The 144,179-nt window shown below is 39.8% G+C and overlaps 2 protein-coding genes across 6 annotated transcripts; both read left to right on the top strand.

The window, feature by feature from the left end:
- Positions 1 to 23,033: 23,033 nt before the first annotated feature.
- dgkb (diacylglycerol kinase, beta) lies at positions 23,034 to 108,275 on the top strand (the record flags this gene model as incomplete). 2 transcript variants are annotated; one of them, XM_079241210.1, is made up of 24 exons in its annotated part: positions 23,034 to 23,103; positions 33,148 to 33,224; positions 33,582 to 33,602; positions 35,819 to 35,966; positions 40,769 to 40,906; positions 43,337 to 43,386; positions 45,790 to 45,864; positions 46,060 to 46,179; positions 48,229 to 48,346; positions 48,897 to 48,985; positions 49,331 to 49,447; positions 49,727 to 49,825; positions 51,852 to 51,953; positions 54,622 to 54,695; positions 55,257 to 55,331; positions 58,213 to 58,298; positions 58,960 to 59,049; positions 63,624 to 63,784; positions 77,916 to 77,980; positions 95,158 to 95,248; positions 96,045 to 96,240; positions 103,571 to 103,691; positions 104,421 to 104,481; positions 108,168 to 108,275. In XM_079241210.1, 24 exons carry the CDS (start codon positions 23,034 to 23,036, stop codon positions 108,273 to 108,275), a joined length of 2,352 nt encoding a protein of 783 aa, XP_079097336.1. The 2 variants fall into 2 exon arrangements, with proteins under 2 accessions (XP_079097336.1, XP_079097337.1); XM_079241211.1 differs by lacking the exon at positions 33,582 to 33,602.
- Positions 108,276 to 117,682: 9,407 nt separating this feature from the next.
- On the top strand, positions 117,683 to 136,404 carry etv1 (ETS variant transcription factor 1; the record flags this gene model as incomplete). 4 transcript variants are annotated; one of them, XM_079239974.1, is made up of 12 exons in its annotated part: positions 117,683 to 117,727; positions 118,204 to 118,294; positions 118,650 to 118,697; positions 122,895 to 122,948; positions 127,984 to 128,113; positions 128,743 to 128,931; positions 129,831 to 130,078; positions 132,156 to 132,224; positions 132,317 to 132,385; positions 132,767 to 132,936; positions 135,256 to 135,357; positions 136,183 to 136,404. In XM_079239974.1, the coding sequence occupies 12 exons, from the start codon at positions 117,683 to 117,685 to the stop codon at positions 136,402 to 136,404; spliced, it is 1,437 nt and encodes a 478-aa protein (XP_079096100.1). The 4 variants fall into 4 exon arrangements, with proteins under 4 accessions (XP_079096100.1, XP_079096101.1, XP_079096102.1 ...); XM_079239975.1 differs by lacking the exons at positions 117,683 to 117,727; positions 118,204 to 118,294; positions 118,650 to 118,697 and adding an exon at positions 119,460 to 119,520; XM_079239976.1 differs by lacking the exons at positions 117,683 to 117,727; positions 118,204 to 118,294; positions 118,650 to 118,697; positions 122,895 to 122,948 and adding an exon at positions 119,460 to 119,520.
- Positions 136,405 to 144,179: the final 7,775 nt, after the last annotated feature.

Raw genomic sequence — 144,179 nt, 5'->3', positions numbered from 1 at the left:
ATTTGAGTTTGCACTTTAAAAGAAACAGTAGAACATTCATAGAGAAAAAAAAATAAGAGGAAAGGTTCACATGATGGACAATAGTGTGACATAATAATATAAATTACAGCACTGGGGAGGTTGGAAACACCAATTAATTAAACCAGATCAAGGAAATACAGGCAACGAAGCATAAAAAAATAAATAAATAAATAAATAACAGAGGAGCACAATTTAACATGAACCCACTGCATATAGATGTTCTTTCAAATTCTTTTTGTACACTAATAAAGAAGGTGATGTTCAAAGTGATTTACATGGAACATTAAAAGCATTACAGATGGTATGAAAAAAAGCATAAAATAGAACAGAAACAGCAAAATCATGAATTATATTAATTATATTAATTAAAAGCAGAATTAATTAAAAGTTAGATGCCATGCGTAGGCGCATGAGAAAAGAAATGTTTTTAACATGGATTTAAAAGTTTCTACATGTTGTGAGAGTTTAATCTGCACTCCACATGTCTGCAGCATAACAGCTAAATGCTCCAGGTTTAGTCTGGATTCTGGTCTGGACTCTGGTCTGGACCAGTTGACCTGAGTCTTTGGATCTAAGAACTCTGCTTGGTTTATATTCAAGGGAAATGTCTCTAAATTTAGTTTTAGTTATAAGTTGGAAAGATAATCCAGCAGCAGAAAAACCTTCCATGCAAACAGGAAGAGATCTTCATTTTCATTCAGCTGCTTTAGAGGTTTCATTGATTTCCTGGTAAAACCTGCTGGGGCGTTGCTCACATGAGTTCAACCATTTAAAGCCCAACCAGAACTATAAACTATAATCTTTATTTGACCCTCAAACAAAATCTGAAAAAAACCCCCAAAACTTTTAATATTTTTATTATTTATTACAATGCCATAGATCACAACTATTGTAGCGTATGCTCTGCTTTTTGGCATCCACCAGGTTGCAGGAGACCATTATCTCATGTTCAGAGTTTTGAGGAAAGTTTCTACCATAAAGTGATGCAAAATATCTCAGAAACTGTATCAGCTGTGATACGTTTGGCTTCATAGGGTTATTACTTTCAGCTTTTCCAATTATTTTTTTTTCCACGTTGTTTATTTTACTGCTAATCCAAAAGTTTTCTAGAGAAAGTTCTGGCTGATCCTCATGTTTAAGTTCATAAATATCGTCCATCTCACGAGATTTTACGTGAGTTTTGGCCTATGCAAGGTAGCCTGAGTGTTGTTTGGGGTTTTCTACTTGCTGCAGATAATTTGCTACATTCTTTTCAAAGCTTTTCTTCCTGTTTTTTTTATTTTCTAAGACTTTGAGATTCGTTGTTTGTTCCACACTGCACCATCTTTACTGGAAATGAACTGGTCAAAACCCCCCCATGTCACATCTAGGGACACGTAAATGCAGACAAAAATGTTTCCCATATACTTTTTTGATATGATTCTGTATCGAAACATCTACAAAACCACCTCATGAGAATGTAAAAACTTTGTAGTGATATTTGAGACTTCTAGTGAAATGTAGACGTTTCCATTCGCGTTTTTTTTTATTGCGATTTTCTTATTTTATTTTTTGAAATCCTAGGTGTAATGGAAACACACCTGCTTCTCTGTGGTGAAATTGCTGCTCTGCAGTGTGTTTCCATGTTTCTGATTGGTCAGATGCTGCAAACGTGACCCCTTTAATGTGAACAGGTCTGATCCGGATTGGAAAGTCCTGGGTTCAGCTGCCAAGCTGATAAGCAGCTGTGTCGTGATTGTGAGTGTCTGGGGAAGTCAGTGAAGGTAAGGAAGAGATATAAATGCTGCTTTGTCGTCCAGGCCTCAGGACGTCTAGCCTACCTGTCTGCTCTCAGCCCTGCCTCCTCTACAGGACCTCAACACGCTACTGTAGACAAAGACAGCTTAGAATTAGACGTGCAGTGCAGCTGCGCCAGTCTGTTCACCTGCCGCTGCTCCCAGAACCACAGCTTCATCCCTCCTCCCATCTCTCCAAGCCCACCAGCCCAGTAAGTTGGGCCGTGATTGCTTCCGACCAGCGATCTCATGTAAATATAATGAGCATCAACTAGAACACACTTGTGAGCGATCTTCCTGTTCAAGCAGCAGATGGGAAAAGTGAACAAATAAGATGGTTTTCCTCTCAGAATCACAGAATGTTCCAGTGACTCATCCTCTGGTAATACTGCGTACTTCCATGCTCTGCATGGAAACATAGGAATCCTGCTACACACTCGATTATATTCACAAATCTGCGCTGGTGTGATTCACCTGACAGACACGAGTACAGACTATTACTGTTAGATCTGCTTTTATGTGCTGCTGGAACAACGTGATGCTGTGGATGATGGGCGCAAAAGACATCAAGCAAGAAACAGAAGGGAAAAAAATAAGATGCAGTTTGGGCAACTTTAGAGTGACGGAGAAAAATTCCCATCTCTGTATCTGTTGTCATGACAACAGATACAGAGATGGGAAGCAGAACAGTTGGATTTTTTGTTCAGAATATATTTGATGCTCACATGTTCAAGTAATTATAAACATCTCACTGACTAAGTGACATCTGGGAGGACAAAATCGAGTGAAAGCTCCTTCAAACGGCAGCGAAGGAAACATGAAGTTATTTCACAAATCAATGAGTCTGATGGAAGTTGGCACGAGACTCTGAAGCCATCATGATCACATTTACTCTGTTTCATGTCAGAGGAAAATGCTGAGGTGGTCGAGTTAGAAAAGGTAAGCAAAAACAGTAGAGGATGACCTCTCAAGGTGGAACCGCCTGCCCATATCACTTATGGGGAGGGTTTCCACTGTTAAAATGATGGTTTTACCAAAACTTAATTACCTTTTCTCAGTGGTTCCCATCAGACCATCCTCCACTTGGTTTAAATCACTAGACTCCCACATATCCAGATTTCTCTGGAAAAACAAGCCATCCCGCATTAGTCTAAAAACTTTACAACAGACCAAAGACAGATTTCTTATGTAATAGGCTGCAATACATCTCCAAGTGGCTTAATCCAAGTTCTTTGGATGAGCCATGGCTGGATGTTGAGCAAGCATTGTGTGAGGATTTAGTCATCTCTGATTTACCATTCATCAGCTCAACTGTCAAGTCATATAAGTGTTTTAAAAGCATTAACATCAGCTCCAGTTTAACGGCTTGGTGGGAATTCCTGAAAGTAACTAAGTCTGCGCTTATTCCATGTAAGCTCACACCCATCTGGAACAATCCTGACTTCCTGCAAAACAAAAAGATGATAAACTTCCCTCGGTGGAAGAATAAAGGAGTAAAGCAGTTAGAACATATAGTAGAAAATGGAAACTTTCTGCCATTTGATGAAATTTCTTCACGGTATGAATTCAGCAGCACCAAATTCTTAGAATACCACCAACTTAAATCTATTATAAGTAAGAAATACACCACTGATCAACTAAACTTACAGTTACCTATAAGGGTTGCAGAATTCCTAAATCTTAAGGCCCTGAAGCTACTATCCAAAATATACAGATTACTATTGAAGCTAGAAGATTCCATCTCTCTCCCAACTTCTAAATGGGAAGCAGACTTATCCAGCAACTTCAATCAAAATGAATGGTCACAAATCTGCTCAAACACATTCAAAATGACTAAGAATTCAAACATGCAATTAATAGAATTCAAAATTCTACACAGAACTCATTATACGGGACACAGGATGTTCAAGATGGGTCTGTTACACTCACATATCTGTTCACACTGTACTGACAACATGATTGACAGCTACTACCATGCCTTATGGTCTTGTCCACCTGTCCAGAGATTCTGGCTCCAGGTATGTAAAGATCTGTCAGACTGGTTTAAATGTAATATCCCTGCAAACCCCAAATTGTGCCTATTGAGTCACTTAGGTGAAAATAACATAGGGTTTAATTTAGCAAAACCAATCCTCAGCAGCCTGTGCATTGCAAAGAAAACTATCCTTGTGAACTGGAAAAGCAAACAGAATCTGTGTATCCAGCAGTTTAGAAATCTGTTATTAGATTACATCAGCATGGAAATGATGTCTGCCTCCTCAAAGGATCAGTCAGTTGAATTTCACTCTCTCTGGTCTCCTGTGATCAGCTCCATCACTTAGTGTAGGGGGGAGAGTGTGACCTCATCCCGCTCGGGGCTGGGGACTGGCTGGGTGGCTCAGGTGGCTATGGGTCTGGGGTGGACCCCTGGACGGGGATCTTGGCTGCTTCATTACTGGGGGGGCTAGGTTTCCAGACCTGGCGGGAGGCCTTGGGTTGATCAATGGTTGGAGTTGCCTTTTGGCGGTGGGGCGAGGTCGCTGGCGGGGGCTGGATCGGCGGGTATTGGCTCCGTGACGGGTGGCCGTGCCGCTGTGGGGTGGGCGGGGTGCGGGTCCTGGGCTCCGGTGCCCGGGGCTGTCCCCTGCTTCTCGGGGATGGGGGGTCGGCCCTGCCGTGGGGGGGTTGGGCTGACCTGGACCTGCCGCTGCAGTGGGGACGGGTCCGTGCCCTGGTGCCTGGCAGAGGGACCCGGGCCCAAGATAGTTGAGGATGGGGGGGTGCCTGTGTATATATGGGGTGTGAATGGAGGAGTGTAGTGGTACATGAATGTATGGGGGGTAGGGGTGCGTGTATGTGGGAGTGTGTTGAGGTATGTATGTGTGGGGGTGTAGGGGTGGGGGTTTAGGGGAGTCCGAAAGTACATGAGTGTGTGGGGTGTAGGTGGGGTACGTATGAGGGAGTGCGGTGGTGTATATGCGGGGTGTGTATAGAGGATTGTAGTGGTACATGAAGGTATAGGGGGTGAGGGGTGTGTGTATGCGGGAGTGTGTGAGGGGTGTTGGGGTGGAGGTTTAGGGGACTGTGATAGTACATGAGTGTGTGGGGTGTAGGAAGTGTGTGGTGGTTTATATGTGGGGGGGTTTATGGGGAGTGTAGTGGAGCATGAGTTTGTGGGGGGTAGGGTTGTGTGTAAGGGGGAGTGTGTTAGGGCATGTAGGTGTGGGGGTGGAGGTTTGGGGGAGTGTGATAGTACATGATTGTGTGGGGGGGTTGGGGGTGTGGATGAGGGAGTGTGTGTGTGTGTGTGTGTGTGGGAAGGGGTAAGGGCTTGTGTGTGGATAATCTGGTGTTAAATGCATGGGAGATATGGGTGTGTATATAGAGAAGTATTGAGATGCATGTGTATGGAGGGTAGTGGCCCGTGTGTAGGGGGGAGTGGGGGGGTGCATGTGTATGTAGGTGTATAGGGGGGTGAAGGGTCATGATTATGAAGGGGGTAGGACTTCAGTGAGAGAAGTGGGGAGTTGTGGTGGTTTGTTCTAGGGTAGGTAGAATGAGAAGGGGTGTTTTGTGATGGGCAGGGAGGTGAGTGGGATGTAGGGTTTTGGAGGTGGACTAATCTTTTGGCCGTGTATCTGTTAGAATGGGTGTGTATGTGTATAGATGTATGTGTGGGTCTGTAGGTGTGTCTGTGTGTAGATGTGTGTGTATACCAGGCTGATGGTGAGGGTGTGTGAATGTGTTGGTGTGTAAAGGAGAAGGGAATGCAACGTGTCTCTGGGGGGGGGGCGTCTCCTAGGGGTGTGGGGGCGGTGGGCCCTTGGTCTGTCTCTCCTTCTCCCACCCCTCCTCTTCCTTGCCCCCCCCCCCCCCCACTTTTGCATGTGGTTCGTTGGTGCCGTCTGGGGCCGGTGGCGGCTCCTTTGTTGGTGTTGCTGAGGGCCCTGGTTGTTGGGGCAGCTGCCCTTGGCCTGTCCTGGACACGTTGATCTGGATGGTGAGAGAGGCCATCAAGGTGGTCTCGATCGCTGCACCCAGCATCGGTTCACCTCCCAGTTTTAATTACACTTAGTCAACATAACACAAAAAACACACACTGACAACACATGGACATATTTTGGGGGGCGGGCCATGCAGTGTGCGGTGGGCGGGGCTGCTTTGGTGGTCCCGCTCCCAACATGATGTGGTTACTTCTTCCCAATTTTAATTGCAAACAACACACACTTCACAGTCATTCATAAGCTGGGAGGGAGGGGGTGACAATGGGGTCCTGCCACGCCCCTATTTCTGGGGCTGTGCCGGAGGAGTTTGGGCGGGGGTGTGGTGCTGTTCAGGGGGCCTGGGTCTGGGCTGGCCTGGCAGGGGTGGGACTGCTGCTGGCCCTGGGTGGTGCTGGATCGGCTGCATGTGTGATGTGGTGGGGGGGCGTTGACAGGGGTGGGGGGTGGTTGTGGGGCCCTGATCGGGGCCCTCCTATCCCCTGCTCCCCCGGGGGTATCTCACAGGGGACACGTTGGGAAAGAAAGGTGAGGGCGTGCATGAGCCAATGGATGAAGTGGTGAATGAATGTTAGGGTAGAAGGGGGGGGTGTAGAGTGGGGTATGCGTGTATGGAAGAATGGGTGATTATAGAGGGAGCAGGGATGTGTGTGTGAGGGGGTGTGTGTGTATAAAGAACGGGGGTAGGAGAGTGTGAGTTTGAGCGTGTGAAAGAGAATGGGTGGATAGGGTGTGTTTAAGGAGGAAGTGTAGATGCGTGTGTGTGTGTGTGTGTGCACGTGTGGGTGTGTGTGCACGTGTGTGTGTGTGTGCGTGCGTGCGTGGGTGCGTGGAGGGTCTTGGTGCTTGGGGAGCGCTGCTGGTGCGCTGGGGTGCGGCCTGGCTGCCGCTCGGTGGCGGTCTGGGGATCCCGGCCCTCCGTCGGTGTGGGCTGGGCCCTCTGCCTGCGGGGGTGGGGGGTTGCTTCCGGGCTCTTGGGGCCGTGGGGCCCGCGCTCTGTCTGCCCTCAGTCCTCGCTGGTCCGGGCCTGCTGGGGCCTGTTCCCCCTGACTGCGGGGGACTCTGGCTGGGACCCCCCTCTGCCTCCTCCTGGGTCGGTGCATGGCTGGCTCCGGGGTGGGGCGGTTGGGGTCTGCGCCTGGGGATGGCTGCCGATGGCCCTGGTCTCGGGGGTACTCCTGGCGTGCCTCTTGCCTTTGTGTGGGAGGGGTCACACTGGCATGATCACCTTTTCCGGAACACGTTCCACTCTGCATGTTCTGCATGTGACACAGTCACCGAGTCGTCACGCAGTTTTATTCACTAACAGCAGCTAGTTTTCTCATTTCTGTTTGTTTCTCATTTATATTTAACTTTTTAGATTCATAGTTTAGTTACTATGATCTAAAGTTGGCTTGTATGTGTATGTATATGTGTTAATACTGGCAAGTGCGTATATGTTTGTACGTATGTATGTGTGTGTATGTGTGTGCATAGAGGTGTGTGTGTATATGTATGTATGTGTATATGTATATGTGTACATATGTACATATATGTGTATATATATATATATATATATTATGTGTGTATACGTGTGTGTATATGTATGTGTGTGTATGTATGTATGTGTGTATGTATACATCTGTAGGTTGTTTTCTTTCTTTTTGTTTTTGGGTTATTTTTTAGGTTTTTTTTTCTCTCCCTTTTCTCTCCCTTTATCTCTTTAACTTTTCTTATGAGGTGTTTTTTCTCCTTTCTCTTTCTGTCTTTCGTCTGTCCTCTCTGGTCCAGCAGTACAAACTCTACAATTCAAACAATAATACAAAATAAATATAGAAATAAAATAAAAATTCAGAAAGTCAAGGGGATCATTATATCTATAAAGCTTCCCTTGGCAGAGAAAATTTGCTCAGCAGAACACAGCATCCAGACCATCATTCTGCTTGCCTAAATGCTGGACAATACAAAAAAAAAAAAAAAAAAAGGTAAGCAGGGAGTGTTTGAGCAGCAGCAGTGAGAGTTGCATGAAGAACAGGCAGTTCATCATGTTGTGGAGCATCAGCGGGATGGGGGGGGCGGGGATCACATGGAAAGCAGAAGAGCAGCTTGAGTTGCTGCGTGAACCAGCTCCCTGCAGTCAGTCATGGTTTATTTGTTGTTTTGGTTCAAAAGTGTGTTAAATATTTAGTTTTTAGCTGTTTATATTTGATTTCTCTTCATCACACCAGATAAACTAGATTTCTTTACTTTGGTTTTTTTTTTTTGTTTTTTTTTTGTTTTTTTTCCAAATATGTCCAGGATCAATAAGGGGTTCAATATTGCAGATTTTAAGTTTTAAAAAGAAAAAACTCATTTGAATCTTTGCTCTTTTACTCAATTATTAAATGATAAAAATCTCACAAAGTTAGTTAAATTTGCAGAACCAGAACTAGATCAAATCCAATTTTATTTATACATCACTTTTCAAACAAAGGTACCTCAAAGTTTGCAACCAGATGCAAACAGACTGATGCAAAGAAACATAGTTAAACACAAAGATGGCAGCATTACAAGGTGCATTAAAAGGAGCTTAAAATGATAAGACTCATGAAATGATTTAAAAGAATTCAGCTGATCAGAATATCTGGCTGCACTTAAACTTTTCCACAGATCAGAGAAGAATCTGTCAAATCTCTTCGGGACGTTGCACCAATGCACATTTTTGTTTGTATACAAAGAACACAAATATGTCTTTGTCTTCTTTGACCTTTGACAGTTCTCTCAGAAAGCAACTTGAACTGAGATTTCTGAGTAAAAATGTGAATGAAGATGAACTTTTCATGCAGTTTGTGCTTTAATGTTAAGTTGCTCACAAATAAATTTACCCAGATTAGATGGTTGATATACGACGTTAATATCGTATAAGCAGTGATCTGAAAATGTAACATTTTATTTCAACGTCAAAAATTCAGCGGTTAAATCGAGATAACGACTTCATTTTCTCATTATCCCGAGATAACGAAGAGCGTTTTGTAGAAAAACGTTTATATCACACACGTCCTCATTAAGATAAAACTAGGTGCCGGATCCCAAGGCAAGTTTGATGACAAAAAGAGATAAATAGGTCCGCACACGAGCATAGCACCAGCACACAGATAATTATCTCATGATCCCGAGATAACGGTTGTAAAAAAAACAAAACAAAACAGCATGCAACCATGACTGCTCTTGGCTTCCGTATATATCTCTGCATACATAAAATAAACAGTTTCCCTCAGTGATAAAACAGGACATGGAAAATTATGCAGCTATTTTTCATATTTATATCGTCAAATATTTATATTAGAAATATGAAACCATATTTCATAAATAATTTTATAGAATCCATCCATCTATTTATTTTCACAACCGTTTCAATTCAGGGTTGTGGGAAGCTGGAGTTTATCCCAGCAGTGACTGGGCAAGAAGCAGAGTCCTCCCAGTCCAGTCACCAGTCCATCGCAGGGCCATTTTATAAACTATATGAATACAAATTAAATAAAAAGTTAAGATTAAAACTGAAGAGAAGCATTAGTATACATGTCTGTGAAAGTAAAATATTGCATGTAAAAGAAATGTAAGGCTGTTTTTAATGGTTCATAGATCATTACATGTATTAATATTCATATCTGTCAATACTGGCTTGATACATATTGGCATATTGATCAAATCAGTTAAAATTACAGGGTAAAGGGATAAAATCTTGCAGATATTTACTGCAGATGGTGGCTGAATGCATCCGGAAGGGTTTGTGCATTACCTCTATTGTGTTGATGCTCACTGGTTTCTAACTGGTGACATTTATTCAGGGAGGAAGCCTGAGCTGTTTTTCTTTAAAAGCAACCCAGCATCAATTTGGCCTTAGCCCCTCAGGGCGAGATGTCTGTAGGGTCAGGATGTGTGGATGCTCTGCAGAAAGCCTTACATAATGGTCTCATTATGATCCGTGCTGTTCAGCACCAGACTCCACACTCTCAGGCTTCTATTTATAACACGGAGGAGCAAAAGTGGGGTAGAATTGATGTATGTGCTCAGGACAGCTGGGTGGGGTGACACGCTGGTGGTGCTAGTGATCTGACCAAGTTGTAAAGTAGATTTGTAGGAAGGCATGTTTATTGTTCCACCCATCTGCTCTCTGCGGAGGGTTCAGACTGTGGGAAATTCTGCCGTCAGCATGAACGGTGCGTATCCACTGCAGGAACATGCAGATATGAAAAATACACAATGTTGTTCGACAAGCAGCTTTTTCATGGTGTACTGGCTGCGCTTTGAAGGAATAAGACCTGACATGTTGCGAATAAGTGCTCACATTTGAACAGGAACTGAAGCCATCTCCATCACTTTTAGAGCTTTTACATTTGCAGTTCTACTTAGAGGTTCTCTCCTGGGTAGCAAGAGTAGCAATTAACCACCCAGTTCGGAGCAGAAGAAAATTCACCACCCTCACATTAACTTTTCATCATTGGAAAACTCAGAGTTGGAACCAAATGCCTGCAGGGAGCGGCCCCGCCACAACTAATTTAAAGAGTTACCTGCCGACCTTCATAAAACCTTGTTGAAGACGCGCGATGCAACTTTGGTTTTCGTGTTGCTGGTGTGTGTAAGTGACAGCAGGGCTTTGGGAAACTACAGGCTGATGCAGTTTGGCTTTAAATTGAAGCATTTTGATTTAATAATATTAATAATTGCATCTTTGTGTCGGTGGAGTCTGATTTTGTTGACTAAAGTTGTATTGATCTATGAAGTTTGACACCTTTGGATGTCTTTGAGGGGAAACTGATTACTGTCAAGTCGTCTGGTCGAATGCCACAAGGGATGTGTTAGACAGACTACAACATGGCAGAGAAAATTTGCTCAGCAGAACACAGCATCCAGACCATCATTCTGCTTGCCTAAATGCTGGACAAGACAAAAAAAAAAAAAAAAGACAGACTACAACATGTACAAAATAGAGCTGCCTGAACGGTACTGAAGTGTGATTTCAGGACAAATATCATCACAATGCATAAGAAACTTAACTGGTTGTTGGTCAAAGACTCTTATACTCATTGACAGCTGTAATTAGAAATATATCTGTATTAAAACTACCTGTTATTTTATTTAATAACATTTCTTTTAGTGCTAGAAATCACAAATATATCACCAGACATGCAAAAGATGGACACTTTAGCTTGCGTAAAGCAAAATCAGATGCCATAAAAAGAACTGGTCTGTATAGAGGCATGAAAATATGAAATTCACTACCAAAAGACATTAAATTAATCACTGATCTAAAAAAACTTTAAATATTTATTAAAAGACTATTTGTCAGAAGTACAGGTATCTATATAAATCATAATTATAAGGGTTTGGTGATAAAAGTATGATAAATACAAATCTATGTGTAATGGAGTAAACTAATTGATAATGTGGATAGAGGTGTATTAGAAGATTTGTATTATAGATAATCAGATATATAGGTTGATTTCAATTATGAGTAACCTTATTTTGTGCATGAATAGGGTGTGTATTACAGTAAACTGTTTATATGATAGAATACGATGTATTATGGTAAAGTACTGGATATAACATGAATGGACATGACATGCGTGTATTTAGTATGTAAAAATGGATGTAAAGAGATGGATTTGAGTATGTAAATAGCTTGTATTCCATGATTGAACAGAAGTGCTGATGTGCTGTGTAGCTTTTCCATGTTTTTATTTTTGATGGGATAATTGTGCCGGACCCCAGGAAGAATAGCTGTAGCTTGCTACAGCTAATAAGGATCCTAAATAAACTAAACTATACTGGAATAAATAAAGAAATATAAAAAATAAAAAAAAAATTTATTTATAATTTATTTATTTATTTAGGGAACACATGGAACATAACCAGGACAATGGTCACAGATAACTAGCTTAACTTAATTAGGTTTGGATTAATTCCCTTGGTGTGATAAAACTGTCTAGTGGTGATAAAAAATCATGTCCCCTGTGGGAAACTGCTGCTTGTTTCTCATTTTGGTTGCAATTAATGTTAATTTCCTTTCACTGTGACATAATCCTGCAAAGCAGTTACATCAATACAATTACACCTTTTTCCCAAACTGTCATTGTCTGCTGCATTGGGCTTCAAATCATACAATTTATTTTTATTCCTTTCTTATTTATCAGGGACAGTCTTTAACAGAGAAGCATCAACTTTCTCTACATTTTTGCTTCTTCAGTTGAGCAGTGCCTGCGCAAGAAGTAAACCCATCCCTTTAATAGATTGGTTTTAATGAGATTATTTCTGCCCTCCAGAATGAACATCTATAAAAACTAAGCAACACATGAATGGCTGCATGAATCACTCTATTTATGGAAGCAAAAACATTAAGTTTTCATTGATCTCTGCTTTAGTTATGTGAGGCCGGAGAAGCGAATGCAACATGCCTCCACTGTGTCTGACCCACATATGTAATGATATCACAGGCCTCATGGTGCACGTTTAACAGGCACATCTGGCATCCATCTTTTTTCTTAGTGGCATCTTTTGTACAACAATAAGCATCTGCTTGTGCAGCTGTTCAACAGAAACAGCAGCATTTGTATGATTTTCATGCCTTTGTGGTTTTTATTTGCTCCATGAACTTGATCTGTGTTATTTTCTAATTAATTCCTAATATCAATCAAATATTAATAATCATTGGTGAATGTTGTTTTATACTATTGTTAGATATCTTTTAATACATAAACCAGGTGTGCGTTTTCGTTCTTGTCACCAAAATCTAAAATAATTTTCTTTTTGTAGACAGAAACACAGTAGAGCCCACATGATATCCTTTACTTTTGTAATCTGGTTTTGTTCTGCATTATGGGAAACTGGAGATGTCCAATATTATCAGCATACCGATATTATCGGCTAGTATCGACATTAAAATGCTGTAGCAACCTTCCAAGGCCGAGTTAAGCCCCGAATCAGATAAGAACTCAGGAAGTTCTTATCTGAGGAGGTCCATCCACACATCTCCAAAACAGAGCTCAATGAAAGCCCTAAAAATCAGATCCATCTTAATCTGGGTAGACAGACCTCCACTTTAAACCAGGAACCCTGCTGGTTTTATCTTGTTCCTGGTAGGAAATTTCTACACAGACAGACTGTGGCACCCTTTTGAAGTTGAACCCTGGTAAGAGCCTGTTGTCCGTCACCCCAGGAGGTCCCTTTGTATCCACAGCACACAAAGACCAAATTCCAGAGCAGAACCTTTAAGCTCTGAGTTCTAAACTGTATAAAATACTGGATGTATCCTCAGCACACCTGGATAAATGGACTCTTCTTCCTTTCTAAATTAATCCAAGACTTTAACCGTTTTTCAGATGTGAAATCCACAGAAGATAGCAAGTTAGTTAATTTCTGTGATTCCTTGGGTGGAGCAATGGCACCATCTAGCAGACACCCTCGAACAGGTTGAGATATGCATTTCAGGCTGATTAAATACACCGTGATTAAAATTATATGCTGTTGTTATTAACGACTCTGACTCAAAGTAAGAACTTGTGTGGAAATGATTTGAAATGTCTTGTACCTGTTAACAAACCTTTTCCCCTTTTGACAGCAGCAAAACTGTTTTAAGGTTCATGTTTATAAGAATCATTCATACTTCTTCTCATCTACAAATGGATTTTATAGACATGTTTTGAGGTTGGAAAAATGTTAAGTTTAATTCCCCAAGAACTTAGTATTTTGACCAAACCTTCAGACCCCATGTCCTGACCTCTGCGCTCTGATTGGATAATCTAAAGTCCGCCCCGGAGCGCCGGCAAATTTAACTGCGGGTCTTCCCGGAACTAGCTCTCTTGTTTTGTTTTTCCTCCTCTTGTTTTTTCCGCTCTTCTCTTTTTTTTTCTTGCTCTTGTTTTTTCGTCTCGTTTTTTTCTCGTTCTTTTTTTCTTTTCTCTTCGTTTGATGTTTGCTTTAGTCGTGTTTTTGTCCGTCTGGCGTCATGTTCGTTTTTATGAAGTAAGTTCGCTCCTGCTTAACACCAGAAAACTCATCCAATTCTGGCTGAACAATTTTTGCTTCTGACACGCCATCGAAATCGCTCTCCCGGCCCACAAAGACTGTGACCAGTAACGTACGGACGACCCGAACATTACTGCTCCAGCTGATCCCAGGACTTTGCCGGCACCTGCGACCCGTGGATTCTAATCGGAGTTGGGTCCAGCTTCAGACGTCAAACCAGGCAGTTCCAGGCAAGCTCCTGAAGTATCAGGACGACCACTGAATCCTTGCCCACTGGACCCAAGGTTCGGGTTCTCGACCACCAAGGGGCTGAAGTAAGGCCGACCCATTATTCCACTGTCTCCGATCCAGCTGGTGTCTTAGCAGAAGCTGCCCCTTTTTAAATCCATTCCCCCGGTATCCGCCTAAAAGTCTACCATGACATATTTAGTTAACTTCATTAGACTTGCCATCTTTCCAACCTTCCTAGTTGTGTAAGTTATGTAAGCTGCTTACATAACTTTACCTTTAATAGTTTTATTTTACATTTTGGTTGCTGGCTCGGCTTGAGCTTCCATGCGCTCTCTCTCTCTCTCTCTCTCTCTCTCTCTCTCTCTCTCTCTTGGCTAATTCAGTATTTGATGCTTGCTGACGCTGTTTCTGGTTTACATTATTCATTTCATTTGTGCCTGATATTTTAACCGGTGTGGTTTTTAATAAAGTGTGTTATATTTTAAGAAGTCGTGGTAGCGTGATCGATCTTTAAGGAAGTGATTTGTTCCCTCTGACGAGAACTTACAGTAAGCATATTTTGAGACTGATGGTTATCTGTTATTAGACAAATATCATTGTCATATTACGGTATTCCCTGCCTGACCGTACAACAAATTTAGGGCTGGGTGGTGCCCCGAGATCGTCCGCTTGTCTAAGGACACAGCGAATTAATAATTAAAACACCCACTGTCGCTCAGACATTGGATCCCAGGTTAATGATAATGATAATACGCTACAATGCAATATCAGAAATTATCGCTATCAATTTAATTTTTAATAACACATCATGCACAAATTAAATATTAAATGACAAATACTGACTTGCTGCAGCACTTTTACTTTAATGACGTATTTATGTACCAATTATTAAATAATAATATGTCATGAAGATGATTGTGTACAGAGAGACTGTACTATTACATTGTGTTTTTTGTGATTTGCACTTGTGCTCTTTTTTTATCCAGGACTTTTTTACTAAACTTGAAAGTGTTATTTATTTTGTTTTGTCACTATTTTAGCTTCTTAGAGTGCTGATTGTATGGGACCCAACTGTTCAGGTTATGCTCTTATAGTTTCTCCTTTTTTCCGCAGGTCTTCCTGAATAAGTGCAGTTGTACATGTTGTTCTGTCTTTCCTGTCCTCTCCACCCCAACCAGTCGAGGCAGACGGCTGCCCTCCCTGAGCCGGGTTCTACCGGAGGTTTTCTTCCTGTTAAAGAGGAGTTTTTTCCTTCCCACTGTCGCCTTGTGCATGCTCAGGATGGGGGATTGATTGAAGTCATGACTCAATGCAATCAGTTGGTTTCTATTATAGGCTATGTATAAATTGTCTTGAAATGGTGTGTATGTAAAGTGTCCTGTGACAACATTGTTGTGAAGTGGCGCTACACAAATAAAGCTGAATTGAATTGAAAAACTGATTGCAGTGTTTATTTTGTTGCACTTGTATCATTGCTTGCCCTGAACTTTTTGTGCTGAACTCAGAAGTGTTATTTATTTTGTTCTATTTATCATTTTTGTTGTAGTTTGTTTATGCAAAGAATATAAATTAACCAATTCACCCCTATAGATTAAACCCAATCAGGTAAACAAAGGATAGTGTTTAAATGTGACTTTGATTTTTTTGTTAAAGAGACAAGAATTTTTGTACTTTAGTTCCAAAACGTGTGCAACTGAGTTATGTAGCTTTAGTTTTGACAAGCATTTTGCTGCGTGGGGAGGGTGGTAAAACTCCTCTTCGCCTGGGGCACCTGCCGGCCTTGGCTCTCGTGCTCGAGCGTAAGGTTATGGCATCATGTTGCAGTTTCTCCTCGCTGTTTACCACACAAACTCCAAACATGTCATCACAAACCAACCAATCACAATGGAGTACTTCCAAGTAACTGTGCTGCAAGCAGGGATACAAGTCAGATATGGAAGAGGTGTGTGTCCAGCCTCCATGGTGACGCCATATTCAAGCTTACACAGATGCCACGTGAGTATAAATCTAGCTGAAGGGTCCACCCTCGTATAGCACCTTTTGTTGTTTTGACCTTTAATAAGGTTCAACACAATGAACTGTGTCTTTCGCTCTTGTTTTCACAAAAATACAGATATTACACCTGATAATATAGACCGAGATCTTACATGTTACCAATGAAATGCATCATAGGCTAATGGTACAAATATGACAGAAAATGAGTGATCGCTGACTTAGATTTGTCAAGTTGTGTGCAGGAAATATTAAAATAATTAAAGCAACAATACTTCAATATTTATGTGATCCACAGTTTGAACAAATTTTGTCAAATTCATTTGACTTATCTGGGCGTAAATGTTCTGTCGCAGATAAATGTCAAACGCACAGTAAAGCGAAAGGACAATCTGAAAAGCAAATGCCCTGCAGTTCCCTTCTGCCAGTCACATGTGAAGGACATGTCAATACTTCAGCTGCCTCTCTGGCACAAACGTAAATATCCTCATGACCTACACAGACAGCCTGGAGGCAGCACTAAAACACAAACTATATTGGTAAGCTGGTCAGCTTTCTTTCCCAACACGCTGCTCATATCTGAGTCATTGTTCAGGGATCATGAAGAAGCTTGTTGGTCACTTTAAACGTTTCTTCCGGTGGATGGGAGGCAACATAGGAAATGTGAGCGATGTAAAGGTTATAAAGGTTGGCAGGCAAGACAGTTGGAGATATTAGGTCTGTCGCTGGATATAAAATGCTCATAGTACAAGTCTTTTTCTTCTTATAGCCTTTTCTAAAAAAATAACAGAGAACAGGAGAGAAACTGTTATTGAGTATTGCTTAGAAATCCTGCGGAAAGGTTTTCTTGTGATCTGGAAACATACTTACACTGAATACTGTTATGAATCTGGCTGTTGCAGAGTTGCTAATATGGGAATTATTCAAGTCTCCAAATCATTTCACGTTTAATGCATCAAAAACATTTCAATCTAATTTAATGGAAGCAAATGAAGTGTTTATAGCCGGTGGATAAAGGTAGAGTAAAAGACTCTACGTTGCCAGTTTATATGAAACATTTACTGCTGGGAAAAGGAAACTGTGGTCTGAAGATGTGAGTAATCAAAAGGTTTAGGACTTGAACAGAAGTTCGACCAGGTTTCGGGCAGAAATTTGCTTCCTGCCTGCATTTTGGATTGGAAGCGAGAGTGCTTTTGTGTAATGCTACAGTCAGGTCTGAACTGATTATCACATTGTTTCAATTTGTTTCATGATGGAGACAAACTGTCATAAAACACAGTCAACCACTGGCAGCTTATTAAACCTTAAAATCCTGCAGTAAACGGGACTCATTCAGCAGAATTTATCCAACTTTTGTTTCCTAAATAGGTTCTTTAGAAATGTTTTCACTGGAAAAGTCTTAAACTCACTCTTCATAAAATAGTTTACTGCTGTATTTTTAACAAGTTTAATGTAAATTGAAATCATCTGTGACTTGTTGCTGGATTAGACAGATAACCTATTGGTGTATGTAAAAGGGCATATAATTCAGGGTAATGTGCACGCACAAAAATACAAAAATATGAATTCAGAGAAAGTGTTCAAAAATGTGGAAACAGAAATCTGATTTGTGTGCATGTTGATGCACAGATTATTAAAGGAAAAAAAAGAAACAATCTGATTCAGCAATATGACCAGTCTCTAGTTGTACAGAAAAACTATTTGTTGCAAAGTTTGTCTCTCCTGCCACCGTAAAAGAAATAATCTCAGTTCTTCTCCCCTGAACTGATATAAACTAGTTGGATTTACTGCAAGGTAAACTCCGCTATCCTTGTGATGGTAAGGAGCTGGTCCAATCTTACTCGGCTCGAATAAAAACTGCATTGTTACTCCAAAATTAAATAATCTAGGCCATACTCTTCAGCACATCGGCACAGAGACTCCCTGAGGCTGAAAAGCGTGATTGTTTTATAATTGTGTGTAACATTGTTTTTAGTACAAGTTTCCCTGTTGTAGCTTTAAAAGTAGCTAAAAGCCATCATATCTAAAGCATGTTTTTTAGTAAGGCTGAAGTTTCAGCAGCTTAATCAGAAAAAAAGACAAATCTCTTCATAGTTAATATGTCTGGGAAAATGATTTTGATGGGAAAAGAATCAATTCAATTCAATTCAATTCAACTTTATATAGCGTCAAATCACGGCAATGCCATCTCAAGACGCTTTACAGACAGAGGGGAAAACATAATGAAGGGCAATTCATAATAGCCTATATAAGGAAACCAACAGATTGAGTTGAGTCCAACTCAATCTCCCATCCTGAGCAAGCACACTGGCGACAGTGGGAAGGAAAAAACTCCCTTTTAACAGGAAGGAAACCTCTGGCAGAACCCGGCTCAAGGACAGGCAGCCATCTGTCTCTGCTGTGTGGGGGGAAGAGGACAGAAAGACAACAGACAACAGGAACCGCTACTTCCGGCCAGGGAGACCTGCTGAGACAGGAGACATACATGTTAATGATGCAACACTGTTATGGGGGGGGGGGTAAAAGAAAGAGATAAAGAGAAAAATAAAGAAGCTCAGTGTATCGGGAAATGTCCCTCAGCAGTTTGAACCTATAGCAGCATAACTAAGGGATGCTAACCATCCCTAGCTATAGGACTTATCAAAAAGATAAGTCTTCAGCCTAGTCTTAAAGGTGGGGAGGGTGTCTGCTTCCCTAACACTAACTGGGAGCTTATTCCATAAGAGAGGGGCCTGATAACCAAAGGCTCTGCCTCCTGCTCGGCTCTTTGAGACTCTAGGAACCACAAGTAAGCCTGCAGTCTGCGAACGAAGTACTCTGCTTGGTATATAAGGAACAATGAGGTCTTTGATATATAGTGGTGCCTGGTTGTGGAGGGCTTTATATGTAAGGAGAAGGATTTTAAATTCTATACTAGATTCAACAGGCAGCCAATGAAGAGAGGCTAAAGCTGGAGAAATATGATCTCTCCTGCTGGTTCTGGTCAGGACTCTGGCTGCAGAATTCTGGATCAGCTGAAGGGTTTTCAGGGCATATTTAGGACAGCCCAGTAATAGAGACTTACAGTAATGTAGTCTCGAAGTAACAAAAGCGTGAACCAGTTTTTCTGCATCACTCTGAGACAGAATGTCCCTAATTTTGGCTATATTACGTAAATGAAAGAAGGCTGTTTTAGTAACCTGCTTAATATGTGGGCCAAAGGACAGGTCAGGGTCAAATATTACTCCAAGGTTTCTCACTGTAGCACTGGAAGCTAAAGGGACTGCATGCTAATGCTAACCACTAGTTGTAGTTAGCATGAGCATGTTCCTTCATCTTTCGAGCTTGTGACTGAATGTTGGCAAATGTAGTGCACAGGTTTGAGTTTGGATATTTGGGAAGTATTATTTTAATTAAAAATGTACTTACCAAAAGGAACTTAAAAATAACGGTGTCTAGTGCTAGCTAGTTGCAGTTAGTGGTAGCTTGCATTAGCATGTTCTTTGGCCTGGACTGCAACGCCTGACTCTCTGTGTTGTCTAAAACAGTGTTACAGCTTCTGCACACTACTTTTGGTCTTGGTTGTGTGTTTGTTGTACAAAAAAATGGTCACAATTTCAAACAACAGCACAAAATGGCTCTCAGTGTTAATCCCCACCCTTGTTTTTCCCTTTATTTACCCCATTATTTATTTTTTCTTTCTCGCATCAACCCCCACCTTGTATATCATCTTTCTACTTCTTCTGAAGTTTTCCAAAGAGAATGTCGGACAGGAGGCTGCATCACCCTCTGTCCTGTGTTGATGCTGATGTGGCGCACTGAATCATGGTGACTGGAGTGGCGACGTCTTGAAAGAAAGAGGATGTGAGAGATGAAACGGTGTGAAAGCTAGAGAGCGTAGGACCTAGCTTTTCAGGGATGGGAGGGGAAGATGAGCACCAGAGCAGCTGAGGGGAGGGATGGAGGGATGTGACGTGAGCGAGCGGGAGTATGGAAACTGATCACTGCAGGCAGAATAGTGCTGGATTATTCTGCTCTCACTCATCCTTCCCTTTCTCTCTCTCAGTCTCACCACTCCACATCCTCAGCGATGCTGCTCTGACCAGACACCGCCGGAGAAAAACAAACACTCCACCAGTCACACTCCTACACTGACATGCAGCAGAGAGAGCTGCTGCTTTTATACAGACACGCTCCCCGATACACACTCTAATTACAACCCCTCACTTGGCTTGCAGTTGATGACAGGAATGTGTGCGAGGAGCTTCATCTGAAAACATCTGCCTGAAGGACTGCTTGCATCCCTCTCTGTGATTATCTCCAGCTCTGCAGCAGGTGAGCGGCATGTTGATATCTCATCTCATTCATCCAGTGTGTCGCAGTGGCCACCACCTACTGTATGTGTGTGTCATGGCATCAGCTAAGATCTCCCGTCATGCACGTAGCGCACAGATCCACGCTTCATCTCTATACTGCACCACTGGAGTAGTGTTATTCTGATGACATTTGCAAAGCTAGATTGTGCTTGTTGAGGTTACCAGCTGAGTGTTTTGTGGGTTTGCACTGCAGTAAGGCAGCGCTGCAAGGAAAAAGGATAATTACAGTGCAGTGCACTGAAGGAAAATACTGCACATGTCAGTTTGATATGAATGTACTGTATTGGATTTAAACTCAGAGGGGATCTTATATAAGTAACAAGATTTTTTACCAGCTTCTTTTCTGCTGTCCGTGCAAAATCAAAACAAATAATAGACTCTTCCAGCTCCAGCTCCAGAGGCAGATCAAAGTTTATGGAAGGGGAGGCTGATTCCCACACAGCAACTCTGGTTGGTGCAGATTGCGTCGTATAATAACAACGATCCTTTAATTATCTAGAAAGGTTTTGTCCATGCATTCATCACCTCGTGCAAACATTTTCTGCATGACTGCACATGCATGAACACACAGACAAATCACACGTCAACATTTTTATAAATGTATTAATGTTACATTATTTACATACAGAAATGCAGACGGACACACATTTATCCTCCTCGCCATGGGTGAACATCCACTTGTTGATCCAGGCTTTCAGTGGCCAGTAAGTGGGTCAAATGCCTCGCTGGCGTTGGGACATGCGCACACATTCACACAACCATGTAGATGCCTGAGTGAGAGCTACTCAAACACAATTAAATGCACATTTGCTGTACACAAAACGGGGGAAACAAGGTCGATTAAATCACAACAGCGAACTGTGCTGGTGAATGATGTAGCACACTTCTAACAAGGTCATGCAGTAGCTTTGTGTTGAGCTAATAAGTGATGCTTGTCCTTTATCAAATAGCAAATGTATGAGGTAACTTATTCATGCTTGCATTTTTATTCAAGTACCACCTGAAATGTAGATTGATTGTTATTCTATAACACCTGAGCTATGTTTGATATTTTGCTGCTGTTTTTGTTAAAAGTGCATTTAATAGCTATAATCATTTTTCCCATTTTCTTTCCAACAGGGCTTAAACAGTAATAAATCAGCTTTAGACACAAATTCTGTAAAAAAAAAAAAAAAAAAAGTAAATTTACATCTAACGAAACACTGAATACTACAAGTACACTCACACAAAATCCCTTTTAGCCTGAATGTGCTCGTGTTGTCATCATGGAAACTATGCAGGGATCTTGCAGGGAACATTTTAAAAAGCAGCATCAGCTCAGCTTTTAGTGCTTTTAACACTCAGAAGAGCTTTTTCTTTGTGCTTTTATTTTCTTTCTCTTTTTCTTCATACAAAGATCTTTTCTCTGGTTGCATTTGTGATTCTACATCACAGAACTAAGCTGATGTTTCTTTTAGCTTGTTCCTTTTCTAAAAATAGAACACATGCATTAAAAATGCAAAAAAGTAGCATTATGTGTATAATCCAACTTTCCCAAATCAGAATGGAAATGTGGGTATTGTCTTGAAATTAAAGATACGTTTGTCTGTCTGTCCATCCATCTATTTTTGTGCCACTACTTTGATCGAAAGCACAATAGTCTTGCTATTTCTGTAATGGTTAAATTTGATTTGGTGAACGATTTAGGCTTAGATGAAGGTAGAATCATAGATGTACCAGTTAATAGAAATCTGAAGCTACATCACCAGGGGTGGGAGATTCCACAAGGCTGCCTTTTAGAGGGAGATTTTGGGGAAGGGTTGCTGATGAGTGCCTGCTGGGTCCATACCCATAGAGCCCACCAGTCCCAGCTCAGTAAATCAAAGTATGACTGCTCCTCACCGGGCCCACCACCTGTAGGAGTGGCCGTTTGGGACTGTTGCATTCTGGATCTAGGAATATTCTATAGTGAAGGGTTTATGTGCCCCACAGAAATAACTTTATGTTCCTGAAGCTAAGAGATGATGCTGCCCTTCCTGAAGAGGTGCTAAATGCTTAATAGGGCTGCCTGGCACTATTTTCTTTTCATTTAAAGGATTTTTTGTCACTGTAGCTCGTTATACTTGTAGAATAAAACAATCTAAATTATAGAAATGAGCATAATTCATTAAATATGAATACTTTCCACAACATGATTTTTACTGGTGAAATTTCTTGTAATTAGGTTTAATTTGAGCAAATTGGATATAATTCTTCCAATCAGGGTGTCGAAATTAATGAATGTTTAAAACATCAAATCCTTGCAACAGATTATGCAAACATGAAGGTTATAGAGTAGAGTTAGATTTAAATGTATGTTTTTGTTGAGATTACAGCTGCTGGAAGAGTGGGGCAGCAAAATATCAGCCTACAGACAGAAAGATGGATAATTCCATTTCCAATTTTATTTTTTCCTCTTTTTTTTCCCAGCAGCTGTATCGATTTGTTTCCTCCTCCATCATCAAACATAACAAGGCTCCCGAAGAATATGTCCAATGCCGCTTCAGAGTTCCTTTAACCCGATTTGCCATTTTCTTTGCCCTTTACTGAAAAAAGAGAATGATGTCTACTCTTGTTAACGGAGCTGGTGATCTGATGTTTTTCAGTGTGAGACGCCCTGCTGTGTGTGTTGCCGTCCAGGGAATGCTGGGTGGATACAAAAACGTGGCCTGAACACAATGAGCAGCCAGGACAAATGGGTCACCCTGACCCCAACTGAATTTGCCTTGCTACAAGAATACACTCAGTGTGAGTAGAGGACGTATTGTCCATGTCTGACTGTGTCAAGACGGCTTTGTGGTTTTTGTTTTTGTTTTTTGTTTTTTAAATAAATACAGTGGATGATTAACCCCTCAGGCAACCAAAAACTGGAGTACTGAATAAACAGGCACAGCTAATAACAAACTTTTTTTTTGTTTTAAAACCTTAAAGGTAGAGTATAAGATTTTCAATATTTTCAAAATAAATTAACTAAAAAAAATAACTACAATCATAATTAGATCGTTTTTTAAACATGTAGGTTTCAGTCTGTCCATATTTGATGAGTTATTAAATTACAAGTTTAATTAATGACAAAGGCCCTTCTTGAATGTTTTATGACCACTAAAAAAAAAAAAAAAAAAAAAAAAGTACTTTTTTTCCACCAGTAGGGGGATTATAAGCCATTTATTGCAGAGCGGCTCCGAGCTACAGCTCACAAGCGATTCCTGCCCTCATTGGAGCTGGCAAGGAGGAGGGGTGAGTTTTGCTCATTACTGCCAACCTGTGGTCGTTTGTGGAGGTAGCAGCTTTGTGGTTTTGCTCACGACCTGGTGTTTGCCACCTGGTGGTGGAAAAATCGCCTTGAAATCTTACATACTCTGCCTTTAAAACCTCATTTAAACATGATAAAAGATCCCAACGCCCTGCGATGGACTGGCGAGCTGTCCAGGGTGTACCCTGCCTTTCGCTCAAAGACTGCTGGGATAGGCTCCAGCTTCCCCGTGACCCTTAATCGGACTAAGCAGTTAGGATGATGAATGAATGAATGAATGAAAGATACCAACCTGGAAATATGATGAATGACTTTTTATCTGCTTAAATTCTGAAAATAAGAGCTGACAATAATCAGTGAGAAAATACCAATATGTTGTAATCAAACGTGTTATCGTCTTTCTAGCATGCGATGTGGGACATAAAGTGAAACTCAGCGACAGTGTCACACAGCCTCCTGGAAGAAAAAGTTGTGTGTTCTCGGCCTCCAAAGGCAGCTGAACAGTGATGGCTCCAGAAAGGTGCACAATAGATGTCAAAGTGCCATTAGACAAGTCTGGAAGGTGGAGTTTTAAGGTTCAGAGATGCGTGGTGCTTCTTTGACTGATTGTTTGCTTGGAAAACCTGGTTCATTTTGGGAGGTGTGAATGTGCATTTGAACTCAGCTGCAGATCGAAGAAGCAAACTATGATCTACCAAAACTCAGTTTGCTTCAAATGAGCCAAATGCAGGAAATAGGACTCCATCTTATTTGGCAGAAACTTAAGTTGTTCCTGCATTATCCACAAGATGTGTTTTTTTTTTCTCCTCTACAATCATTTTCCCATTTTTTCCTTAAACAATTCTTGATGCAGCACAACCTCAGATGGAGAGAGGAATATACTATCTCAAAAAGTTTTAATTTGACGAAGTTCAGTATGAAATCAAACTCACAGGCTGAATGTTATAACTTCCAACTGAACAGTCACCAAATGTACAGAGTTGAGAAGTAAAAATGACTCGAACTTGCTACATCCTCCATGAGAAGCGAGAACTTGTTCCTGCTGTTGAGGCTGTAAGAAGCAGAAAAATATTTTGTCGTCTCCATGAGAAGCTTTGTCTGCAACGGGATGGGGATCACTATGGCGATGTCTTTTTGTGTAATAAACCTGTTTATTTCATATTTAAACAAGAAACTTTATCCGCGGCGGTGGGGGGTGTGCACACGGTGTGTTTAAATGTAAAAATGTTCATACTTTCTCACCAACTTGATGAGCTGTTTTATTAAAATAATCCATATAACCTGCATCAGCAAAAATGCGAAAGCGCCAACTGTTCACTTCATGCGTTTCCATATTATACAATACAACTTTATTTATAACGAACTTTAAAAACAACATTGTTGACCAAAGTGCCACATTGTGGGGGGTTAAAGAACAGAATAAATAACACAATTTTAAAAATGACAGTCATCTATAAACAATCAAAAATAAAAGCAATCAAATTAAAACAATGGAAAGTATTAAAGACACTCTACGGAACTTTTTTCCTTTTTCTCCATCGACGCCTGATTCAGCATCCATCTTGGATCCTACCTGACCTGTTAGCTCCCTCCAGACAGCAGAAGATGATCTTATGATGACTTGTTTTATCTCTCTCTATTTTAATCTTCTTTGGTTTCTTTGCTGAATCAGAGACGTTGCATGTTCAAAACAGCCGGTTTCTTTATTATACCTCAAAGCAAAACTCTGCTCCAACGTCCCGTTGGGTCCTGGATATAAAAGTTGTATAGTGCGGTTCCTAAGTCTTGCATAGTTTTAAGGTCAAAAAGTTAAGTAACATGTCTTTAACCACACACACCTCAAATGTCCAACTAATCACAAGATATTTCTCAAAACCCCAGAAGAAAAAAAAGATCTTCCAACGTGATGTGTCGAGAACGTCGTCAGTCACATCAGCAAGATAAAATGATGTCATTTTTCTCTCAGGGCCTTGATAGAAAGAAAAAAAGTTCTCGCTTCTAATACATGTCAAGTCTTTAAATTCATCTTCTTGTTAATATAACTAAGTATTCCCTGGTTTTACTCATCGCCTGCTCAGTTGTTTGGTTTAGCAGCTGGTTTGTTTGACACATTAGTGTTGGTCTCATTGGCTCATTTTCCACAAGCAGCAAGAACTTCTGACTGAATTTACTGATGAATCTTTGAAGAGCATTAAGCAACCAAAGACACAGAGTTTACCGTTGAAAGTTGATGAAGACTTTAGAAGCTCACAAAACAATTCATTATAGAATCTAAGGAATGAATATTTAATAACCACAAATACACTGTAATGTTTCTCCATAAGGGGTGCAAATAAAACATGTAACTTCTGGCTGAGAGGGTCGTCCTGCCACCGTCATACTGGATCTGTGTGGCTTGCAAGTGGAGGAATAAAGTTTGGGTTTGCTGCATGTTGGCATCTTAAAGGAATTATCCATCCATCCATGTTTTACACCTATATTTCCAGTGCAGCATTGTGGGAAGATGGAGCAAGGTGAGAGGCAGGGTGCACCCTGGACGGGTCGCCAGTCTTTTCTCAGGACCTGATGGAGTGTGATGCAGATTGATGAAAATATTAAGGCTTTATGATTCCACATGGCGATGCATATAGATTGCACACTTCTTCGGTCATTTTTTTAGGTGTATTTTAAGGTTTTGCCATTATACTACATTATTAGAAGTGAAATGGTTTGAGTTGAAGTTCTTACAGTAGCTTGAAACACTAAGCACAACAACAAAATCATTATTTTCCAAATATGCTACATTAGAAGCATATTTGGAAAATAATGCTGTTCCTTACTACTTAACCAAAAGGAAAAAAAAAAAAGAAGTTAGATGTTCTGAACTGGTTATAATGAAAGCTCTCAGTTATACATCCTCTCATTTCTCTAACAGCGAATGTACAGGCTTGTGCATTTCACTTTCCCTGCATCACCATTTGTTGGATGTTTCATGAATGTTCTCATGCACAAAACAAAAGCCTGCATATATGATGTCCTCTTATGGTTTTCAACCATGAATTTAAGATGATTTCATTTAACACATGCAGCCAAATATCCACGCACATCCTCTTATGAGACAGTCCTGCAGGCAGTTGCTAGATCAGGGGCGTCCACCTTGAAGGCCACAATCCTGCAGGTTTTCCATGCATCCCTGCTTCAACACACCTGACTCAAATGAATCAGTCATCGTACAGAACTTCATTGACCTGTGGATCTATGTAAATGAAGCCAGGTGTGTTTGGACAGGGATGCATCAAAAACCTGCAGGACAGCAGCCCTCGAGGACCGACTTTGGACATCCCTGTGTTGGAGGAAAGCATGTCACCATTATTCATGGTTCATTCCTGATATTTTACTCCACATTTACTAACCTGCATGCTGATCCAGCCGTTGTGTTGTCCATTGAATTTGTGTGAAAGATGTTTTTGTTGTTATGATTTACGTTTTTTTTTCCTTCCTCAGCTTGTCTGTCTTTTTCCTCCTGCTAATTATCGGTTTTGTTGACTTGAAGGTGTTGCAGGTGGTGATTTGTTTCCTGACAGGTGAAGCAGCTGGTTGTCTCTAATATGTAAATTCAGCAATAGTGAAATTAAAGAAATAAAGAATAATACTTAAGGGACCTTGTATCCATGAAGCTCCTCCTGGCACAACACGGCAGCATGACGACCATTCTGCCTGCTATGATGCTGGAAAGGACAAGTTGGGGGGTGGGGGCTTTTTAATAACTGCAGTAAACCTGCAACATTTTAGTAAATGTAGACCTTAATGTTTAGATATTAGGATTTATTGTGTGATTTCTTACATGCAGCTTTGCCTTTTTTAATATTAGAAGTAACCTCTGTACACCTCTACTGCTCAGTACTAAACCAGATTAAACACACGTGCGTGTAGCCGTTTTGAGGGGCATCTAATTCTTCACACACAGACTATTCTGCTCCAGAAACAAGACAAACACACTCTTCACCAGGATTTCTTTATGTATTTTTATGTGTTGGACTAATGAACACTTTTTGAGTGTTGAGAGAAAATATTACTCTCAATTACTTTGAGCTGTTGCAGAAAACTCAAAGTAGTCCGCCTCAGTATATTTATTAATCCCTCATGTAAACAGAAACAAAGCACACACAGAAGTCCCTGCACACAAACACAAGCTCTTTATTTATAGTGATTTCGACCCTGTGCGTCCTGGTTCTACGTTTGTCTTGGAGGAAGCTGCTAAAGCCTTTTGATCTATGCGGTGAGCTTCGAATGATTGATCGTCGGTCCAACTTTTGGCTTCATTGCTTACCAAACTGTGCTCTGGATGTCTTTAGTTTATGTTACGCTCTGAGATGTTGATGCATTTCATCATCTGAAATGGCGTCAGAAAATGTGATGCTACCTGGAAGGCTCATCAAGGGCCTGTGCGCACCACCTACACATTGATGAGGACGGGCTTTAAAAGTGAAGAAAAACATCGCAGTCACTTTAAATCATTTGAAGAAAGACAAACGAACCATCTATGGAGAAGAAAATGGATGTTAAGGGTCTAACTTTAAGTGCTTTTGTACCAGCTATCTTTGTGTAATAGCAAGGTAAATACACTGTACTTTAGTGGCTGAATATACTTCAGAGCTATTTAATGAGTCATCTTTAACCATTACCTCTTTTACTTGCTATTCAGAGCAGATAGGAGTGTGACTCTTAATAATGAGCGCTTCTTACGCAGGTTTTCTTGCAGAAACATTTCACTTCATAATGACCTTTTTTTTCTCTTTAATTGCTCCGAGTCTGTGCAACATTGTTCTTTACTCTGCAGAACTACTGGCAGATGCTGCAGTCAGGAGTCATTGAGCTTCTGTGTTGTTGTTTCTTTGTCTTTTCACACATTTTGCTGTTGTTTTCAGTTCGAATGGAGCAAAAATAAATCTGTTTTTACAGACACAAAGCTTCACGCCTGAAATCAGAATTGTGCTGCTACAAACTGCAGCTCACATAATGAAAAATCAAATAAGCAAATCAGCAAGAGAAGAATAAAACTGTGCTGGTGTGAGCGTGCTCGTGCACCCGCAGGTGCACGCAGGCAGATTTTGCATAATCATGTTTCCACAAGCTCAGTAGCTCCACATGCACACTGCAGCTCCAGCTTATGAAACCTCCTGCTCTCGTAGCTGTAACAATGGATGCCTGAGCACTTCCTCATATCTCCCTTCATCTCTCCTCTACTGTATCGTCCCCTTTTTCGTCTCATTAAAGCGAGCTGTGGACACTTTCATTACGTTTTAATGGCTGTGTTCCTAGGCAGCACTGACACAAGAATTACAGTTTCTCTTTCTGTAATATAACCTTTAATGTAACTAGTTGCAGTAGTGGCTTTTTGAACAAAAGCAGGTTTTGTTTTTGCCTCGACGATTAAAAAAATAATGCAAGTTGCAAGGATTAAATCATTACCTTGCTTTAGAAAATAAAATGTTCTGCAGCACGGCAGCCAGTCAGTGCATTCATCATGGTTATGTTTCGACGGCATGCTAATAAAAGGTGGTCAGTAAGGATGACACGCATTCAGTCGGCTGTGGGGTATTTATTTCAAGTCAGTATTGGTAAAATGGATTCTGAGAAAATCATAGATCCAAAGCCATTAGTGCAGGAGGCGACAAAATGCTTTTAAGAGTGGGAGAACTCAGATGCACTTTCGGATAGACAAGAAATATCTGCTGTTTTTATAAATAACTAAATATACATGTCTTCAGGGGCTTTTCATTTATTACAAGCAGACACCATCTGATAATCTAGGAAAGTGTCATTTGCTGCAGTTTGTGTCTATAGGGAGTGTTTTAATGCCAACCACGTTTTTCTGACTTCAACCATGATAGTTTTGATACCTAACCTTAGCTAAGTTGTTTAAAACGAGTAAAACTATGATAAAAACATAATGAAAGCACAGGGAAACATTAACAGTTGTGTGTGTACGTATTACATTCCTTCAATCCCTTGCACTTGTTAAATATGTTACAACAGTATACAGACAGCGGCTGCCAACAGCTACTATTTTTTGAAATGCTGCAACAGTCTTCATGTAGCATGCAAAAAAAAAAAAAAAAAAATTCTAAGCATGGACATGTATCAATAAACACAATTTCAGAATTGATATTTGTTTAAGGGCTTCGCAAGTGGTAAAAATACAAGAAAGATGACTTTTTAATAATAGCAGTCTCGTCAGAAAAAACTAAAGATGAGAACTGATGCAGTGTGTGCTGAATTGCCACTGTTATCTAATTAGTTTTTAATATTGTAAAGATTGCTCTATTTTTTTCTAAGGCTGTGTTTGGTACAACAGTATTAAACAGGATAAACAAACATAACTTCTTTCCATATGATTAGCTGAACGTTATGTCACACATAGCATGAGACGGCAGCGTTGTATAATGCTGGAGACGCCACATGGAAGACAGAAAGTAATAAGAAAAGTCAAATTAGAAAAGTCAATGCATAATCCTGTCTGGCTGCATCGTTGCACCTTCTTGCTCTTGGTCCCTCAACATGGAGATGAGCATTAGAATCAGCTGTTTACATGTAAGATTGCTAGTGCTGCACATGTTTTGCTAGCTAGCTATGCTAGCCAAGCTAGCTTGCAGGTTAAAGATTTACTACTAGCTAGCTGCTTAGAGAGGTTTAAGTGATCTAGTTTATCAGGATAACGACACACAGATGGACTGTGGATAACTTGCTAAACATCAAGGTTTACGTTTAAACGTGTTTTTTTTTTTGTTCTCAGTGTGTCACCATCATCATCATCAGAAACCTGCTAAAGGAGAGCAGCTGCAAAGATGCCAGTGAATTTTGCACATTTAGCAGCTTCTGCCTGAACTCGTCTCTTTTCTAAACAAGCAATTGTTCAAAGTCTCCGATGCATTTCATATTTTGTAATGTAGCTTCATCACATTTCCATATTTTTCCGTATTGTTTTAATATTAGCCTTAAAATATGTGGCTGAAAAATGTAACAACATGTGCCTATGTGATGACTTGTGTGTTGATATTATGAAGGTCATTGTCCTCAAAGAGAAACACAGAAGCTCCTGGGTGTTTCTGAAAGGCTCACTATGGCTTTTAGCTACAAGATTATATAAAAAAGGATGTAGCGAAGATAGTTACATAATGGTTTGCAGCACTTTGCAAGTGATTGTTTGAGCAGATTTAAAAGATAAACAACAACAAAAGCCTTTGGAAAAGTTTGCTTTTTAGTCCCAAGCACTGTTGGTTAGTGAACAGAACTGCTTTGGAGAATTTGGAAAAAAAAAAACTGTTTCTTGGCAGGAATTTACCTGAGTCTGTCTCTGCTTATTTCAAAACAACTTCACTGTTCAGCTCCCAAGATAATGAAATCCTAAACCAATAATGGGGTTTTCATGACAGTTCTGTTTGCTTTTGTTTTTGCATTGGTTTTGTTCTTTTTCACTTGCTCCAAACAGTCGTCTTGCGCTGGAATTAAAGTTGAAATAAGCAGCTAAATCAAAATTTTGTATATTTTATGTGTCATTACTCATAACTCATTAAGTTGCCAAATCTTCAGCTTCAAGCTTGTTATTCATGATCATTTAGCTCTGCCATGAGCTCTTTGGATACCATTTATAAAGCTGAAAAACTTAGCATGTGACAGGCTGGCAGACCTTTTTGACATGAGAACCAGAGAACCAGTGGTTCACATGAGGGCTGTTTGGTGGTGCAGTGGTTGTTAGTTATGCCTTAAAGCGCAGCAGCTTCCTTTTTGAACCTCTGTGTTGTCTTTGTGATAGCCTGTTCAGGATCAACCAGGTAGTTCACACTATACTTCATGTCTCTGAAGGGAGGGCTGAATTTTAAACCACTCCAGTTTAGTCCGATCACAGCTTTTATTATAATGACCCTCCATGCATCATTCAGTATAAGACTTGTGTGTAATTTTTGTTCTGAATCCACATGAGGGAGGTTGTGAGGAGATAAACAGCTTGCTGACCGGTACGAGCCGAACATGTAAGGATTCTTATTCATGAGGCTGTAATGTGAAATAAATTAACTTGAGGAATATTGCTAATCTTAGTCATTATTGCTGCACAAGAACCATCTTTACAGACAGGAGATACATTTCCTAGACTTTATTATTGCCTGTAATGTTCATCTTACTTCATAATGTCATCAACATTTTTACAGTCTGTAATGTCAGAAACTTCATTTAGGTTCGATGAGTTAGTATAATTTCATTCAGCCCCCAAACTTTAGCTTCTTGTCATTCTGGTAATGATTTCTCAGTATTCAGACATGCACTCACAAATACACAACATGGTTTGGAGGTTTTCTCTGGTCTTTAGTTCTTTCTTCCTGTTTTATTTTGTAGTTTTTCCTGACTTAATCCTTTTAAGTTTTGTTTCCTGTTTTACTTCCTGTTCATCCGCTCACCTCGTTTGATTTTCTGATTCATTTTACCTTTTCCTCATTAGTCCCTCATTGTATTTACACTCCTTGGTTCAGTTTCCTTTGTCAGATCATTGTGTTAAGTTGCTTCAATTTAGGTTTTGCAAATCCATTGGTTTTGTCATTATGCAACTTTTATTCTGCAATTTGTATGAATTTTTTTTTTTTTTTTTTTTTTTTTTTTGTGCAGTAGCCTATGATTAGAAACTTTGACTGGTAATGTTGATCCTAATGTTATTCTTTGTCTGCGATTATAGGTAAAAAAAATCAGTTTAATATGACAGTTGTATTAATTTTAAGCAACAGATAATCATCGGCGATTTTAACTTTGTTGTAAAAGTTTTGGGCTGCACGGTGGAACAGTGGTTAGCACTGTGGCCTCACAGCAAGAGGGTCACTGGTTCAATCCTTGGCTGGGAGGGGTTTGGTCAGTGGCCTTTCTGTGTGGAGTTTGCATGTTCTCCCCGTGTATGCGTGGGTTCTCTCCGGGTACTCTGGCTTCCTCCAACCATCTAAAGACATGCATGATAGGTTAATTGGTTACTTTAAATTGCCCCTAGGAATGAGTGTGAGCGTGAGTGGTTGTTCGTCTCTCTGTGTGGCCCTGCGATGGACTGGCGAGCTGTCCAGGGTGTACCCTGCCTGTTGCCCAAAGCCAGCTGGGATAGGCTCCAGCTTCCCCGCAACCCTGAATTGGATTTTTATATGATATAATATTTTATGATAATTCCTTCAATTAGTTTCATAGCTGCATTTAATTTCTGTAAACATGTACCCACGGTGACATTTTATTGTTTTGTAGATGTTGAAATACTGCAATCATTGTGTATTTCATTGCACAGTGTACAAAATGTGTCCACTTTTGTTTGTTATACAACTCCAAAAAGTTTTGTTACAGTCAAGGTGATTTATTTTATTTTATTTTATTTTTTTACTTGATACAGAGATGTTTGCTTAAATTTAAATTGAAATACTTCAGAGGTTTATTTATACAATAAAGACATATATTTTAACAGTCTAGTGTAAAAATTAAGTTTGACATCAAACAAAACGTGACCCCAGCAACATGTCTCAAATGCTTTTCTTCAGACTCGACTAAGAAACTGAAAGATGTGCTGCAGGAGTTCCATGGAAATGGTGTGTTGGCTAAATATAATCCAGAGGAGGTAAGTTGTTGCTGTTTTCCATCAAATAACCAGTTTATGTTAAATTAACCATTTAAAGTTAAAATGTGATGAAATTCTGATTTCATTGGAAGCAGGTACATCCATCTTTTTTTAAATCTATTTTTGCATTGCCTAAAAGCAGTAATAATAATATCTGGAATGAATAAATACATCGGTTATACACAGCAGCTAAATCAGGCTTACTTTAGCAGCAGTTACTGGTAAATAAAATTTGGCAGGGTGTGTTGGTGTGTGTGTTTCTCTGGATATAGATATAATATAAAAGCTTGAGCTGATGAAATGCATCAATTAACATTTTAAGTTTCTCATATTTCTCTTTCATGGTTCTGATTGTAGAAGCAGGAAATCCTCAACCAGGTAACTATTTCTTTTTCTTTGCTTATTTAGTTTTGTTTGACTTTGGTTAAAGTTTCTTGTTGTTTAATTTGGGATTTGCACGACGTTTTACATCCTTATTCACTCTTAGAGTTTTACAGCCTTTATTCTTTTTAAAGGAGCTGTTATAACCCCTAAAGCAGAAGTGATGCAGCAAAATAACTCATAGTGAGACAAACATTTCTAGATATTGCAGTGAAAATATAACATACCTGCAGTGCCCTCCAGTGAAAATGTCAAATATATGATTGAGATGTACTTTATGTCTGAAACCTTTTTTAAAGGGGCTCTATGATGCTATTTCTAGTTTTCTGAGCTTTCCACGTGTTATAATGTTGAACATTTATATGAGTGGCGCCATTTTTTATCACCTAAATGCATGTTTGAGTTACAAGTATGATTAAAAATGGAAAAATGAAGCATAGGATGATTAAACAATAAAACCTACTATAAGACAGCAATAAAATACAAGTAAAAAGTAAAAATACAAGATCTGAAACAGTAAAAAACAGTATAAAAAGCCAAGGTGTACACCAAAAGTTAGTTTAAGATAAGTTTTCAGTCTTGTCTTGAGTTGGCCTACAGAGTCAGAGGACCGGACAGACAGTGGAAGTCTGGGTGCAGCCTCAGCGAAGCTTCTGTCTCCCCTGGTCTTTAGCCTGGCTTTGGGAACAGCCAACAAGAGCTGATCAGCTGGTCTCAAGGCTCTGGGAGGGGCATAAGGTTGCAGTATGATATGGTGGGCTATTGGAGTTTAAACACTAAAAAACAGGCAGTAAACCTTTAAAATTTACTGGAAAGGCAATGGGAAGTACTGGGGTGATGGACTCATGTCTTTTTGTTTTAGTCAAGAGACGAGCTGCAGGACTTTGGACGTTATGTAAGCGAAGCAGGGATTTCTGGTTCAACCCAACATACAAAAAATTAGAATGGTCCAGATGCGATGTTATGAATCGTGAATTGCTCTTTTGAGGTCAGCGTGAGGAAGATATGCTTTTATCTCTGCCAGAGTCGTCAGCTGGAAGAAGCTGGCCTTGATGACAGCAATAACATGTTTATCCAATTTAAAGAGAGGATCAGTTCATAATATTACATAATAGAGCAACTTTAAAGCTTTTTTTTTTACACCTGAAACAAACAGAATAAAAAAAAAAATCCTTAAATTCCAGATTCTATTGTGATTTAAAGCGACTGACTGAGTTCAGGAATTATACCTGTTTAAAGTAAATATCACACAACCCTGAACTGGATTTGGTGCGTCGGGAAAACAGACTGAAGCAAAACTCCCTTCTGGGCGGGAACCTTACTGAGAAGTCTGAAATCAAATCAAAAAATCTAAAAGGCAAAAGTCCCTGGAGACGGTTGGAGTTTGAGGCTGCCGTGAAGTTTATTTTCAAACGAGGCACAAACTCAAGTCCTCTCTGGAGGTTTTTAACAGGAAAAACATTTTTAAGACCTTTAAACTTAATAATGAACATTAAAACTGTCTTCCACAGGAAAATACAATGTCCAAAGATGATCCGATGATTTCTGTTCACTTGTAGAAACTGTTTCTGTATTAAATCACGTTAATCTCAGACAAGAGAAACACACTGCCTCAAGAGGCAAACAAAACAAAAAATATTACGTATTTGTATCAAATGGACAATTTGTTTCATTCTGAGGAGAAGAGCTCACAAATGAGTTTGGCTACATAAAAAGGTCTGGAAATCCACAGTGGGCAGTTTCCACCATGATAGATTAGAATATGATAAAACTTAAAAAGAGTCAGTACAAAAGACCTTCATGAAAGGTTCAAAACTATTTTTAGGCCTAAAAAATGTTTAAAAAAAAAAAAAAAAAAAAAAAAAAAAAAACGGGTTTTACTTTGCTAAAAGCATCACTAAAACTAAAAATAAGTTTGGAACTGCATTTTCTACTCACTCCAATCAAACTGTTGCATCATGATGGGGAAGAAATAAGAATTAAAGTTTGGAACAACTTCCGATCCAAAACTTAAACATTGTAAAACACACATGAAAAGACATGAATGTTGCATGAGGACACGATTTAAGATTCACAGATAAAGCCGCATATTACCACTGATCCCAGTGTTTAACCAAAAAGTTTTCCACACATTACAGTGTTAAAACCTGTTCAGTAATCTTAATCCGGATTAATATTACAAAACCATTTCTGACTTCTGGTTTGGTTTTCAGGAGATCGACTTCGAAGGCTTCAAAGTCTTCATGCAAACATTCCTGGAGAGTGAACTTCCTGAAGAATTCTGCCAACACCTCTTCATGTCGTTCAGCAACAAGGGACCCAAACCGAGTCCCTCGTCGTCTGACAAACCTCGAGTCTCCGGTAAGAATAAAAGAAATTATTTTCCCTGACAGACCCTCTCTTTGGAAAAACGTCACGTTTCCTGATTTGCTTGCTTTGCTATAGTTCAGCCTACATGCCAATGTCTTTAAAGCATTCCTTCTGTAAATTCTCGTCCAGAGAATGTAAATTCTTCACTTTTAACGGTTTGTCTGGCGGCATGTTCAGTTTCTCTGCGAAGTCCATCCAGGTGGGACACGACACAAGCTGCAGCATGGTGGCTGCCAATTGTCTTGGCAGTAGTCATATTTGTTTATAGCATTTATGCTAATATCTCATTCTCGCGTGGTAATGATTGTTATCTAAATGAAACTGTATCAGTGCAGGATCAGCCAACTGGCATTTCTCTGACTGCTACTATCTGATGTGGATAAAAGCAGCTTTGGTCGATTCAGTGAGCGCTGCAAAGCGACATGTTTACTTTCAACAACAAAATGCGTCCATCCATTTTCTTCCCCACTTGTTTTAATTCAGGGTTGCGTCAAGCTGGAGTCTATCCCAGCAATCATTGGGCTAGAGGCAGGGTACACCCTGGACAGGTTGCCAGTCCATCGCATGTCCGCCGCAAGAGACAAACACATCATCCTCACATTCACTCCTTTAGAGTAACCAATTAACCTAACATGCATGTCTTTGTATGGTGGGAGGAAACTGGAGTACCTGGAGAGAACTCACATGCACACATGTAAAGATCACGCAAACTCCACACATAAAGGCCACTTTTCCAACTTCCCCTTAGCCGAGGCTAAAAGCAGCAACTCATTGCCGTGAGGCAACGTGTTAACCACTGTACAACTTGCAACAAAACCTTCTTGTGCAGAAAAAAAGGCACAAGAAGCAGGAAAATGAGGTTTTTACAAAACCACAATGGCCTCAGAGGGAGGAGACTGGGATGGGCTGGGGTGGTTACTTCATTGAAAAGTGATATTGAATTAAAAGCATTCTTTGAACACAAGTTTCTAAACCTGAGACTTTCAGATGAATTAAAACTGATTATTAAAACATTATTTTATTTGTTGTGATGTAAGATAGACGAAATGTATGCTTAACATGCAGTGGTGTAGTCCCTAACAACGGCAATCTAGCATCCATCTGGCATCCTACCTTTACTCTGGGCTCTCTCCAGCCATCTTTTTCTTTTTCTTTTTCTCATTTTTCCAATAATGTCCTCTTGTGTTTTATAAATTAGCCATGGTGCACGCTCCTAACACCTCGTGTATTGATATCCAGCTGTTGTGCCATAAAACCTCACATTTGGCTATAAAGTGACTCAGCATTCTAGGAGAAAAAAGCTGCGAATTGCAGTTTTTCAGCCTTGGGACGCTGCTAGGCAACAATGGATATGAATGGATCCGGTAAAGTGCATAATAAATGTCACTGCCATCAAAACTCATCAGGAAAAAAAAAAAAACCTGTCAGGAAAACTGATATTTTTAAGGTCAAAAAGTTACAAAGTGCTACTTTAAGAAGCAAAAGGTTATTCGTTTCGGTGCCATCTAACTTTATCCATAAAGAACTTTAAAAACAACTGAAGTGCTGCACAGAAGAATAAATATGCATTAAAATAATGAATTCATTTGAAAAGAATAAAAAAAAAAATGTGTTCCATAAAAGCTAATTAAAATACAAAAAATTGTAACGTCAACATCTAAAAAAAATTCAGGTGTCAGAGAGAACAGGTGGATTTGAAAGCCACATAACTTTCTCACCTTAAACTCTGCTCTGAACTCATTCATGGCTCCGTGACATCGATGTACTTCTGGAACTCAGCAACGTCCCAAAGCTGAGAAGCACATGTACTGCTTCAGATACCAGCAAATGGAAATAAACGCATCGGCTGTTTTTCAACGGGCACCTTCACTGATTCAGCAAAAAGACGTAATCGGAGGAAGGAAAAAAAGAGAAGAAAGACCTGAACAAGAGTCCACGGAAACCTTTATCTGCTAGGTGAGAGCTCACGGTGCAGGTACGTAGATAGATGCCGAACTAGTCAACAATGATGGTCACATCACTAGGTGTGTTTTCATTACACATAGAATTACTCAAAAACTAAATATAACAATAAAAAATGTTCATTACTACAGTCTGTATTTATATCTGCATTTAAAAAAATAAATAAATAAATCAAGCCATGCATATGTATCTCACAGACAGCTTGTATCTGACCCATGTCATGGAATGCATTGAGCTAATGAAAACAAACAAAACATTTCTACTTTCGATACAGAACATTCATAAAAGAGGTGTGGTTGGAAGGAAAGGTGACTGGCCAACAAGCAGACAAAAAATGGGAGGTATACCGACTGCCCAGACAACAGAAAGTAGCACGGCTGACGACAACGGCAACTTGGAAAACAATCACTCGTCGCCTCTGCGTAGCAGCGAGAGTGCCGCAGCTTGTAGTAATTGTATAAAAATTTTAATGCTGTGTAAACTGCATAAACAGGAACTACTGTCCCTTGAACGTTGTTTTGCAGACATTGTATTCACAACATGGGAATTGCACGTGTAACTTTATGTAATTATAACTTAATAGAGGCTTTTTAACAGAAATTAGTACAAGAACAGGAACATAAACAATAAAATCCTCTTCTTCTGCTCTGTAGCGGATAAGTGCCCTCGTGTGTTCTGGTGACCCTGGTTAAAACATATGATGCAATTTAGCACTGTGCACAAAAGTAAAGGAAATGCTACAACATATAGATGATTGTCACTGGAAGAAAATAGCGGCAGTGGTTTTATGCTTTCATATATCAAACCAGCAGTTCAGCAAATGCTAGCCTCTTTTACTAACTGTAGCAAACTTTCACAGAGCAGAACATATGATCATAAAATAAAACGCCGTAATTTCAGTCTTGTTATTGAATCGTATTGTAATGCTGAAAATACTTAAATTTTTAAACCTCTTTTTCAGCATTGGGAGACATGTTGACGGTGAATGCGCTGTACAGGAATTAGTAATTGGCAGCCGTACGCTTCTACCCCTTCTTCAATGAAGTGTGGACCTAGAAAATCTTCACTTTAAGGGGTGTGTAGCCCTCACCCTTCCCCCTTAGCCTTCTTTTTCTTTCTTCAACTCAATTAAATATAAATTAAGTAATATAAAGTCTTTCATTCATTCATTCATTTTCCGAACCGCTTATTCCAATTCAGGGTCGCGGGGAAGCTGGAGCCTATCCAAGCCGGCTTTGGGCGACAGGCAGGGTACACCCTGGACAGCTCGCCAGTCCATCGCAGGGCAATATAAAGTCTTGTATTACTTAATTATATTTTTGCAAATTTTAGTTATTGTTCCTTTTTTTTAAGTCTCCAGTTGTTTGAGTGACTGTTGTAAATTCAGCCTTTTCTTTAATGAAAGGGTGTGAATACATACGAGCACAACTGTATGATCAACTGAAAGAAGACTTATCAAGACAGTATCTGTGATTGATTTGGATCTTTAAGCTTCTTCCTAAACTAGAAGTGCTTTAGCAGTCACACTCCAAAAACAAAACATCATATCATCTTCAGCGTCAGGCCTGTGGTTAAATAAATTCTGTCGCCTGTCATAAAACATCTTTTTGGATTTGCAGTATTTCTGGTGTGCATTTAGTGTTCGGGGTTTAGTGTGTGTGTGTGTGTGTGTGTGTGTGTGTGTGTGTGTGTGTGTTGACCTGGATCAGTGCGAATGTGTCGATCGGCCATCATTGATCTTACTTTCAGTGTATCTGAACACACAAAAGCAAGTTCCATCGCTGTAAACTGCTGCTTTGTGTACAGGAGTCTCTATGGTTACGACACTATCAGAAGGTTCATCTGTTTTGTATATTTGGGTACATTTTCATCTGCGAGGTTTGTGTGTTCCTCTTGTCCATCTCAATAAGTTTTTCATTTATGTGGACTACAACAAATGCTGTTTGTTTTTCAAAGCGCTTTATTTGGTTGGTGCAACATAGAAAACACAACAGAGGAAAACAAATAAAAACCTTGTGTGACAGACGGGTGTGTTGATGTGGAGACATCTTCATCTTTACTGTTAAATCAGAATCAAACTGTTTTATTGCCAGTGTCTGTCAGATGTTCACAAATGAGGAATTTTTCCTGGTGTAATGGTGCGACATCACACATAGAAGTTTGTAGGAATTAAATAAATAAAACCTTGAGAGAAAGCTATAAGGCATGTAATAAATACTTTATTAAAACAGAAAGCACTCTCACTATATGAACAATTATATACATGTAAACAACCAGTAGTGTGGCATGGTATTACTGGTGGTGATGTTCTATTCTATTCTACGGTCATTTAGCAGAAGCTTTTATCCAAAGCGACTTACATATGAGAGTGAGAACAACACAAGCAGGAAATCAAACATCATAGGAAGGTGTTAGTGGACTGTCCAGTTGGACGCAGGTCCTTCCATGAAGTGCTACAAGCTTTTTTTTGTTTTTTGTTTACTTCCTTCCCACGCCATAATACCATCTATGTTATAATACAAAGAATTAATACCATAATGTTTGTTGGAAAGAACTGGGCTAAGTTCTCCAACTTTCCAATAAATATTTTAGCATAAGTTGGTAATGGAACGAACCACGTAGTGCAAGTAGACAGTGCAAACAGGAGGTAATTGGTGTCTATTAGTTCTATATAGAGTTATGTGGTGTTCATGAGTCTGATAGCAGAAAACCAAGAGATGGGCTTGAAGCCCTGCTACTGTTTACCTTCAGTCACAACTCAGCAGGATGTTGGGCAAACATTAGAGGCGTTGTGGAGGCTGCTTTGACCTTTCATGTGTGTCTCCCTGCAGGACTGAAGCTGATCAAAAGCAACTCGACCCCTCTGAAGACACCTGCCTTGCCCAGGCCCCTGGATACCGTGCAGCTCAAAGACATTGTGTGCTATCTCTCCTTGCTGGAAGGCGGGCGTCCCGAGGACAAACTTGAGTGTGAGTCTCATTTCACATGATCATTCCTCCCCATTTTTTTTCCTTTTGCATGCAGCCAGTGAAAAAGTGAAAAAACAACACTGCAGCGATTTTACCCAAGAAGCATTGCACGAACAAACGCGATGAAATACACAAGCCAGACAAGCAATCTGCAGGGAGGCAGAGGAAGTGTCACCGGCTGAGTTAAAGCTCAGTGGGTGGAAAACGGTTGTTCAGACTAAGTGAGGTCAGACTGAATCTTAGTGAAAAAAACAAAGGCTAAAAGAGGATATGGCTACATCATCGCTTCAGGAGATGTTTTATGCATTAAAGCACTTTTTAAGCACCTCATTTTATCTGTTTATCCTGAAGTTTCAGAATGAAGTCGTGTGAAGAAAAAGAACTGGAATGAGCGTGACTGAGTTTTATTTCCAGGAAGACGAGGACGTTTGGAGCCTAAACCGGCTCTTCATCACGTGTTGGTCAAAGACTGTCAGTGTTGTCGATGACATCACTCTAGTCTTCATATGTTTGTATGTTTTCTTTACTTTGCTCTGCAGTGTTACAGAGTGACTTTTCTAATAACTCCTGAGCGCCCGCAGATGCCTCGTTTCTGGTTCTTTTGACGTCATCACCCATAAAAGACATCTGCATAATGGCTGCAGGGAGGAATCAGCAGCTTCTCTGCAGAGCAGTGTTTTTGGCCAATCACTGGAGCAATTAAAGCCATTTATTTATTGCACACGTGATGTTTTTTCAGCTTTTATGGTCTATGAGCTGATAACGATCTGAAAGAATGAATCTGCTAAACAATTTCTACTTGTTGGTTTTATTCCTTTGAGATGTTTTTTCATGGCTCCTGTCTGATTTCCTGATGCTGTTTGGCAGCACACGCTCACAACTCTCATTCATACCTACATCTTTATTTCACAAAGATTCATTGCTTAATTGGGCGGGATCTTTTATTCAGTGTTGAATTATTGAGCAGAGTAGCTCTCGTTAAGCTCACAGATGCGTAAATAATTCAAGTAATTCTTCCTGTGTGTGTGAAGACATCATGGAATTAATGACTGATGTCTTATTGAACATCTCTGGTGGGTCTTCAGCCATGTTGGGTGTGTGTTTGTGTGTGTGTGTGTGTGTGTGGTGAAGGGGTCCCTCTGCTGGTGTGTTCACTGACTTTCAGCACTGGCTGTTTCCACCAGCGTGAACGTAGTTTACTTTACATACTGTACATTCTACCAAAAAACAAACCAGCAGACTTTCTCACCTCAGGATGAAAAAGTTTATTTTTCACCAGTTTGAATAAATTTTTAGATGATTTCTCAATAAACAGAGCAGTTTTATTTATTTAAAGGTGGAGTATGTAAGATTTTCAATATTTTCAAAATAAATTAACTAAAAAAAAAAACCTCATAATTAGGTTTTTTTTAAACATGTAGGTTCCAGTCTGTCCATATTTGATGTGTTATTAAAATACAAGTTTAATTAATGACAAAGACCCATCTTAAGTGTTTGCCTGCCAAAAAAAAAAAAAAAAAAAGAGTGCTTTTTGTCATTTGTCATTAATTAAACTTGTAATTTAATTACGCTTCAAATATAGACAGACTGGAACCTACATGTTTAAAAAAACTATCTCATTATGATTGTCGTTATTTTATTAGTTAATTTATTTTGAAAATATTGAAAATCTTACATACTCCACCTTTTAAGTAACATATTTTTACTGTAATTAGTTACAGCTTGTCTTTGTTTTTACCTTGTTTCACCTTAAAATAATCTTGTAAAAATTAAACGAATTAATCAAGATTTTTTTCTGTCCCTTTAACCAGTTTGTGCTCCAATCAGCATATCCGCATCCTTCCAGTTTTACGGCCTTTTAGGGACTCTTTGGGTCACCGCAGTCACCGTCTGCTTTCCCCTCATGCTGCCTTGAAAGGTCACACCTCCTCAGGAAACTTGCAATTAGCTCCTCGTTAGTGGCCTGACGGACAGCCGTCCTGCATCAGCTCCTCATGATGTCAGCATCCAGCCTCCATCGTGCCCGCCGTGCCAAGGCGAGACCGCTGATGCGTCAGAGCTCCTCCACAAATAGTTTCTTTTATGGAACCGTACTTTATATGATCTGCTGCAGGCCATGTCGTCATGGCTCTTTCACGTTCACATTTCTGTCGTCTAGAGTCGTTCTGTACCGCAGCGGTGGAAGGACCTGTCGGTTTCCATGGTGACAGTTTTGAGTGGTAATTGGTGGACATTTAAAGCTGCAGTATTTGAACACTGACAGCTGCTGAGACATGTGCTCTGTTGTTTGTTCGCATGCGCTGGAGCTCACGTTGACATTCACACCGAAGCTGCCGAAGCGCCTCCAGGCCTTTAAATATTCACTTTAAAGGTTGACGAGGCTGAAGAGTGCAGCGGATGCAGACTGACGTTTTGTTTCTGTCCCCACAGTTATGTTTCGCCTCTATGACACAGATGGAAACGGGTCTCTGGACAGCTCGGTAAATATTTCTTCATTTAAAAAATACGTCATGTTTAAAAAATATATTGCACCCATAAAACATGTTTTTATAAATTAAGCTGAGACTAAATTTATCATTAACTCATTTGTTATCAATCAATTTGCAATAAAATAACATTTTTTTCTGCATCTTGTTTTGTATGAATGCATTTGTCTTTCTTCTGTTTATTTTTTTCTGCAACTGCAACATATCTGTAACCAGAAGTTCCATAAACACTGGGACACTGTGTAAAATGTAAATAAAAACACAACGCAATCATTTACTAATCTCCTCCTAAATTCATATTCCATTGCCAGGTGAGCATGAACAACGTAACAGACACTGAAACTGAGACTTCTTCATCGTTTTCCATTTAATGGCAGCAACACGTCACAGAATAGTCATTCCAGGGTGATGTTTGACATTGTTTAGCTTTCCCTCCTTCTAACATCTGTCTGGGAAGTGAAGAGACCAGTTGCTGGAGTTTTAGGAGAGGAATGTTTCCCATTCTGGTCTGCTGCAGGTCTCCAGCTCTGGACATGCTGTTGTGATGGATGCAGGCTGTGGTTCAGCAATGTCTTGCTGAAAGCTGCAAGGTCTTCCCTGAATGGGTCGTTGTCGGGGGTGGGAGCAGATGTTGCCCTAAAACCTCCATGTACTTTTCAGCATCGACGGCTCTTCACAGAAATGGAAGCTGCCCACGCCATCGGCACTAATGCAGACCAACGCCGGTTCCTGAGAGCCACCATCCTACAGGTTTTCATGTTTCCCTGCTGAAACACACCCGGCCCTAATCAATGGCTCATTATCAGGCAGGTGCAGAAGAAGACAAGTTGTTGTCGAGCCTTTTCAGTTGAATCAGTTTTGTACCATGGAAACGCTAAAACCTGCAGGATGGTAGCTCTCCAGGCCCCTGCACTGATGCAACTCCTCCCATCAGCGATGCAGGCTTTCAAACTGTCCGCATGTTGAATGACCCCCCCTGTAATCTGCAGGACACGCTGCCCTTGGTCCAAAAAGACTTTGTGATATTGATGTCTGACTCGAACAGTTTTCCACTTTGCTTCAGACCATTTGAAATGAGTTTTGATCCAGAGAAGACAGCCATGTTTCTGGTTTACATGTCCATGTAAAGCTTCTTTTCTACATAATAGATTAAAAACCTGCGTTTGTGGATTTCAGGGTAAACTATGTTGACAGGAAGGGATTTCTGGATGTCTTTCTGAGGCGCTGCAGTGATTTCCAGCTGAGAATGCAGAACTGTATGTGTGTCTTATGACCTTCAGCCTTGTCTCTGCACACAGAGATTCCTCTTTTTTTTTTTTTTTTAACATTAATCACTGCAGATAGTGGTATTTTTAAATTCTTTTTACAATAAGGACCCTTTTCACTGATTGTTTCGACAGCTCTTAGATGCAGTTTGTCACAGTTTTGTGAACCTCTGTCCATCTTTACATCTGAGATCTGACATCTCAGACATGCGCCTCATGTTTGTTACAAAGCTGTTCCCATTTAACCTAGTTAGTTACCAAATCTGCCTCCAGTTGTTTCAACCTTCTCTATATTACTTTTCTAACCTTTGTTTCCCTGCTCCAACGTGTTTGAGACGTGTTGCTGCTGTCAAACTGAAAATGAGCTCATATTTTCCATGAAATTACAAACTGTCTGCTGTGTTTATATTCTAGTAGAATTAAAATATGGGTTCATGAGATTTGCACATCATTGTTTTTATTGACATCTTTTGTACATTTCGCCCAACTTTAATTGGAATTGGGGAAATATGACTTCTGGTATCTATAGGATGGGTTTGAATGTGTTGTAATACAAGTTATTAGTCATCAACGCTGTGGCTGAGGACTTCTGCAGAGTACCAGCTACAGTGTCAGAAAAACTGGGTTAGACAGCTTGACTATTGTCCAAAAATACTTTGATTTGTGTTCTTTATATGTGCTGAAGGGAATGAGGTTAATGCAGCTATTAGTCACCTTTATTTATTACTGGCTGGAACATGGAAGGAAAGAAAGGTAAAAAGATGAAGATGGGTCGAGCGATGGGGAGTTTTTAGTTGTTAATTTGGTGTGACCCATTTTCCATTTAAACTCCAGAGTAAATGAAAAGAAACAAAGAAAAAAACAATCTTGTGATTTTTGTCCCTAAAGTGCATCATGTTGATTCAGTTCGCCACCAGATGATCATGTCAGCCTGCTCTGCAGGAAAGCAGGACCAAAAAGAAACTATTGTAATTAAACCATCAGCCTTGGAGCTCTTCCCATGCTGCCTTTGTTTCCTTCTGTTCACACTCCCAACCTGCTATTACTGGCTGTTTCTAGTCTATTCATTCTGCACAGGAAGGTAAATACAGTATTTTTGTGCCTGTAATGACGGACTATGGTCTCCCTGCAGGAGCTGGAGCACATCATCTCCCAGATGATGCATGTTGCAGAGTACCTGGAATGGGATGTAACCGAACTAAAACCAGTAAGACTGGCTTCTTTCCTGAGTATTTATAATCATGCATGGAAGAAAAGTCACATTTCTTCTTTCAGGCACTTTTCTCAGTTACTTTCCAGCAGGGGGAGGGTGATGAGGATGCTGACTGCTTGTATAGCTTCAATTTTAGATGATGTCTATACAAACTGAATTTAATTTTAAATGACCTCTTATTGTTTATAGATCCTCCAGGAAATGATGCAGGAGATCGACTATGATCGCGATGGCACTGTGTCACTGGAGGAGTGGATCCAGGGAGGCCTGACTACCATCCCCCTGCTGGTCTTGTTGGGCCTGGAAACGGTGAGTTCACAGACGCTCATTGTTTGCTAATTGTTGGATATTTAAAAGGTGTTTACATCACAAGTTTAATATGCTGAGAGTCTGCCTGACAGTGAGGAGGAGTCGTGTTTTTCTGTTTCATACATGAGCCATAATAAAAAGAACATTTACAGCTAAACTACTTACAGCTCTGCAGTGGTTTTGCAAGTCTGTGGTCATAAGTGCACTTTTATTTTCATTACAATGGCAACAAATCAAAAATCCTGCCCATTTTCTGGGTATGTGTAGAAAAAGTTAAAGTATGTAAACCAGTGTTGCATTTTGGATATCTGTAAATGCTTTCAAAACTACTAAAAAAAAAAAAAAAAAAAAAAAAAAAAGGGAATGTAAAGGGTAATTAATGCAAATTTTGGAACAACTGGATGTTGTATGTGAATATGGTAAAATATATAATAAGAATGGACATAAGATGATTATGAAATTAATTAAGGGGCAGATATCATAAGATTGCTCTTCTTTCTGCTCCTTTTCATTCAAGCCAAATTTAATTGGAAGTCTTATTTTGTATTTATTTCTATGTTGTTTTGAATGAAATGAAATGAAATTAAACCAGGTATATTTTCACGCTGTTTTAGCTTAAAAGATTTTTGGTATGCACCGTTTAATGTCATCATTTCTTCTCCTTTGTAGCTTCTCTACTGTGTTCCATGAAATTTGGGGTGGATGTTTTTGCCTTGTTTTGGCTCTCAGGATGGCAGAATAAATGGTCGTGTGAATCACTCCTATTGGCCACTTTTAAACGTGGGATTAAATAAAATAAATCTATTGTTATATTTACTGTCATAAGTTTACAGCTGACTTGCTGTTGCATGTTGTGCATCAACCATTTGGCTGCAGGGCAAACAGTTAATCTCCGGCCATGCAAACAGCCGTCACTGTGGTGCAGGCGGCCTGATATTTTTGTCTTCTGTAATGTAAATACAAAAACCACAACTTTCGCCAAGTCTCACTAAACTTAAACAGATTAATGCTGCTAAATACAAAGCGTCACATTAAATAAATTAGTTTCATAAATGTATTTCATATACTTTTGCATTAAACAACAAGAAACCGTCAACTTAATTCCTGCATATAACAAAACTAAAATGACTAAATTATTAAAACCTTAAATATGAGATAGTTATTATGTTTGACACCTCATTAGTTTGTTTTATAAAATATCAATATACATTTATAAATCTATGCTAGTGTAGATTCTCAGGTCAATCTACAAGCTTGAATTCAGAGCAACTACTCTAAATATTTATTTTTATATTCTGATGTTTGAGGCAGAAAAACAGTTCAGGGAAACAATAGTTTCATAGTCTTAAGTATCTTAAGTTTTCATCATTGTTTTCACATTTTACTGTGAGATTCGCTTGAAAACTTGCTGATCTTATCTCTCACATCCTGAGAGTGTAAATGAGCTCTGTGTTTCCCTGCTCTGCTGTAGTTGACTGCAGGATGATCATCTTACCGACTCCTTTTGCAGCTGCATTCACATCTTTTCTCTAATGATTCGGATTCACTGTAAATTATTGCAATTAATAGTGTTATTAAACAAAGATTCATGCCCTATGATTTATAAACTTGGACATTTTTACTTGTGAATAAGTAAAAAGGGCAGAAGTAAATCATATTTACTGAACTAATTGTTTCATGGATTTATTAATGGCAGCTTGGAACACACACTTCTTCAGCTTTCCTTATATAAGAGTCTCCTTCTTGTTCCTGAATGAGCTCCAAGCTGTCAGAACTATCAGTTTTTATATTTTCCACTAGGTGGTAGCATTTAACTAGCTTTGCCCAAAGGAAAAAAAAAGCAGCCAGGTGCCTTTTTAAAAATTTTATGAATGAAGGTTACTATGAAAGGAAAGAAGGTTTCTCTGCTGAATTTTGCTAAATTTTTAACTCCAGGCTGAATTCCAGTTAATCAGTCACGTGACATAATGACAGACCTCACCCACCACAACATAAAAGCATGCCTAGATGCCTGCAGTTACATAAACACAGTGTGTGGTGTTGCTGCAGAATGTAAAAGATGACGGGCAACATGTGTGGAGACTGAAACACTTCAACAAGCCGGCGTACTGTAACCTGTGTCTCAACATGCTGATTGGACTGGGGAAGCAGGGACTCTGCTGCTCATGTAAGTATCTCACTTCATACTAAGAATGACGATGGATCCAGTAGAGACTGATTGTCCTCTAGTCAACTGCAGTGTCACTTTAATGTTGTTCTTTTAATTAACATCTGATACCAACAACTCACCTTGCACTGAAATAAAACAGACACAAGCCATTCCTGTATTTCCCATGATGCCTGTTCCAGTTCAGGGTCATGGAGAAGCTGCAGCAGTCACTAGGCAAGAGGCAGGATACACCCTGGACAGGTCACCAGTCTATCACAGACACACAAACAACTCCTGACACACATCCCTAGGGAGATATTAGATGGACCAGTTAACATGCATGTGTTTGGACTGTGGGAAGAACCCATGCAAACACAAGGAGAACGTAGAAACTCCACACAGAAAGACCTGCTTGAGTTTTTGCTTTTTAAAGATGCTAAAACTCCTCTTGAGCTCGTTTTTTTTTTTGTTTTTTTTTTTTTTCACAAAGCAACAGCAGCATGCAGATTGATTGCAACACATTCCTCTAACTCTATCATCCTTCATGTTTTTTTTTTATCTTTCCTAGTCTGCAAGTACACGGTGCATGAGCGCTGCGTGGCTCGTGCGCCACATTCCTGCATCAAAACTTACGTGAAGTCCAAGAAAAACACAGAGGTGAGTCCAATTGAAGTGTTTAGCAGTCGGCACGCTTGGATCAGCAATGCTCTGTGGAGACTGGGACGAGAGCTGTTCCCCAATCTGCTGCTAAGCATCGCTAATTACCAGAATAAGCCCAGTTCAGAGTCACTGGTGCACTCCACATCACTTGTTTGGCCTCTTGCTTTCTTTCTTTTTTTTTTTTTTTCTCGTATCCTCTTGCTTGTTTTCTTTCCTTCTTGTTTCTTTAATTGTTGTGTCACTTGTGCCTTTGTATACGTCTATTTTTTTTTCTTTTTTTGCACTGTGTTTCTTTTCTCACTGCTTTCCCTCGCAGTATGCCGTCTCTCCTTCTCTCTGCAGGTAATGCATCATTTCTGGGTGGAAGGGAACTGCCCCACCAAGTGTGACAAGTGTCACAAAACCATTAAGTGTTACCAGGGCCTGACTGGGCTCCACTGTGTGTGGTGTCAAATCACGGTAAGCCGGCACCCGAGGAGGAGGCAACCACCTCCTCATTATATTCCCACCGCTTCTAGTTGTTTATGGTTCGGTTTTTGCACCTCTGATACCTCACAAGTCATTGCACCAATTTACACTCAGACAACACTTGTTTGCAGTTGCAAGATAATAAAAATAAAACAGAAGCAATGACATGTGGAATGCAAATAAACCCTGGAAATATGGCTGAAACTCTTGTTAAATATGTGCTGCCATTGCGACAAGCTGGTTGTTAATAATGGTTGCCACTTCCAACAGCTCCATAACAAGTGTGCCTCCCATGTGAAACCCGAGTGTGACTGTGGACCCCTGAAGGATCACATCCTGGCCCCTAACTCAATCTGCCCCGTCGTTTTGGTAAGACTTCCCACATCTTTGGTCAGCGGTCCTGAGGCTGAGTGAGCCTGACCTTGTTTGATGCTGTGGGGGATCCAATCAGCAGCCTGTGTTCTCCCACTGAGATCTGAAATGGCAACAATTTATTTTTTAGGGTTTTTTTTTTTGTTTTTTTTTTTTTTTTTCCCCCAAAAATTGTACAAGTTTGTTTCACTGGGGAAAAGTGTGCTTCCTAACCAGATTTTAAATTCTGCTAACTTTTGCTGGAAATGCAGCATAACACCGCTGTTGCAAGCAGACATGTAAAAAAAATGAAGGAAGCTGCTTATGGGTCAAAGTGGACCAGAAATATCAGGTGGCTTTTCTTTGATTTGCAAATTTTGCTTTTCTATCCATTATATTCTATATTTTATCAAGAAAATGGATTTTACAAAGCATTTGCTATCATAAATGCAACGTAAATGTCCAGCATCAAAGACAAAAACAGAGTTTGAACAATCTTTTCAAGCTTAGAGTCAATATTTGTTCTGAGCACGTCCAGGTCTGACCTGGACGTTATTTCTTTAAGCAGACTTTAGGAATAGTTTTCCAGGTTCCTTGAAGGACTTTCCAAAGCTCTTCATTGGATGTTGGCTGACTTTTGCTCCATTTTCTCTGAAGATGATCCCACAGTGCTTGAGCAGTGTGAAGGACCAGGCTCTGAAGAGGATTCATCCCTCCATCAGACCTGCTGATTTTCAGTGCAGTCCTTCTGTCATCATGGCTGATCTCAGCCTTTTCTCCTCATTTCCTTCCTGAAGAGCAGCTTCTTGAATATCTCTGTTAAATGGAGATCATTTCTAACGAGGCTTCAGTAAACCGTAGATCGAACTGCTTTAGTATGTCAGTGTTTTGTTTATTTTTCATAGATGCAGTTTTTGACAAGCTGCTAGCCTTTAGATGTCTTTTTTGTCCTTTACTGTGGACACACTAGTTTATCTCATGAGTTGGGAGACTTTTAATGTTTAAATGATTCACAAGTCAGTGTAAATATAACTTAACAACCAAAAAAATGAGGAAAAAGCAACCAATCCCAAAGAAACTCTGAAAGCCTGTCAGAGTTCCAGAGAGCTACTGAAAATATGTAAATATGTCTAAAAAAACATGATGGCACTCGACTTACACATCTGTCTTGCATTACTGTTTATTTATTTATTAATGAACATCCAGAACTCATCATTTGCTTGAAAACTAAGCTGCTCCTTCTGTTGCGGAGGACACCCTTAAAGCTGGGGTCGGAAATGTTAGGGAGCGAGCAGGATGTGAAAGTGGCACCCTGTCTGGGCTCCTCCCCCTGCCTTGGCTCCTCCCCCTGCCTTGGCCCCTCCTCCTGTCTTGGCTCCTCCCCCTATGGTTTTGCTCCTTGCGTGATCCGAGGCTTTTTTATTCGTGGCTTCTTCCACCAATATTTACAGTAAACTGAGGGATCTAACTATATTTATTTGTTATATTTCTTATTGTTCATGGTTACTAAATGTATAAACTACTATCAGGATGAGGAACCACTTCACCCAGAGTAAAAATATGTCTCTGAGCAAGATTTCCTAGCCCAGCTTTAAGAAAATAGATCTGTTTGCATTTCCTGATCATAAAGTAAAAAAGAAAAAACACTGAAGAACTTGTCATCAAGAAAACAAAGATTTTTAGGACAAAATGTTTCAGAACATTTTCAAATATATCAAATTTTATCAAATATATATCAAGTATATATTCAGTGTGTCTGTTGTGCTACGTTTAGTTTAAAGTAGTGAGAGAAATAAAAATGTTAACATAGCAGTCATGCAGCGGTTTCTACAGTTGCAGCTTCAGATGCACATTAATCCCATCATAATAAACTCAGGTGGAAATACACCTGCAACAGGCCATGTTTGCTGCTCTCTCTGCCTCTGTATCGGACTTATCAGGCTTTTATTTTCCTTTTCTGCCTAAAATCTTCCAGTAAACTTGCTAGATTTTTCCCCACAAACATCAGACATGAACCCTGTAACTTGTGTTATTTTGCTCTCAGGAAAGGCAGTCCACACTGAGGAAGGACTCCCGTTCAAGCCAGACGAGTCGAGGGAAGATGCAGAGAGCCAACTCGGTCACTGTCGACGGCCAAGGACTGCAGGTTGGGCTCAAATCTGACCTCCTTAAAGCTTCACTGTATTCATGTGTTAATATTCACCGTTCTGATGAAGTTACACATCGTCTAATAATTATTTCCACTTCATCTAAACAGATACAGTTAATGTTTGACTCTACTTTGGCTTAAACCAGGTCTGTGGGTGTTCAGAGACTTTTTGGTGCAGAATGATGTGAAATGTTTGAATCAGAGCATTGTGGGATTCACAATGTGATGACAGAATATTAATTTATTCATTCATTATTAGTTTCTTGTGTTATTTGAAACTTTCGGCTGCATTTGCAGCAGGTGCGCTGCAGCAATCAGGCCTTTTCTTTTTTGCAATGCGGGATGAACCTGTGCATTTGGTGCTGGGATGTGTGATGGGTGTCTGCAAGCCCTGCTGGTAATCAGCAACATCCAGCAGAGCCCAGTCCAGCCTGATCCTCTCTAATATCTGTCAGGCAGCATGCCGGCGATGGAAACCTGCCGCCGTCTGTGGCGACTGCTCGTCTCTGCGTGGCTGGGAGAGAAATATGATGAATCATATCCCAGGCACATCCATCTATGCCTCTCGCTGGCTAACCAGCGTAATAATCAAGATTATTATTTATAATTACAGGAAGTAATGGATCACTCCGGACTGGACAGGGAGCTCATTAATTCACCCTTGGCCTGCTGGGATAGCAGGCAGGGGGAGTTAAGTGCTTCATCTGTGTCAGGGAGAGCACTGAGAGTCTGACTGCAGGAAGGACAATGCAAACAGGGGTCGCTGGATCAGAGCTTGTGTGTGTGTGTGTGTGTGTGGCGCTTTGTGGGTTCAGCCTCCTGCATCTTAGACTCTGAGCTCTAGAAGAACTGGCAGACAAAGTGTTTCAGCCTGCATGCTTGTTAGGAAGCAGCGTTGAACATGTAGGACTGCGACTTATCGGGTTGCACATTTTCATTGACTCCTACTCACATTAGTCGGTGTACCGCTTAGCACACACACCACTAGTGTTGAATAATGAACAATATCAGCTGCTTAGGTGCCTGAAAATGTTTGATAAAGTTGATATCAGGATTTTAAAAGGCTGTAGCTTGGAAATGGTTTGATGGCATAATGGAAAACATGGGAGTAAATTTAGAATATTTGCCAAATATAAACAGATTTTTTTTTTTTTTTTTTTTTTGGCAGATGCTGTGACTAGCAGGGCAACTCAGGTCAGTCCTGCAATCCAGCAGGTTTTCAGGATATTCCTGGTCCAAAGCAGCTGAATCAAAATTAAAAGGATCTAACCGCCTGTTAAGTTCCTTACAATGACTCGTTAATTTGAGTCAGCTGTGTTGGAGCAGGAATACATGGAAACCTGCTGGACTGCAGCTCTTGTGGACTGAGCTGAGTCGCCCTTCAAAGTAATAAGATAAAGTAATAAAATAAGTCAAAAATAATGAATAAAGCTGACTTTTATATAGTTGTATCAACTATATACAGAGCTATTTAAATACAGATTACATACGAAATAATCCATACGCTGCAATGCTCACCTTTTACATGAAGTGTTTTGTGTTTTTTCTGTAATCCGCTCGGCAGGATTGACTCTGATCACCTCCTCTTCAGCTCCGCAGGATGCCTCTCAAACTTGGTTTGACTCATAAACTTTTAACTCGTTTGGGTCTCTTTCTGCAGAAATGACCTGTTTCATTCAGTAATGCTGGTGCTGTAAAGCTAGTTCAGCACTTAAGGGGATAAATTTTCCTCAAAATTAACGCTGTATTAATTTTATGGGGAAAAAAAGGAGTCTAAAGCAAAACACATAGATATGTGCTTTTATGCTAAAATAGATACAGCATGGTCACTGCTGTTTGTTTTGAAGACAACAGAGTTTAATTTCAGTCCCATATAAACAGTCCTGCAGCAGCTGGAATAAATCAATGGACTAAATGCATAAATTCACAAATAAAATTATATATATATAAATAAAAAAATAGTGCACAATGTCTTAGTTCACATTTAAATGAGGTTTGCAAAAACTAAAGTATTATCTATATACATATACATTATTTTATTTTATTTCTTAATTTAATTTAAATTTTTTTATATTTTTTATTTTTTATATTTTTATATTTATTTTTTATCTTTATTTTATTTTATTTTACTATGGGTGGATGGGCTTGGTTTGTGTTATCTTGTGATTATTTTATTTTATTTTGTTTTATATTTTATTTTAGTAGAGGTGGATGGGCTTGGTTTGTGTTGTGATTATTTTATTTTATTTTGTTTTATATTTTATTTTAGTAGAGGTGGATGGGCTTGGTTTGTGTTATCTTGTGATTATTTTATTTTATTTTGTTTTATATTTTATTTTAGTAGAGGTGGATGGGCTTGGTTTGTGTTATCTTTTGATTTTTACAGTCAAAGTATAAAATGACACCCGTCTTGTCTTTTAAATGCATTGTGTAAATGTATCTAACATAAAGGCAAAAGTTGACTCTTTTCTTTGAGGCAAAGGAAAACGAAGCGCTCCCACCTTGCCTTGGCCAGGTAACAGGAAAACTGTTCAGATGGCTGGCATTGCCTGGAAGTGCTGTATACTTGATAAAATGTCTGAGGGATATGGCTTGAAAGTGAATTCCTGTGAAGCGTCCTGCAGTCTCCAAACACCAACGGTTTGTTTTGACATCTTCCATACAGATCACAACAATAGAGGGCACTCATCCTCTGCTAGTGTTTGTCAATCCGAAGAGCGGGGGGAAGCAGGGGGAGAGGTAAGTACACAACCTGTCTCAACATGCTTCAAGAGGCCTCTGAAGCCCCACTCCTCAGTCGCAGAGGGAAAGGAAACAGCATGGCCTCTGGCTGACAAGTGCTTTAGGCTTACTTAGTCAAATAAAAACACAATAACATTTACCTAAAGCGCAGGCTGCTTCCACTGTCAGCTCACACACACGTGCATAAACCCTCCTCTCCAATACTCTTCTCGCTGTCACGTCGCTGCCTGGTTCCCCTTCTTTAACCCAGGGCTAATTGGGTTATTACTGAAACATATTCATTCACTTCTTATTATGCTGGCCCTCATTTGTTTAAATTATGAGATCAAAATATGACTTTGGCCAGTTGATATAATGAAATTGAAATTAAAATGAATTAGTCTTTCTAATGGTTTCCCCTTAAGGGGACGTTGGATATGTCCTACCCTGCTGCCCAGTCCACCGCCGTATCATGTTCTGATTGAGTGGAGGACTGTGTTTCCACTCCACAAATGAATCGGATGTTTTAGTGATCAGCCTTAGACGTGTTTTCATGTTTCCACATTCTGTCTTCCTCAGGATTTACAGAAAGTTCCAGTACCTCCTGAACCCAAGACAGGTGTACAACATGGCCAAGAATGGACCAATTGCAGGGTATGCTGCAACACCCCACGGATGCAGTGTCGTATATACAGATTTCTTTTCAGCTTTTTAACTCAAAAAACTTACATTCATTGAAAAAAACTGAAGGTCTGTGCTCTAGAAATGGTTCCCAGTGTGGTTTTTATTCACCAACATGATCGGTGTTGGTGAATAAAACCATTGGGAGCCATTTCTACTTCATTGCTTCATCATGTTGAGGATGTGTGTGATTTTGAACTTTTTCCACAAAACGTCCATTGATCAAGTTTTTTTAAAGACAGGTTCATGGTGGTCATTTTTAGTCATTTGAAAATTAGGAGTAAATTTACTGAGATATCCTTATGGATATCTTTACCATTTTATAGTGTTTTAGTGACACTGAGACAGATTTTGCAAACTGTTTCTCCTGATTATATTCACTGTAAAAGGGAACTGTTCAAAGCATTTTCGCTGAAAGCTACGGGGAATAAAATACAGAGTCGTCGTTTTAGTTTATCCAAGCAGAATGTCAGATTTCTGAGATTGGATTTAAAAAAAAAAAAAAAAGAGGTAGCTCTTGTCAAAATCAGACTTTTTTGTGTACAGATTTGTAATGAAAACCTTAAAAAAAATACATTTTCTTTTACTATTTGCTGCAACAACATTATTTAAGATAAACTCAGACATTTTAATCCACAAGTTAACCTCATATAAACAGACTTTGTTGTTGGAGCAGGAGATAGAAAACCACCCTTTGGACCCATGAAACCATGGCTTTTTCTTTTTTAACATCAGGGACAAAGTCTTTGTAATATAAATATAATTCAAAATGTATAATAATGAATGACCAAAACAAATGAGGAGGAATAAATCGAAAAGAAGAGGAACAAACCAGAAAATCTTCTCCTTTGTTTGCTGCCTCCCAACTTATTTCAGCTGATGATGCTGTGTTTACAATCATAACGCTGCTCTCTGTTGTTGCTCACATATAATAACCACCATCACATGCAAGAGAGGCCTTTAGTATTAGACCCTTCACTCGTTTCCCTCACACACAGACGCAAATAAGACGAGCTCACACATAACAAATCCTGGAGGTGATGTTATCATACTGTTGTCGTGGAGAAGGAGCAGCTCCGTATGCGTAAGCCTGTATGTGGCGCAAATGACTGTCGGATACAGAGAGGTGACGCTCACTATTCCGCATGTGAGCGCGCATACAGACAAGCAGCTCACCGCGGGCTGGAGGTGTGGACGGCATCAGGTCCCCTATGGTTCACATATGTGATTAAGACGATGAATAGATCATTTACATGCATCAGGCTCCTTCACTTTGCCGTCTGCATCCAGTGGGGTTTTAAAAACACTGGAATGCCTCCGTGTCGTGCTGCCTTGTTGTTTGGCTTTGATTAGATCTGAAAATGGCGTTATTGTGACTTATAAAAGATAAATAAACAGCGGTGGGTACAAAAACCTCCTTGAGGTTCGGAGTGCAGGTAACTAAGGAGCTGGCGCAGCCTTCCAGCACAGCTCCAACTTCCAGGGACTGACCTTCCGACTCGTCTCTCCTCCCTGAAACATCACCTGCCTCGTCTGGAACTGAATCCAGAGCTTCTCCTTTCAGCTGACAACATTCCAGATGACCTTGCCTCGCTTTAACCTTGTTAATATTTTGTCAAGTGTACTCACTGCAGCGTGCATTAGCAGGGTGAATGGTCACCATCGGACACTGCAGGCCAAGGCACCCTTGCACACTGCTGTCAATTAGCTGCCTCGCTAATGCAATTACAGCAAATTAAGTGTTTGTTTCTTGGTATTTAAATATCCCCAAAGTTGCCTTTCATGTTTGCGGCCGTCTGTTTTGCGTCTAATGTGGTTTGCGGCCCCAGTTGGAGAGTAATTGAGCGAATCATTTACCCGCCATACGAGGCTGGGAGGCTGGCTCATTCAGTTAGTGCTTTGTTATTGTGAAGGAACGGAAGAAGTTGGACTGAACATTGCCTGTCATGATCCAATTAGGCTCTGAACAGACAGGCTCGCTCACTGAATGAATAATATCAATGCCACATGTGTTACTTTGTGGGAATAGGTGGGGTTTGCAGTAAAGCAGTGGGTTTTGGTGAAATATTTAATGCAAGAGATGACCAGGCTTTTATTTCTTTAATTAGGTAATCAAACTATTCTCGTGACTATTTTGTATAATCTGTTGTTTTATGTTTGGATAATGGAATAGAATATATTATCAATCACTCATTCATGGTCCAGTACTCAGCAGGAATCACCAACTCTGGTCCTCGGGTGCTTGGATGTTTCCTTCCACACACCTGATTCAAATGAGTCATTTATAGGTTAAACTTGACAGCAAAGTGTTGGAGATTCATTTGTTGCAGAAAGGAGACATGCCATGCCTGCAGGACACCAGAGGACTGGAGGTTGAGATCCCTGGTATAGAGAATATGGAGATATGTTACGTCAGATTGCATGGCGGGACGGGAGCGCTATCATAAGTTATGCACTCCAGTTGTCCCCCTTTAAAGCCACACTTCCAAACTTAAGACTAGCTTCACACAAATGACTAATTTAGCATCCATCTTTCATCCTGGCTCTTCTCTGTGCCCTCTCCAGCCAGTAAAAGTCAGTCCAATGTTGGTTCTGTTTCTTTCTTTCTCTTCCTCACCTCCTCCGATAATATCTTCTTTGGTTGAATCAGTCCTGGCACATTATGAACACGGTGTGTTGATATCTTGCTTCTGCTGTGTGACACGGTGTCCAATGATGCCCTGAGCTAGAAAGAAAAGTTGTAAAGTTCTCAGTCGCAGGATGGTGACATGCAACAACAATTCTGTGTGCATAATGAAGGTCTGATCACCATAGAAACACGGACATTTAAAGTCGCTGGCTTTGTTTGTTGCAGGTTGAACTTCTTCAGAGATGTTCCTGATTTCAGAGTGTTGGCCTGTGGAGGGGATGGCACTGTGGGCTGGATCCTGGACTTCATTGGTACAAGTATTACTTCTCTACAATAGTTTTATATTATCGGACACTTTTCAAGAATTTGCGCTTTGATTTCATTGAAATAACCTCAATCATTTGACAGCTACAAACTCGCATATCCCCTCCAGTCTTGCATACAAGCATACAGTACTGCCTTTACTTCCTAAAAGAAGAATGATATAGAACACCGACGCTCCATTTCCTTTTTTGGGAAAATTGCATTTGTTTTTATTAGTTTTCAAAGCTGGCATCACCCTTTTTGTTCACCGTGTAATGGTAAAGCATCATTTGTGGATGGTATATAAATACTTTCATTACGTCCAGGCCTGCGCAGTCAGAGGTGGTCAAATAGGATGATTACATGAGTTGGAAAACAACATATTAGTCATCATTTGAAGGGAAAAAAAAAATCACCTGGCCTCTAGCGTTTGGTCTGGAAGATGTGTTACTTTCAAAAATTGCCTCAATTTTTTATCAATCAAAACAAAGGCAGGTAATAACCGTCAGGCAAAATGCATCTTTCGAAATTGACTGAACTGGAAATTCAGATTGACTTGTAGTTTTACAAGCAGGACAGCAAAATGGATTTGATGCTTTCTTTGCAAGTTTTATGTCCTCTTGGTTTGGTCTTGTTTTACATCTTGTGCTATTTGTCCCACTGCTCCAGATAAGGCCAACCTGGACAGGAACCCCCCCGTGTGTATACTTCCTCTTGGCACTGGCAATGACCTGGCAAGATGTCTACGATGGGGAGGAGGTACTAACAGAAAACAGGGCATAACAGTGAACAGCATGGTCTCGTTTTGCTGTACTTTGCTTTCATCCAAATCGGATCTCCACTGATAACAGGTTTCAATGCAGTTTTGATCACCATAAGATGGAGAAGATTAATGATTATGAAATCAATGAAACCTCATAATTTATACTCCTAATATTCACTTTTCATTGCTGTTAAGTTTTATTAGCATATCACCAATTCAGGACAAAGCTTTAGCAGTCATAATACAATCAGTCCAATTCAGTTTTTACATTAAGACTAACTGTTCATACAGCTCAGTTCATAGTAAATAATTACTTCGCTCTGGAAACCAGTGGATTACATTGAATTTTATGTAAATTAGTAACTCTTCCTAAACATGTACAGATTGGTGGGCGACAGTGGGGAAGAAAATTTTCCTTTTAACATGAAGGAAAAGCCTCCAACAGAATCAGTCTCAGGATGAAAGCCATCTATCTGCCTCAACCAGTTGATAGTGGAGAGGAAAGAAAAAGAGATACCTAAAAATCTATTCTGGCAACAGTGTCGTTTTTACAAATACATAGATAGTAATGAGAAAAGGGTGTAGGAAGGTGTTTAGTGCTTGCCAGGATGTTTCCCAGCAACCTAAGCCTAAGGCAGCATAACTGTTGGTATGTTGGGGGTCACCTATCCCAGTCTAAACTATGAGCGTTCTCAAAAAGAAAAGTTTGAAACATAATCTTAAAGCTAGACAGGATGTCTGCTTCTGTTATACCCCTGAATTAGGGTAGAAAGAATCACAGGAGTGATTATTACCGCTTCCCTCATGCGGTGGGTTTATTGCAATTCCAAAATACACATTTTACATAGAAAATGCAAATGAAGTCATGAACAACCAAAAGACAACTGTTTAGTTTCCCGTAGCAAGGCATGTTTTGAGGTAAAACCATTATATCTCAAAATAGCATAAAACCTCAATTTGACTTCCTCAAACTAGCATAAAACATGCTGTAATATGTTTAAAAACTGTAAACACCATCAAAACATTTACAATGTTCACCATTACCTGAATTAGGGTAGAAAGAATAACAAGAGTGATTATTACTGCTTCCCTCATGCGTTGGGTTTATTGCAATGAGGAAACGGCGCGCAATCCCCCTAGTGGTAGGATGAACCAATCGATCCCAGAGCAACAGGATTTAAGCCTCTTTAGCCGCTCACTCGTGCATGATGGATTAGGTTGAACAAAATAACAAAATTCTTATGAACAATGTATGAAAGAATGAATCTTTTAGCTGTATTTAACTCTTAACTGAAATGTTTTTACTACTCATAACAAACCTTGTTGCTTCTTTTAACCTTTTTATCCTTTTTAAAATAAATCACATTATAAAATAAATCACATTATGAATTTATTCTTAAACTGTGGTTATGGGAGAAAGGTAAGCCTTATGTTATCAACCATCTCAACCATCAGACTTCCTGAACCCAAAGTGATTTCATAAGAAAGGAACCTGAAAGCTGAAGGCTCTGCCTCCCAATCTACTCTCAGAACCTCAAGTAAAACCTGCAGTCTGAAAGTGAAGTGCTCCACTGGGAAGATATGGAACAATAAGATCTTTAAGATCCAGGGCAGCTTGGTCACGAAGAGCTTCACATGTCAGCATTTTATCCTGGATTTAACAGGAAGCCAATGAAGAGAAGATAGAGACATGATCTTTACTGATAGTTCTGCAGCAGTTTGGATCAGCTTGGAGGCTTTTTAGAGCATTTTAGATATTCTAATAAGGAATAGCACAAGTCAAGTCTTGATTAAACAAGTATATGGATTAGTTGTTCTGCATAACATCCCTACGCATACAATATCCCTAATTTGGTCACATTTGTAGATGAAAGAAGGTGGTCCTACGAACATCTTCAGTATGTGAGTCAAAAGACTGATCCTGGTCCAAAACAACTCAGTTTCCTCACTGTACTACTGAAAGCCAAGTTGATGCCATCTGGAGGGATTATATTGCTAGATAGTGCTTCCTTCCTGGTGCTTGGGTCAAAAGACAACGACTGAGATTCATCCAGCCCAAAAACAAAGTAGATTTTCTGTTTCAATCATTATACACAAAACATGATTATGTCGTGTTCAGGAACACAAAGTACAGATTTTATCATGGCACCAACAAATGGATGTAAAGATCTAAAAGGCAAAAATGAAAACAATCCAGGAAAAACTGCTTTGTGTCATCTTTGTGCATGAGCTCCTTTAAAATGGATGAGGCGAAGTGGAAACCAGTCATGTGACCAGATGAAGGAGTGAGACATCTGTAACATCTCTACGCTTCCACAACACTAACATGAATCTTAATGACACAAATTATAATCCTCCTGCAAGTCTTTGGTTGCAGTATGTGATTCTACACCTTTTTATGATGATTTCATATATTCAGCATAAAGTAATAAAAATGTCTAAACCAAAACCCGGTATGTTTTTAATGACCTTGTAGTGCCATTATTATAGCTTACATGCAGATATTTTTAAAAAATAACATTACAACTTAAATCCAACTATACTTTGACGCCCACAGAACAGCTTAGTGGAATAAGATTTAGCTATATTGGTTATTTAGCTGTTCATAGGTACATCTTGTACCTTTGTACATTTCTGCTGTTCAGCCAGAAGCTTCTACTTTACAGTGGAGCAGTCGTGGCAAGTTTTTCCAAACATGTTGCAGCTGTTGAATAAAAAATGAGCATGTAAATGGAAATAGATCTCAGTTTAAAACAGATTCAGGCTGAATCCCATTTCACCCGCTTGCGCTACCACTTAGCCCTAACCGTCTGTTTGCATATAGGGGTAGGGTGTCCCAGTTCCTGTTGGGACAGATGGGTGGAATGAAGTGGTCAAGCTATCTTTAAGGCTTTGTCCATACATAGCTGGGTCTTTATAAAACCAAATATCTTCCCTTTTCCCACTTGTAAAACAAAATGAGTCCACAAGACCTTGTTTTTCTAAAACAAATCCATCCACACATATCCGCATCATGGCATTGTTAGGCACATTTATAAAGGTGGTAGCAGCGCCCCTAATCCCTTCCATCTCACGACATCACTTCCACAAAACACAAAACATGCCTCAAACAGGATTTGGTTAAATAACTGTCCTTAATCTCGTCTTTCGCCTTTGGTTGTCTATGTGGAGCGGTACTGACGGCAGTGTAAAAACAAACACAAAGCGCCTGGACAATGGATAGCACCAACACAGTCTTGAGGATGTCCACGCTGTTGTTAACAAAGGTCGCGCGTATGATGTCATGCTATTTTTTTTTTTAATCACAGACTGTGACATTTCAGAACCTGAACCATTGTTTTTATATGTCCACATGCAGACGTGCAAATGGAATATTTGCAAATCTTCACTTTAGTCAGAGGTTTTTAAAATAATCTTATCTGAGTGCATAAATCTGTGTTTTTGTGTGGATGACGGGCCAAATCAGAGTAAAATTACTTTGTTTTGTGAGATATCCTGCTACGTGTGGACAACACCTCAGAAACCCACTTCAAGCAGAGCTGCCTCGAAAATCACCGGCAAGATGGCTGCTAGCCAGAAACTCATAGAAGTATTTTTTCCATTGATAAAGTTTTAAAATTTACAACAATCGTTGTACTGTCCACTTAAACATTGTTTCCATGTGTATTGGTGGAAAAAAAAAAAAAATCTAGTACTGTGTTAAGGCTTCAGTATCGTTGAACACTAGCATTGCTATACCACTGGTGTAACTTTGGCAACCTCGCTGCTCTCACACGCTGTCACATTAAAGCCATGTTGGAATACAGCAAATTGACTGTACCATTGACGTAACCCTGTAACTTTAATGAAGCAGTGTATTTGTGACTTGAGTGATCATTAGATGCATGGAATGGAAGTTGTGAACGAATTGCGAGCATTCATGCTGCACATTAAAGATGCCAACAGCCCACGCAAGAGAGACCACTACAGCTATAGACGGCCCAAGATGTCGAGCAACAGCTTGTCCCGTCTGCCTATGTAAAAGCCAGCGCTGACTACTGATGACTTATGCGATTGTTGGAGTAGCCTAGCCTATTTGAAGGTCATGTGGCAAGATGTAGGGGAAGGGGTAAAAGAGAGAGATTGGATTGAGCCTAAATATCTTGATTTACCTTTATTGACATTACAGACAACGGCTTTGAAAATTGGATTTAAAATATTCATTTCAATTATTGTGCGATATAGAAAACCATCACTTATTCACCAAAAAAAAACTCTTGTCTAAGATATATATTTATGTTTTGTTTATTCCAGATTAAAGATATTTTCGTTCCAGTTACAGTCTATAATCTAACAGAGTGAAATCTGAATATTTGCACTAAGAATCTTCTTACATTGACAGAAATGACTCAGTTTCTGTCAATTTAATGATCAGTCAACTCGGATTCAAGCAATACAATGAGCAGAATATTGTGTATGTTGCAAAAACTGATGAATTCCTGTTTATTTCTTTGCACTTTTGTATAAGTTTATTAACCATCAGACGCAAACTGTTGTAGACTCACTTCCTTGTGTTTATTGTTCCTATGAGGTTATGAGGGTGAGAGCCTCCTTAAGATCCTGCGGGACATCGAGAACAGCACAGAGGTGATGTTGGATCGCTGGAAGATTGATGTCACACCCACGGACATGGAGGAGCGAGGGGACCCAGTGCCTTACAGCATCATAAACAACTACTTCTCCATCGGCGTTGTGAGTCCAAGAACACATACCGATGCCTCTGTTAGCGTGGAAGCTTAAGTCAGAGTAATGCAAGTGTTGCATCTTCTGGCTCTTTTGTTAAGGGTTCAGCTATTTTTACTTTGCATTTAATATTCCCGCTGAAAAAACACACACAGCTTTGTAAACAAAAAGAAGGTTTTAGTGGTTTAAACACAGCAAACTGTGATGCAAAAGCGAAAAGGAAAACCTACAAGTCCTGATCAGAAATCTGCAGGTGTTTGTGTTTAATGCTGCAAAGCAGTTACAGCATTTTACAGCAAGCGTGTTTTTAAGTAAAAAATCTTTGCAGGAGATTTTATTTATAACTGTGTCTGCAGACAAACAACTGACAGCTGACTGTATGACGCCTCTGACTACAAAAACACCTCTGTGGCTGTGATGACTCTCACATTTTAAGTGTCAATTGAGAATGACTAAAATGTTCAGAAAAAGGATAATTGTATAATTTTGTCATGAAACAACAAGGAAAGACAGAATTCAACAACATGGTGATTCACAATGTGTTTATTACACAGACAATAAACATTACAAAAATAAGAAGCATGATTGAAAATGTAAACAAAAAAAATAAGGAAAAGGAAATAACATTAGAAAAAAACTATTAAAATCATGATCAGTTCCAGCTTCAAAGAAATATGCAGATTTGAATAAAAAAAACAAAAACCTTACAATAAGCTTTGAATAAAAATAACGGAAATGCAAACGAGAAGGTCTGAAGAGAAACTCGAGAAATACTTCTTTGTTCATCTAGCAATTTTAGTTTTTTGGTTTTTTTTTTACTTTTACAAATAACACGTACCTTGCAAAGTGCTTTACTGTACAGGATAAAAACTGAGATGAAACTTCATATGAGAGATTTCCAGCAATAACAAGATATTTTTTCTCTTTTATAAAACATGATTCAATATGAAATTAATCGCTCAAGTTAAAGTTGAAAAGATTTGAACTAACCGCTGTTGCTCCTGTGGATGCAGAAGTCCAGAAGTCCAGAGCGACTCAACTTTTTTTTTTTCAACATCATCTCAAGATGAGGACCATATTGTCACAATAACAGCATAATTAAGAAAACAAAGTTTATTTTCTTGTTATAACGAGATGATTGACGTGGGCTCAGTAAGTGATTACTGTGTTACACCTGATTTTATTGATCAAAGTAGACCCTATGACAGCTGGGGAGGGGCTACAGTCAGTGTGTACACGTGTAATTCTGTAGATAAGTGACTTTAAAAAATTAATGAGATATGTCACAATTACAGCCTTTGTCAGACTTGACAGAAATAAATAAGATGTATTGATCAGATAAAGATGTTGTTCAATCTGACGTTATCCCAGTACAATGCTGGGATGTCTCTGTCTAGTCCAGGGGTCGGCAACCCAAAATGTTGAAAGAGCCATATTGGACCAAAAAAACAAAAAACAAATATGTCCGGAGCTGCAAAAAATGAAAAGCCTAATATAAGCCTTATTATGAAGGCAACACATGCTTTATGTATCTATATTAGCTATATTAGCCTACTATCAAAATGACTAAGTTGGCTACAAATACATAATGAGCCTTAATGATAAAATGTTTATTTTCCCTGCAGCGCATCCTGTAGAGAATGACGCACCATGTGACGACTCTGTTGTACAATGCCGCCACGCTTAACTTCATTACAATATTAATGAGTTATGTTTCGTTGCTTTGATGAAATTAAAAAATGCAATATAGAAATCTGATTTTTTTTGTCATTTTTATTTTGAGGATTCGAAAAAAAAAACCCAACAAAATGGAATGTGCATAACGCGCCCCTTATCTGGGCAACAAACAGAGCGCAATAAAACGCAGCCTGCATTTATAAAAAATAAACCAATAAATCAAATTAATACAGTTTGATTACTGTACAAATGCCAAGCAAGTCAGTGCAAGGATAAAACGCAGCAGCATCGTATTCTCTTTAGACATGCAACCAACGCAGCTATCCTCCGACCTGAGCACCGTTACCAAGTGTCATTCCAGATATATACTGACAAAAATCAGAAATCATTTTATATAAACAGCCACTTTGTTACTCAATATGTGTCTATGAAGGATGATGTTCTTACCCGTTTAATGTGACTTCTGTTGTCGGACATCACTGGTCAGCTTCTCAACATGTAAGATGTAACTTGTGGTGAATTAATGTCCTTGATTTGCTGATCGGTGATGTTGCCGCCATTCTAATGGTCCTTTCCTTCACTGTCTTAGCGGAGAGGGGCATGTCTTTGATTTTCTGTATTATCTCGGTTTTGTTTTTGAAGTCTGGAAATACGTGTTCTGATATGTTGATGACTGACTCCTTCATGTAGTCACCATCTGTGAACGGTTTTCCACGCTTTATTATCTCCTGGGTTGCAACAAAACTTGCAGCAGTAGTGGAGTTTGGAGATGCAATCCACTTAAATCTATTTTTGCGCTTCTCTAATTTCTCCAGAAGTAATGCAATCGTACTTTTTGTGTCACTCCCAACTGGGTACTGGCTGCAAATGTAGCATGCTTTCCCTGGAAATGTCTTTCCACATTACTCTTTTTGTTATTTGACAACTTCTCGCTACAGAGCAAACATTCAGGCAATCTTTCCGCATTGGCAATGAATGCAAATGATTCGGTCCAAGAAACGTTGAATCCTCTGTTCTCCTCGGTTATTTTTCTCTTTTTCCCTTTGGGATCCATGTCCCATCACACAGCCGCTGTGCGTTGTGGTGGCCACCTGCCTCCTCCCGCCCTGCTGATAGGCTACGTGTGTCGCAGGCTATGACGCAAATCTTCCTTGACAGAAGTGTTGAAATTTAATATTTATTCTACACATTTTTACAGCATTGGAAAACGTTAAGAATGTTTGTGTCATGTTTGTCCTCCCACAGAACCAGATCAAAACAAAAATATATATATATCTTTTTCCATTTTTTTAAAACATTTTTGAAAAAGCTCCAGGGAGCCACTAGGGCAGCGCTAAAGAGCCGCATGCGGGTTGCCGACCCCTGCTCTAGTCAAACCAGTAACGGACAGCCTTTAAGTTAAAAGTGATCAAAGTGTTTGATGCTGACGGCAGATCTCTTGTGTCAGTTACCTTCCCCATTTTCGAAGGGCTTAGCTTTGCATGACTTGGTGTGGAAAATGGAGCAATATCACCAGAAATCGTGGGGGCAGTATTGAGTTATGTAGCTGACATGGACCTGGCGAAAGGAACAAACCAGAGAAGTAGAGAAGGAAGATGAAGACGATGCAGAAACCCCGAAATAAAAAGCACAAAGTTGAGACTGTGGTTTTATTCTTCTTCTGGTGTTTTTGGACGGTTGTAAACAACGTTATAGCCCAACATAACCAGCTGGTGTGAAAGAGAAATTACTCTTTCTAACCCTTTAAACACTATCATCCATCCACCTGTCCATACATATTTTTAACCGCTTAGTCCAATTCAGGCTCGCCGGAAGCTGGGGTATATCCCAGCAATTGTTCAACAAGAAGCAGGGTGTACTCTGAACAAGTCGCTGGTCCGATACAGGGCCACACAGAGAGACAAACAACACATTCACTCTCACACTCACTCTTAGGGACAATTTAGAGTAACCTTTCAGCCGAACATGCATGTCTTTGGACGATGGGATGAAGCCGGAGTACCCACAGAGAACCCATACATACACTGGGAGAACATGCAAACTCCACACAGAAAGGACACGGTCCGCTGTTCCACAGCGCCACTATGCCACCATGTTGCCCCCCTTTAAACATGTTTTTTTTTTTTTTTTTTTTTAAAATCAATATGAATTTATACATAATAAATGTGCAGTTATGAAGGAAACGTATTACAGCCTTATAACAGCCAACAGATTCAGGGAACATAAAGTTGTATTTGTAAACGACAAACCATCTATAGAGGACTTTTGACATGTTCTTAAAGAAATATTTCTAAAAATCAAACTCACTATTTCTTTTTAACCTAAAACCAAGCAGAACATTTTCATATATTTCACACAGAAGTAAAGTTTAATCATTCAGAGAAAACATGTCTGCTGCACAGTGCAGATATAAAGGCCGCTGATACTCACCTTCTGAAAATTAAACTCTCTTTCTCAATAATTCTCACATCTGTTATTAAAGGCTGAATATGAGAAGAGAAATACACAGAAGAGCACCTGCGGGAACAGCATAATCAGTCAATTTATTTGTTTTGATCACATTGTGGTTAGGCCTTTATTGAGATGTGCTCAAGCTTCAACCTTCTCTGATCGATAAATGAGCCTTGTTGTGTATCTGCATGGCGTTACGCAGACATCAACACCTCCCTTGTCCATCTCCAACATAATGACACTGATTTGACGTAGCTCATGTTAGCCATTACTGATAAATGTCAGGGGGAAATATGGTAATTGACATTTGCAGGTGGCAGAGGAGGGGGCCACTGGGGGTTGTTAGATGTGTACAGACCGTGGCAGGGACATAAGTGATGCATGGCCTTACAAATGTTAGTTGAATAACACCTCCAAACTGGGCCCCTAATGACAATGTTTGCAGATATTAGAGGACGGGCCTTGTTAACATGGTGCTGGCAGATAAAAATGGCTGAACATATGGTGATATGTACCAGAGGAGGTGGTTTTAGTGTGAATTTCATGTCTGAATGTTCATCTTATGTTTTATTGCATCCATTTCCAACAGTAAATGGCAAAACAAGCCAAGCTACTTCAGCTCATGTTTGACAGATGTGTCAAATCACCATTATTTACATTATTTAACAGGAAACGAGCAAACTGACACATCAAAACGAGCTAAAGGTACCAGACTTATTAAGGATGTTTAACCATATTAAATACAGCATAAAAGAACTGACAGAGTGACACAAACATTGATAGAATATAAGAAATACTAATCTGCTTTCTCAAACAGGGTGAGAAGCATTGTGTGCTCAAAACACAAACTTTAAGGTCTTCAGACTTGCAGTGGAGGTGTCTGGTCCTGACTAGAGGTGCATTCACCTCAGATTAGCCTTCTAGACTCAGTCCGATTGGGGACTCTGCTCAGTTGTAGGGGGGTGTATCCATTCAGACCGAGATCGCGTTCACGCTGCACTTTGGTCAAACGCGCCATACCTTTACAATAATATATCCCCATTCCCACCAAAGGCGGCGCTGCACTAGTATTTAGCAAAAGAGAGAACAAGACCCACATGAAGAAGAAAACTCTGCAAGTTAAACATGGACATGAAATTATCGCTGTGTTTGGTTTTTATTGTGTCTTATGCAATTATCCTGCAGAAATACACTGCAACAATGACTGCAGTATGAACAACAGATGAGGCAGAGGACCCTTAACACCATCGCTAAGTATTTACCCACGATGCAATGCTACGCCTAGTGCAGGAAGTGACTGGTTTTTTTGTAGTCTGCTTCTTGTATCTGGTCTGCTTAAAACGGGCCGAGACCTATGTTTGTAGGCAGACCGGGTCCGTTTCTTCTTCGGTCCGAATCAGAATTTCTTTGGCGTTTTCACATCCCCCCAAACGAAGCGGACTTTCCGTGCAAACAGCCTCTCATTTGAAACTAAAGGGCTCATGTGAATGTGCCATAAAACCAACTACTCACTTTTCTCTTGGTTCACATCAGACTGATGAGCAGCACAGCTGCTAAATTTAGAAGTAAGATAACAGGATAAACTTTATGTCCCCTGGATGAAATTAGTTGTGGGCAGTAGTGCAAGGTGGCTGCAATGCCATACAAAGAAGTGCAAAGTAAACTTGGAACCAAGAGCTGAATAGTTTTACCTTTGTGTGTCTTTGAGCCACACTGTGTTCATTTCAAACCGAGCAAACAGACTTTGTTTCTGACAAAGGAAACCTGTCGAGTGTGAACACACCCTTAGGCTCCTGAATGTGTGATGGAAATGGCTGATGGTGAAGACAACATTCATCTACTTAAAAGTGTGCTCATTTTTCTTTTCCTTTAGAATAACACTCGACTACAAACACAAAGATCTTCTTACTGCAGACACAATTCACACCATAGCGTGTGCTTGTTGTTCACCTGCTGCCGTCCGTCCACATGTTACCTGATGGGATTAATAACACAGAAAATATGCTTCTTGTAAGGCTAGGCAAGGCAAGCTTGTTTGTACAGCACCTTTCATGCACCAGACAATTCAAAGTGCTTTACATGAAACATTAAAAGCCTCACAGATGGTGTTAAAAAGCAGAAGAGAGAAGGGAAAATGTAATGAAAGGAGTGGTTTTTGTGTTTGCTATGTTCATGTATAAACGGTTTGTGAACTCTGGTGGTTGGACAGGAATGATCAGAGCAACATTTTTGTAGACTTTTTGGAGAGGACTGTGATAGACAGCCGTGGCGGTGGCGCCTATGAGCATGCGGAGACTGGTTCCTGGTGTGGATGGATCGTTAGGTATTGTTTCCTAACTTCAATGTCATGATATGTTTTGTGTTTCTCCTTAGTTCTGGTTTCCTGTTTTGGTTTTTAGTTTTCCTTGTTTAAATCTCTCATGTTTAGGTTCCTGTTCATCAGTCCTTTGGTTTGATTTTCTGATTAGTTTTACCTGTATCTAGTTTCTTCTTCTGTATATTTATACCCCTTGGTTTGCGTTGTCAGTTGCTGGTTCATTTGGTTAGTTTTGCCCTTGATTTTGTCATGGATTAAAATTACGGCTACTTTCCTGCATCCTGGCTTCCTGTCTCCTGCATTTGGGTCCGCACCCGCACCGCATTCGTGACACTTAAGCATCTAATCGGAAGTTTATCACTTCATTTTATGTTTTATCCAATTTATTAATTATACCTTTGTTCAGTTAAAGAGACAGTAGTCAGGAATTTGTTATTTTGGGGGGTTGATGACTTGGTTTTGTCTTGTAAAGCACATTGCGTTGCCCTTGGCATGAAAAGTGCTCAAGAAATAAAGTTTGATTTTATTTGATTATAACTAACATTTCAGTTTTGATTAGGATTTGGAAAGACATCAGAATTTAGTCTTGTTGCGTTTACAAGCCCAGACCTTAAAAATCTCAACAGATTCCACGGTGAAATACTGCAGATCATTTGTAACTTCTCCAGTAATAATAAGTTACCCATCAGTCATATGAGCTAAATATCATCTTATGGCAATCGAAATAAACAGTTTATAAATGAAACACTGTGATTCATTTGGATACGCCGCTTCTCAGGAAAACTCTGATACAAACAGATGCAAAGATCAGTGTTCACGCCTTTGATGCATAAATTTAGCTCTGTTGTTAAATACTGACTGTCGGGGAATTATGGCAGGATTTTGCACTGTAACAGGCTCAAAGCCTAAGTAGATTGTAGCTAAAGTGTTTTTTTTTACCATAAACTATGACAGTCTCAATTTCATGGACAGGCAGTGATGCCTAAATTGCTACCAGTCTGCTCAAACCTTCGATGTTCATTACCTTCATTTGCTTTGCAATTAGCTACGGGTCCACTCTGTCTTTTAACCCATACAGAGACCAGCTTTTTCATTGCATGTGGTCTTTCCTGGAAAACCTCTGTAGCTGTTTTCCACAAGGAAAGAAAAAGCAAACAATGTGTTGTTGAATTTGTGAATGAAGAGCTGGTAGGTTGTTTCCCAGGGGCCTCCTTAACACCACTCCTTCACTGTCAGATCGATCAGGAAGATGGTTGCGTACTAACCGAAAGGAAACTGGCTTCTTTTCCTCATCCAGCCACTTATCTATGCACACAAAAGTTTGCTGGAGACTATGGGCTGGTTAAAAATAAAACCCTTGACTTCTTCTTCCCTCTGAGGCAAAGTAATATTTGTGCTGCTGACCAGCTTCTCTCATAATCTACTGGGAGAGTTGGGAGAGACCTGCTCTTGCTTAGATGCCTTTATATTCAGGAACGTTTGGTGTCTTGTCCAAATGTCCCTGATGTGACGGGTCAGATAATACATACAATTAAATCTGGCTAAAAGTTCAAACATTTACTGCTTCATAAGGTGAAAACTTCACATGGCAAGAGAGCTAGTTGAGTATCCACCATGCTTCCTGCCTCTACTCTGAGCTCTCTCCTGCAAGTAAAAGTCATTCCCATGTTGAATCTTTGCTCTTTCTCTCTTTCTTTTTCTTTATTCCTCCAATAATATCCTCTTCCTTTGTTTTACTAATCAGTCAGTGCATTCAAAATAGTCAGTGTTTATGTATCCAGTTGTGACATGCGACGTGTTGCGTTAATTGAAAATCAGCAGTACCGTGTTTTCACAGGCACAAATGGAGAAGCCTAGTTATTCAGCCTTGGACGACATAACTGTAGATCAGGAAGATACACAGTGCTGCTTTAAAGTGGGGAAACCAAAACAAAGTTTAAGTAAAGTATTTGTTTTGCGCGAGAAAGAATTCAGTAAAATTCACAACAAAATAAAATGCACAAAATAAAATAGATCAAATAAAACCTGATCAAAAGATTTTGCTGCGTCACATGTGCTTTGCATCAGAATTATTGTAAAGTGTTTCAAAAGAAAAAAGATGAGCAGAAATGTGTGCAGTAAACGTTACAAGGTATGGACATCATTTTCAGGGGGTTGGTTCAATTTATATTTTACTTAAGATATTTAGAAATGTAGCATATTTACCATTAAATATATATAAATTATTAGCCTCTGGTTAGTTTTTTTCAGTCACAAACCTACAGAAACTTGTCAGAAATTAAAATTAATGGGTGAAAAATGTAGTTCATTAATGATTTGGGGATAATTTTCAGAAGTTATTAAAATCAAAACCATGTTTTATAAACCTAAACAGACTAAGTTGACTAAAAACAATTGATCATTTTTATTATTTAACCCCTTAACCAGCAGTGCCCGCCCCAGGGCCTTTTCAGAAACGACACGGTCTTGTGCAAAAAAGTGTTTGTTTGTTCTAAAGTCTCAGATTAGATGTCTCTCACAGCCTGTATGGATAACAGTTATTATATATATCAGAAAAGCATTGATACTGTAGCAAAGGTTGGAGCCACCTTTTGATACTACTGTACATTACAGATCAAGATTTTAGATTAAAAACATTACATAAAAGGGGCCTGGAGGCAGTCCCCCTGCTGGTTAAGGGTTAACCAAACTTTAAAAAGGACATTTTTAAAAGGAAAATAAACAAATAAATAAGCGTATCATTGGCCTGGCTGGGTTGTGTTGCGACCACAAGCCCTGCGCCGTTTCTGGGATTAGTAACCGGCAGGCGTAATGATGACAGATGAAGTTGTTTTGTGGCGGATTAAGGAGACTTTCGGCTCTCTCTGGATTTAAGTGTGATATAATATTTTATTTGCATCAAATTTTTTTCTGCTTTCCGCTGAACGAAAAGAAAGACGTTAAAGATTATGCGACAAGTCAAGCTAATAATTACCTTAGAGATTATGCAGATGAAGAGAAGATTGCTTCTGTAATGACACTGTTGAAACTAAAAGATCAGCACTGGCTCATGCACTCTACTTTCTACTGACTTTTCTATTTTACTGGTCTCACTACTTCTACTACACGTTTTTGACGCAGGATTTTAATGTGAAAAGATTGCCTAAAATTGAAACAATCTTAGTAAAAAGGTTATTTTGGTCTCAGAACAGGTTTTATTTCCACAAAAAGGACCTTTTTTTTTTTTTTTTCTTTATGTAAATTCCTCCAACCCAACCTTTCTGCCACGGCCCAGTTGGATGGAGAATTAATGGTGTCATCCCTTTGGGAGGATGTGGAAGTGACGTGAAGTGTAATGATCTCAATCAGGACCAGGGGTGAGAGACAGAACTAATCACTGAGCGCGCTCCGCTACCATAATGCAGTCAGTCGCCCTAATGACCCTGGCACTCCTGTCAAAGCCATTACTCTCCCCGATACTGAAAGGCACATCAAACTGCTGGGGCCTACTCATAATTGGACTAAACTTTGAGCTATGAGAGGACATTACACATGTCCTGTATTAATTTGGGTGCCAGATTTTTACATTGGTAATTATTTGAGGGCTGCTAAAGGGGGAGAGTGAGCCGATGACGTCCTGCTGCCAGGGGGGCGGTAGGTGCATGAGAATGTGTCGGCACATAATGAAGCTGAAGTGGATGCATCAGCTGCTTTTCCAGTGGCGTGTTTATGTTTTCACATTGATGAAAATATTGCCTTTAATGCAGTTCGTTAAAAGAGGTTTGAAAACAAATTTCTGAAATTTGTCCAATTGTGATTCCTGGATTAAAAGATTGGAATTCATTTGATTTAATTGGATTTTGATGACAGTAAATGGGACTGAATTTGGTTTTAATTGTACTCCTTGAAACTGCTAAACTTAAACTGGAATTCAACAAAAGAGCTCGAAAGATTTTTTGCCTTTTCATAACAGCAAGTTTTCTTTAGTTCACCACAACGTCTAAAGACTCGGACCAAAAGGTTCCTGGTCCACTTAATACTTATTACGGAGGCTTTTGAGTCATTAGGCAGAGTTGCATCAATGGACGGAGTTATTATCATGAATCAACTTCAAATGGGATTTTAAACTGGCTTAAAATCAATGATAAAGATGAGGATGTTAGAAAATATAATCTACTTTGGAAGAAGAGATGACAGGTGGGCTGCAGGTATCCTCACCACTGGTGCTCCTGGATGGGAAGGCTTGAGTAGTAGGAAATAATTAAAATCCAAAACATAATCCGGGTCCACTTCAAGTGATTTAGAAAAAATACTTTTTGTGAATTATGCCCATTTTTATTAAATGCCTTTCATTCTAAAGCACTTTGAGTGTCTAGACATGGATTATTCTGACTTTTTTTTTGTATTTTCATCCGTTTTCCTCATATTATCTACATTGTCTAAACCAAGACTGGACATAAACCAACCAGTATAAACGGGTCGAGCCCTGTCTGGTGATGAAGATGACACAGAGCTTCCTGAAGATTCAAAATTTCTTTTTTTTTTAATTAGGACAAAACTCAAAAAATGACAATAGAGATGAAACAGTGGCATAATTTCCACTTTCATTCTTCTGATTGGAGAAGATCAGCCTGAATATTCTTTAATTCTTTGAGTAGCACTAAACTAACTTTTTGTGGTGATTTCAGTGTAAAACGTGACCAAATCTTTTTGGAAGGGTAATTAAAGACGTGTATAATATCATTTGTGATAACTCGTTTTAGAATTATAATGCACCAAGACTGTGTATTATATGTAGCACTTGGTGTTTACTGTTGTGATCATACAAGACTGAAAACAAAATGGCAAAATTTTGGCAAAGGTTTTTGCATTTTCAGACTCCTAAAAAAGTATTTCAAAGAATCAAAAGACGAGTAATGATTAACTCAACTCGCTGACATAGAATGCGAACATTAAAAAGCAGTACTGATTGATTGACTCTTGTCTTAAAAATATTTTTTTTATTCTGGCATAATTTTACCACAAAAAATATTAAAAACTTATGATCAACTATTGGACTTGCAAGTGTAAGAAAACACTTGTGACATATGGGACGGGAAGATGGGGCAATGAGTAAAGTAAATAAACATAAATATAAACAATGCATTTATATTTCTAAGATTAAATGACACATCTAATGAAAAATTTAAAAAAGGATTTCAGCCTGAAAATTTTGGTAAAATGTACTTTATGCAGATCAGTCCATATTGGATTAATGTCTAATTTACACAAATAAACTTAATATTTAATAGTTGAAATACATTTTTTTTTATTTAATTATAGATAATCTGAAAAAAACTGACAATGAACTCATAACAATTTAAACATTAAAAAAAATTTATACAAATACTAAGATTTATTTATATTGGATATATAATCAAATTATTTTATGTGTTTTATATGTACAGATATCTTGTTTCATTGATAATTTATAAAAAATTTTTGTTGGAAAAAAAATATTTACTTGTTTATTTAGGTCTATCTTAATATAAAAGTTTGTCAGAACATCTATAAATAACCAACCATGTTTCCTTTAAACTGAAATGACTTCTTAAGCTTTAACAGTGCGTTATTATGACAAACTATTCAAAAACAGTTTATAGGGTTGCATACTGAACATGACATATAAACCACAACTATATTCTAATGTATCTTCATTTAACTTGTGCAGTATTTTTAAGCTTGCTTTAAAGGTTTTATGATTTACACCATAAAACCAGCACAGAAACATGGGATGACAAAGTTCTTCATCCACACTGGTTGCTTGAAATCGCTGTGCACTGTTGCAAAGCCACAGCTCCACTTGTACAGATCTCAGATAATAGACCCCAAACCAAAGGGGAGACAACCTCTCCTCGCTTTTGCTCTCTTGTTTGCAGCTATTGTCCTGTTTGTAAGAAAATCGAGTTACAATCTCTCAGATACATCCATCACCTCACCCTTCTGGCTCGCGTTGGAAGCGTGAGGCGAGTCTGCGGGGATCTTGAAGAAATCTTTTGGTCTTCTGCTTACAGACATCAAGAGAAGCTCCATTGATTTTTCTCTTTTTGCTTCTCCTGAATTTCTGTACAGAGAGCTAGCAGGGGGTCCTCCCTGTAGGTGCTGTTTCAATAGTGCCACTCAAAATGGAGTGGGTCAAAACAGATTGCTTCAGCTAAGGGAAGGGAGGGAAACGAGCCCAAAAAGTTTACAGCAACTTCTCTCCTCGCTCTGCCTTGAGGTGATTTCAGAGCCGGACAAGTTTGTATTTGTCAGTTTACATAGAAGCCATGCTGGCGTGTTTTCTGCCATTTTATTGGATAAGTTCATTTTTATACATTTGTGTGTAAATTTTTATAGATATATATAGAGATAGAGATAGACAGGGATAGATATGGATAGATAGATGGATAGATATATGGATAATAAGATAGACAGTAACAAAAGGTGATTAAGAAAAGGAAAAGACATACTCGAAGAGGAGCGGGCAGAAGTATAAAAATAAACTTAAAAAAAACACACCCCTTTTCCATCAATTCAATTCAGCTTTATTCATATAGCGCCACTGTACAACAATGTTGTAACCGGGCATCAGTTAATGATATAGCACTAATACTATTCCTTTGTTCAATGCTTCAGTTTTAGACACCGTTTCTTAGTTTCTGTCACGTTTTGGTTAAATTCTAGCAAACATGCCATATACACCTTATCAGAGAGAAAAAGGGGGAGAGATGCAGATATTTATATGTATATATGTGTGTGTGTATATATATATATATATATATATATATATATATATATATATATATATATTAGATAGAGATATATATATAGATAGAGATATATATATATAGATAGAGATATATATATATAGATAGAGATATAGAGATATAGAGATATAGATATATATATATATAGAGAGAGAGAGAGAGATCTATATAGATATTAATATATATATATATATATATATATATATATATATATATATATAGATATATATATAGATATATATATATATATATAGATATAGCTATAGATATACATATATATATAGATATAGCTATAGATATACATATATATATAGATATACATATATATATATATAGAGAGAGAGATATAGATAGATATAGAGATATAGATATAGATATATAGAAAGATAGATATGCACACACATAGATGGATAGATGTGCATATAGATAGATGGATATGGGGGAGGAAGTGATGGAATAAACAACCTGATTCCTGGGGTGTTGTCAGCATCCTGTAGGTTTGGTTGGGAGCTGTGATTACTCTCAATGTGTGTTTAATTAAGAGACAATGTGCTGTTCATCAGGGTTTCTGCCTGTACATCTGCATCTCGTCTCCGCCTCATCTTCCACCTTATAAAAGTAAAAACAAAAGACTTGCATGCTGTATCTTATTGCTGTAAACTTATTACAGTCATATACATTCAGTCAATGAAAATGGATGGTGTTCATAGAGGGGAGTTTTTTCTTTTTTTTTTTTTCTTTTTTTTTTCTTACATATTAATAAACAATATGTAGGAAAAGACACATTGAATGTTGAAGCTGTGCTGATCTGGTCCAGGAGAAAGTCTGAGGTCACAATGTTCTTTCCAGTCTAAATGGCAGCAGATGCAATTACCACATAAACAGAATTAATTGGTGCGTTGAGTAAAGATTTGTTTCTCTTTTTCAGGATGCCTCCATTGCACATCGTTTCCATGTAATGAGAGAGAAGCATCCTGAGAAGTTTAACAGCAGGTATGTTGGTTAATGTTTCTCAGTGGTTTTAGACACGAAGATTGAATTGCAATTATCTATGTATATGTGTAATATTTATGTAGTGGCATTGCTACTCTCACTTTGAACCCACAGATTGTCTGTTTGTCGTATCCATGAATTTATCACAGTTTAACCTGTGATATGTTTTATAAATAGGCACTGCACTGTTTGCAGTCTTGTCAGTTTTGATGCCGAAAGACCAGATTTATAGAGAAGGAAGTTATTTTTTTTAAACTTTTTTTCTAAATCAGGAATGCGTCATGATAAAATCTTCTGCAGATTTCCAATTACACCAATGCCAAATTGCTACAGTTTAAATCTGTCTGAAATAAGTCTCAAATTTTGAAAGCAAAAACGGGAAAAAACGGTGGCAGAATCAAATCGTTCCCTATCAGCGGTGTATACATCTGCAGTGCAAATGCAGAACCTGTTCAAAAATAACGCGTGCATACCGTGTAGTTGCTTAGCATGATGAATGGACAGGCAACATATGTCACATGTGTGATTACTGCAAGGAGATGTGTTCACCTTTGGAGATGAACAAATGCGGCATCTATGTTTCCATCAATATTTAACGTCTCCAATACATCTGCACTTGCACCAGGGAGTAATTGCAGGGCTAATTGAATTTGCTTGGCTAGTTTGACATCATGGATCAGTCAGAGTGATGACACGAAGGCTCCTAATAATCCCATTTGTACTCATTATCATATTTTACCTCAGTGCAACATATAGCTAGCTTTCCTTTTGCAGCTCGAACGTAAATGTAAGCCCAGAAAACTATAGGAAAACAGGTTTCACATAAACACTGGCCTGCTGTTTAGTGTTTACTGATGTCTGAGGCAGCATGTTGGAGCGAAGCCAGAAGCAGAAAAAGGCTGTTCTCAGTTCAGAGTGGCCTGATTAAACATGGAGGGTGTTTGGAGGTCATCTTCTGCCCCAACACGGCAGTATATCCTCAAATGGTAAACTATTTCTGTTTCCCAGTTCCTGTATCCTGTTGCAGGACATTTAAACAGCATTTCTGTTGTTTTACACCATTTTAAGGCATTGTGAAAAATGATTGAGATATTTTAAGAAAATTATTCTGTCTGTTATTTGAATTCAATTAATAATTCACGCGGGGGAATGAGTTTAGGATCTCTCTATTACACACTATCCTTGCTACTTCAATAATGCATGATTATAGCTTTTCAAGGTAGCATAGATTTCGTTAGATTTATCCAAAGGGCTCGTGTCCGTTGGAGGTATAATGCAACTTATCACAGAGTCGTGGAGCTGGAAGCACTTTCTCAGGAACCTCTGTGACAGCTGAAGAAAAGTGTGGCAGGTCTCAAAGGGACGACTTTATTTGACTATCACAAATTCTGCAGTGAGTACGTTTTAGACTACTGTGAAAACTGAAAGAAAAATGCAATGTTTCGAGTTTTTAGGAATATATTGACTTGCTTCTACATGAAAACACTATCTACAAAAATGACAAATTTACATTTGTTTATTTCAAACCTGCACACTTTATACAAAAAAACAAAAAGGCAAACTACATACATCAATGTGTGTGGTTTTAAAAGGGAGCGGAAGAAGCAATGCTTTTAAATTTCCACACCCCCACCCACCAACATCCATCTACACACAACACAGTAACATTAAGACGAGACAAAGGTTACGTTCGCACTACAGGCTGAAGTGATTTAAATCTGATGTTTTTTCCCCTATGCGACCTGAAACTGATCTTTTCTTAACAGCCTGAACGACACAGATCTGATATTTTTGAATGCGACCCAGGCCGCTTGGATATGTGGTCCTAAATCCAATATAAATCTGATCTTTTGCTATGCGACTTCAGTCTGAACAGTCAGGTCGCATTAATCCGACCGACGCATCGACACACGACAAACTTCATTATTCTGCATTTGTAAATGTAATAAAATTACAACTAATTACAACAATATGCAGTTTAAAGTCCATTATGAATTGGCTTGGTGTACTTTTAGGAGGAAAAGTTGGAACACGACGTCACTTATTTTCCATTAATTTCCTATGGAAACTGCACAATGAGGCATAAATCGCTGCTCCCTCCTCCAGCCAATGGACAGGCGACTTTTATCTATGACATTGTTGCTTGGCTGATGTGTCAAGTGTGTCGCCCTCAGTCATGTAGACATGCACACGGGGGGTTTCAACGCTACCAAACAGTAACCACCGGCAACCACTGGCGGTTAGAAGTAAAGCCTACGTGGAAGAGCCAATACATGCAGTTCCCACTTCATCCACTAGGGGCTGCAAAACAGAGCCAATCCCCATAGACTCGCATGTTAGAAAGACCAACTTCACGGCAGAAATAAACATGTTTACAGCCTGGTACAAAAATCCATTTTCGGTTTAATAGGTCAGGTTTACCTTCATGTGGGGGGAGTGAACCTTTTGATAACTCCTCTGTTTAGAAGTCATTTTTCATTGACAGTTACCAGATATTCTGCTTCAAGAAATAGTAAAGTCGAAGACTTAGCTTTGGCCCGCTTACCTCAGTTAGCTGGTAAGCTCCTGTTAGCTCCAGGTTAGCTCTTAGCTTTTCTGAGAGAGACGCGTGATGCTGCCAAGATGGCGACAGTAGAAACCGCCCAATGAGCTTCAATTCAGCTCTTCAGAAAGCTATAAGTGATGTCCCAGAGGTTCAGTTCCTCTTTTATATACATGCATGTGACACAAAAAAGTTAAAAAAAAACCAAAACGTTCAGCTTTTAAAGCTGCCAAGTGGCTCCACAACCAATCAGAAAGGGTTTTACTGACCAAGTCAAAAAGCCTAAATTTCCTCCAATATCATGACCAATCAAATCTCTTAAAGACGAGCGATCCGAGAGACATGCGACGCAGCTTTTGTCGCGTCCCGTGTGTTGGGTTTAGACTGGACTGCAATTAATTTCACTTGTCGCTCCCCATTTGTCGAGCCTATTACATTATGTTAACAAAACATACACACACACACACACACACACACACACACACACACACACACACACACACACAGAGTTTTCCATTAAATTAAAATTTAAAGATTCTACATTTTAGATCAAGTGTTTCCTCACATTTTATTCTATCATTATTAAAAACACCATTTTATCCTTTGGTAGAATTACTAACTAGCAGTATATCAACACAGGTGGTCCTCGGGTTACACGGTTTTCAACTTACGTCGTTTCAACTTTACGCCACTCATTAAATTCCGTGTATGTACATAGAAAAATAGAGCAAGATTCTCAACAGTAATCACCTGTACTGGTCTTGCTTACTGGGATGCGCGTAGGTGACAAGGCCAGTAGTGATGGTCAGTGTGCAGTATCTTGGTTTTTTTTTTATTCTAATTTACTTTACAGGTACTGTATTTTGTTACTTTATACTGTATGTTCATATTAATTAATTTTTTTTTTTTTTTTTTTTTTTTTTTTTTTTTTGTCTTGTCCAGCATTTAAGCAAGCAGACTGATGTTCTGGATGCTGTGTTCTGCTGAGCAAATTTATTTTGCCAAGGGGAACTTTTGTAGATGTAATGATCCCCTTGTATTTCTTGATTCTTATTTTATTTTTCAATTTGTTTTGGATAATAGCTTGTATTACAGAGTTTATGCTACTGGACCCGACCGGAAAGGACAGGAAAGGGGCAGAAAGAGAACAGAAAAGAGAACATAAAAAATCAAAAAAAAAAAAAAAAACAAAAGAAAGAGATCAATGCATACATGTATATGCACATACATACCCACCTACATATATATGTATATACACTCGCACATACATTATATATATACATATATACATACATACATACATATACACATACATACACATGCATACACACACATGTACACATACATGCATACATAAAGATAGATATACATACATACATATACACATACATACACACACATATATATATATATATATATATATACATATATACACATATACATACTCACATACATACACATACACTCACACATATGCATACATATATACACATACACATACACATAAGTACACACACATACCCACCCACACACATAAATATATACACCCACACAAGCCAACTCTAGATTCGTGGAGAACAAAACCGTTGACAATCATGAAGACCAGAAACTAGCAAGTTAAGTCAAAAAGACAGAAAGAGAGGTACCTGCTGTTAGTGAATAAACTTGCTGGATGACTCAGTGACTGTGACACATGCAGAACATTCATGCAGAACATTCATATTAATTAATTTTTAATTGAAATGTCTATTTTAATTGACTGTATTGTTTTTCCATTAATATGACGTATAATATGTATATTTAGATAGTGATTTAGTGATTTAGGGGGTACTTAAGGATAAAAATCCAATTTATGCATAATTTTGGGTTACGCTGCATAGGAACGGAACTCATTCAGAAACAGAGCACCAGCTATAATGCAGTTGATTTTTTTGTATATTTATACATTATTTGTTTTTTTCTTGTTTAGTAAAATAAATTGATATTACCAAATTGATGAAATCTTGATTTGTGCTAAATGTTCTAGCACTTTACTTTTGTAACTGAGCATATTTTTCATTCATCAGTTTTTCTTTCCTCTAAGGGGTCATGATAAATGACAAGATGACAGATTTTGTAACGTGTGAAAAGAAATATCAAAATGTGACACGTTAGGATTTTATCTGACAGCAGCAATGGCTCCTCACATCTCATCTGAGGCAAATCCATACCTTTAACTGGTCTGACCTTAACAAAGCACAATACTTAATCAACTTTAATTATCAAGCAAACAACATAATTAAGCAACAACACTTAATTATGAAAAGAGGGGATTTTCTTGATGAAATGCAGAGGTCATACACTCGCTCTCTCTCTCTCTCTCTCTGCATTCATTTCTCTTGTTCTATCCGTCTTCTGTGTTTGCACCTTGGGGTGATTACCAGGGTAAAGGTGTGAAGATTTGACACTCGGCAGATAGATTCATTTACTGCCACTGCCGGACCTGGAGGTGATAATGAGGTCGAGGATTAAAAGCAAGCAATCAGTCGGCCCATGATGAGGGCTGTGCCACCTCCTCCTCCCGTACCACTCCTCCATGACCGCCTTGTTAAAGTATACTGCTCCCTTTCTACTCACTTATCTTATTCATTTATTTCAATTTTTTTATTTATTCATTTATTTTTGCTGATCTCCTGTTGTAATTACATGCTAATCTTTGACTATGAGGGAAAACGGGCGGTGAGAAAAAAGAGGAAAGAAGTCGAAGAGATGTTTGTGAAAATGAAAAACTTTCTCTAAAGTTTTCTTTACGGACATGATTATTCTTTCGTACTCAGTTCTCAGTTCTGAAATTTGCTCAATGAACTTTTCAGAACAAGGTTATCCCAGCTTCCATCAGGCAGGAGGAACAAGTTAGCTTCATGTATTTGTTAAATTCTCCTTGAAACTTAAACCTGTTTAGCATGCATGGTATTAAACATGAAGCACATCTTGTCATTTCAGACGACAACACACTAACTTTGTCGTATCTCTGGAAGAATGCCAGGAAACTGCACAGTGTGTCTTCACAAGTAGCTAAAGCTCATATCAACTCAGTATATGTCAAAACATCTGTTCTAAATATAAAGCATTTTCACACTGGCTTTCTTTGGACTGCTTTAAACAAACCCTGGTTCACTTCCACTGATGAATCAGTTGATAAATTCAATTCAGTTCAAATGTATTATTATAGCACATTTAAAAAAGAGCCCCTGTTACCAAAGTGTTTCACAAAACAGAAAATACAGATGGAATTATAACAAGTATGATAAAATTAGAAAAATAAAACTTAGGATGATTAAATGATAAAACCGACTAATAAGATAGCATCATAATAAAATGCAAGTAAAAAGAGTAAAAAAAATACAAAATATGAAACGGCATAAATATAGTGTGAAAACATAATCATACTCTGGTGCCGACCAAAGACGTAAACTCTGCGTCGCTTGAACACCATGGGTCCCAGTTCACTTGCAAGTAAATCCTGGTTCAGTTCACTTGCAGTGTGAACAGACCATCCAGTGAACCAAAGAGGGGAAGTGACATCAGACACGTCGTTGTGCAACATGTTGTACACCGAAGTAAGAATATAACCCCCCAGTGAGGATCTGATGCAACTGTGTGACATTGTCCAGGCAGTTTGGTCCACTTGAATAAAGTACAGTGTGAAAGAAACGCAAACAAAACAAAGGTATCAACATTTTCAGGATCAACCGGATAAAAGTTCTTGTGAGGGCAGCATGAGCTGCCACACACTAAAGGTCGGGTAACTTTTTTTTTTCCTCAATTATGTAAACACTTTAAAGATACTTTATCATTTTTCATATTTTTATTAGCTGGGTTGACGGGGTTAACTGACTGGGTGCACACACTTGGTTAACTTATACTGTCACCCTGCTTTTTATTTGGTTTATTTTTGTCACCTTGTCAATTTGCTTTGCTTTCAGTTAATATACTTTCCTTTTGAGTTGCCAGTTCCTTGGAGTTCCCAAGCCTGCCAAAGAGTCCTGGCTGCACTGGAGCTCCTTAAATCAGGCTGAGGCCTAATTGGGCAGAACCATCTTTTTTTTATAGGAGGGAAGTGTAGGAGGGGTTTAGGTTTTTCTATTGATTGTTTGTCAGTTGTTTTGCATTATTTAGGTATTTCAGATTGTTTAGTTTATTGTCTTAACTGATTATATGTAACACTTTTTGATAAGTTAAGTTTATGTTACAGTTGGTATATAGTATTGTATCGTCTCCCCCCTCGTGTGTCAAAATGGCCTGATCCGCCAGTATATCTGTGTCCCTTGTGTTCCCTTGTGCAATTCTTTGTGCTTCTCTGGTTTTTCGGCTCGGTCCCTCACAGTTCTCTTGCTGTTTTGGTTTTAAACACTGAAAGGGACGGAGGAAGGATCCTGCCTAAAATCATGTGATTGCAACCTGCGGTGTGGATGAAACTGAGGATCTGAGGGTCTATTTCAGGTTTTAAACACTTAAAAACAAAAACCAAAGTTGCACCCAGAGCTCACATACAACATGATGTTTGCAGAAGATTTTAACATTTAAAATGTTTCAAGGTTTCAAAACTTTTTTGCAAACATGCACACAGCAGTTTTCAGCTTTTGTATTTCAAGGTTTCAGAAGTTATTTGCAAAGTAATGTTGTGGGACAAGAGTGACGCGTCTGAAACTGAATATGTCGACTTGAAAACAGCGATGTTGCAATGAGAGAATCTCTGAAAATATGAAACTCTGTTGTGTGCATGCCGCACTTTAAAAAATATATACACATTTATGCTTGCAGAGATTCAAACTTTTTATTTTCAGATTTTTCAAAAGAGTTTTCAAAACTTTATTTCATTTTTTAAAGTTTTATACACAAGGTTTCAGAACGTTTATTTTATCTAATTTTATTGCCAGGTTATGGCAGAATCTTCATCCCATAGATAAGCGATTTTTGAACCAGTTTACTGCAAAAGATGTGGTGATAATTGAGAGAAATCTAAAATTACAGTGGCTGGTGTCAGAAAGTAAATTCACTTCTTTGCTTTTGTCAAGAACTTTAAATTTGAGCATTTAAGCTCCTCTAGATCTACGGCAGAAGCGAAGATTACTTCCTGCGACACAGTAATCACTAGGCAGCGTGATTATCCGCAGAATAAAATTTCACACAGTGAATAATGGAGTTAATATACATAATTGTTTACTCTTTTGTTGATGATGCTCAGAATCGACATGCAGTTGACTTTACGTTTCAGACATCAGTGTTAAAATTTCCACTAAATGTTGCCTTTTCCATCATCGCTTCATTTCGGTCCATCTCTGTGTGGGATGTTAATCACAATTAATACCAGTTTGGACGTGTGCGTGCAAGCAGTCACACAGAGAACAAAACTTTGTTTCCAAATTTTATTTGATCAATCAACTATGAAGCTTTTTGTTTATGTGCATTTATTTGGCACAAGCAAACATGAGCAGGATGTTCTGGTTGGATTTCTGCCATCAGATGGTAGCTCAATAATTCCCACATGACTTGATATCATCTTTTTCCTCATGCACATCTCATATTTGTGTTAGATAAGCGTTGATCCAGTGTTTGATTAAATAAAACACTTTTGCACCAAATAGAGCATTTATTCTTGCAAATCTTATAAAAATGTGCAACTTCAGTTGAAGCTGAGTTTATGAATGAATTCACACTGTTTACAAGACTTGAAGTGTTTTAGAAGCGTATTTATTGAAACTTCAGGAACACACCAGCAGGGAATGGTTTATTCTGTTAAAAGGATTGTTTATTTCATCAGTATTAAATGATTTATTTATGTTTTTTCTTTTTCATGTTGAATTTGCTGATTCTTCTTTGTATGTTTAGTTTAGACTGTTTTGTTTTGTGTGTGTGTGTGTGTGTGTGTGTGTGTGTGTGTGTGTGTGTGTGTGTGTGTGTGTGCTCCCACTGAGCTGAGGACAGGGCCACAGGTGAGATCCCTCTAAATTACACACAAGTGGTCATTAATTATAGATGACACTCTGCTCACATAAACGATTTCATCCTCAAATGAGGTCTGAGGGCGGCCGTTACAGAGGTCCACCATGCATGAGTGTGTGCTTAAATGAGTGTGTGTGCATGGGTAATATAGAGCGCCATCACCTGTGGCCCTGTTCCCAGCTCAGCAGGGAACACACACATGCAGAATGGTACACACACATTAGCATGGATGTGTTGGTGTGTGTGTGTGTGTGTGTTGGTGAATCCGGCGGCCCCATCCAGCACATCCCAGAGCTTTGATGAACATACTCATTATGCTAAAGAGTGCTTCATGCCTGGGCTTCCCTGCGCCTTCAGGAAAGGTTAACTCAGGATGGTTACACAGCACAGCGAGAGCCTGTGGGCACACGGGGGCAGAGAGGCTCCAGAGGAGCAAGCTGGTGGTGTTAGATGTCTCAGGACCAAAAATAGATCTGGGTATGCAGAGCAAATATCATGGGAACATCAAGGTGTCATGACGGATGCCACAGAATAAACAAACATTTGCAGGTGAAGCCGCAGCAGCTTTCGCAGAGCAGCTGAGGTTTTCCCACCGACGCGATGTTGTGTGATTAGTGCGGAAACTGATGCACAGAGGCAAATTTTGTTTTCAAAATATGGATTGAATGACACAGACGAGTGATAAAAAGCTGGATCCTGAGGGAAGAAACGTGAAGGGGAATCGCATTTTAAACCATTTAATGTCGCTAATTATTCACCTGAGATAGTTGTCGTCTTGTTTGCACAACAGGTGGGCTGAGTTGTGCAACAAGTAACAGATTCATCGCTTCATATCAACCCCGTCCTTCTAACCTAAATTAATTTTGGATTGATCAACAGATCCCTCGGCACCCCGTTCTGTAGGGAAATGAATGAAATTATAGCATTTGAATTTAATACCTGAGGCTCAAGTTGTGTCTCACAACCAGCAGCGATCAGAAAGCTATTAGGTTATAAGATTAAAGCAGAAGTACGAAAGTCACGCGCCCCCTATCGATGGCTGATTCAGTCATACTGTCTCACCAACTTGATCAGATGTTTTAATAAAATAATCCATGTAACCTGCATCAGCAAAAAATGTGAAAGCACCAACTGTTTACTTCATGTATTTCCATATTTTACAATACAATACAACTTTACTAAAACGCACTGTAAAAAAAACATTGTTGACTAAAGTGCCTCATTGTGGGGACAATTTAAAAAATTACAGTCATCTAAAAACAATAAAAAATAAAAGCAATCAAATTAAAACAATTGAAAATATTAAAGCCACCCTACGGAACCCCCCCCCCCCCCCCCCCCCCCCCCCCCCACCATCAATCTAAAGCGCTGCTAGTTTTTCACTCTAGCAGGTCTTGGTTTATAACATCCTGTAGAACAACAGTAGCCAGTATTCGCATTTATATGAACATAACAAATAAAAATTTCATTCCTGCCGAGGGGTAGGTTTTACTGACTGTTGATCTGATCAGGGTGCATGCTAGCACATATTGTAAATGTCTGGTAGAAATGATCCTTACTGAGCATGCCTGTTACATCGGCGATACGGAACTTTTCACTTAACTCAGTAAAATTTGTTTGGAAACAAAACAATACATGTAATGGAAGACTGAGCAAACCAAACTAATCAGTGTTTGACACAGATACACTGCTTTAGATGTTAACACTTTAAATTTATTAAGGGATAGAAATTTAATTTTAATCACGACAGTAACTATGGGTACGGTTACATGGTGTTTTTTAATTCGGAATTAATCATTCAGAATTAATAATTCGGAATGAAATATTTCGGAATTAACTTAATTGTTCGACGAGTTTACATGATGGTAAACAAGATAATAATTCCGAATAAACGTTTACATTAAAGACGTCCTCCCTTAGTTCCTCTTTAGAGCGGCGGGTTGGGAATGGTTCTGATTGGACAGAGGGTGCACGTGACGAATGACGTAAACCGGAAATAAACAAAGTTGGCTCCCTGCTTCTCGTCTTTTCAGTCGTAACTTGTAAAAACTACATAACAAGTACCAGTTTCGCAGCTATTTTTATTATACTATTGAAGTACCAGCTCAACAAGAGCATACTACTTCATTTTTCACAGCAACTGAGGAGAAGAAAGATAGACCCTCGAACACGGGAAGCAAAAAAACATACGTCATCATGACAGGACAAGGTAACGAGCATGCTCAGAGCAACCGGAATTAACTTAGAGCGGAATGAAGGTTTACATGACAGAGGAATTAAATATTTCAGTATTAAAAAGCGAATAAACCAGCCACTTAGATCGCAATTAAGTTTAATTCCGAATAGAAATTAGCATTAGGAATTAAGTGTTTACATGGTCGTTTTTTTTTATCAGTTTGAAGCGGAATTAACTTTTATTCGGAATTAAACAGGGATTAAAACTCCCATGTAAACACACAGTACGTGTAATACTGTTTGTTCACACCACAAATCACGACTTCTTCTTCGACTACTTTATCTGGTAGGTGGGACAGCAGTACAGTTCTGCAGGTGTCAAAAAGATTTGTTCAGTTCTAACATACGATGTATGTAAGTACATGTCATGATCAGACGACAGTCTGATCAGAACTGTAACCTTTTAGAATAGATGTGAAACATGTAAACATGGCTGATGTCTTTCATTAAGCAACACCGAGTTGTTTTTGTTCTTTGTAAATTTACACAGACTTAGTCTGGAAATGCTGCATCTACTGAATGTGGAAAGGAGCGTTCTGCCTCCGTCTGCAAAACAAAGATGGGTGAAAAATGATATTTTAGCCTCATCGCTGCTCTTTAACATGTTTTATTTGCTCCTTAAATCTTTTTAAAAATATTTCCTGTATCAGTCATGTTGGTTAAGAAAAAAAAACCTGTTTGAGTCATTGCAGTGCAACAGAAACAAATACATTTTTCAAGCTGCTCGCTGCATCTCTTAAGGCAAGGCAATGCAGCTGGGGTCATTTCTCAAGCTGCCATTCCAGTCGGAGCGCTCTAGGCGGTGTCATGTTAAACAAAACAGTGCATTGATGCAACGCACAAAGAGTTGGTTATGTCAATGTGATATTTATCACCTCTGATCAAGAAGAAATTAGTGTGAAAATAAGGTCGTAGATCACAGGAGGTTAGATTAAGTGTCAGAGGGGGTGTAGAAACAAAAATCAATGGTCTGGCATTCAGTGTGGCCAGTGGAAAGAGCATCTAAAGGTGCTGTGGCTGCAGGACAGCAGCGCTACACTGAAGCTTATCGTCTCTGACATCCTTTAATATGGCGACCATGCAGCGGGTGTGTGATGAACACGGAGGTGTTGTCCAGAACTGAATTTCTCGTCCTCTCGATGTTCTCCACCTTTATTTTTCTTCTTTTCGTGATGTTTTTTTTTTGAAGACTCGAGTTTTTTTAACTGAGCCGCACAGTTTGTATCCGTCCTCCCTTTCAGGTTTGTTTTACAATTTGCTTGTGCAAATCAGGAACAGCTCAGTGACTCTGGAAACCTGAGCCGCTGTTGTGTTTGGACCTGCCATTTGAGACTACTACAGCTGATCACACATGCACACCGCTAAACTTATTACTGCAGTACACTTTGCATTGATACACTGCAGTTAGAATCACAGCAGAGGTCCTAAAGCCTCTCAGAGAAAACGTGTGTTACGCTACTGATTTCCTCCCCTGAAGACACAAGCTGCTCCCACTGGCAATACGGTGAATATAGATGTGCTGGAAGGGTTCAGAACAGGGGTGCCCGAACTTTTTGCCTCCAAGGGCCAAACTGAAAAGGATCCAGTGAGCCACGGGCCAAACTCTGCAGCTTTAAGGATGAAACTCAAGAAAATGCACAGTTATTTTAATTATTGTTCAATACCAAATACAGTGTATGTTTTTCCTATCTGGGCAAATAAAATGTTACATAAAAAATCAATACAGGAATAGAACAATAAAACCAAGTTAGTTAGTGGGGCAAGAAACAATATTTACATCCACTAAACTGCAACCAAGTGTAATGTGTCAGCAACAAGAAACAGTGCATGTTGAACAAAGCAAGTTGTTGTTACTTCGTGGAAAACATTAAGTTGATCTTTGGACAGTACCAGTCTCGATGTTGGGTTGCAGCTGGCTCACTGACAAGGTGTGAGTCAGTCAGGGTCCCTCTGAGTCTGGTCTTATTGGGGTTCATGACACTGAAAGTGTCTTTTCATCAAGCTCTGTAAGGCATCAATACAAACAATGACTTAAGGACCAAAAGCAAAGTGGCGGTGGGCCGATTTTGGCCCGCGGGCCCCACTTTGGGCACCCCTGGTTCAGAAGCTTAATGTCAGCCAACACTTTAAGTAAATGAGCACTTTATGCTCACTTTTATTACACTTACATTAGCAAGGTCCTCCTAATCTACCTTAAAAGTATCAACTCACTCAAATGGACTGCCTATTAATCCTGAGACGAGGTGGTCGCAGTTGAAGATGCTCCTCATGGTCTGCCAGAGGAGTCCAGTGTTTAGCTTCAGTCGGCAGATAACAAACGACAATCCAATCCAGCCAATGAGAGGCTCCTAATTACCTAATGAACATTGACAGGAAGTGATTTGTTGCCATAGTGCCCTTGTTAGGTTAAGTGGTGGGAATCGACAGGATGATCAGATGTTGCCTTACTGTATCTGATCTTACAGAAGGGTTCGGTCTCCTGCATTTTTCCTCAAATCCAGACCAGAACTGTGTTTATGATCTCAGTTTGCTGAAATTAAGCTAAGATGAGACTGCAGATTAGTAAAAATAAATAAATATTATTCTCAATTTGTCACATGCCAACATAGTCAGGAGGCCTTTGTATGGGTTTCCATCACAGTTTGGGGGCTTTGAGAGCAAAATGTGCCAAAAAGGTCTTTTTTGAGACCTTGTCTGAACCGTCTGGACTACAATATTACTCATTTTGCTCTGCGTCACTTAGAGTCTTTTCAGAAATAAAGTTCATATATTGTACTGTGATTTGATGAAGTTTTAACAGATCTTAATTCAATTCAGTTCAGCTTTATTTGGATAGCGCCGACTCCCCAACAGTCATCTGATGACGCTTTACAGACATAATCAATTCAAAATGAACTGGTTGCAGAAAGATGTTCATTTCATCATGGTATGCATATCAGAGCAGAGGTACAGGGCTTAAAAGGTAAAGGTATGCACCAGACGCCTGTTTTATCAAACAGATTTAATATATCCTGGGTATTTTTAGGTGATACGGCTAAACCAAAGCATAACGAGCTGTATGCATGTTTCTCTAAAACAGAGCCAGATGGCATGAGATGACCAATAACCAACTATATCTCATGTTTCTAGATGGCTGCATCAAATAAAATAAACAGAAAAGCCATTAAAGGCAAATGGAGAGATTATTGTAAATGTCATACTGTCTCTGAATTGGTTTGGTGAAGTGTTTAACTGTCCCCTCTCTTTTGTTTTAGCTTCAGTCCTTTAATTAGACTCTCCTTTACAAGTCGTCAGCTTCGTCTGATGAAGGAACTTCGAGGTGGAAGTCAATCTGCCTTGTGCGCTTGTCCATTTTCTACCCTTTCACATTCTGTGAAAACGGATTTGTTTGGAGGTTGTGTGTTTGGGTGTTGAGCTCCGGAGCTGGTTGAAAATCTAAAGCTGAAACCCAATTTAGCTTGTTAAGCCATTGATCCAGCAGGTCCCATGTGTGGGACTTGTAAATGCCAAAGGGAAAATATTATCCCACAGTGGTGGCTCATTAATAACACAGATCAGATCGGTTGTGTGGCAGGGGGGGAGGAGCTCAATCCAAAAGGTTGGTGGTTTGATCTCAAACTTTGCCAATGTGTGTATTAAACTGCTTAATATATGTAAAGACATGGAAATGTTTTTAAAGTTACAATATAATAAGCATTCAGCCAAAACTGATAACAGATCAAAACTTCTTAGTTTGGGTTAGAAATGTGCCAGAGTTGGGCTGAAATCCATTCTTCTCACAATGTCACATCATTATGGAAACTGCTTTTTTTTTTAAAGATGTTTTGCCTTTTTTGTTGTGTTGTTATGCAAGGCACCCCAACGATGATGGATACCAACTTCTGGAATTCCTACAAGTCTAAAAGCGATGCTTCGGGAACATCTTATGCTTTCAAAACCAGTGCAGCCATTGCAAAGCAGGTTGCAGAGTTCAGTTTCAGCACTGATGTTGCATTGCCATAACACAACATCAGTCTAAGGCTGAATGTGTAACCTTTGTTGTGTTTCAAAAATAACCATGTGACAACTAAATTTACAGCAAACCTTTCCCTTTTTTTTTTTTTAATGATAGTTTCATCATATTTACTACAACACACTTTCCTGTGTACAATACAGAAGTTCTTGCTCTTAAGCTGGACTATGTTCAGTTTGTACAGTCAAGTCTTTTTTCTCACTCCCAGCTCTTCACTCTTCAAGTCTTTAGTAGCATGAAGATAGATTTATAAGCTGTAAGAGTAGAAACTAGAAATGTCCACCTTGAAACCATTTTTTTTCCAGTCCTTTCTAACATGACTGCCATCTCTCTTTCCCTTGTATTTGATCAGTAAGGTTCAGGGTCATAAAATCTGCCTGGTTCAAACAATCAACCTGCTTTTGGTTTAAAATATGCTTTTTCATAATGGTAAACCATAATACTGAAGAGAGAAGTGGCACCAAAGTACCACTGTTTGAGTGAGATGCTTGCTCAGCCATGTTTGTTAGTCTAACACGTGCATTTCTGTCTTTTCTTTGGTTTTAAATGTTGAGTCATCATACATTTTACGTCTTCACAAACTCTTAAATAAATATATCAGAACCAGCCTCTGCAGAGCACCAACAAAAAAATGGGAGGAACCAAACACTGCTTGTAATGTACCTGCCTTCGTTTGCGCCATCGGCCACCGGTTTTGAATATGCTTTTCAGAGTAGCCACCATCATTTGTTTATTTGCAAACTTACACATGCCTGTGTTTGTGGGTTTTCCCTGTTTACTGCTGAGTTTCCAGACTTATGAAGCTGATGATGAAGGTGGGGAAATGTTGGGATGTGTTGCGTAAAGCCTCTCAGCATGGCCCTGTCACCCTCCTGCGTCCCACCTCCTCCCTTTGCTCCCATCTCTCTGCTATTGACCATGTTTCACATTATAAATCAACTGCAAATCGGGCTACCTTGCAACTACTCCAATGGAAGCTCATTTTTAAAGCGGCTAAATGGTCCTGACAAAGGTCCTAATGAGGAAATCAATAATTCAGTGATTGTTACTCTGCTTATACTAATACGTTCCTCTTGTGGTGCTTTGATTCCAGCTAAGAGAAAGCCATTTTTTTATTATATTCACTTCTGTGTGTCAGCAGTGTTGCAGTTTTTTTTTTCTTTTTGTTTTGTTTGTCTGTCAGATAAATTATGTTCTGTCTGTTATTTCGTATGAAGATGAAAAGAGGTTTTATGCTTAATTTTAGGCAGTGATAGCAATTTAAGCATGAGCCAGCTCTGCATTATTACCTTGATCATTAAAGACAAAACTGAAAATTAGAACATCAGGTTTGGTTATTATTGAGGTGTAGATCCTCTGTTTTACACCACCATCAACAGGACTCCAGACAGTCTTTCATTCAATAAAACCACAAAAAAAGCAGATATTTGGCATCAAACTAGCAGTTTTGCAATCTTTCCCTCTGACTTGTATGTTGCTTTCCACTCCCCTGCCAATATTACAGATAAATACCTTTATTCGTTATACAAAAACAGCTCTTAAGGAGATGCATCTGTAGTTTTTACTGTTTCATTTAATTAGAGATTTTCCATATTGTCTTTTTTACTGATATCTGGTTTACCAATTTTGTCCAACTTTTCATGTCCTATACCGATATCAACCAGTACCAATGGAGCAATTTGTTAATCATAAGCATGAATAACGTTATGACAAAAGAAAGTACACATTTATTTGTCTTTAAAATCACATTACGGGAAGTTTTCAGTGTCTGGGTTTGACAGTACCATGAGGGCAAAGATACGCCATTGTGTTCTCCAAGTGAAATCAGTGTTTAAAGAGGGTATGCTAACATTTCATGGTGTTGATGTGACAGGATATAATGCAGCATGGCCGTATGCAGACAGATGGTGACTCACCCCTGCAAGGTCATTGATCATCAGCATTAGCAATGGGAGTTTGTGCTGTAGGAAGCCCAGGGAGCAGCACCACAGTCCTCAGTTAATTGCAGGAGCAGACGTATTACCCTCTTATACTCCTCCCTGAGCCTTAACGTTGGCCATGTGGAACCACTGGCCTCCTCATGTGACCCCCAGTTGCCTTCTTTAGCTTCTTCATTATGCCTCAATCTGTGAGAACTGAAACACAAAATGCTTTCTTTAGATCAGAAACTGTTTTAGATGTATTTCCTGCATACCTTAGAGGATTCTTTTTAAAGCAACAATTCAGCCTTTTTGCAGTGATCCTGTGTTTTTTCTATAAACTCAGCTAAAAGGCAACTAAAAACAAAGTGCACAAGCTTCAGATTTTGATGTGAAGAAAACACTCGTGTGTTTCTTTTTTTCTTTTTTTTTTTTTTCCTCAGTCCCTTTGCAGTTCCTGTTGTTTCATTTTTATTTTTTCCAGAACAAAGAATAAGCTGTGGTACTTTGAGTTCGGCACTTCGGAGACCTTTTCGGCCACTTGTAAGAAGCTTCACGACTTTCTGGAGGTTGAGGTAAATCAAACCCTTCTGTTTGTGGAGAGCTGTACAACAAAAGGCATAAAAGCACAGGAAAGCATTTTGAAAGAAGCTGCTTTTTTTTTTTTTTTTTTGGTTGATCCTTACATGAACTCTTTACCAAAGCAGTCATTGATTCATTGCCTCTATTAGGAATATTATAGCTTATAGCGACCGTGAAACTGGTCATCTTCTGACCCATAAATAGCACACATTTCGGTTACTTTGAGCCTCAGACAACGTGTTGACGTGTGAAGACATTCTTTGCAACTCCCTGCCTGCGTTTCATAGATCCTCAGTTGAACACTCAGGTAATTAGCCTTATGTGACCCTGCTGCGTGTAATATTGAGTGATAATGAAGCTGGTGTCTATGTAATTCATCTTCCACCTTCACAGAGCTATCCACACAGTGCTGAAGTCTTCATCAATTAGCCCTCTGCAAGTAACTACAGACTGGAGAGTATGTAGATAAAGTAAATTAAGAGTTTAATGACATATTTTGCAGTTTTTGGGACGCCTAACAGAGACCGTGACAAAGAGCTCCACTAGGCATCATACAAGTACAGATCCTGTAATATTGGAAAGGGTTCCTCTGAGGGTCTCTCCTGCAGTATATGTCAGTCAGGGAGCACTGTTTTAAGAATCAGATATTTTTCTCAGCAAGCAAGGTAATGCTAATGCTAAAAGTCCGAATGGGGATCCAGGAAAGTAAAACTTTTTCCCATCTACAGTTAAACTAAACTAGCAATTTGCTTGAGTTATCTCATGTTATATCTTTATTCTCTCTAAAAGTGTGATGGTGTGACTCTGGACCTCAGCAGCATCTCCTTGGAAGGTATTGCCATTCTCAACATTCCCAGCATGCATGGCGGCTCCAACCTTTGGGGTGAGAGCAAGAAGAGGAGGGGTCACCGCAAGGGAGGGAGAAAAAGCCAAGACAAAAGGACGCCAGTCGTCGACCCCAAAGAACTCATGTTTGCAGTTCAAGGTAACTTTCAAATGAACGCATTTGTTTGTTAAAAGCTGTGAAATCTGAATTTTCTGACAGACATTAACTAAAACCTGAAATATGTCACGGTGGAAGAAAGTGTGAATATGATCTGTTTTATGGCCAGGCTTTAGGGACAGCAGCTGATAAGTCAGTCAGCCACATACAGTACATCTAGTCTCTAGTACTGAGTACACGGAGCTTTGTACAATCCTTACGGTTTTTGTCCAACAATTGTGTTGTTGTTCCAGAGAAAGTTGGACTATCTAGTTTTATTCATAGAGCTTATAGAAATGGACTTTGCCTTATTTGTGGATTACTGTCCTGATGTCTTTCATTTGCTCTTGGAGCCAAAAATGACCATATTTAGATAAGTATTTTGAGCTGAAGAATGATATTTTATACTTTTATTGGATGTCTTTGAGGCCATGAAGGCAATCTTGGTTTGTCCATGTGCTCAGCCTCAAGTCCTGAATGAAACACATTTGGTTCTTCTCACCAGTCCTCAAAGGTCCACCAGGATCTGGTCAACTGCATGCAGTCCTAACATTTGGATTAAACCTTCCCACTATGCATTGACCCAGATTAAACAAACCCACATCCCAGATGAAGAAGACAAAGAGCAGGACAGTAATGTGGAGGTTTGTCTTGAGGAGAAATGTTGGCTGTGATCAAAGCTTCAGTTCAGGTGATCCGTAGGGGATTTCGTAGCCTGTGGGACCTTGTGAACTTCTGTCATCTAAAATTCCATTTACAGCACCTCATCCTGTCGTAAGATCGCTCTGAGATTGACGTTTAAGATTCAGTCCGGCACTTTACTAAATGTGTGAGGGAGAAACTTGATAAGTCATTTTTTTTTACACATAAGTCGACTCTTGACACTGTTTTCCAGATTAATTAGAAGAAGCTTGATAAATACGCAGCTACAGGTGTGATTAATCTTTTCTTTAAGGTACAAGTCCAAACATTTCACGGCATTGTTCTACTAATTTCTTGACTGATATTAAAGAATATAACAACACTCAGTCAAGACAGATAGACAAAATTCTAAGTAACATAATAATGAAAATGAAGCGTATCTAACGTAATCTCGTGAAGAAATCAGCTTCAGCCATGGAGTTGGTTCATTCTTCTACTGAAGATGCATTGTCCTGATTAGATCCTCTATGTTTCAGTTCTTTTTGGTTTGTCAGCATCTTCTCCCTGTTCTCTGATTGTTGTACATTTAGTTGTCTTGGTTTTTGTTTGTCTGTGTTGTGGATCCATAACGTCCAAAAAGCTACAGTTTTATGAGTTTCTGGTTGTGACTTCTGTTCATTAAGAATGAAGTAAATAAGTCTTTTTTTGTCACTTGCTGCCTCCAACATCAGACCTTTACTTAAGGTTTTCTACACATTAACTTGGGAGGAATATAGAAAAATGCGATCATCCCTGAATCTCCAAGGGTTCAGAGTTGATTACAAATCTTTGAAAATGATTATGACAGATTAAATGATAGCAGTTTCTGCGTTTTGGGGTCTTAAACTTAAGCTGCAGATGTATATTCAATCAGAAATGAGAGAGAAAATGTTTTGACTTCAGGTGTTGAACACAAACACTCTTTACTGTTTCAGAGTTGTAAACATATGGTGACATAACTAGTGAGTCATCTGCGGCATTTTCAAAACCCTGCATGCTGAACGGATGGCTGGTGCACAATAACACTGTTAGTTAAACAGATCTGAAGGTGTAGGAGACTCTTTCTCCCAAAAGCCCACATCAGACACAGTCAGACTGTGTCCTTGTTCCATTGGAATAGATCAAAGACTTAAGTTGTGGCCAAACTTTTCCATTGCACATTAATATTTCACTAATGACAAGGTGAATCACAGCCAGCAGCTTTTGTTTTCTAAGAAGAGGTACAATCTTGTCACTGTGTGGAAGTGTCACCTGGGTATTAATGGTCTGTGTAGGCGCCAGTGGACAGGCTCAGTTAATAGGAGCAGACTGAGTGGGGTGTTGGGCATTCCTTTGAATCCATTTATGTCAAAATGAAGCCCATCAAGAGGAATAAATGAATGAATGAACAGAATGAGTCAGCTGCTCTGTAGTACACAGCAGGATAGCTAAAGCCACTTCAAAGACTGTTGTAGAAAACCGGATAAAAATCCATTAAATATCAACAACAATGAACTTTTTATTTCATTGGACATTTTAAAGCAACAATGCTCATCTGCTGCTGAAGTTTTGCACTTTACCACTCTGGGGACGCCGGCATCGTCGGCGATGCCAGGGACCATGTTGGGTTTAATCGAGCATAGCTTTCGAACCATACAAGATAGAAACTTACTTTTTTCCCCGTCTTAATCGGGAGACTCCGGGCTTTCAGACGGTAGTTCCGGCATCACTGTAGCCCATTCATAAGTGATACAGTGTTGTGTCAAAATAGGTGTTCCAATCAGAGCCTTTGTCTTTGGCGCATGACACGTGTTTGTCCAATCAGAGCCTCAGGAAACGCCTCCAAACAGTGTCAATCACTTTGCATCGGCGTCATTAGCAGTCGGATAGTTTCCTTCTGTATTTACAAGGCCGATAAATGATGAAAACAACAGCTTTTACGCACGCATACCATGCGTAATTGCTCAAACAAACATTTGCATTACTCAAGTAGTTTATTTCAACATAAAACGACACAACGGCGTCGTAACAGATGTATAACTCGGTAACAGATACAGTGTGTGCAGCTCACAGTGATTTCGGAAAGCTGCGGTGCTTCAGTCCCCTTCAGTACTTTTAGTCATGCTTCCAAATTATAATACTCTTTATTTCAAGCAAAGGAGCCTCATTTACATAGCAGTTTATGATATCTCAATTCAAAATAAAAAAAAATAAAAAAAATACAAGGTATAGGACAGTATGGGGCATTGAAAGGTGGTGTTTATTAGCATTTAAACTAAAATGCTAATAAACATTTATTTCTCTACAATACCCTTGGTCCCCAGAGGGTAAAAGGAAACTCAAGCATCAGCAGGTATTATATCATGGTGAAAACTAGAGTTCTTGTGGTTGCTGTCGGATGTTTGAGCTCTTATTTACTAAACGTTGGCGGTGTAGCTTTAAGAACAGAGATGTTTGGTCTGTTGGATGGTGGATCAACAAAATCCCATGTGGTCCTGTGGGCATCCTGCTGGTGCAGTGGCTGGCACTGCAGCCTCACAGCAAGACCTTCAGTGGTTCCATCTGACTGGTTTGACTGAGGTTTAGGCAGTGGCCTTTCTGTGTGACATGTCCCCCTTTTGTATGTGTGTTTCTCTCTGCTTCTTCTTCCCACCGACAACACAACAACTAAATCGCTTTGGATTAAAGCACCTGCCAAATGACTGGAGAATAGATAGACGCCCAGGTTAAAATAGTTTCATGATTGGGGATCAATTGAGGGATTCTTGGCAGTTCTTTTATGGCTCCTATATCCTCTAGACAGTTTTAGATACTTCATATCCTCTAAGTCAAACAAGTGTGTTTTAGACTTTTATTCTGAGGCCAGTATAACTTGTTTCTCCATTTTTTTGTACTTTTACTGTATTTCTATCATGTCTAACTGCAGCCTGTTCGGGTGATATGCAGTATGTTCTGTGGGTTTCCTGGTGAGTTGGTGTGTTTGTACGCCAGGATGAAGTGGATGTTCCAATCAGTGTCTGGCTTCAAACATGACGAGTCAGTGAGTATCTCCAGACATGGCTGTCAGCGATCCCTTATGAGACTTCACTGGTCAGGACATGACTAGCAGAGAAAACAGATCTCTGTGAAGCTGCCTCTGAAGCTCGATTCACTTCTTCTTTTTTACTTCTGGTTCTGTGAATCATAGCGGGGATGGAGAGAAAGCAGAACAAAGAGGGAAATAATAATCAAGCCAAATAAAACCGTCCGCATTGACATGACGAAAGCGGTTACATGTTGGGAAGCTTATAATTTCCCTAATGTGATGATGTGGCCGTCAGATGAAGGAGCAACGTGGCAACAGAGGGGACTGCCAGGGACAGAGTTGGATCAATTCAAAGCCCAACCTTGCAACAATGGATACTCCATTAATCCCTGAGTAAAAATCGATCATTTCAGTGTTTGTAGTTTAAAAAAAAAAAAAAAAAAAAAAAACGACAGCGGACACGGCCAGAACCTGGGAAGGCTCTTAGTGAGAGTGGGGAGTGTGTACGTTTAAAGCACCTATTTGTGTCCGCTGGTGCTTTATGTGTGAAGATGAATGCCCTTGTGGAAGGTGCCCTCAAGGAGAGCGATCTAACTTGTCAGATGAAGAGAACGGCATATTTGTAGGTAAACACAGGAGTGTTTTAGCCCACGGGGGCACTGCCGAGCACTACGCACGGATCAAACTGCTCACAGGGATTAGGGGTTTTTTTTGTGAATGTGTGTGTGTGGTTGCATCAGTGAGGATAAAAAAAAAAAAAAAAAAACTGTGACCTTTCGGGGGCTGTTAAATCGTCCCGCTGGTGACGCCAGGAGACAAGCCCCTCAGGTGGAAGGGAATGGCTGCAGAGTGAATTATTTAGAATAGGACTGAGGTTTTTTGCGAAGGAGGGAGGGAGTTGGGGGTTCATGTGTGGGTGGAGGGGTTGATGCCAAGGACTGATCCCCCATGACAAGCCCCATGAAGCTTTCGTTGGTGGATCGGCCTCCACTCACTCAGCCTCCCTCCCTCCTCCTCCTCCTCCCGCCACTCCTCTTTAGTTTTACTTTCAGCTGAGCGGCTGCTGGTCCTGCTCCGCTCTCCTGTCCGTCTTTACTCCTCTGCTCTCAGCCCGTCACTCCACATGTGTCACTGAAGCTACCGGCCTCCACAGACAGGAGTTTGACAGCGACAAGGACGCTGTTTCCAATCACACACTCTGACCGGAGGACAGATTAAAGCCATGTTGCTTTTCTGTCCCGTATGAACGTTCATTCATACGTTTGTCTCGCTCATTGTGATCGCCACCTTCTCCGGCTGTGTTCGCACAGAGAGGTGACGATTGCATCACCAGAGAGACGCATAATGTTGATTATAGGTTAGGTAAGGAGCAATTCTCTTAATATTTGGCCGCAGGCAGCTTATTTTGTGTGATAATTTCTTTCATGAACAGTTAGGTGGCTGTTTTTATCCCAGTTTATCTCTGAAAAATAAACAAGATGGCTTTTTCTATATTTAGCCACGTGCACTTTGTGTTGTTTCAATCCGAACCTGACATGAGAAGTAATTTCATGAGACAGCACGCTGCACTTTTTTTTAAAATAGAAATTGAAAGCGGCTGTCAACAGATTTGGTGTTTGTTTGGTTTTTGTACAGTATTAATCATTAATTACTGTGTTTAGAGTTAATGATGGGTCAATATTTCTCATTTAAACAGAGCCAGGCACATTAAAGCAAAATGTACAAAAACTTTCTGAATAACAAACGACACTTGCAAGGATCAAATCCATGCAAAGGCTGCTGGGAGTTCGGCTTGGATGGATGGATGGATGACAGACAAGTGCATGAATGGTATATTTTTCAGGTCCTCACAGCACAATAAATGTCTTTTTTCCCCAGTGTGATGAAGTGGGGAAAATAAAAATGAATATAAATGCAAAATAATATTTTTAGAATTTATTATAGACCAAAGGAAAAAAAAAAATCCTAAAAAAAACAAATATTTACATGAAGCTGTTGAAGCGGACAGGAACTTGCTTTTTATATTGGCAGGGCTGAAGAAGTGTGAACATTACTGTATGTCGTGGATGTGCAGAAATGTCCAGAATGTTCAGCAGCTTGTGTAACTGCGGCTCTTTAACTGCTTAAAGAGCCGCGAAGAAGCTTCCAGCACAGAACCAGCCTCCTTTATACGGTGGAGTACGTCAAGCTGTATAAACTACTGGACAAAAATATTTACAGGAACATCCAGCCTTAAACAAAAGAACTTGGAAAGTTCACCATCTCTGAGGGATTAAAGCCTTTTTTACTCTCTAACTGCTGCTATTAAATAATGTGTTGTAGTATATGTTTGGTTCTGCACTCTAATACTACTACTACTTTAACTTTTAAAAGCAAATATACACGCAGATAAAGGGTAAAACAAGTAAATAAACTTTCCATGTAATTAGACAGTAAATGGCAAGTTCATCTTTAGGATGCCTTAGAATAAACGCTTGTGGCTGTGATGATGTATAAATCCTCAGAGGTTATCTAACCAGGCAAAACAGTGTTTTTTTTTTTGTCTTTTTTTGTCTGGTTGCTCACAGTCTTCCTGACCTTCCAGAGACTCTGAGCTTCTGTGTCCTTTCCCATAGTAACCACTCTAGGGTATACTTTGTAGCCCGGGGCAACAAGGAATCCCTATCGGCATGGTGATGCTGTCCATCATACATATCAGCATGAGAGTGTGTGAGCTGTTTGCACTGCCGTGAGAAGTCACAAAGGGAGAATCGCCGTTAAAGCCCAGTGTCAGGAGGTCAACCTGCTGTGGACTTTGTGTACTCGCACTCCTCCACTCTGACCCTGGAAAGCTCCGCACTCACGATCCCGCGCTTAGATAGGGTCAGACGCATGTCCATCACCATGGTGACAGCTGGGCTCCGCAGCTCGGCAGCGACAACATCACAGCACGACAGCAGCATCACCTACGACAGGAAACCAAGACGACTGGTGTAAACATGACAGCCATGAAGCAGCATCGGCGACAGCGAGCTAACACACTCACACGCACCGAGTGCCTAAAAATGGGTCTTAGTTTCAATTAGTGTCGGAATACTCCCAGCAGCGAGGCAGCAGCTTCTTAATTTGTGGAGGGACGAGTCGGTGGAGAGTCGGAGGCAGAGCGGGCCCCTGAAACAGATGGGCCCTGCGTGACTCTGGGCTTCCAGCAGGGGCAAAATCAATGCTCATAACTGACAGAGGAGAAATTAATAATTATATTATCACAAGATTGCTTTTCATTGCCGGTGTAATCTAATTAATTGCTGCTTCGTTTGTAGTTTGTTGCATCTTTTCCTTTTTTTTTTTGTTTTCTAAACTGCATATTAAATGTTTCAGAAGCAGAAGTCTGAAGAACATCACGTCATGCCTTTGATTCTTCCTCACCTGCTTCTCACATTCCTCTTTCCCTTCTTACTTACATTTCTTTCCATTCTTATTTTCCTTCACAAGTTTTATCCTCATTTGAAATAGCAATAATACAGTGTAGGTCTTATGTAAATATTCAGATTCAGTAATAACCACAACTCGTCATATGTTTGGTTGTTTGATAGGATCATGTCCACTTGACTGATCTCTTTACAGTTAAAGGTGTTTTCTTTATTTATTTCTGCTTCTTTTTCATCTTAGATCTGTCTGACCACCTTCTGGAGGTCGTGGGGCTCGAAGGAGCCATGGAGATGGGCCAGATCTACACCGGGCTGAAGAGTGCTGGACGACGCCTAGCGCAGTGCTCCTCTGTGACCATCAGGTCAGAGTTTCCCCACACATCCCGTCATACCAGTGCTAGTTACATCTGGTTACAGTAAATGTAACATTTTATGTCAGTTAACGAGCATTTTTAGTGTAAAACAGCCTTTTCCAAACCAGGGGTCCCAAGATAAATTCATTGGGTCGCTGCGTCTCCATTACCCCTAGAATTGCTCAAAACCTAAATATCACAATTAAAAAAAAACGTTGATGGAAACACCTACGTTTCAAAAACACCTCGCCTTTCAAAACTCTCAAATATCGCTAAAATGTTTTTTGCTGTCATTAAATTTCAGATGTTTCCATATAGAAATTTATTGCAAACGTGTAATAGAAATACTTTTTTCGTATTTAAACATCCCCGGACGCGATGTAAAGCAATAGGTGACCAGTTAATGTCTGGTAAAGATGACGTGGCATGGCGCAAACAACAATGAAATGCAGGAAAATGTGTTTTACAATGAATTAAAAAATGGAAATGAGGGAGAAGTGCCTCAAGAATTTGTGATAAATCCTCTGTGGTAAAACGCCAATATAACACTACGTGGCTACCTTGCATAAAACACAATTCTGCACCTTATCTGCTAAACCCTCAATGGAAACACCTGCAAGTCGTAATCGTAGCTTGTAGAAATGTTAAAAATATTGCCTTTATTTAGTGAAAAACAGTAATTGAAATGTAGCTATTGTTATATTTAACTTCAACTTGTCTCTTGTTTATGACATGCAGAACCAGTAAATCCCTTCCGATGCAGATTGATGGTGAACCTTGGATGCAGAGTCCCTGCACTGTAAGTCATCGAGTGTTTTTACGGTCTCTCCACAGGTGGTTCAGGTACACTGGAGCCAAAAGACTGAGCAGTGTCAGCCATACTGGAAGTGTATGCTACACTTGGTACCAAGCTCTGAGTGATAAGTTGGCAAAAGATGGGCCAGAATTCTCATTTGGTCAAAGGACCAGCAGAAGTTTGGGCCACAATGTTAACAAGGGGCTGGAACCAACTTAATTTGAATGATTTGGTTAAATATGTTCAACATTTTAGGTAGACGACTCCATCATTCCTTCCTGTGAGGATACTTTGTTGAAGGCAGTGAGATATGTGCAAAATGTTTGTAAGGAAAATTTAAACTTGAGGCTCATATTTGATGCAGAGAAAACAAAAATGATGACTTTCATAAAATCATAATTGAAACCTCCATTGACTTGATGTGTGCACGTCTCAGGGAGTTAAAAATCAGGAATGTCTCTACTATTGAAAACCTGGGTGGCTTTAGACTTTAATTTGACTTTTAGATCTCACACTGACAATCTGGTCAAGGATCTAAAAGTAAAGCTTGGTTTTATATTTTAGGCAGAAACCGTGTTCTTCTCTTTTCCAAAAAGAAAAAAAAAAAAAGGCTTGTTGCTGCAATGTTTTTGCCATCGCTACTTTACATAAATGTCAGTGCAACTTCATTACAAATGCAGAATACAGTGTACCATGGTGCTTTAAGATTGTTTTTACTGGTTATAAATCACAAATACATCACTGTAAACTTTAAAGTAAGGTTGGTTGGCTGTCATCTGCCTACAGGCTTCTTCACTGATACACATTTATCAGTAAAGCTGTTGCTAGACTGTTCCCATCATTCCTTCATTACATTACATTATTACAGTCAAATAAAACCCATCTCATGGTCCCAGATTTGTCTCTATGCCCAGAACTTGCACTAAATTTGTAAAAAGTCATTTGTGTTCTCTGCTCCCTCTAAAAAATACTGATATATGCATTCATTATTGTTTGTTGAAACTGTGGTTTGTATCACAAACAGGAAAGGGGTTTTCAGTCGGTTGCAGTCTGCAACTGTGCCACTAGATGGCACTAATCTTTACACACTTCACTTTTTTAAGCTTTTTTTTTTACCTTTAATCTTTTTGGTGAGGATTTTTCAATTTTAAACATGTAACTTTGAACAAAATGCATACTGCAAAAACCCTTATGGTTGAACTGCTGTGCGAAAGAGTTGTATGAAGAGCAGGTATTTGCCCTGCTTAGTTATCACATAATGCTTTTACAGATGCTTTTTTTTTTTTTGCTGAGACCTCTGATAGTAGTTCAGGGATGAGGTAGACTATACTTTATCTCAGTAGATTACCATCTGCCTCAAACCCTCTTAAAGTGTTTATTAAAGTTGTTCATTTCTACAAATGAAGCTTGTGCTTTGTGTTGATTGCGCTTTATAAAGTTTAACTGGAACAGCAATGCAGATTAAGTGTGGCTGAGATAATTACACATGAAACGCTTTGGCAAAGCCCAAAAAAATAAATAAACCTCCAAACAAATAGACTACAAGTACTCTTGAATTTCCTAACCAAATTAGTCTGATGATGCACGTTCGTGCTGGAAACATTTGCACGGCAAGTTATTCACAGCGTAACCTTAAAAAGATTTCAGATGTTATTCTGGTATTAGTATACTTTAATTTAGTTTAAATATAATTACCACTTTATTTTGACATGAGTACATAACATGAATAATTCATTGCATCTAATTGTTTAAAGTCTAAAATTCCAGTAAACAGGACTCTTGAGGTAAAAAAAAAAAAAAAAAAAAAAAAAAAAAAAAAGAAATATAACGTTGCATATTAATGACACAGCTCGGTTATCTTCTAAATTTATTTCAGGTATTCCTTTGAATCTTCTTTCCCCTTTGAGATCATTGTCTTGCCCTGAAAGGTTATCTTGTGGTGTAAGGTACATCAGAAACATTAGGTTCACTCTTGTTTAATGATGGCAGAAAGCCCACAAAAGCTGGTAATTGCCACAGAGTCAAAGTGCATCTACAATAAATGGCAGCTCTCCTTTGAAGACAATGCGGTCCTTTCAATGCAGATGGTAGCATTTCCTCTCCTCATTACTGTTTTGAGACTCTTAGTGTGACAGTTTAATGATGTGCTTAATCTGGCAACCTTTTAATGGCTGATATCTCTTATTTGCTCGTCAGTTTCAACTGCCGAATGAAATGGTTTCATTATATTATAAAACACAAACTTTTCCGTAATCCCCTGTAATGTTTCCATTTATCAGACTCGTGCACACCAGGGAGTCTCAAAGTTTGTTATATCAAAGACTTTCATTTATACATTTATAAGTCAAGAGACTCCACTAGACGAGAACCCATATGGACATATGGCCCATATGGGACACTTTATTTGTTCCTGTTGATGCATTACTCAGCTGATGTTGTTGGTAGACAGAACTGGATAGTGAATGATGGCGAGAAACATGGCTATATTATTGGAATGAATGCTAAGTATAATTGAAGAACTTGGTTGCAACGCTTCAAAAACTCAATGAAAAACTGACCCTGTTTCAAGCAGAGATGCCAACACGATAAACCCAGAATGAAGGATTAATTTATCAGAAAAATACTGTTTAATTGTCACTTTCCATACAGGTTTATTTTAGAACCATGTCAGCAGATCAGCACGACTTGCACATGGCACAAGAACAAAGTAAAACATCTGCGTGTTCCTGCTTGTGTTGCATGCAGCTAGCCACTAGCCTCAAGCCAAAGTTAGGTCTTTTAATAAACAAAATATAATGATGAATGTGGTCCAAACCCCCGTAACAGCCTGAAAATGTGTGCACATGCAATCCAGTTCATTGATTAGAGTTTTGGAAGAACAAGGTTACTCTGCCAAAAATAATCTGCTCCTGATGTGTTCAACAGATATAATCTGAAATATCTCATTTAACGACAAGAAGCACATGTTGCCGAATGTTTTCTGCCTTGTCGTACAGGGGCCTTTAAATACAGTAGCTGTCTGCATTTATGTATTTACTGCTGTAGCTGGTAATTTCCCTTCATTTTCCAGACATTTTCATTGACAAAAAGGGAATAAATTAGAAAACCATAAATGCAAATACAAAAACTGAATAAAGGTCTGACATTTATTTTAATAGTGTTGGATGCAGTTTTAACTTGATTTAAGTCTAATGAGACAATTCAACTTTATTTGTATAGTGCCACTTCACAACAATGTTGTCACAGGGCACTTTACATACACATCATATATACATATACATATCCTATAATAGAAACCAACTGATTGCATCGAGTCATGACTTCAATCCAATCCCCCATCCTGAGTATGCATGCGGCGACAGTGGGAAGGAAAAAACTCCCCTTTAACAGGAAGAAAACCTCCAGCAGAACCCGGCTCAGGGAGGGCAGCCGTCTGCCTCGACCAACCAAAAAAAAAACAACCTAATAAAATGTTTCATTCTGACAATCTTGTCAACAAGTAATACAACTGAGACAACGTCCAGTCAGACTGAATTTAGTTTAAGCTAGGGGCGATTCAGTCAGACTTCAGAAAACGTAACTTTGATCGGCTCCCAGGAAAACTGTACAATTATTTTTCACCGAAGTGCATAAACCTATACTTTGTAGAAACCAGAATTAAAATTAAAACCTTTTCCTTTTCAATATAGATTGAGATCATCCACAAGAACCAGGCTCCCATGCTGATGGGCCCGCCTCAAGGACGGAGCTTCTTCTCTTCAATCATAAGACGAACTCGTACGGAGAGCAAAGACTGAACAATCGTCGTTGGAGAACTGCGAGTCCCAATCGCCCACCCAGACAGCGGTGACGAGTTGATCATGGCTCGGCCCGTTGTCCAGCGGGATCTTTGATGTCTGTTTGATAGTTCGGTGCCAAGTAGCAAACTGTAGGTTCAGCGTGTCGTGTGCAGCATGAAGATGTCACCGAGAAGCTCTTGTTGAATCTAAAATGAGCCGTTTAGGGCCGACGCTGTGATCTACGGTGTGTAGAGTAGTTTAGCTCAGAATGCACTGAAGCTATTTCTGGAAGTCTCTATTCTACTTCTATTTTCTAAAGGTGTTTTTATATTTTTGCTGTTGTGCTCCGTGCCATGTGGAACAAATGAATGTGTTCTGTGATATAATTATTTATTTATTTATTTATTCATATTCTGCTGCTATTTGTGTTGTTTTGTTTCCTGTATTTGCATACCCCTGACGCATGATGGACAGTGAAGGAGGCTGCTGCTGTTGGAGCTGACATATCAGGAGTTTTGCAGCTGATTTTTCAGAAGCGTTTAGTTAGAGGTGAAGCTTCTTTACTTTACTCCATCTGCACTTCTGACGACGACAAAGAAGCTTTTTATTTATTTATTTTCCTTGCAAGTCATCCTTGTCACGTTTTAACTGGCTGCGTTGCTGCTCTGTCGGGGGGGGGGGGGGGAAAGAGTAAGAAATGATTATTGATTGTTCATTTAAAAGAAAAAAAAAGGCATGATGCTCTTGGTTTTATGTTGCATGGGAGAGTTCCAGGCAGACGAAGGAATTCTGTGCACACTTGCTGTTGCATGACTGACCAGCTGTGTCGACTCGTCTTCAGCGCTGCACTCTTCACCTTCAACCATATCGTCCTTCATCTGTGAGATGGCTGCGTGTTTTGCTTTTGAAATAACAGGTGCTCAGGTATTTTTAAATGTAAAAATCAGTGAAAAGGCAACAAAAGGAGGGATGTCAGGTAGATTAACTCGCAATCAAGCACATAAAATCACAAGAAGCAGTTTGACGTCCGGGTCTGTGGGCATTGATTTGCTCCGATGTCTGCTGTTGAGTGTTTGCAGTCTGCTGTGCATAAAAGTATACATTAACCAGTTAGTCTAAATACAAAATACCTATCAATGTATACATTGTGCAAGCATGATTTAAAGAATCGATACTGAACGTGCTCAAATGTGCATGTAACATCTATGTGTTTTTCCTTAAAAATCTTTCAACTCAAGATTTATGCTCTGTACATAACATAAATCTGGGTTGTGTTTTAATGCATTACTGCACAGAAAAAGACATTTTTGTCATTCACGCTCACCAAAGACAAAACAAAAGACACTTTGGGAACAGAGCGGCTGTTCAGACTTGGTTCAAACAGCCATCTTGGGTGATCCCACAGCACTAAAGTGTGTGTGTGTGTGTGTTCACACCTAGCATCATGATCCTTTTCCACATGCGTCCTGAGCCACTGCTTCTGATCTCGTCTCATTTTCACGGCTACATATGCAAATATGCACACAGCCTATGTCGCATGGTCACCTCAGCAACAAACAAGACATCAGCAGGTCTACAGATGTTTCTGAGAAATCATGTGTTCGGTACCTGAACTTCACACAAACATTAAGATGGATCAGTTTCATCTGAGTTGCATTTATAGATTGTTTCTTATGAGGTAGAAATAAATTGATGTTGCAGTGTGACACACTCCGGCTGATAAAAACACACACGAAAGCTTTGAAAGTAATTTCCTAAAATCCAGCTTTCCAGTGAATTGCCAGCTGTTTTTTTTTTTTGCTTTGCACAAGTTGCTTTGTGCATGCAACTCCTGCTGCTGCTGGTTGTTCCACCTTAGACACACCATTGGAAAGCTGTGATTCTTATCAATTGATGCAAAGCATTTTACAATATGATGACCTCACAGGTCAAATCATCACCAATTTATAAATGATAGGCAGCTCACCTAAATAAAAACACTCCTGGAAATTCAGTGATTGATATTTCCAGTCAAAGTATTGACAAAAAACGGAAGAAAAACTTGTTCGATTTATTAACGCCAACTGCTGTTGCGCAATTTTCCATTATCTGGCAGTTATGTGTTTAATCATTCATATTCTTGCAGGCTGCATTTATAGCAAATGTTCCTCCTGTGGCTACTTCAAAATATAACCAATCATTTTAGATTTTGTCTGATCTTCAATAGAAGCGTCCATATCATGTCCACTTCCTACTGTTGCACCCTTGAAATGGACAGGACTCTGTCTCGATTTAGGCAACTTCATTCACCCAGGGCTGCACTTATCTGGGTGAGGCAGCCAGGACGTGTAGCGTGACCACGATACACAAAGCAACCACAGACATGCGCCGCTCACACTGTGCGCAGGCTGACGACGTACTTTTGTCCACCCGTCCAACATGTCCCAACAGTAGCACACAACAACTAAACAAAACAAGAAATCCTCACGACATGAAGAAGAAAAAAAACACAAAATGTCTACAAAACTTCTGAACAAGATCCAAATTAGATGTTAATGTCTTTTTATTTCCTTGCTGCAACGCTACAATGACCGAGTGCAGAGCCGGAAAGCGCTGCGTGCGCCCCGAACTAGCTTTAAACAAGCTTCAGGTGGAGGTTTGTTACAATGCATCTACATCTGTCAGAGACAGTTCCAGTTGTACAAACAGAGGCCTTGCTTCCTGCAGGGGTGTCCAAAGTCAGCCCTCGAGAGCCCATGCCCTGCAGACTATATCTTGCTCCAACACATTTGCCATACACCTGCAATGTTTACCAACAAAGCCGTGGCCTACAGGTGTCTCCTGCTGTTTATAATCATCCAGTCCCAGTCGTCTTGGTTTGAAGAAAAAAATAAAGGTTTATTCTTTCCATTCGATATTTACAAAAATATTATTAGTATTAAATATTAAATCGAACATAGACACGGTAAGAAAACTGTGTGGCTCCACAGTTGGTGAAAAACTAAAAACCCATCAACCAAACACGTTCTGCGGTCTCAATAGTGCCCATGTAAACAAGAAAACTGCTACTTTTTACTTAAATATTCACCAAAATGTAAATATATTTACTTGTTGAACACAAGGATTAAAATAAAGTCATCCTTTGTAAAAATAGCAAGTGAATAAAAACTTATATTAAAAGTGTTTGCCTCTTACATATTATATGGATCCAACAGCCAATGAGGTTCTGCTCAGTTTATTAATCTGAGTCAGGTGTGTTGGAGCAGGGAAACATGGAAAAGATGGAGGATTATGGCCTTTATTTATTTATTTTTATTTATTTATTTATTTTTTGTTAAAAGATCCAAGTAGCAGCTGATAGGTGGAGTGTCATCAGGTCAGCAAGTGTTTCCTGAAGGACGCACCAAGTTCAGATCATTTAAAATGAGGACAGGAATGACTTGAACCGCTGCTAAATGTGTCCTAAATGATGAGATCTGAATCCATCCTGAACGTGCTCCCCAGTCCACGAGTGACCCGATCACCCAGGGTTTATGTTAAATCTGGGTCTGAACAGCCTTTTAGACTTAAATCTACAACAGCAGGCCTTTGAAGAACTGCACTTGTGTGTGTTTTTTTTAATTTTTATTTTATTGAACTGAATGAACTTCAGGCATGACTGTTTTCGTGTTTGAAAGTGCCAAACAGCAGTGGAGACACAGGTCTGATGGGTCTCCCAGCTCTTTGCTTTGTACGGTGCAGCATTTGTACAGTGAAGTTGTATTTTTGAACACAGTATTGTTTATTTTTTCGGCTTTCTGCTTCACTCTGAAACTCCCACCATGTTGTCCTTGCCTAAAAGCAAGTTATGCCTGCCAATGTTGACTAAGAAAAGTGATGAAAACTATTAAAGAAAAAACGTTTGTTGTTCGACGCGACGTTCTGGTGTTTGCTCTTTCAAGTTTCACTTGCATATATTTATAATCCGAAATTTAGATTTCAGCTAAGTATTGTGTTGGATTCCTTTTTTTTTCTTTAATGGCATGAGTTGTACTATTTGCAATTAATCTAAAGATGAAAGCATCACAGATTCAACTGCAGACATCATCTGAACCGGAAAAATCATCATTCGCATGAGCTATTTTTGGCTAAAAAGATGTGAATATGTATCGATTTATATTGTCAGTACGTTGCAAACTTGTGCTTAAAATGCCACTAAGTAGAGCTTGCCCTGGTAGTACTACCACTGTCCATCCAATGTTGGTGTTGTCCTTTCGGCTTGTCCCTCTGAAGGATTCGCCACAGCAACAGGTTTTACAGCGGACGCCCTTCTGGACACAATCCTCTGCATTTATCCAGGCTTCAGACAAGTTGTAAGGGAGCAATCGTGTCCCCTTCGGGGGTGCAGTAGCATCGGGGAGCAGCACTCGAAACGCAGACCGACAGGTCACAAGCAGCTCTAACCCCCCCCCCCCACCCCCACCCGCATCATCTGATACAGCAGGAAAATGTTAATTTAGAGTATATGTATAATAACTGGTTAAATTTGGAATAAACGTTGAAAATGTGAACTGGATAGGTGTTGCTAATGTTAACGGTTGGTCTTTTACTGTTATTTCTGATTTGTCTCATGTTTCAGTGCCTTCCGATTGGTGGCCATGGTTTTTATAGATCAGGGGTGGGCAACTCCAGTCCTCGAGTGCCACAGTCCTGCAAATGTTAGGAGTTTCCCTGCTGCAACACACCTGATTTAAATCAACGGCTAATCAAGTCTACCCCTGTTATAGATGATCGGGCTGTGATTAGTCCCTTTCGACAGGTAAAAGTCGTCCATGTTCCCTATGAAGAACTACAACAAGGGGTGTCCAGCTCCGGTTCTCGTAGGCCACAATCATGCAGGTTTTCCATGTATCCCTGCTCCAACAGGTCTGACTCAGATTAATGAGCTACTGAGCAGAACTTCATTGGCTGTTGGATCCATTAAATGTATGCCAGGTGTGTTGGAGCAAGAATACGGTAAGAACCTGTGGGACAGCGGCCCTCTAGGACAGACTTTGGACACCCCTGACTTAAGATGGCGAAATAACTTTTACATATCTGGACCAAAGACTGGATAATCTTCTTCTTCTCCTGCTGTAGTTTGGTTACATCACAGCTTCCTTCTGGTCTCACCTGTCCACCAAGCTCTTCTACATGGGAATACATCGCACGGACTTCCAGAGCCTCATCTTCAGTCTTCATCATCATATTAACAAGAAGTATAACATGTCACTGCAGAGCAGTAAAGTTGATTAGTCGGCTGTTACCAACCCCTCCAACAGCGATTCTAACTTTTCTTCCCTCAAGCTCAAACCCCGTTATACCTTTAAACGGACTTCACCTCCTTTCCACCGAACATAATGTCATCAGTAAGGCTGCAACAGCGTGTCCTTTGTCAATCCTTGTTTTGTTTGTGTTTCCTTGGACGCTGAAAAAGCCTGACGTCAGTGAACTCACCTCCACAGCTAAAGCGTTGCACGTCCTCAAGGCTGAGAACATGGCGGTCCAGTGGGTAAAATTCTGTTGTTAAGGACACTAACTTGGAAATCACTTCCATAAAAATATGTTTTTATGGAAGCTGTTAAAATGTACGTTTCTTCTGTAAATCTGAGCCTTTTTGTTCTCATGTTTCTGCCGTTTCCTTTGCCACCGCTAATTATTTCCCACAAAAACAATGTATGATACAAAAGGATGCAAGAATGATTAAATAGCACAACATTATCCTCTGAACTGGCATTTAAACTGGTTTAAATGTCAGTGATACACTAAACTCCTGCCAGCGATATTCGTACTTTTATTGACCCTAAACTGTAGTACATCATTTTAACCTAATGAATTTAAAGCAAGATACCTAATTTAGTTCTCAAGAAATGTGTTTTTCTTTCAGAATTTGACATTTTTACAGCATTTAGATTAAAAAAACATATTTATTTTGGTATGTCTTATATCTTGTTTAAGTGAGATGTGTTTGAGACGTCTGCATTTCTCAGTCATATGGATAGCTGGCTGCACTTGACCTGCGTTTCTCCATCCTCGAAGTGTGTTCAGCAGGAGTGGCACAAAGCTTCACTTCACATCAACTTCACCTGCCTGGTGCGGGAACCCTGCCTGGATCCAAGATGGCATCAGCGTGACCACTACTGACTTCTTGTATGTCCATCTTTCAGTCAAGTCTGTGATGCGTTTGGTAAAGTTCTCTTTCAGAGTTTTATCTGATCCTGTATCAGCTGTCGAATTTAGTTTGTTGCTGTAAAACAGAAACTGAGTTTTATTTTAATGATGCAGGAGTAACTAAAAGAGAGAGAATTAGGCGTCTGTCTAAATATGAATGTGTTAATCTGTTAAGTAGCTTTAGATAGTTCAAAATAAAAATGGAAGACTAACAAATTATTCTTTACATTTTTGTTACTTTTTATGGAGCCTTTAATGTTGAGTAAAAGAGGAGGGAAAAAAACTTGTAAAGAGACAATAAAGGATCTTTTAAGGAAGGAAAACCATGTATGGAGTTACACTTTAAAATCTATTTTAAAATCCTTTTATTAGTTTTTTTCTTTTTTAAAGGTTTTAGTTCTTCAGGTCATCAAGCTGCAGGTCTCCTGTTTATTTCTGAGGTGGGAACTAAAGCAAAGCATATGGAACAGACATCCAGATGACTTGAAGGCAACTGGGAGTGGAAAAATAAACAAACTTAAGACATTAATAGTCCAGAAAATGTTATTTTATATCACTTTCTTCTTTTTTTCAATCTCACCTAAACTTCTTCTATTTAAACTTCCAGCATTATTTCACAGAGACTCAGTTGGGGAGGGTTAGGACGGCACTTTTCAGTCAATATTTTATGTACAGGTTGTATTTGTGTGTGTGTGTGTGTGTGTGGTTATGTCACCATGTGTGACTTGTGGGTTTATGGTGTTTATGGTGTTGATGGGTGGATGTTGTTCATAACATTTTAAATGTAAAACACTAAGTTGCATTTCTGTTTCAGTCAATCAATTAATTGAATATAGATGTAAAATTGTTAATAGAGATAAACATCTGGCTTGACACAGCTGTATGAAAAAGTGTTATATGAATAAAGTTTGATTAATATCGAGTAGTAAAATACAGTAATTAAAAGTTTTTCTTTTTTAGATTTTTGTGGATTAAAACTACTTATTTTACTGAGTTGCGACAGTTTAGTTCGTCGTTAAAAGCCTGTCAATAATAATCAAATTGAAATTTCCAACATGAATTCTTTTGTCGTTTCCAGTTAAGGAACAGATTATTCTCACATATGGTATAAAAATAAGGGTTGTGGGAGGTGAAAAAAGTCCCTTATGGCAGCTGGTGCCTTGGTTACGGACATGTTTAATGGTGTTTCTGTGAAGTCAACAACTTGCTGAAGCTTAAATTAAGAAATAAAACAGTTAGTTGGATGTAAAAAAAACCCAAAAAACTGCAGTTATGGCTCATCTGATGACTGTTATTGTACTCATCAGCTTCCATGTTTTTTGTGAATATTAAGCAGCTGAAGAAACACCAGTTCAGTTACAAACTGCTCAAAATGGCATTTGTTGAGGAAATAAAAGTGAATAGCTGGAACCCCGGACACATGAAGGTTTTAATGCAAGAGTTGCATGTTGCGGCTGCAGTGTGCACGTGACAGTGATTCCACATGGTGAGGGTTTCTTCTTCATGCAGCCTTATAGAATATAAATAAAGCTAAATGCAAAGATGAGTCGTTTGATACTTATATGCATTATTTGATGAGACAATTGAGGTCATTTATATCGTACCTGTCATATAGTGACTGTTTTTTCTTTCTTTTAAACTACAGGGCATCGCGTAAAAATGATAAATATTTGTCATTTGCATCGACTGATTGTGTCTCTGATGTTTCCTGATTACGTAATAAACACGACTAAACTTTGGCAGATTTCCTCAGTAACTGTCAGCACCTACTCTGTCCCTTATCCCTCCCCTTCCTGTCTTCTTCTGATTATGTTCCCTTGCTTTTTTTTTTTTTTTTTTCTTTTTTGGGGGGGAATCAGCGATGTTGGAAGCCTAAAACAGCCAGTATGTTGATATCCAGTTGCTGGTATGTGATGCAGAGCATAAAGTGAAATTGGTGGACATGACGTTTCAGTCTGGAGCATAAAGTTATGTTGTAGCCATTTTTCTTTGTTATTTAATCTTCAGTTATCGTAGCTTTGTGATACTTGATGTTTAAATGTCGAAGTTCTGTGTTGCAGGAAAATGACTGTTGCATAAAGTTCCTCAGCCTCTTGGATGCTGCAGAGCAACATCACCTCCACAAATACACACCAAAAACATTTCATTTCAAGGTTAGAAAGTCCCATTGTGCTTCTGTAAAACTTAAGTTTACATCAGTCTACAGCCCAGAATGTGTGTGTGTGTGTGTGTGTGTGGCTGCATGGAAAACAGTGCGTTCAGGTTATTACTGGGATTATTCCTCTTATTTAACGTGTTTTGGAAAACAGGGTTCAGTTTCCTGGAAGCTGTCCTCAGTTTTAGCCGGTGACCTGAGCTTTACTTCCAGGTCAGTGCCTTCTGTAGGTCTTGGGCACTCTCAACAATGTATCCCTTACAGAAGAGGGAAGAGCTGGCGCTTCAGCTAGTCCCCCTGGAGGCGCTTCAAAACACCGTTTCCATGGTCACACACTTGACCGGGAGAGAAGTGAGTAGTGTGTTTGTGTGTACACACTGTATGAGGAGAAAACCAGGACTGTGTGTGTGTGTGTGTGTGTGTGTGTGAGGGGGTATGCAGGTGCAGTTTACGTTAATGTTGTATAAAGAAATAAATAATGAGGTTATTTTTACTGAACTTTGTAGTGTTGCTCCTGTTTTCACAAAAACTTTATTATTACTGTTTAAAAATATATTTTTTTTCTCCCTCTTTTGTTTTAAGGCACCGTGACAAAGCTGTCATTGACTCTGGTCGTGCGCGCCGCCCGCAGCCGTGCGTGATTGACTGCCTGCAATCTGACCCACTGAAAGACATTGACAACCAATAGGAAGCGGAGTGCGCCTTGTTTCCATGGGAGGCCCCGCGAGGCGATGCCAAGCCGCCCTGAAGCCGCGCGGCGAGCTGGAGGGAGACGCGCACGCAGCAGCCGGGACCGTGCACATCCTGCAGCCGCTCTCTGGATCTCTGCGCGCGGAGGAAAGCGGGTGAGTGCGGCGTCTCGTTGCTTGCTTCCTCCCGCTGAACAAGTTTTTCTGCAGGCAGAGGACAAACACGTCGCTGCGCCCTCTAGTTCCGCGCGCGCGCTTGGTTTTACGCACCGAACTTCCCATCTCATCCCGCTCCATGAAACATCTGATTCTCTCTTCTCTTTCTCTGTTTTTTTTTTCTTTTCTTTTGTTTTAAAAGGTTGACAGGACAGAAGACTGGACACTTTGGAGACGGCTCGCGTGCACAGTGCAGAATGGATGGATTCCACGACCAGCAAGTGCCACACTGTAACTCCAAAGTGAGTGAATCGCTGCCTTTACGAATAAAGTTGAACCAAAACCAGCTTATCAAGCTGGTTTTTCCTGCTTTTTTTTTCCCCATTTCCCACAAATCAGATGTTCTCCTCTTAAAGTCAAGTTTCTTCTGGTTTCTTTGCTTTTCCTCTGCTGCTGCTCATTTCCTCCTCAGGGACCATTTAAGTTCCCTCTAATCAGCAGGGACAAACAGATAAACGAGGTGCCTGCTACTTCACAGTGTTATTGCTTATGCACCTTGTTACAGCTTAATTATGGCTGATAAGTGAAGCACAGACCTCCTTTTGCATAAGTTAGGCTTTAGAAGTGAGTGAAGCATCAGTGAGTGGCCCATTGAGGCTCTTTCATTTGCCATGTCAGTCACACAAGTGCTGCAGCCAACAACAGAATCACAGCTTCAGCAAGGAGAAGAAAATGAAAATATCCTTTCTTGTTTTTTCTTCAACCCCCTCCCCTTTAGAAGCTGCAAGAAAAGACCACAAGCCTGGAGAGACCAGCAGATGACAGAAAGAGAAAATTCATTAAGTCCGACCTGGCTTTGGACACTGAAGGTAGGCGCAGGACAGAGGGAGAAGTTAATTTCACGGCTTCTAAACATTTAGCAAAATTCAATTGGTTTGTGGCCACCTGTGCTGCTAACTACAGAATCTCAATTACAGCACAGCAGCCTGTGATGATTCTCACCGGCTCCTGTCGGTGGTCAGACACACAAATTGACTTGTTATTAGCTGCACACATGCCCACTGAGCTCCAGTAGCATATATCAGCCTCCCATAATGAAGTCAGTTGTTTCTGATGCTTCTCCTGGGCTTTGACAGTGTTTGCTTATTTTTTTTTCTTCTTCTTCTCTCTCTTTTTTTTTTTAAACTGTCTTCTAACCTTCTCTTCTCTGGTTTCCCTCCTCAGAGCTCTTCCAGGACCTCAGTCAGCTGCAGGAGACTTGGCTGGCAGAAGGTGAGTGTTTCAAATCTCAGGCAAGAGAAAAAAGAAAAAAAAAAAAAAGGAGGAGAGATGGGTAAAAATGGATAGGTTGCGAGAGAGAGGGGGGGGAAAAAGCTGCCTGGAGTTACATGCCTAGCGTCGCAGTCCAATTAAAAGCCTGTGTGGAAGAGGCACCTTGTGTGTCATGCATACATTAGAGACTGAGAGCGAGGGGTCTTGAGGGAGACCGAGGAGGCTCTACCCAGAGAGTGTCATCACAAATTACCAGGAGAAGGCTCTCCGACGCTCACTGTCTCTCCTGCTTTTGGCAGCAGCTAACACGCCACGCGCCAGCCGCCGCCACTACCTCCACCTCCACCAGAGCTCTGCTGCAGCCCACCAGCTCTCTCTTTCTCTCTCTCTCTCTCTCTCTTTCTCTCACCCACTCTCTCTCTCTCTCATCTGCCCCCCCCTTCTGCCCCCCCTTTCATTGCTTCCTCTCAGCACTCCTCTCTTTATCTTCTACAGCTGTACTGTACCATCACCTTGTCTTCTTCAATTTCATTTCTTGGCTCCAAAAAAAAAAAAAAAAAAAAAAAAAAATGGATCTATGATCTTTTTTTTTTTTTTCTTTTTTTCCTCACAAAACTTCGAAAACACCAGAGTCAGCCTCAGAGACACAAAAGAGATTTTTTTTTTATTTTATATACATATCTATGTCTGCACATCTCTCAGCTTTTTTCATATTTTGTCTCTAATGGCAAGACTTGCTCGTTGTGGTCTAACTGAGACGTGATGCTTCAGGATTTAAGCGCGAGCGTCCTCTTTCCACCGTGTCTACAGCATCGAACTTTTGGTTAGTGTTGGAAAAATTTGTTCATCTCTGTCGTGTTTTTGTGTGCATGTGTGCATGTCATCTTTTGTATCTGAATCTCACTAAGATGCAACTTATTTTAGACTGCATGCAGTGTGAGAGCTTAAAGTGTCTTTATACAGAGGAATAAAGCATTGAAGTTAGAAAAATGTTCGTTTTAGTGCATATTTGCAGCAGGTTAAATCTGCTTTTATATTTGCAGAGTAAATAGTGTACATCTGGACAGTGTTAAGTCATTAAATTACTCTGAAATAGTTTTGCAAGCAGTAAAATTTTCAGGAACTCACTGCAGTACTACTCTGTATTTGCTCACTTGATGATGCATGCAGTGTTTCATTAAAACTGATAAAGTACAATCAAATACATTTACTAGAGTAAATGTCTAAAAATGTAGTTGTGGTTGTATTTTAGTTTCACTGTATTTTATTATTATATTTCAAAGACAAAGGCAGATCTGCACTTAAATAATCACCAGCGTCTCTTTTTATGTTTATTAGCTTGCCATATATTTTGGTCATAAATCTATTTAGCAGTTAATTAATAAATACATTTTTTTTTCTTTTATTTTTATAAAATGTTGACATCTGAGCTGCACACTTGTTTTATTCTTTAATAGTGTGAATGTGGTTAAGAAAAGCCATAATTCTGCTTAAAAAGTCCAACTTTTAAGCGTGCAATTTATTGAATCAATTTTAAAAAGAAAGAATTAAGGTACATTTGTCGGACAAAGTGTTGGGAAAATTTCCGCTTTGATGCAAAAGAAAAAGAAAAAATTAAGAGGACAAAAAAAGATTCAATCATTGACGGGCTCCATCTATTCTTTAACGCATTTAAGAAAAGCTCGCAGTGCAGTCAGAAGCTTTTAAAAAATGAGAAATATCCTTTGGAAGTGGTATTGGAGGAGTTGAGCGGCTGTGCAGACTGAGGTGAGAGGAGGCGTCGCGCCGCACACCGCGGGGTGTGTAAAAGAATAAGACAGGATTTTAATATTTCAGCATCCAAAGTGAGAAAAGAGACGGCAGCTGATAAGAGGTATTACTGTTAAGGATTACAATTCTGCCTGTCACGGATCAATGTGATGATGTACGGCTCAAGCTTGTAGATTTAATGAATGACTTCCTGTCCATTAAGATGAAAAGGAATACCTTCCCATTTTTAAGATTTATTAGTTCAGGTAATTGGAAGAAGAGGAGGAATTATGAGCGACGGACTGAATTTCCGACTCGGCAGACGGAGAGCTTGAAGCTTTGTCAAATGACGGCCAGATCTCTGATCCTCTAAACCACCATCCAACCTCCTTCTCCTCAGTTTGGTTAAAAAAAATCAAACAAATTTCAAACTTTGTTTGTTTTTTGTTTTTTTTCTTTTCTTTTGCTAAAATCTCACACATTTATCTCAGCACCCAATTTTCTTTTAAATTTTTTTATTTTATTTTATTTTTTAGTTAAATAAGTTAAAACCTGCATGTTCTTCCTGCAGTAAAAACCCAAAAACCAGGAGTTTCAGGCCTTGTGCAACTTTTTGCTTTTATCCTTTTTTTTTCCCTTCTTCTTTTTTGTGAATGGCGGCAGCTCTCCAGCTCTGCCGTTCTCTCCAGGAGTCCATTGCAGAGATCAGCTGGCTCATTCACAGACTGGGACCAGTGACTCATCCATCCTGTACTTCATTTTGGACGCAGAAACACTGCTGCTTCTTCTTTTGTTCCCCCCCCCCCTTGCTGTCTTGTTTTCTGAAACAGTTTCATTTGAGAGCTATTTAGAGTGATTCTGAGGGTTTAGCAGAATAAATTTGTGTTTTTTTCTTGTAAAATGAAATGATTGCCCACTAAGTGGAGTATATCCTCACATTTAATCTTTTCTGGTCCTGTTAGGGCTTTCTACATATCTGTATGATTATTATCATTGTTTGCTTCATGAGCCTTAAAGAAAGATCACATTCCTGTTTGTTTTTCTATCAGAAAGTAATTCAGACGGGCTAAAACACAATTTGTGTAGAAAATAAACACAAACAGAAGAGTTCTGATAGCTTCAGCAGAGCAGAGTCGAGAGCGAAATGAATTCATCTTTGCTGCTTTTTTTCACCTACTTGACATATTTAGAAAATAAGGAGCAATTTTTCTTCTTGCTCTGTTAGTTGTTTACTCTCTCCAATTCACACCTCTGATTAGCAGAGCAAAAAAATAAAAAACAAAAACCCACCCCTGACCACACCAAGAGCCACAAAAGTGAGAAATCAGTGAATTTTTTTTTTTCCAAAAACTCCTAACATGTCAAGGCAAGTTGCTGATCCTGTGATAATGAGGATCCACCTCATTGTGTGTATAAATAGATGTGCTAATGACACATTTAAATCTCTTTTTGCTGTCTGCCAGAGAGAGTAAAACTTGAGGGACGGGTAGAACTGTCACAGAGTGTAAATATGTGTGATATAAATATGTGCATGCTTAATTGGAGCCGAAGTGGAGCAGGCTTCATTATTTTAGCATTAGCCTGGGTGCAGGGGCGTTTGAAAGCGCAGGTGAAGCACTGGAAGGTTTGGAACAGACCTAACTCGGTAGGTACAGGTGGATTCACCAGTAGGGAAGAAGCCAATTAGATACTGTTAACAATGGGTGTTTGGCTGCTGGCAAGGAGTGAGAGGCATGGCTGCGGAGCAGTCAATGGGCAAGGCGACCTCAGGAAGTGGATTTAGGAGGTAGACGGTCAGCTAAAGTGAAGCACTATCTCCTTCTCAGGTAAAGCTTTGTAGGAAAACGGAACTTACTCGAAGAATTTATAATGTTTTGTGGAAAATTAACACTGAAAGGCTTATCAAGGTGATTATTTCATGCCAGGTATTGATGTTTAGAGTAAGATTTATGCATCACATAAACTGCAGAGTGAGTTTAGCTTATCATGTGACACAGAAATGTTTAAATCAGTGGAGAGAAGTCCTGAGAGAGTTGAGATAAATGTGTGTTCTGAGAAGGAGGGTGCGTGATTGAAGGTCTGCAGAAGCTCAGAAGAAAAACTGCTGGGAAATTTAACAAGAAGGAAAAATTATTTACTGAAAGTGTTCCACTCATTGGGACTCTGAGCTTGTCAAAGCATGTTAAAGTTGTCTCTATGTCTCCGCAGATTTTTCACATTTTTAATTGTTTGCATAAAAATATATTTAAAAAAAAAACAAAAATCCTGAACGGAAAATGTTGTGAAGTTTTTTTGTTGAGACGATGTTCTTGGACTGATAAACGCTGCTGAGACAGGCCACGAGGACGATATTGGATGGCAGAGATCTGCGATGAGAGCTGCGTTGTCCATCAGCATCACAAACAATCATCAATCATTACCTTTCTTCTTCTCTGCTTGTATCTTTAGCTCAAGTTCCTGACAATGACGAGCAGTTTGTTCCAGACTTCCAGACTGAAAATTGTGAGTACGAGACCGTGTTGCGTCTTTTATGTGTGTGAACATCTGTGGTACCCCTTTTCCTGTTTTTTTGTTTTTTTGTTGGTGTGTTTGTACTTGTGGAAAGTGCAGGTGGCGTTGTGTGTTTTTCCGTGCCTCTCGGTAAACTCACCTTCACTTGCACAAGTGTTCTCTGGAGAGCTGCAGCAGTCTTGCAGGTCTGCAGACAGGTGCATAGAGGACGTATCTTTTGCTGCCTCCATCTCTCTCCACCACTAAGATATTATTACACTGTGACTTATTTGCATAGGGAAACATCAAAATATTGAAGCTTTTTTTCTTTGTGGTTGAGATGATATTTTTAACTCCAAGTGTAGAAAAACTGCTTTCAACAGATTTTTTATTTATTTTTATATATTTTTTTTTTAAATAAGATCTTTTTTAAAATGCTCCCCATAACCTTTTCTTAGTTTTTATTTTTATATGAAAACCATCAAGTGTGGTTACAATTTCTAAATCAGACAGAGTCATATTAGGTACTAAGTCCACCATTTCAGTTAAATCTTGGTTTGCCTCATACACACACCACTTCATTATAATTTTCCATACTTTTTTCCAATATTTTTTTTCTTTTTTATTAAAAAGAACAAATTCTGCTTCAAGAATACTTATTAATTAGCAATTAGAAATGATCCTCTAATGTGTAACAAAGCCAGTGGTTTACATTGATAAGGATAAAGCATTTAATGGAACATCACCTGGTTGTGAACGGTGTTTGCACATGGTGAATGGTGGCTTGGCACGGGGCATCTCAGGAGGAAATAGTGCCAAGGTGGGGACAGAAATTGAGTGAGTGGAGCTCAGTGGGACCCAGAGAGAGCACATGTCTTTCAGATGAGCCAAAATGTGCATGAAACTGTGAGAAAAAACACAAAAGTGTGTGTCCACACCCTGCATCTTCCCCATGTCTTCAACGCCCTCTAACCTCAAGATGATGGCAGGATTTTTTTTTTTTTTTTAATGAGCACCAGGCCAAAGATAAAATATTCCACAATATGTTTCACTACAGATGAGATTTGGGAAAAGATTAAATAGGGAAGAATCTGACACCAAGCAAGAGCAGTGACCTGATAACCTTATTTAATAGATCACAGTGCAAGATCATTGCACAACAGTCCGTTTTTTTTTTAATCTAAAATAATTTTTAAAAAGATTACACTTTACCCTGTTTCATTTTCTTTTAAATGATTATTTCAGCATTTTGATGACCTTTGTAAAGTAAATCAAATAGTAAACTTTACATTTGTATTTAGTTTCATGCCTCAATCCACTTTTTCTACAATTATCTGGCCACATGTTTCATTGTTTAAATCACAACATGCATAACTTTGCAGCTGTTATGCTGTTAAAACATTAAAATCAGTGATGTGAATGTTCTTCCCTGAAATCAATGATGGAGGAGTTATGTGGCGTTCAGGACAGTAGCGAACCAGAGGTCACCAAGACTGTCCTGTTGTCCTTCAGAGGTAGCCAGGGTGGGTGGCCATGATGGCAGGAGACTGCTGACCATCTGAATTGTCCTGTTGGCAAACCTGCAGCAGACTGTAGAGGCACTAACAGATGGCGGGAGGGTGAGGGCACTGTGGTTGGGCGCTTGAGCAGGCATCCCAGCCGGCAGCTCTCCCATATGGGTTTCACCAGTCCGAGAGACGGAACGGTTGGTGAGATAGAGAGCAGTGAAAGGGGTGAAGGCCAGGGAAGAGAAAGGAAGTTGTGCCTAAACAAAGGAGAATGAGAGGAAAACAGACAGTAACAAAGCTCCACTGTCGCCATAAAATACTTAGAGTTCACAGTCTTGTACATTTTCCTTATTGTAATCAGTGGGGACCCTATTTATTTAGCATCTGTCTGATGCTGTCAGATCACAACATGTGTATTACGTATATCTGACTACATTCTTAGATGGAATTTGAGTAGCATTTGCAACAGTGTGCAATTTGTCCCATTTTCAATGCTAGCAATAGTCTCTCCATAACTGTTTTAGAAAACAGCTTTTTTTAAAGATAACTATGCTAATTAAAGTGAAAGAATAGTTTAAATACTGTCATTCTTCCTTTTCACTCTTTCAAGCGAGCAATAACATGTTAGCTAACTAGCATTACCCTACATTAACATGTTAGCTTAAAAGTGAAAACATTAGCATGTTAGCTTGACAGTTTTTTATTTTTTTTTTTAACTGGAAATTAAACTTAGAACAAATTAACACAAAATATCTAAGATGTAGTTAGTTCAAAAAGTAACTTGACTTGTTAAAATGTATGTTTTTGCTCAGCTGGCTATAGCTAGCTTGTAACAAAAGAATTAACAATAGCAATATGATTAGCATTAGCAAAGAGAAAAGGAAAATGGATTTTGTACTTGCTTTTTGAAAAAAAAAAGTATTTTTCAAATATTTTTATAGCTTTCATTTTGAGAAAAGTGTTTTAAGTAATTTTATGTGTCAGTAACAGCCTTTATTTTCATATTTAGGCCCTCATTTTCACTTAGAAGTTAAAAAAAACTGCTGGGGAAAAAAAAACAAAACATTGTTATTAATTTTGATTTAAACATTGCATCAGAAATGAAGCCTGCTCCTACTAATTTTATTTCATTTGCTCATGGCCTCTCATCACCTTTCTCAAGAGGCTTTGCCAGTTTCCCTCAATGTCAACTTTGCAGTCTCCACTAGTGTGGCAAAGAAGCAGCATGTGAGCGGCCTCAAAGTAAAAAGTGTCCTGAGGCTGAAGGAGAAGGAGGAGAAATTTCTTTGTCTCGAACTCCAACACAGATGCTTACCATTAGCATAACTTAGCAGGGAATGAAGGAGTAGAGGAGGTGTAAAATGAGGCCACACGTTACCAGCAGATCTGAGCCTCCATCATTTAACAGGAAAGGCGAGCACCTACAGTAGGTGAAAATGGAATGGAAGGTTTTTCGCTGTTGCCAAAAGACCTGTATTTTTTCATGAATGGAGTGGAGAAATATCTGCCAAACGTAGGCTCTGGTTCTGCCAAAAAAACAGTTTTTTCCTTCGAGTATACAACAATTTTGGCCAAGAGTTCTTTAAAAATGGTATAAAAACACTGCCATGTATCTTACATCTAAAATTTAAGTAATGTCTTCTTAAAGAAAAGACAAAAATGAGCAATTTCCCTATTTTCTACTAACATGTGTTGCAATGTTTCAAGCAAATGTCTTTATATAATCTGGTGTGACAACCAAAGTTAAATAAATAGATTTTTTTTTTGTATATAAAAGATGCATTGAAAATAGACTCAGTAATTGTTCTAACAGCTTCTTCTAAACAGCCTACCATCTTAGTTAATCAATATGTAGATAATGAGAGCAATCAAGCGGTGATGGGCATGACATTCTGGACTAAAAAGGAAGTTTCTGTTTTAGTCAGAGGCAATACCCTCGCTATCGATTTGTGTACCTTGGCACCCCACTGACGAAATCTATTGTGACATTTCCATTTCTTATTTAAGACCTGGTGCCGCTGCACACGTGAGACCATTGTTAAGAGCTGATGACACAAACACTTAAAACACCATTTTCACAGACTGAATAGCTCAGATATTCAGAACTAAATGGAGAAAGGGGACGTGTAGTTTTGCATCAGGTGGCCATCAAACAGGAAGCTCAGTCATCTGTGTTTATTGTAACTGGTAATTGGAGTGACACTGATTGTAATCTTGACAGGCAAAGCTAAGATATTGTTTTGACTCCATAAGCTTTTAACAAGGCTTTGCCATGCCAGTGCCGTGAAAGGTCTCCCCTCAGGAAGTGTCTCTTTGACCTCAGATCGATGACCTGGAAAGGTCAGGCCCCCAACGAGGGCTGCGAACAACCCCTGAGTTCTGTCATGCCGGGCCAGTGTGGCCCGTCCCCCAGGGGCTCTGCTCTGCGTCAGATGGGGTGTTGGCAGATCGACCCCTGCTCATACGGCAGCTGTCAGTCAGTCGTGAGAAAACCCAAAACATCCTCCCTTCTAGACTCTTTTGCAGACTGGGAGACTCTCCTGGTTGTATTTTTCTTGAAAAGAAAAATATTCCCAGACCACTGCTTGGTCTTCAAATGTCTAAATGTTTGAGACTTGTGCTCTCAGATCATAATTCTGGCGACTTTGCTTTTAACTCCGGGAAAAGCCAGCTCTCAGTCTGAAATGTCAGTAAAAAAAAAAAAAGAAAAGAAATCCTGCCCTTCAGCCTCGACTGGCCCTCTCTTGTGTGTGATAGAGTGGTGTGGGAAGGCTTCGCTGCTGCTGCTGCTTTGTGTGCAGTGGCGGTGAGACAGCGATCGGCGAGGAAACCTGAGCCTGACTTCATTCTGACTGACTGGGTTTTCGTCAGAGGCGCAGTCAATTGGATTAGCGTTGATCATGACTCAAGATGATGGGATGTTAATCAGGACTGATCAGGCACTTAACAGCCTCTCAGATGCAGCCAGCTCACTGTGGGGCAATATGTAGAGGGGGCCCACCCACCCCTCCCTCCCTTTTCAGATCAATGAGCCCTGTTGTTGTCGTCTGGAACGTATTGACAGCCAGCTGAAAGCAGATAAAGCATTTATAGGAGCTCGCCACACACCCAGTTTTATGATTGTCATATTTCACTAACAGAGCCCCCGCCAGGAAAAAGCCCAACAAATGAGATTTGAAGTGAGTTGTTTGTGTAAGCGATGGCCTGAGATGTCAAATCCGTTGGAAGACGGAGGCCCAGAAAAGCAACCTTTTAAGCTTAATTTAGCCGTCACAAGGTTATTTTAATCTGTGATGTTGGCTTATGCTAATTTTTCTTCCATATCTGCCCCCTGATAAGTAGCCGCTAACTGTACGGTAGTGTGAATTGGGACCATTTTATTCTCTGGTGTCGTATTAGAACCATTTCAGGGACTCTTTCTCACCGTCACAGATAATATTCTGTTGTGAATATTCCCCAGAAGGCTGAGAACGGCGGAAAAAAATAACTTTACAAAGCATCAAAGATATGATCTGTGATGTGATCTGCTTGCATTGCAGTGGCTTTCCACGGACTGCAGCTGAAGATCAAGAGGGAGCTGCACAGCCCGTGCTCGGAGCTGAACTCCAACTGCAGTCAGGAGCGGCCCTTCAAACTCCAGTATGGAGAGAAGTGCCCGTACAGCATCAGGTGGGCGCCCACGCAGATACTTCACATCACTTAGAGCGTCTTACATTTTATGAATGAGGCTTTATTCCTGGTCACACATAGTAATTTAGACCTTTTTTTTTTTTGCAGTATTTCATCTTTATATCTATCAGAATGAGTTACTGATAATACCAGAAACAGATTGTGTTTAATTTATTGAAAGTAAAGTCAAACTTCTGTGTCGTCACGTGACTCTTTCATGTTTTTTTTTCCACTTAAACTAAGTTGGTGCAGTTTGAGTAATGTGTATTTATCTGTGTATGTATCTGAATCACATGATGGAATCAAACCTACTTGCTTAGTGAAATGATGACATAAGCATGCAGCTTATGTCATCAGACAGCGAACACAGAGGCAAAGTCTCGCATTTACTTCGTTTTAAAGCCTAAAACTTTTCCTGATTTTTATAAATTCTTATGAACAAAAAAGCAACGTTAAATTTTGACCTAATTAATATCAGTCTTTGAGTCATTTCTGTAAACTAAATGCAGCAGCATCCGTCTCGTGTGCGTGTGTGTGTGTGTGTGTGTGTGTTGAAGTCTTCGTTTTAACAAATCAAACGCTGGTTGCATCGGACGAATCTTTCATTTTTGTCGTTGTTGTCACCGCAGTGCCTATGAGCAGAAGCACCCCGCAGGAATGAAGCCCTCCAGCCCCGTGACGCCCCCCTGCAGTACCCCTGTGTCCCCCCTTCACCATGGCTCTCCCAAGGCAGCCCCGACACCCAAACCAGACAGAACATATGCCCACATATCGTCCTCGCAGCCTCTCCCCGACAACGCCTACTCGATGGACCACAGGTACTGCAGCCGTTCACATTTCCATCACGTCTCCACGTGGGACTCCGAGCTGCAGGTTGTTCTCAGAACAGATTATGATGAGGTTACAGGAGCAGATGCACACCAGAGTCTGATTTACAACCTAATTCCTTTCTCTGGGTGAATCTGACCCATAAACACAACAAACAACAACCGTTAGCAGCTCATTGTTTAATCGTCAAACCTTACTTCCTGTAATCATTCAGCAGAAACGAAGTTTAGAAAATAAATGGAAAAGTTTTCAGTTTCTTTCTTAAATTAAGAAACATAAATATGTACATATAAATATGACAGCAAATAATTCTCCATTATGTTGATTATTAATTGAATTTATCAGTAAAATACATACCAATGTTGGTTGAGCATCTTTCTTTTTAGCCATTTAATTTCTTAATTTATTTATATAATTTTCTTACACAACTACTTATGAATGTAGTTATTGGTCTGATGTGATTATATGATTGAAATGTATCCGAATATAGTTATCAGCTCAGTTTATTGAGGAAAATATTGCCATTGTTTAGCCTTTTTTCCTCTCTCTAATAATTTCATGTCACATTCAAGTCAGTTTAGTGAAAAGAGGGAATGTAGTACACTCAGATTAAAGATCTAGGATCATAGTACCTTTAAAGGTATTGCTGTACTTTCTAGTGTAGCTAAATCAGCATAGATGATCCTAGATGTACAGTACTGGTCTTTATAAAGTAGTGCCAAAGTGCAAGTAAGTACTCACCAGTACAAACATGGTACGATTTGCGTCTTTTTTCTGAAAGTGTAAACCAGATTCCTAAATAATTTCTTGGTTGTTTTTCATGGCAGCCTGTGGTTCAGGTGTCTGGTGGTTTGTCTCTGGGAATAAACAGTGACTTTGTCTGCCCCAGATTTCGGCGTCAGCTCTCGGAGCCGTGCCACTCGTTCCCCTCCCCGCCGACGATGGCTCGGGACAGCCGGCCCATCTACCACAGGCAGATGTCGGAGCCCAACATCCCCTTCCCTCCTCAAGGCTTCAAGCAGGAGTACCCCGACCCCCTCTTCGAACACCCGGCCATGATGGGCGCGCCGCTCCCCCACGGGTACCCTTCCGGCATGATGATCAAGCAGGAACCGAGAGACTTCACCTACGACTCAGGTGAGAGAAAGTTGCTGGTTTTTAGTAATTTTTGCTCGTTTTCATGTCTGGTAAGTGAAAGAGCCAAGCAGCGCTTTTCTTCCAGAGGATTATCATTTCAGGAATGAGAGGAGACATGATGGGAGGGAGCGGCGTTTATTGAGTTTGCCCATTATTAGGGCAGGGGTTCTGGGTGTCTGTGCTGTTCTCTACCATTTCCTGTGGAGCTCTAATAGAAAAGAGGGGGCGCGGGTGGGGGGGGTGGGGGGGGGGGCTTTGCCTGGTCACAGTCCAGAGTCCGCCCTCCCACGCTTGTCCACTCCCTTTGGTTAAAGAGTAAAGGGACATCATCATGGGGCTCTGCAGAGCCCGAGGCTACATCAGGACATGAATGAACATTCGCTGGACTGTTGGGTTCATTCACAAGGCGACGGAGAGCGGACCCAGGAGAGACGAGCTGGAGGAGAGTGTGTAACCAGTCAGGGGGAAAAGCAGCCCCATGGTGACCAGTTGAAGGAAAACACTGGGCCTCTCATATCTCTTTTACTGTCTGTTTGCCTAACAGCAGCTCGGCGCTTCTTTATCGCTGAAAAGCCAGATAACTGTTGGTTTTTGGGAGCGTTTTCCCGCTTTCCAGCACCATAGATGTGTTTAAAGACTTTCTCTGCTGTGTTTTCTTCTTAATTCCAATCAACACTAGTGGATGGTTCCAGTAAAAACACGTGGACTTCAGCTCAAAGACCTTTTACTGCTGAGGATGTGTGTTCACATCATCACCTAAACTTTTAAATGATTTTAGTAGCTGCGTTATTGCATCGTTTTTGTGTTTGAAACCCGATAAAAGCAGGAAAGGATCACATTTCTTTAATAAAAAAAAAATTAAAAAAAAGGAGAAAAGGTATTAATTGAAGTTTTAGGGTGGTCTTGCTGCCGGAGCTGTGCTGCACATGCATGATGCAGCATGGGAGTGGATTTATGAGGAGTCACAGCAGAGCATGTTGACTGGAGCAGGCCTGTTGGAGAGGATGGGAGGGGAGCTGGTAATTTCATTAGCAGCAATTTCCTCCACAAGCCCATTACTTTGATGAAGCTCAGAGAAATGTTTATGGGCCTAAATGAAGGGCCTCAGTGTGTTTATTGAATATTCACTTTGTAACCTGTTTGGCTGTTTTTTTGTTTTTTTTTTATTGTAGAACCGTTTCTGTGTTGTGGGAGGTTTCGACCTACCCAGTAAAGCCAGTTAGTAAAGCAGACATACACAGGTGAAGGAACCTTCATGAATTAGAGGATTTGGCATGTCTTGTTGATTTTAAACACCAAAAAGGGATTAAAAATGTCCATTTCATGGTTTAAAAATGACACAAAACCAGCGTTTTAGGAGTTGATGACAAACACAAACTATTTAAAATCTTAATACTTCAGTATAAGAAGCTGCTTCATTGAACCATGGTGAGTTTAGTGAAACAACCAGTGAGATGCATCAAAAACATCAACACTGTTGTCACTTTTTGATGTTAATGTCGCTGTTATCGCCGTACACATAGCGTTATGTGACATTATGTCACAACAGACTACTGAGATGTTTATTGTGGGAAAACCAAAGAAATCCCAGGTGTATTCATGCTGGATTCTCACCTACAATGAGAGGGAAATCGAGTAAACAAGCTCTGGTGGTCTTTGAATCCCAGTGATTTTGGCTGCGCTGGCACAACATTCTCTGAACATAAAAAACCCACCACCTGCTGGTTTATTTAGTTTCCATCAAAGAAAAAAAAAAAAAAAAACGTGTAAAAGCATCATATCGCGTCTTCGCATTATGAAAAACTTACATCATGTCAGCTCGTGTTTTTGCATTCAGTAAGAAATCCTTGTGTGGAGAGTGGAGACGCTCGGGGGGCGTATTAGCAGCAGATACAGTAAGCTCGCCCGTGGCTGCGAGCCATCGCTATGCCGACGCTCCAGGGCCTTTCCTTTAATCAGAGCCAGTGGTGCATTGAGTGAACAGGCTTTGACTGCTCTCAGGTAACTGAGATAGTGTTCTTAATGCCGCCTTCGGGCTCTTTAACACCCACTCTCGTTCTTGCCTGGGTTTCAGCAGAAGTGCCTAGCTGCCATTCTGTCTACTTACGGCAAGACGGCTATCTGGCTCACACTAACAGGACTGAAGGTACCAACCATGATACGTGTGGATGCTGTGCTGCTGCACTTTTACTAAATATTATATCAAATAGTCTTTTTTTTCTTTATCTTGTCTTTCAGGCTGTATGTTTGATAAAGTGGCGAGGCATTTCTATGACGACACCTGCGTAGTACCAGAAAAGGTTGAAGGTGAGAAAATTTCAGGAAGTAGCTTGATGTGCTCATTTACGCAGGGCCGGATTAAAAGTTGAGAGGCCCCATGGGCCCAGAGTGTTCCAAGGGCCCCCGTCCCCACCACAACATTGCGAAAATTGTGAATGATACACTGTGAAACGACATTTCTAACATCTCTCAGACAATGGTACCAGTAGCATTACACTAGACACTGTGGTGTAACTATCTGGCTTTTATGTACATTTTGTTTCATGTCCAAACTGCTGGTGTTTGTCCTACGTGGACCCCACATGGGTCCCAAGTGGGCGTGGGCCCCTCGGCCCATAATATCCATTGGATAATCCGGCCTTGCATTTACATCCATGGTGCATCACTGATTTGTCCCATGCTCTGTAGGTGACATCAAGCAGGAGTCGGCTCTGTACCGTGAGGGTCCGTCATACCAGCGCAGAGGCTCGCTGCAGCTCTGGCAGTTCCTGGTGGCTCTGCTGGACGACCCGTCCAACTCCCACTTCATCGCCTGGACTGGTCGCGGCATGGAGTTCAAACTCATCGAGCCAGAAGAGGTGAGAGACTTGGAAACACAGCGATTAATTGCCTTTACTTTTGCTTCTTCAAAACAGTTTTCAGGGTTTTTCACAGCTTCTTGATATTTGTCTTTACAGAGTCTAAATGGACTTTTCCATTTATTCTCGTTTCTTTGTATTTCTTTAGCGTAGTTAACATCTGGAAGCAGATTCTGGTCAAACTGCTCCCCAGTTTAGTAAGCAATAACTGTTTCTGTCAAATAGACCAAGCTAACCGTGAGAGCCAACGGAAGAGCATCATTTAGCTATTAAGGAAAACTTAAATAATTTTAAAGGTGTGGAAATATTGTGATTTTTTTTTTTTTACAGTGTCAGTTTTGCGTCATAAAGTTACATGAAGCAAGTCAGCAAAACCTGTTCCAGACAAATGTTCAAAAGTTCATAAAATGTCAGTAATAATGTAAATAATCTGATGTCAAAGGCAATGTGAAAATCTTTTATACATTATTAGAATTGAGGTTTAATTTGTCATAATGTGGCAAAAAATTCACTTTTCTGTCTTTAAGTGAGCAGAAATTAGCTTGACTGACTTCTCATTTGATCAACTGCAGATAAAACGAATAAAAGTTAGAGAAAACCAACAAATAAAACTTATAAATAAATTAAACAAATAATAAAAATTCAAATAAAAACTTGAAAATTAACATAATTTATGTGGGGGAAAAAAAAAAAACATCTGTTGATGCGTCTCACTTGGCTCCTCCCCCACAACCTCGGGTGACCTGATTGGCTGACGCAGGATTTCAGGATGATGCAAAACATGCAGCACAGAATAAAGTTTTCATTCCTGAATCAGGTATTAGTGTTTGGATATGGTGGGTTGTGAATCACGTAACGACACTTCAACACTGATTATGAGTGGAATCTGAGTAGCCGAAGACCAGCTCAGTTACATTCATCAACATCCTGGTACTAGTTACTGCAAATAAACATGTGTTCTACTTAGTCTGCCTTCCAACTACCTCCACACTGTTGCAAAAGTAAGATTCTTGACTTTTAAATGTTGTGTATCATTTCATAGCTGTAGATTCACTTATTTCTGATCAGTTACAAACTTATGAAGCCGTACTGTTCTCCAGCAACTAAATGGTCCTGTTGCCTCGGCAAGGGTCCAGTAACAGTGGGCCAGGTAAATAGTTGGTCTGCAACAAGTCTTTAATCCATGAAAACCTGTTTTAGAGAAAAGAAACTGCTGGATTTTAAGTATAGGCGCTAAACTAAACAGCTTGGTTCCAGTCATTCTTTTTGTTGGTGTCACTTCAGTGTAAAAAAAAAAAAAGTATTTTATGGTTTTTAACTGCAATTTTAGTCTTTAAAAAATGTTTTGAAGCAGGATTTTAGATAAAAACAAATATATAAACGTACATTTTTTTAAATTATTGCTGAAATAAAGTGAACTTGCAGCTTACTTACTTTGCACGGCTGCGTGGTGAAAATGTGGATTTGAACAGAAATAATGGTAAAGATCAGATGAATTAATAGTTATTTTCTACTAATAACGTGCCCAGTCCTGGATTTTTTTTATCTAGTTTTGTTTGTTTTGCACCCTCATCCAGTTAACTGACCCTCATTTTCTGTCCCAGTTATATATTTCACAGGACACAGTCCTAAAAATACATCCCACGTTGGTGGCTGAGCCTTTTGAAAAGGAAACAGAGGCTGGGTCTGTGTGTGCCCACATCACACACAGTGGGGCTCAGTCACTGTGGGAGGCTTCATGGGAGGGGTGGGGCTGTAGAGAGGAGGAAATGGAGGAGTGTGTGGCAGTGGTCCACGTAGCCCGATGGTGTCTGGAGGTACGGGCCAGCTGCAGCTAACAGGGGGGTCCATTCATGCCATCAGGTGACCAACTGCATTCAGGACAACCGTTAGCTAACGGCTTCTGCCGTCGTAGCAGGCAGGTGTGGCATGTTAGTGGACAAAAAGACACCAGTTCAGTGTTTGTGGAGGCATGAAAATGGGATTTTGGTTTAAAAAAAAAAAGAAAAAGAAGCTGAAGAGAAGGCTGCGGGGTTGTGGGTTTGGACTGCGAGGCCGGATGGTGGGTGGTCTGCTAGACAGGTGCTGTAACATCTGCTGCCTTCTCAGCTGGGTGTGTGACAAGCTCCTAATGAACACATCCCTGGTCAGGTCTGCTCAGGCTGGACGCCGGATAATTACTGTTGCAAGGAAAACAAGAATGAATAACTTTCTTTAACGGTAAAGCTGTTCATGTGGAGGAATCAGGTCGAGCGTGCACGCCTGGGTACGACGTCTCGCCTTTGTTTACTGAACATCTTTGTGTTGTTTGTGACCAAGGTGGCCCGTCGATGGGGGATACAGAAGAATCGGCCGGCGATGAATTATGACAAACTCAGCAGATCGTTGCGTTACTACTACGAGAAGGGAATCATGCAAAAGGTAAAGTTAAAAAACTTCAAATATGGAGAGTTTTTTTTTTTAAAAAAAGAGAGATGTAAATCCTTTTTCACCGTTTTTTTTCAGCAAACTGACACGTTACGTCATGGCTTTGAGCTTTTACACATACTTAACACGTGTATTTAATGTGCCAGCTCCCCCCCTTCAGGTTGCTGGAATGAGGAGGTGGAGCTTTTTCTACTCCTCAGACTTTAAAGGTGGGGTATGTAAGATTTTCAATATTTTCAAAATAAATTAACTAATAAAATAACTACAATCATAATTAGAAGGTTTTTTTGAACATGTAGGTTCCAGTTTGTCCATATTTGATGTGTTGTTAAATTACAAGTTTAATTAATGACAAAGACCCTTCTTAAATGTTTGCCTACTAATAAAAAAAAAGTAATTTGTCATTAATTAAACTTGTAATTTAATAACGCATCAAATATGGACAGACTGGAACCTACATGTTTAAAAAACTATTTAATTATGATTGTAGTTATTTTATTAGTTAATTTATTTTGAAAATATTGAAAATCTTACATATTCCACCTTTAAGTCTCAGTGTGTGGAGTTAAACACCTGCAGGATTTATCCATTTTAATGAGCAATCAGGCAAAATGAAGTTAAAAACTGGAACTATTATAATCATGACTCATCTATTTTCATTCATTTAAATAGAAACTCCTGGAAGTCATTTCCATAAGGAACACAGAAGTATTACCTCTCTGTAAATCATAGTTTTCTACGTTTTTTTTCGTGCCCGTTAGCAGGAGGAGTTTGACGATTCGGCTGCATTAGCGGTAAAACGTGTCCGTCTTCCTGCAGGTGGCCGGTGAGAGATACGTGTACAAGTTCGTGTGCGACCCCGAGGCCTTGTTCTCCATGGCGTTCCCCGACAATCAGCGGCCGGTGCTGAAGACGGACATGGAGCGGCAGATCAACGAGGAGGACACGGTGCCGCTGTCGCACTTCGATGAGAACATGGCGTACGTGCAGGAAGCGCCCTACTGCCAGCCGCACCCCTACAGCGAGGGCTACGTTTATTAACATCACCCCCCCCCCCCCCCCCCCCCCTCACCTGAACAAGCACACACACTGGTGAACACACACCTCCACTCTTACCCTGCTGCCCCACCGCCTCATCCGTACACCTGAGACTATCACAGCCCGAACACACACACGCACACACACACACACACACACACACACACACACACACACACACACACATCCTCCTTTTGCTCTATCTGACGTCCAGGCTGCACAGCAGGATGGAGCGTGCACTTTACGGACGGTGCTTCGCTGTGCAGTTGACTCATGTTTGTAGATTAATCCGGAAATCCTCCAGCGTGTTTTTCCTCTGACTCCGAGCATGTGAGATCGGACTCGACTCCCCCCCCTCACCCCCCCCTCCCGAGGCTAAAGTTCTAAAACTTTGACCTCATTTACACGTGAAGCAAACTGAAGGATGACTCCTGTTCTGGTTTGTTTTTATTCCTCAGGCTTGTCCTTGAATCATCCCCTACGTATGCCTCTCATGCTGGAAAAGCTCCAGTGAGAAGAGACGAGATTAAAGACTTGAAAACGAGACGTTTAGCCTTTGGTGAGAAGGCTGAGCCAGCAGATCTGATCATCAGCGACTTCTGCCCCTTTGTCCAGTCAAACTGTAGATCTCATCATGTAGGTGTGTTTGCTGTAAAGACATAAACTCCACTGGATCGGTTCCTCATGAACTGAAAAGGGGAAAAAAAACAAAAAAACCCGACTTTGTTAGTCGAGCGAAGGCGAGACTTTGTGACGCGGGGACGCAGCAGAACTGTACAGAGGAAACCAAGCGACTTTTTCCTGCATCACATGTGAACGGAGTGTGTTTAGGACGAATCAGCGAAGCTCCGCAAGCTGCTGTAGAGCAACTCAGAAGCTGGTTTGAATAACAGGTAAAAGTTTATGTACAGGAGAAGTGGATACAGCAGTCGGATTCACTTTCAGGATAACGTTTGCATCCTCAAAAACTAAAAAAAACAAAACAAAAAAAAAAAAATTTGATTTCATGAGTATAAATGATAAAAAAAAAAAAAAGCTTGAAAAAAATCTAACATAACATCTAATCTTTCCTTTCAAATGTTTCTGTTTTGTTCCAGGTGAACATGAGGTGTATATTTTTTGCTTAAAAAAAAGAAAAAAAAAGTTGCATTGCCATTAAAAGGTTGATTTTTGTTCGAATGACAAAAAACAAAACAAAAAAAAAAACCAGGAACTACTTAAGAGATTTATAATGTGGTGAATAAAAAACAATCATGTTATATGAAAATGTTTCATTGTATAATCAGGTTAAATGCACATTTTGTTGCTGCTTCAAATTGTAAGTGTATTTTCTAGTCTCGAGAAGAAAAAAAAGTCAAAAGAAAAAGGAAAGCGTGTGGCAGATTGCTTTCATTTTTATTTATTATTACTCATTTTATTTTTCTTCGATTCAAGCGTTAAAAAAAAAAAGTGGTCTGTTGAGGTTTTGTTCTGGAGGTTCATGTGTGCAGGATGGGATTGGCAATAGGAAAAGATTCTGTAATAAAATCATTCTGAAAACTAAATTATGTCCACTTTCCAGATGTTTTACAGAAGTAAGAGTTGTCCTTTTTGCTTTGCATTTACTTCCATCTCACAAGTTTTCAGAAAATTTTCATTTTTCTAAAGATTTTTTACACTTAAATTTTCCCACATTTGCAAAGATGACAAAAGTCGAAGGTCCAACGATCCGATTCGAAGCTCCTGTCAGTTTCCAGTTTGGAGAGAAAACTCCCAACCACAACACATTTAACCAAAGTGACACCTGAGAAAATCAATGACTAATTTAAAGCAGCACTTTCTCATGTAGGTGAACAGTTTGTCCTTTTTTTTTCTTTCTGTTGCTCTGACGGCAGTAATGAAAAAAAAAAAAAAAAACCAGCAACACTCCCTTAAACTTATTATTTCCTTCTTTAAAGTGTCACTATTGCTAAAAATCAATGACTAATTTAAGGAAGCATTGTTTAATTGCTTCCACTGATGGGAAAAATGAAAACGGATGTGTAAGTAATGAAAAAACACTACTTGCCTTAATTTGTCAGCGCGGGTTTACGAGCCAGCCGCGTTACAGCCCCCCCTTTGCTTGGAGTTATTTATTGATTGTCTGTAGTGTGGGGAATTGCCCTTAACTTTAAACACCTGATTGCTTCCCTGAGGATATTTAACATCTAATCTGACATGTACAAATCTAAAAACAGCACAACAGCCTCTAATATGATGTATGAGACTTTTCCCTTAACAATGGGAATAAGATGGAACGATAAACCATCTGTTTATAGGTACAAATGTGAGATTAATCTAGAAGAAATACGTCTTTTGAAGGTAAATGTTCATGTTTTTTTTTTTTTTGCAGGATCAGGTTGATGAGCTTGAGCTCATTTGGAAGACTTGGTTGTGTTTTTTCCTCTGAGGCTGCCTGTGGTCGGACTTTTGTTGTTCAAATGAACTTCACGGTTACAGACCGGACACAAACGACTGCGGCGTATTCAAATAGTCGTCATTGAAATCCCATGCAAATGCAGAGGCGCTTTAAATGTGCGGCGAGTTTTCCACGTCGGCCGTGACTCGCTGACGCGACTGCATCTCTTCCCACCTGAGGTCTGCGAAGGGCCTGAAGGTCACTTGCAGGATCGCTCGTCTTACACCTTGCCACTGCGTTCTGTCGCCGAGGGTTTTGACAGAAAGATACCATGCAAATCCTGTTATCTGGCCCCGGCTCAGAGGATCAGGGCCTCGCCTATCAACATATTTCCCATTTATGGACATATGCTTTACATCCTGTGCCACCGGCCAGTTTCTTCCCTCCTCTGCTGCACTACCGCCTAATATTCTGTGTATCTGAACTGTGAATTGTGGTCCTCCCCCACTGTAACAAACAGATGGCCACTCGATCTTGAGTCATCACAAAGCCATTACGAGAGTGACTTGTCCTCAGCCAGGCGGCCTTGATTCGTGCCCGATGGCTCTCGCCAGTGTTTGCTCGGGCCCTTAAGTCATCCTCAGGCTTCGTGACACACTCTGTTTGCTCAGGTTAAATGGCTTGTGTTGCCCGAGGAGCGTCCTGATTGGCTGTGACACTGCGGTGTTTGACAAGTGAAATGACACCGAGTGGCCCCCGTCGCAGCAAATGTGTTTGGCTGTTTGAAACAAGTTGGCTTTTAATACAGTGTGTTTACACACCAAAAAGCCCTAAGTGTGTTTCTATCTGTGTTGCCAGGGTCTATCAGTGGCCAGACCACAGAGCATAAATCATTCAGGGGTAATTCAGAGGAACAACAGAGGCTCTAAGAGGAAAAAGAAAGGAAATTATAAAGCCTCCATAATGGAGGCGCCTATTACTGCTGCTGTTCCACTTAAAACTGCCTTATGAAAGGTTTTATTTCCTAGAAGGCTCCATCTTTTTGGCGAGCCAACCAGCAGCGTCTGACCAAAATCGCTAAGTTTCACCACAATTCAGGCTGGTAATCAAAAACTTCCAAAGTGCATCCCTATTTTTTTCACAAATTCAAAGCTGACATTTTCCGTTTTCATTTCTTTTTTTTCTTTTTTTTTTAATGTTTTTTTTTCTGTGTCAATTACAGACCAGACCACAATGTGCTGTAGGACACACACCGGGGTCATGATTTCACTCCGGCCTGTTTTCACATCAAAGTTCCTCCAGAAAGCTGCTGACTGCACAAACAAGTCACGGTTTTGGTCTAATTTAATAAGGATGCCCTGTTTTAGTTTAAAAAAAAAAAAAAAAAGGTTTAAGGCAACATCGCTCATTCCACTTTGCGCTCTCTTGTTGATCATCTTCCTGCTTCGGAGCAGATGAAACACAAAAGCCGCCTCCTCAACACAAAGACTGTGACAGTAATAAATAGCCTCCGTGATCCAGGTTTAGAAAGCTGTGAAATTGGATATTGAGATGCTCTCCGGAGCTGCGGGTCGGGAGTAGTTTCAGACTAGACTGTGGGAATCGTCTAATCCCATCACCGGGAATGTAAGACGGGCTAATCGCCTAACGGGCCGAGTCTCTCGGACCCTCGGGGCGTTGGAGGTGGGGAATTGACGCTGGGCCTCCTTTTGTATGAGGATTTATAAACTCTTTTCTTTCCCTTTGACACACAAAACAATAATGTGCTTTGGTTCTTAAATGTTGCTGTGTTTGATTTAGAATTACATATTACAGTATAATTCAGCGTTCAGCTCACGATAGGGGTCACACGGGGTCTTTTATGTGGTCATTATCCTGGATCAGCTCGCATCTGATATGATGAAATACTCCACATAAAGCAGATTATTACATATATACTTACATTAATATAATGTAAAGCAAGTTTAAGTTTCTTTATTTCATGAGTCAAATGTCTGATGGGAGCGTCAGTCCGTCAGTCCGTCCGTCCGTCTGCCCACACCTCAGTCAAGGCTGAGGAATTGCTCCGTGGAAGTGAGGTAGCCACACATTACGTCCTCATTTCTGCGACTTTACAAAGACACGGCTTATGCAAACAGCTCCGAGCGCAGCGTGATGCAACCTAATGAAAGCTGTTTGCTGTAACGTTTGCTTCTTTATAAACAGGAGAACAAATAATAATGACAAATTGTATACTGGCCACCTCTGTTATTCACTGCAGCTGTAATTATTCCTGACCAGTTACGCAACAGACAGACATGAGATTGGCTGTTTTCTTAAGGAGCTTTTTTTTTTTTTTATTATTATTATTATTTTTACTTTTTCAAGCAGTGAACTTGGCCGTGATAACTTGTAAAAAGCTTGGAGAGTACTTAAAGTTTTTGAACTATTGTTCAAAACCATTTTTCTTCCCAAAGTTTGGAAAAATCTTCTTTTTTCAGTGAATTATTCCTGAGCGTAGCGAGATGTCTCTGCAGAACGATGCATTCCTTTATCTGCATGTCTTGTTTTTGATCCTTTTCCAGAAACTTGTGATTTTTCTCTGAATAAATCTCATATTCTCAACATTAAACTGTGAACTATTAGTAGTTTAAATAAATATATATATATATATATATATATATATCAGCATTGGCAGTTCCTCCAAAACCTCCAAGCGGAGCTTTAACTCCATCCTGACCTGGCACGCCACCCGTCTCTTCACCTTCCACAATGTCGTTTGATCTCTGCGACGCTGTCAACGCCGCGATCAGCCTCGCAACAGACCTTGTAGCCACAGCCACCCCGCGAGGTGGCCAACCATCTGTCACCAGAGACCTTGGGCGGCAAAGGGCCCTAACCCCACCCCACTCAACCCACCCTTCACCCCCTCCCAGGGCCCATTAGCTCTCCCTAATGCAGCCAGCGTAGCTCCAAGAGGGTCCCTAACAGGCACGAGACGGACTGCTACTTATCCTCTTTAATTCCCAAATGAGTTCCCTTTAAGCATATACATAATTTATTTCCTGAAGTCACTTACGTTCAGCAAATACTCTGGGAAGGTTTGTGCTCTTTTCTGTGACGCTTCGTGGTGTGTAAATGCGACGGCAGCTGCTGTAAACTGCGCTGAAAGATCAATCTAGGTAAGAAGAAAGATGTCTGAGTGTGAAAAACAGAGAAAAAGGGGAATAAATCTGGAAATCAGAGTCATGCAATGAGACTTAAATAGCAAGCAAAGAGCCTGGAAAAGTATACTCATGTAGTCAGATGAAGACAGATATTAGAGGGGGTAAAATTAGACTACCTCACATTCATAATACCTAATGCCCTTTAAATAGGCTTAAGAGGAGAGGACTAGAAATAGAGCTGAAAAATTAATTACTTTCAGTAGATTTTCTCCTTGCTTTCTTTTCCACGGGCGTATTAATTCTTTCTCTGCGAATATGTGGCAGCCATGTCAAATCTACTAAATAATGCACTTACTACAATACACCTTAATTTCTTGGAAAAAGAGGAATTCACGGGGTGTTCGCTTGTTTAATAAAAAGCAGGCCATCACGTTTTCCGAGATACTTTTCTCCGAGTCATTCTGTTGTCCTCTGCAAGCGAGGAACTCCTGTGCAAAGATGACGGATTTGTGTGTCTTAACAAGAGTTTAGAGATTATTCCACGCATCAGATGATGCTAGACTGAATCAGATTATTGACACACTGCGTCAGAAAGGTTTTAAACTGGAGCAAATGCACAGTAAAAGACACTAAAAAAAATGCCAGAAAAACAAACTCTGCTGCGGTAAAACTGGGATATTTACGGCTCGATCTCGAAACGCGTGTCATAAATAGGAGTGACAAAGATATATCTGGTTATCACGAAACCTGCAAAACACAGGAGACAAGTGCAGCCTTCTTCTCGTAAGCCGTATGAGAAACAAAGGCGTAGTGTGAAAGCACAAATGGCTCGCATCCAGGGTCCTCTCCGCAAGCCGCGAAGAGCCGCGAAGAGCCGAGTAAACACATTACAACTGGAGGAGCCGGTGGCGCAGACACAAAGGCTGCAGGAGCAGGCCGCAGCAGCGAGCTGACCATTACCAAACCGCTCATGTGAGATGAGATTCTGCTACGGACCCCCGTCGCCTTGGCAATGGAGGGCAGGGGGAGCGAGCGCTGAGCCAGGACAATATGTTTTTTCAAATGCCCCTCAGTCAATATTTATTTAGCTACAAGCTGGCATGTCTGAGGAGCCCGGCGCAGCCAAGTCGGGCGTGCAAAGCGTGATTTTCTAGATGTTACAAACATCAGGCTTCAATGCCATCCTGACCTTGCTAATATCTAATAAATTACAAATGAGTTGTGAGTCTGATGAGTGCTGCGGCGGCGCGTTTGATGAGGCGTAATGAGGTGGTCGTCAAGGCAAAAAACAAATAGACAAATATTATTCACCAAGGGAACTGATGAAGTAAAGTAGTTTTCTGAAATAAGAAATTGAACACTTTTTTTCCATTTTTGACACAATTTGAGAGCCAATAAAGGGCAGCAGTCGCAGCAGTAATTTTGGTGGCTAGCTGTAGATTGCAAATGATGACGAGTGAGGCGAAGGATAATAACAGAGCTTTATACTGTAGACTTGTGGTGGAAAGAGTAAGTGGGGGAGAGAGGAAGCCAGAGAGGCGCACACAGAAAGAGCAAGAGAGAGAGAGAGAAAGGGGTCTCTTTATTTATTTCTTTCTGGCTTTTAAAACAGATGGTTCCTTATGTGCTGAGCGGAAGTGTCTGTTAACTCAGTTGGCTCGCGATTGGTGGCTGCCGGCCAATAACAACAACGAGATCGGGGAGTGTGAGCAACAGTGCAGTTTGCTTTTCTTCAGATGCTCTGCGAACAGAAGGATGGCAGCCTGCAGATACTGTTGCACGGCCACCCGAACGTGGCGGTGCCAACGCCGGCACCCATCACACCTCGCTGCCGCGGGAGCAGGTTGCAGGACAAACAGAGGCTGAACGCAGGCGCAGCAGTTCAAGTTTTAATCCTGAATATTCGTCTTATTTCTCATGCAATCAGCAGGGATCAGATCTTGACTGAAGCTCGGTTATGACTCCTTAAAGAAAAATGTTTCTTAGGATATTTAAATCTGAAGCTAAGCATGAAGCAGGAGATGTTAAACATGTTGATGTTTCCACGGCGGAAGAGTCATTTTATTTGCACCTTTAGCAGTTTAGGTTCAGTTTTCTAATCTGTATTGATGCAGAGCAGCATCATCTATAATATATAGGGTTAGGAATGTCTCAGATTATCATGTCATGTGGAAATGTGTTCAATAATGTGGTAAATGCATGTTTGTCATAAAAAGAAGGCATCAGATGCATCGCTCATCCGATTGACATAAAAC

The sequence above is a fragment of the Telmatherina bonti genome (assembly GCF_933228915.1).
Source record: "Telmatherina bonti genome assembly, chromosome: 5".
NCBI classification, from domain to species: Eukaryota; Metazoa; Chordata; class Actinopteri; order Atheriniformes; family Telmatherinidae; genus Telmatherina; species Telmatherina bonti.
Note: the sequence above shows the minus strand (reverse complement) of the source record. Positions and strands in the feature narration are given on the sequence as shown.